A 120,688-nucleotide genomic window follows, 5' to 3' on the forward strand; every position below is an offset into this window, starting at 1 on the left:
CAAAAATGAAAATTTTGCCATCATTTACTCAGCCTCAAGATGATGAACACAAAAGAAGATATTTTGAAGAATGTGGGTAACCAAACAGTTGATGGTATAGACTTCCATAGTAGGAATAAAAATACTACTAAGTCAACACCGTCAACTGTTTGTTACCAACATTCTTCAAAATATCTTCTTTTGCGTTCAACAGAAGAAAGAAACTCATACAGCTTTGGAACAACATGAGGGTGAGTTAATGACAGAATTTTCATTTTTGGGTGAACTATCCCTTTAAGTGTTTAGATTTGAAAGATAAATTGCTCAATTAAGTTGCATTAACAGCTGGTTGGTCTTCAAGTTCCACATTGATGGTATTGATCAGATCCAATGGAAGAAAATCAAAGTGAATAGAAATCCAATGCAATGTTGAGTGCTTTCATCTTCCTCATCAAGTACGGATGAACCGTGTTGTTTCTCATAAATGTCATCTTACCCATTAAAGACATTAATCTCTATAAGGCCTCACTCAGTGACTTGATCTCGTAGAGTCTTCTGGCTTACGCCCCACCGGACCAGGGTTGGCAGGGTTTGAGGTAGTGTGTGTGCGGCCGTTTTTATTTGACCCGACTGCAGCAGCAGCAGGGGTACGAGTGGGAAAACAGGAAAGGGTTTTATGGTCGGATCTATAGCTGCCACTGGAATCAAAGACACACAGACAGAGGAAACATGGACACATGGATACAAAGGGCAGACGCGCATTGCTAGCTGAGAAAGCCCGATCAAGCAAATCTAGTCTCAGAGAGAGAGCGTTCGCGCATGGTAGCACACCAGTGTGATATAAATGGCAACCTACTGAGCCATTTGTGCTCCTACATTTGATATCTAATAAACAAGAACAAATGAGACTGTCCTTCACACTCGAGGAACGAAATCTGACATCAGCGCACAAACAGCCCATTGACAACTGGGCTCGACTGCAGCACAGAAGCACGCTAGGAACTGTGTGAAAAGGTTGATCTGATATCGAGGTCGAGATGATATCGGTTACGTACTAATGGGTTCTTGTTGTATTTTCCATGTCTTGAAGTTGGCCAACTATGCGAGAATTATTATTGCATAGTTCCATCCTTGAGTTCGAGGTTTGAGTGACAAGGTTGGCGACCAGTGACTTTGCTTGTGTCAATCTGATTGGCTGAAAGCACCAAGGGGACGAGTGTGACCCTTGGCCGAGAAACCATCAGATGCCAAGGTAATTTCCATTGCTGCTAAGTTTAAGTTTTAACTGGTTTACAGGTCTTTATTTTGAGCACACAGCTGAAGTAACAAAAGGCAACAGTGATGGCGAACAGAACCGGGTTTGTGATGCCATGAAAAAGAAATAGAGTTATGCAAAGCCTAAAATGTATGCCTAGACACAGTATGAGCCTAAAAAGGGCTCTCTACACATGAAACCCACCTCTGTATTCATGTTATATACACAGGTCTATTCATAATGATAATTCAATTGGCAGCTAGATGAATCTGTACCTCTAGCACATCAATAAAGCTCTTAAAATTGCCATCACTTTTAAAGAAGGCAAATACAATGGGCAAATCATTCAGAAGCACCGTGTCCATAGCAACGGCAGAACCATCTAGCCTTCTAAACGAAACACTGACCCCGTACTTTCATTTTCTGTCACCAGAGGCAGTGAATGCTGGAGAATACAGTAAAAAAGCGAATCTCACAAAAACCTGTCAAGAACATTTCCATGTCATATTTAACCCATGAAGAGAATTAATATGTTCAAGGTCATTAAGGTTTAATTTATATATATAGTGTGTGTGTGTGTGTGTGTGTGTGTGTGTGTGTGTGTTTCATTATTTTCATGACAGCTATAAGCACTCCAATATATACAAAATACATTTTTATTTTGACAGTGACTGGAAATTATTACACTGTTTCATTGAGTTGGTTGATTATAACCACTCCCACTTGTTAACCATTTTCTACTGGTTGCAAATAGTTAAAATAATGCTTTTGTGGACAATGGATGTGAATCCTGAGGAAGGCTGTGTTAAGTCGAAACGCATTTGATCAACAACTTTCTCATTTTGTAATGATTCAGTCCAATTTATTAAAGGCCTTTTAAGCTTAACCATGAGAGTGCCTTGGAATATTTTATTGTTTTCAAATAAAATAGAGTGAAATATCAATAGAATTTAAAATACCAGTTTTGTTTTTTTAAAAGAACAGCATTTATTTAAAATAGAAATTATTTGTAACATAATATTGCATCCTTGCTGAACAAAAGTACAATTATTTTTTTTAATTGTACTGATGCCAAAGTTTTGAATGGTATATACTGCATATATATTTTTTTATTTTTAATATTTTCATTTATACTGATTACTGAAGACAATTGAAAAATACCAAAAAAAAAAAAAAAAAAAAATCCACAAACTATGCAGGATGTGCACAACTGGCCTCACTGTCATGAAACTAATGTCACAATGCCACAAAAAAAAATGCTTCATACTGATAGATTTTCATACAAATAGAAATTCTCGTTTCATCATTTGCAGCTGAAGAAATGCAGCCAGGACTGTTTTTGAGACTGCTGGCGAGATTTGGATGGGAGGAATGGTGGGGTTTGAAACAGGAGAGGATATCAGTGGATGTAATCTCTATGCTGACTTATCAGAAACACATTTGCTGAAATAAATCGGTAAGCGCCTGCAACACAGAATGGGGCAAAGTGCCAAAAAGCCCCTCTCAGACTGGAAGAAGCATGTGATGTCAGCCTCTCTGGGTCTCCTTTCAACCTGGGACCCCCATCTCATTTTTATTCGCTTTTTCTTCACCTGTCCTTCTCAGCGTCTCTCTGTAGCCTCACAGAAAATAATAAGGCTTCCTCCCGCGTGCGTCCCTGAGGGCTGTGCTTGCGAGAGGGGTCAGAGCGGACCCCGCGCGCACAAAATGCAGCCTCTCTCTCCTTAGCGGGCTGTCAAGAATTTAAAAAATGGAGACAGGCTGAGAGAGGCTGAGGCAATTACTCATTTACAGTCTGTATAGACGTTACTGAAAGCTGCCTTCCCTCGGCTGCGGAGCAGCAAATGTGTTTCCAATTAAAACTTATGTTTACATATTCTGCATTTTCTATTGTGTAATTGCAAGATTTATTGCAGGCCTCTTGTATTTCCTCTGGGGCGGAAAATATGGTCGTGAGGCGTTAATGTCACATGATTGGTGCCAAGCACAGAACTCTCTTAAAATTCGATCAGCGAGGCCGTGGAAGCAGGACGGAGCCGTCCGCATTGGGCCATATGGGATTTCTAGTCATAAGATATAAATGAGAGGTTTTGGACCGTGCGAGAAGCAGTCGGGTAACGCTGAACGTGATCCAGTTATGGACGTCCGTTGAGGTCCGCTGCACTGGCACCCCTAACACGCTGTACATATGGCCATACGTAACTTAGTGCACAACAAAACGACACATGGAAGGCATGCGATCTGGCCTTTGAAACGAACACCAACTCTAAATCTATTTAATGACACAAGAGATATGAATAATTGCAATAATGTCCTAGCGGTTTCCGTCCGCCTCCGTCCCCCAGATCCCTCATGATGCATGCTGTTGTCCAAAACGAAGGCACGCTCATGGCTTAGATGTTTCGGAGCGGAACTTGGCAAGCGTCATTTGGATCCACGCACTTTAAGGCTTGTCGTCATGGTGATTTGTCTTAATGCCCATGCGACCTAGACCCCTGCATCTGTTTTCCTTTCTCTTCCCTCTCTCATAATCTGCTTAATTATTTAACGGTAATAATTTATCATTCAGAACCGGCTTTGGGAATTTAACACGCTTTTGCTCGGATTTTTTTCTCTCTCAAAACAATCAGGACCATCTCACTTTAAATGCATAAAATAAAAAGTAACAATCCATAGGTACAAGAATGAACTCGTTAAGATTAAATAAACATAAATAGATAGTATTATACATCCCTCAATTTAGAAAAAGAGAAACTCGCACAATATTGGTTCTTGAATCCACTCCTGATGATTTTGGACTAACAGTGCCCTCTGCTGGACAGTGGGAGCATTACGATTGGCCCACCACTTGAGATCAGCCATTTTGTAGTTTTAACACGTGGCCACAACCACTAAAACTCACACTGACGTTAAGCAGACTTTCCAAGAAGCGGATTATTCCGACCCCTGTACGACCACCGCTGTATCCCATACAGACACATGCAGCGAACGGTGAAGACGCCAGCCGTAATGTGAGGCATGTGTGTGTGAGACGGGTCTGAGGGTCTTGCAATGCTCGGCAAGACTGCGGTGCAGTGGGAAAAGGATCTGTGTGTGTTACGGTATGCAGATCTGTGAGTCAGCCAGAGTTCCACAGACACACACTCGCAAACAACTAACACGCACATACACACTTCTACTGTTCCCCAGAGAGAAAGAGAGTGATATGCCAACAAAACTTCACCACAGTTCTCAGTAAGGGGTGGAAAGACATATGACAGATCAAGTATGAGGATATGAAGCGGTTCACCTCTGTCTGCAGGCCTTTCTGTTGCAACTGCTCGCACAACTGATAGGACAAGACTGCTTAAAGGTGAAGTGTTACAGAATTGGGCAAAAATTATGATGGCTCCTTTGCACTGTAAAAAAAAAGTTGCTGTCTTACATTTTTAAGTACAATCAACTAGGATGTTTAAGTCATTTCAACTTAAAATACATTAGACTTAGTTGAAACTTGTATAACTTATTAAAAAAAAGTAAAAAATTGCTTAACTTGTTTTGATGAGTTAAAGCAATGTAAAAAAAATGCGGTCAACTTATTGATCATATAATTTTTACAGTGTGTCATAGATCTACTGTAACAAAAGGAATTCAACTTAAAGTAATGTTCTTTATTACAAAAAAATAATGGTCTTGACTCATTCCTTGCTTTTTTTAACTAAACAAAAAAAAGCTACAATTGAGGTTACGGTAAGGTACTTACAACTGAAGTAATTGACAAATGTGAATATTATAAGTTTATAAAAGCGCTTATATTAATTATCTTGGTAACATTTGATTAAAGCTAACTGTATTATTTGCATGAACAACTGATGCAAAGCACTCACACAGAATTCCTGATAGTGTGGATCACTATTATTCAAAGTCAAGTGGATTCCTTTCATTTGAAATTCAACGCAAAATTAATTTTGGTAGTAATCAACATCAAGCCAGCTGTCAATTAAATTTAACTAGAGAACCTTGAATATTGTAAACATTCACTCCACAACAATACTTGAAATGTTCAAGGGTTAACACCTGCATATAACAGCAAAAACATTTAAAAAAGACACTGTGCAATAAAAAATCTCAACACATCAGACTTCACATGATACTCAGTCTCCAACACCTAATTGGATATACCTATTTTGATATAGCACAACAAAATTGGATATAACTTTACACATAAAAACAAGTGCTTCACTGTAGAGAAATTTCGGGCCAGATTTCGACAAAAGTCAAACAAAGGTCATGGCCTCACATCAGACTGCACATGATATACTCGGTTTAAACCTCAACGGCCTCCAGTGAAAATACAACCATCCCACCTTTTCTGTATTTACATACTTTGGGTTGAATTGAGTAAATTTCTCCTAAACAGACAGAGAATTGTTATGTAACGCTCTATGGTGCTGTAAATAACATTTACACTTCACAGATGCCAAAGCGACTTACAAATAACCTAGATATAGTATAATATGATGTCATATATCCTCAGGTGCATGACATCCTAAACTTATTTTAATATATTTATGTTAATAAAAGCAATAGTTGTTCCGGCACCAGAAGTGTTACTCTCACAAACAGGCTCAAGTTTCCTTTGAACAGCAAACTGTTTAGCTCACAGAAAATGTGTTCCAGGTGTTCATGTCAATATAGATTTTCTGCAGGCTTGTTGTGTGCTATTTGACACGAGAGATCGCACAGCTTTGAGATGTTTGAATCTGAATAAGCTGAATTTCGTCATGTACTCTTTGACATATTACCGATGAATCTGTCCTGTTTCTTTGTTTGTATGTCAAGCCAAACGATATCTTGCATTTCCAATGCATTTTAAACGTATTTTTCAGTCAGGATACAAACCAGGACACAAACAACTGTCAAAATCGATCAAGTGATTCGAATGGAAAAACGGGATTCGAATCACTATATTCGAATCACTATATTTATATCATCTGCAATTTGTAGCAGGTGATAACAGAGAGGGTTAGGAAGGGGTTATGGCTGTTTCAATCAAAATGAATCTACTTTTGAAGTTGAAATGATTAATTTGGAACAATTTCTCCCCTGCATATTGAAAAAAAGTCCTTGGCTTTGCTTTTATAATCTTAGAATAAGAGAAGTGCACTTTCTGATTATTTTCTGGTGCAATCCAAATTTGGAGAGTGTGTTAAGGACATCTACCTGACTGAACCGTGACATTTGAACAAATATTGACACAATATCTTCTAGCAGATGCAACATAAAGCATGAGCAACACCCATCGGTTTAAATGAAAAGTGGGGCCACACACAACAAAGCAAATAATATACAAAAAATATAGCAAGCATGTAGAACATTGCCAATCTTTTTGCTTTCTCACATACATAATTCAACAGCAACTTACCAAATCTGATGTGCTTTTATCCAGATGAATCAGCTGCTTAACCTGAAACAATATAAACAGCTGAATGTATCAGTGTAGCCTAGTATCTCTAGTCATTGTACACCTATTGCTTTTGTGCATACTAGACAAAGTATCAGATAAGCTTTTCACACTTTAAATTCTCTCTGGGTTAATGTAATCCTTGGTTAACTACTGTAGTTCCACTTCTCACTTCTTAATCATACTTTACCATGAGTTAGTAGTCTAATTAATCCTCCAGATTTTACGATTTCATACTGTACGTTTGTGAACACTGAGCCGTTTACCGTTCTAATCTGCATATTTAGGCAACTGTTTTACTGTAATAACACCAAAAATGTCGTAATGTAAATTCACTCTGGGTGTCTTTTAACACATAACGCAAACATTAACTTGTCTTTATCACTCCAGTTAACGGTTTCTCCGTCGTTGTTCGATGTTTTTTTTTTTTTTTTTTAAATAAACAACACAGCGAGAGAAAGTTCCTCAGACTGTAGAACGCTCATGAATATTTAATGAGGTAAGCGTTGAGGCTGATTATGATTGGCTGGTAGTTGATTGGTTGCCATGTTAAATTTATACATTTATACAAGATATGAAACCAAGTGAATTGTGCACTACTAAAAAAAACTATGTTTACAGTTTTGGGCATTTTACAATATGAACATTATGAGGTGTGTGATTGTTTTGTAAATACATTATATTATGTTTAGTTAGCTGTCTATTCTGTTTTGATCTTTCTGCATAATATATATTGTTGCCTGTTTCTGCTCAGAGTTTGTTCTGAAAGTTATAACAACTCATGTAAACAATTGGAGAAGAGATTACCCGTAATAAATTATGGTAAGTCATCACATCAAACATCAGAATCTTTCTCTCTCATTTCATTCCAATGCTGGAAAGGCCAAAATATTGAAACAAACAAAGCATTTGCTGATGGGTCTGTGTATAAGTATGCATCAATAATACGTTTAAGACTATGGCACGCACAAATTGCATTATGTATAGGCCAAGGGTCATGTTGAACAATTTGAGACTGTATTCACCTTATTTTCGAACGCGGAAGTAAACATGGGTCCAGTATCCGGTTTTTGTGCGGCACTTCCGTTTCCTCGCTTCCCTGGGCTAACTAACGATATCAATCGCAAAGGATTAAATGCAGAATTGACAGAAAAATGTTACACATAACGTAACAGATGAATACAACAAAGATCTAAAGCCCCGCCTCACCCAGTTCGGGTACCGGACCTGGTTGAAAACACTCATGCATCTAGCTGGCAGAGTGCCAACTTCGCCGGCGCCTTCAGCACCGCCCTAAACACGGCCGAGCCAGCGCTGGACTAATATATCTATGGAGGTATTTTTGTCATGTCGAATGTATTAATAATGCCATCAGAATGCAACCAAAGCACAGGACAGCAATAAGTAGATGTCTATAAATAATTGTAAATCATACAAAATAAACGCCATGATGACTAGATTTTATACAGAGGTTACTATGATTTTGTTTCTCCTTAAGAGTTTTTTATTGAGACTTCATAGCCCAGCCACTTTTCTGGTATCGGGTGGTCTTCTGTAGGTCTTGTGTTCACGAAATGAAAAGAACAAACATACGGTCGTTTCGGTGGTTTCTTCAAATGTAAAGCTTTTAACCACAGGCGAAGGGTAAAGTAGGTTTTATGTTGGACATTCGTTAGACATTCGCCAAGCAAATTAAGGGACTGTCTTAAAACTGCACACACACACAAATAAGCATTCCAAGGTGCGAAACCACGCAAAGCATACTAATAAAATGTAAATATGTGAATTAAGTGGACAACCTATTTTGCGTCAATACTGCCGACGTTGTCTTTACTGCTATATATTTATGTTTAACATAGGCCTTCCACAACTCTCTCCCCATATGTCGAATATATCACCAATGAGGCTTATCATATGTCACCAAGCAGCAGCAGCGCCGCGTCAGACACGTTTGGTGTGCAGAGATATAGAAAACGCCACGCAACAGAAACGCCAAGTAAATCTTTATTTTGTACCAGTTATTATGACAACCTCTAACTGCACAAACAATCCCGGTCTTCCTTGAAGCCATAACGATGAGTTAGTTGTTATGAATACTTGTTTGATTAACCGCTACGGTGAGCTCGCCAGTAACCGGAAGTGCCTGACCGGAAGTCTCGCACAAAATACCGTCAACTGGCTGCGTCCGTATTTCCGTTAAAAATAAGGTGAATAAGCAAATAATTTTACCATGCAAGTACAATAATCCACTCTAGCACCAAGCAGCATTAATGCTTGCCAATCACAATGACAAACTTATTTTCATTAATTCATTTAGAACACTGAAGAACTGACAGATGTAAAACATTCAGTCATCTGACTTAACTTTGATTGAAAGCTCTTCTCCCTGGACGTCTGGAGGCCATCTTTCCAGGCTCCGATCCAAGAAGCAACATCTGGCACTATTCATCTCTTGCTGCGATTGCTTTGGTTCTGACACATGTCCGCATGCTGACAGGAACACAATCTACGGTTTCAGTTTGTGTGACGGGCCTCTGGTCCTTGTCCCGCTGACACTCACAGCTTTTGTTGTTTAAACGGCCATTTTATCCAAGCTTTGATCATGGCAATGAAACATTTCACCATGTTTACTGCAGAGAACAATGCCGTTTAAATATTCATGTCAGGTCAGTTTCAGTTCTGCTGTAAGCCATTGTTTGAGATGGATGCATGTAAATAGAGAGAGAGAGAGATGTACATAAATATTTTTTTAATTGGAAACAGTTAATCTGACTCTCTAGACTCTTCCCATGCTTACTGACCTTGACTACAGAAAGAAGCATTATTCACAAGTTGTTTTCAGCAGCAGATTAAAACTTGAAACATGAGAGAGATAAACCCAAAAAAGAGATAAAAGGGGCAATATATCTGAGACTTCTACCAAGAGTGATGGAAGTAGGTGACCTGTGCTCGGTAGTTATCTGAGGCCGTGCATTTGAGTGCCTCGGATAACTTACAACATCCCATATTCAACAGTCATACTCTAACCCTTATACAGGTATGTATGCCATAACCTCCATGGGTGCAAGAACCTGCTTGAAACCTCCAGTTCGTCCTAAATCTACATTCTTAAACAGTTCACATTCTCTAGAAGGAATTTATATAGGACTTTGTTCTCCTTCTCTAATCCCTCTGTCAAAAGCATCATGTATTGAGTAACAATAAATGTAGAGTCTCTGTTTTCACTATACAAAAAATATTGATTTACATACGTATGTATGTCAGAAACAAAATGTATCTTTCATGATTAAAAGTAACTCATGTAAGATTAACAAAATTAATCATATAAGCAGTGGTATGTGTGTGTGTGTGTGTGTGTGTGTGTGTGTGTGTGTGTGTGTGTGTGTGTGTGTGTGTGTGTGTGAGGAGCGTTGTGTATCACCAGCTGTCTTCCATTCACTCTCACTTGTTGGTAATGTTAAACAGGGGTGGGGTGGGGTGGGGGGTGCTAAGCTCACTCAAATGCTTTACTTGGTTATGGATGGCTTCCTGAGGAAACAACAGGAGCAGAGGGGGATTTTGGCCACAATAATCCAATTTATGGATCTTGGAATGATCAGTTAGATGCTTGACAGTGTAACTGCATCTATGCATTGCAATTGCATTGCTCAAAGCACACTCACCGAGAAGTGGTTTGAAACACATTGTGCATGTGAGTGAGCTGAAAACATCTGTTTATTCAAGTATAAGTCATCATTACTCCACCCTAACTGAATTTGTCAGTTACTTACTCATAATGGATGACAGAACAGTTAAAAATGTGTGCGGCTGCAATGCCAACACAAGATTAAAACTCTTAAATAGGCAGAAAAAAACAAGACAGCACCAATAACTCAAAGTCTTGCTTTAATACACGCAAATCCATTTAACAAGGACATTCTGTGGCAACATCACAAAAAGGCACCAGGAAATTAGCTTCCTCAGATTTGTTTGCAACAAGGGAAAAGCATTAAGATCAGATTTTTATCTGACAGAAACAGAAAACAAGAGACAAACATATGTGGTAAAATGTAAGGACAATCTGGATCTGGATATTATCCGGATATTAAAGTTACTATCCGGATACGAGTGTCTGCATGTCAATGGGTCTTTGCTAATAGAAAAGCACATGAGAACAGGGTGGATTTTCAATTTAAAGTTGAAGTCGAGTTCTTGTCCTTGAAGAAAGGTTATCCACTTGTGTTTGTCTCCATCTACTGGCTAAAGTGTGTCAGCACAAGCAGTCAATAAGAATATGTCAACAAAATACGTTTATTAGAAGTACATTTTAAAAAACATTCAGTAAACATACAGCTGTTTCAGATTAAGCTCTACTGCCCACAAAAGGATGCAATAGTCTTAAGGCAAAGAATTTATGAAGTGAACCCATTGTTATCAAAGCAAATGGTGATGTAACATTATGATTATTAATCAAATATATTATCTCAACTAATGGGCTGTTTAAATGCATATTTTAAATCACAGTCTACAGACTTTCTTGCAGCTCTGATGAGAGATTGCACTAATTTGCACAATGTTTTTACCAACATTTTAAAATATGCATAATCTGTCATTAGCATAAAGCTATTTGATTACATATGGTAATCAGTACAACAGAAAACAAGAATGTTACATTAAATCTTTTTCTTTTTCCAAACCATTTTTTTCCCCAAATGACATTAAAATTCGAAAAGGCCGACGTTGCTGTGGCAACTACATTAAGATTTTGCAGCTGTGATTTGTATTGTAATGGAATAGAGCTCATTCTGGGAAAGTAAAATCCAGTAAGCATAATCTTCAGCCAAGGGATATCATTAAGGTTCAAAAAGCTCCTTCATTTTTTTTTTAACTGATAGCCTATCTAACATGAGGTGTAAAACAATTGGCAGGATTTGCATTAAATGGTTTAGTATTTGCAAACTGATATACAATTCAGGAACAACTAATGAACAGATCCACGGATTTAAAATAAGACACTTGATTCCTGTTTGGCATGATATAAACATGATGTTCCGCTCTGTTTTAGGACATTACATCATTTTTTCCCCCCAGAATATGAATACCAACACTACCTGAAACTTGCTAAACAGTGCTCTATCCACAAGCTACATATATTTTTTAGGAAAATATAATAATAAATGTTCTTCAACCCATTTTTGATGTTGGTCCAGTGTATTTCTGTGCCCATAACCAGGTTCCCACACCTGTTGGAGTTCTAGCAGCACATTACACACATTTAATCAAAACAAATATGTGGTTCATAAAAAAATATTTTGATATATGATAATATAATTTATTAAAGTGAAAATAAATGTCATTTCTAACTGCCTCCTTGACATCTAAATGACCACAGTGCAATCTTTTAAAACTGTTAGGATCATAAGGAGGCAACAACAATGTGGCAAATGAAAGGTAATAAAGCCCTCACGTTGATGTAAATGCATTTGGTCATGCAGTTTTAAATGGGCACAGTAGTAAGGCCGTGTATGTGTGTGTGTTGGAGCGTCAGGAAAGGCATATATACGTTTCCAAGCATCAATACGGGTCCAGTTTAATTCGCCTATGCAGGCAACAGGTGAACACCATTCCACATATCTGAAACACACACAGACATAAATATGTGATCAAAGAAACATTAAAATGGTGACGTTTGGTCCTAGTTAAGATGTCCCTGAGTCTGGTGGACATCTGTCTGGTCAAATTCTCAAAATAATTGGAACAGAATGCGATACTGGCAGGCATCAAGCAGCAGTACATTTCATAAAAAGAGCCCCAACAATAATAGATGTTCAGTATTTCTTTTTTCAGTTGATTCAAGCACAGATATGGTCCGATGTGGCCTTGTGGCAATTGTTGAAACTCTCTTTATAAAAGGCTTGAAGGAAGAGGGAAGAGGTGTACAGTTACTATGGAAACAGAGGTGTACGGCAGCCGGTAGCAGTGTTGTTGTAATTGGGTCAATTAGCATGTGTGGGAGTGTGTGTATGTGCACGTGTTTACGGAGGCTACAGTGTGTAGGCAGAATCAGAACAGTGGTAACTCTCATAATGAAGAGAGCAAACACATTCATTTTCACATTTGAGATTCACACAGGTGAGTTCTGGGAGACTGCGCATTCCTTGTTGTAAAGTTTGCTCTTCTAGCTGTTGTAATCCTGGGAAAAACAATATCTTTAGGAGATAAAAATATAAGGCTGCAATTCTGTAAACTCAGTCTGCAAGTTACAAAACATAATCTAAAAATATATAGCGTTTCAACATCTAGCCAGGCTTCTTTTTTTTTTTTTTCTATCTCTATGGAAAAAGCAAATCCGAAGACACATCGGAAGCCAGGTCCTGGGAGGGCTTGTGGTGGGCGATTATTTCTACAAAAATGATGGAGCCTCATCCTACCCACAAACACAGAAATAAACCAGAGCTGGAAGTGAAGCTCAACTCAAGTATTTCCTTCTCTTAATAATGTTCTACTTTTATAGGAAAAACCATAAACTTTAAATTGGTTAATGTGGCGTTAATTGTAGGGTAAATGAACATTCATGGCACATGAATCTCGGATCTCGGAGTCTGGTTTATGAGTGTTTTTTGAGGTTTCAAATCAACCTCTGGGAACTGTAATGTTGGTGTCAATGTGTGGTAGTTTATGGACTAATAATGGGGTACATTTATATGTTCGTTTATAACCAAAAATGACTCAAATATACCAAAGTTAAGATTTAGTAATATCAGTTTTCAACTCTTCTATTTAAACCCTACAAAATACTACCTTACAGTCGCTTAAAAATGATGTAATTTATCCTAAACCCATATACAAATTTTGAGTCTTTTGAAGATATTTCACAGAATGTCAAAGCTGCTCTTTTTCATTCAAAACGAATAGGGACTTTTATTTGTGCTTGGGGTCAATAAAAAAAAATTAAATCATTGACGAAAGAACCAATGATGTTTGATGTCAACGGGGCATATTAAAAATACAACAAAAGAGACATTTTCAGCAAATAATGACTAGTGTTCAAAAGTTTGGGGTTGTTTTTTGCTTTTAAAGAAGTCTCTTATGCTCACCAAGGCTGCATTTATTTGGTCAAAAATACAGTAAAAACAGTTATATTATTACAATTAAAAATATTTGTTTTCTATTTTAATATATTTTCATTTGTAATTTATTCTTATAATGAAAAAGCTGAATTTTCAGCATCATTACTCCAGGCTTCAGTGTCACATGATCCTTCAGAAATCATTTTAATATGCTGATTTGGTTTGAAAATTTTAAAGAACAGCATTTATTTGAATTAGAAATCTTTTGTAACGTTGTAAATGGTTTTACTGTCACTTTTTATCTATTTAAGGATCCTTGCTGAATTTAAAAAAAAATATGTTTCAGAAATAAATGTTTCTGGCCCCAAACTTTTGAACAGTAGTGTAAATATATCTTTAAAATCTTTAAGCAAATGCTGTCATATGACATTAGCAAATGTAAAATATAGTGAACAAAATGTATAGACTATTTTATGGTGCTTTTATGCCTCTTGACATTTTTAGCTCTTAACAGCATTAATGTGTGGAAAAGAGCAGCTTAAATCTACAAAATACCTTCCTTTGTGTCCATTTTTCATTTTCAGCTTTAACAAGTTTGGTCTTTCATGCATCTCTCCTCCATGTGATAAAGCACTGAGTGAGAAGCAGTATTACTGCTCTCTGCCAGCACTTCTAATGCTACTCTAGGGGAAAATAAAGCCGGATGAAAAGTGGGATTAACTGCACCGGAGAAAGGCAACAGACAGACAACAAACTGTGAGATGAGACTTCTATGCAATCAGCAGAACTATACAAAAAACCAAGGGAAAAACAGTCTCTTTTTCTGAGCAGATATGTTGACACCTTTGAAACTTCTCCTTTCCAACAGTCTGTGTCCGCGGGGAGGGATACAATAGACAGGAAGAGAAAAGTCTGAAATAGATCGGACACACTGGGAGTCTCACAGCAGGTTTCAGGTAGAAGGTTATATCAGGTCTGCACAGTCCAAGGTGAAAGTTGCTGATTCACAAAAACGCATTTGTAACTGAATGTCTTCAAAAAAAATCATCTCAAAATACAAATGATTAACATAAAATGTTATTCAGTGCCATTAGTTTTCGCTCCTTTTTGCCATGCAGCATTCAGCATGTGTGGTTTAAGAGTGTTGGTGTCATGCCAAACACATACACATAACAGAAAGCATGAGGTGGACATGAGGTGACAGGAACAAGGCACATCGACATGAACACACACACACAGCATAAACTCAAACAGCCGACCTTCTCATCGCATAGCGGTTCAGGAGTCAAATACTGGCACTAGCCAATCAAACGTCAGAAAAGTCATCTTCCTCTTCTTTATAAAGCAGATATATAAAGCAGGCAGTCAACACTGCTCCTATTAACTACAGGACACACAAACACACACACACACACACAGATAAATAGAGACAAAAAGAAAGAAACAGAGAGAAAGACAAACAAAACCAAGACAAAACAGAGACACATGCTGTAATTTAAGACAAACATTACAAATCCCTGAAATACAGTGCTCGCTTCAGATGAAACAATGCACTGATTCTTTTTAACCCTGGCATGTTCTTTCTTAAGCAAAATTATGGGCCCTATTTTAACAATCTGAAACGCAAGTATCAAGCGCGAAACGCAAGTAACTTTGTGGGCGGGTCTTGTGCGTTGATGCTAACCCTAACGCTAATCTAAAATGGGTTGGTCTGAAGTAGCTTCATTATTCATAGGTGTGGTTTGGGCGTAACATGAAATAAACCAATCAGAGCGTCATCTCACATTCCCTTTAAGAGCAGGCACGCTTGTTCCATGGCAGATTGCTATTATAACGGCGGATTTGCCAGGCGCGCGCCAGGAGCGGTTCAAAGCCGAGGAGACCGACGTTCTCGTCAGGGCCGTAAAACACAGAGAAGTGACATTGTATGGGGATGGAGAAACACACCCAAATTAGCTTCGGTTAAACAGGCGTATAAAAATTTGGGTAAATGTGTAAGCTAGATTTATGCCTATTTTTTCACATCTTCATGGACACAACAATGATTTCCCTTGTGTGTTAATATTTTTCCTTGTAATAATGTATGGTTTTCTAAAAATGAGAACTGCTGCGTCTGTGTGTAGATGAGATAAGCAAAGTGTGTGCGCGTTGTGCACACGCTACATTGATTATGGCCAAGCATGCGCCCTTAAAATAGCATAAAATGCGCGGGTGCAAAATAGGAATGATACATGCGTCGGTGTACAAAGTCAATTGCGCTGGGTGGAAGAGAGGGCCCAATAAGTTAAATGCTGCTTTATTCTTTTTTAAAAAAAAACTCAGTTACATAATTCAATGTGTTTTATTGGTTGTATTATTGCAAAATTAAGCTCAATTGAAGACTTTCACTCTAAATAAGATGTTTTTATATTAAATAAATACTCTAATTGATATAAATAGTATCATCTCATAGTTATACATTGATAGATATTGATTTATAAGATACTGACCCCTTGATTTCAGTGCATTTTGCTTGTTAGTAACTTCTGTTAGCAGCTTGACTAGTTTACTACTATATAGTACTACAAATGTAGCTTGGCAAGCAAAAGTTTTAAAGTATTTCTTCAACACAAACAATTTGTTATGTTATGAAAGTGAACTCTAATGCTCCAGACCCCTGCGGAGCAGCACTGTTTACTGCCATAATGACAGTAATAATGAAAGATCATTGAAGAGGATCAATTTAATTAGCGCTCCCTATATAGAGCTGCTTCAAGCCACTTTGAGGCTTTTTGCAGTAAAATCATTACATTAAATTTAACACAGGACTTATTTTTAGTCCCCTAATTACTCCAGAGCTTCACATTTATTGGATGAAATGATCACATGACCAGCAGCTGAGACCTTGATGCTGAAAGCGCTGCTCATAATGAAGTCCATACGGTTACAGTTTTAGGCATCCACTTAAAACTAGGGAATTTATTAAACAATTTTGACTTAATAAGTGAGACTGACATCCAGTACACTACGTAGCATGCGATACACAGTACAGACTGCATCCTATTAACTACATCCCATACACTACGTACAGTACACAATGCACAAGAATAGCTTTTTAGAAGAACACAGTGTTCTAACGGCTTGTCAGAACCAAAACTTAATGATATTACATTAAATACATTGATTTTATCACTGATTTTATCACGTCTGGTTAGGGAACTTTAACACATATTATGCCGGGTGTTGAATTTCAGATCAATACATGTCTGACAGCAAACATTTAGATTTGTGTACATAAAAAAAAACAAAAAAAAACATGTAAGCCATATACTACCCACTAAAAAGATAGGGAGAGGGATAAACTTCTTAAAAACATAATCTATGGTCATTATACATCACTCCCAGCTCCGAGAATCAATATGAGGTCTTAGCTGGAGTCACATTTCAGTGGTGTTTATATACAGAGTTTATTCAAAGGAAACAGATCAATGGCCCTCTGCACCCCTGCAGTGAATGCAGCACGCTCACTGTGAGATCTGCTCTTAAAGCTGAGAGCTCTTATCTCTCTTTCTTTCATTTTCTCAAGCCTGCATGCGGTCTCCGGCTATTTTTACCCAGCGGGCAGTGCTCCGTGTTACTACCGTGCACATTACCGGTCGAGGGCAAAATCAGAGTCCATTAAACGATTGCCCTCTGGTCAGTGCATCAGCTATTTTAGTAAAGGCTTTCATGTTATTGAACCACATCAGAAGACCTCAATGATCCATTGTTCCTACTGTTTCTCTGAGGTTATGCTTCACATTAATTGGACATAAACATCACTGTAAAGTACGCAAGTTCTAAATGTTCTGTGGTCAAAGATTTGTGGTCAGTAAATTCTCTTCTTTTTTTTTTTTGAAAGAAATAAATGACTTTTTATATGTAAGATCAAAATAAACATTTCTAATATTAAAAAAAGATTTCTATATAAAATAAATACTGCTCTTTTGAACTTTCTATTCATCAAAAAATGAACGGTGTCAAAAAGAATCACGATTTCAACAAAAATATTTGATAATAATAAGAAATGTTTCTTGAGCCCCAAATCAACCTACTGTATTGGTAAGATTAGAATGACACTGAAAACTGGAGAAATGGCTGCTGACAATTTAGCTACTGTATGTCATCTCAAGAAATTATTATATTTCACAATATAACTGTTTGTACTGTATTTTTTATCAAATAAATACAGCCTTGGTTAGCTTAAGAGACTTCATTAAAAACCATACCACACTTTTGAATGGTATTACAGACACACACACACACACATACATATACATACATATATATATATATGATGGTAAGTTGAATTTGACTTTTTGTGTGAACTATCCCTTTAATTGCGCACCCCACCTGAGGGAGTGGGAGGGGCTTACCTGTAGACAGGCCACGCCTATCCCCACAGCTCCAATGATGAGCAAGTGATCCGCCAGGAACTGCTCCAGTTTCGTGATACAGCCGCCCTGTGAAAGACCACAGCATTATAAACTACTTCATAACTGTACATATCATGTGCTTGTCTTTTCAGTGTCAACATGCATGTGGATTTGTAAATCGATTTATTTTGCAGACTAATAAAGACTTACAGATGTATGGGTGATACTAGGGAGATATTGTTAATTTTGTGATTTACAAGACATTATTGTGAATACTGCCACAACATAGCGCATATAGAATAAAACTAATGGCTCTCGATAGGCCTGTAAAACCAATGTTGTAATGTATTATGTATCACACCGTAGGTCTGTTCCCAAAGAACACATGCAGAGAGCTTGGCAGCAGTTCACTGTAGTGTTACCTCACACTTCACAAGCTCATATATGTTACCAGTCGCACCTGTCTCGCTCACAGCTGTGCTTTCATAGTCTAAATTACTCCCAAGGGGTGTGATGAAAAGGTTCACAGGCGCATTGTAGTTCCCACAGACAATGAGGAAGCATCTAAGCATGTGGTAGCTTTGCCTCAAACCTCAAAACCACAACAGAACATTAATAGAGTTCTGTGTTTTGTAAAGGAAATTAAATACAGACGAATGATGTTGATCATGTTGAATAAATGTTATATGGAGGATGATTTGATGTTAACAGTTTCAGACCCACCTCCACCTTGTAGATGTTGGAGGGGTGGTCTCTCTTTCCACACAGAGGCGTGATGGTCTTACAGCAGCTGTCAGGGACCAACCTTTTCTCCGTCTCCGGAGACGTGATGATGTATGCGCTGTGCATCCAATCAAAAGAGTTGTTGCTCCCGCAGCACTTGAACTGCAAGGTGAAGGTGAGGGAGTTATGATTATTTTACAATTAGGATCAGTGCACAAAGTTGTCCAGTATTTAATGTATTTCTGCACTATTTTGTTCATAGTAGTGATTTTACATGACGTTTAGGGACAGTATATTGTGTAGCTCATTCAGTAAAAAAAAAAAAAAAAAGAATATAATAATAATTAAAACTAATACATAATTTAAAATAATAATTTAAAACAACATTAACTTTGTTTTATTTTTAACAAAAAATAAAATAAACATTAAATGTACATACGTTTAATTCTTTAATTTTATGTATGTTATAACATACATAACATAAAAAACAAAATAAACAAATGTAATAGAAAGAAATAAAGTAAAAACCTATTACATTAAAATAAAATAATGTTAAATAAAAACAAAATAAAAAATATTAATATTATTGTTTTGACATGAAATAAAAATATGAAATTAAAACTAAAGAATGTTAGATAAAAACATAAACATTAAATAAAAAATAAATAAAATAAATATTAAATTAAAACAAAATAAAAATATATGAAATATTAAATAAAAGCAAAATAAAATAAAATACTTAAAAAAAAAAAAAAGCTACTGGAACTGAATTTTCTACTTCTAGAACTGATTAGTGATCATTCACATTCTGTTACCATCTCACAAAAATTGCAAAAATGTAATAGAATATAAAATGTATTTGCCCAAGCCACATACTCTTGTCTTTAGTCTCTATTCTAAACAAATAAAAGGCTGGGATTTGGAGTTTCTCACATCTTGCTGTAGTCTGTCCACAGACTGAGTGATGCTCTCTTTTCCAGGTTGGGCATAGTTCTCTGTCATCGTCTTGCTCAAGTGCTCCTTCAGCTCTTCACTCAGCTGTGAGAGACAGAGAGAAGAGAACAAATGGAGAGAAATGAACAAAAATAAACAGAGAATGAGCAGAAGGCAGTGTCATCACTCAAATGTCTCATCTGTGCCAGTCGGGTACAGCCCTACAACTACATCCATCATAAAAGCAATTGGGAGTTAGTTCTTTAGAGCTTTGTTTATAGCAATACGGACTAAAATTTCACTCACCGCCTGGTAATAAACATAAGCCAGAACACCAGCCACCAGCTCAATGATGAAGATCAGAAGCAGACAGGAGAAGTACTGTAAGAAGACAGGAACCAGTGAGCAATACAAATACAATTAATGTAAACAAAATGATCTTTATCAGAAAACAGGAACTCCAGTCATTGCCACTCTAGATATACTATACAAATGATAAAATGCTGATGTCATAATAATCCATGGGAAGCACATATAAAATATCATAATTCCTATTATTCTCATAAAGTCATGAATGTCAAGGGGACGTTTGTGGTTCCACAACTAAAAAACATATTAATTCATAGAAAAATGAACTGTAAAAATGTAAAAACAAATTAAATTAATTTCATACTTAACAAAAAAGCATAATATCATCAAAATGCAAGAGATTTTCAAATAAATAAATGTAAGCCATCTTGAATTTGTCTAATAAATGCTACAATATCACCTAGAAGCAACAAACTTACAGTAACTACAGATCTTTGGTTCAGAAAATCTTAATTTGCCTTTGTCTTATTTCAGTTTAAACGGCTTCTCTAAAAGAAACAGCACATCAACACTCAAAATGCTTCAAAATATAACAATTTTGGACTGTCATGAGGATAAAGTACATAAAATAGTTTTTTCAGAAATGTCTTTTTTAGAGCTGGCAGAGGTGGAGACGTCTGCCAGACAAACGAAAATAAAAGACAGAGGAAAATAAAATAAATGACTAAACCGAAGAAGCTGTCACAGTTTACAGTGGGGGGAGAGCGAGTGGGTGATATAACAACCCCAAATCTGTCACAAAACATGTTTTCAGTGAAATATTTTTCGTGGCATAATTAAAAACAAACCGACCAACAAACAAAACAATGTTTTCAAGATTATACATAACTCATACTCACCAAGCCTTTGTGCATACACTGATTTCTATTATAATTGCCAAGTGAGTACTGAAGTTGAACTGAACAGTCTGTTCAACTTTAGTTTCCATAACTAATCAGCAGAGTTAAATGTAAGCAAAGAAAGAACAGAAATGTTCGCATCAAATTATGCGCAGAGGACTCTGTAGACCGAACCACAGACTGATTGATAAATTGCCTGTCAAGGTGGACGTGTGTGAGAGATGAATAAACTCACATACTGTATATACACACTTCTCTTCTAGAGGTCGAAAGAAAGGACAGGAAGTCCAATGTAATTTATATAAACACCAACACGAGCACTGAAGCAAATGAAATGAACCTATTCAAGGTTATTCAAACAAATGAACAGCTGTTAACCTTACGCCAGCTGTCGCATGTTGACATTTATGCATATATGTTTTTTTTTGTTGTTTTTTTCACAAAATGTAATGCATTCAGATCAGACCAGAAAGGCAGTATCCTCATTACTAATTCCTACTGAGGTTAGCGCTCCTCCGTAGATTCATACGTTGAAGCGAGAGTGGGCTATAAATAGCACTGCTGCAGTGGCAGTCACAACCTTGCTTGTCTCTTTCACTCCCTCGAACAAACACAAGGTACTATCTTTTTTAAAAAAATGGCGAGAAAGCACATGCCTGTCAGCTCATTAGTCACGGCTGCCATGGAGCCTGTTCTACTTTGTCCGTGGACACTTGGTGCCGCCCACTTCAACTTACAGGCAACAATAACTGAGTGGGCCAAAAAAAGACTGGGATCTAAAGCAATTACATCTAATGAGTGAAGTACAATGGATAAATTGGCGCAACTGGGAAAGTAGTTACGACCTCTCAGTGTGGTCTTTCACATTCATTTCTTCTTCTCACCGTGGACAGACAGCTCCTCTGCTCACGTATGACGGCACAGCAACCCAAGAACCCGGTGACCATCACCAGCCCCCCGGCCAGGATCAGGATGTAGGCGGACACGGCGAATGTGCTGGAGGCCAGCAGGCTCAGGTACTCTCCTTTATCCACCAGCGTCCAGATCCCAACACCCATCACCACCCCGCCGCCCATCTGAAAGAGAGGATAACACATCACGGGATATCATAGTGATCCTGCTTATACACTGAGTTCAAAGGGGACAAATAAAATGAAATCAACCTTTTAGAACTCCCATTAACATTAATGTATATAATCTAAAGTGCCTCTATAATGTTTGTGAATCTAAAAGGTCTGGAAAGTTTCAAAGTTCATGATAAATGGAGTTATTGCCTCCCAAAAGAAAGATCCAATTATAAATTGTAATCTTACTTTCTGCAAATACCTACGTAGGTTTGTAACAGATTTGCATAATGCCAGCCTATGGTCTTCATTGGCTGCCGACAAACAACGTCTACTTTGACCAGCCCTCAAACACTGTAGTTGTAGCTGAGGACTGGAAGAGTTTGGTTTGTGTTGTCGGCAGCACTGGTAACCTATCTATTCGTATTATAGGCACCTGGCACACAGGAAGTTCTGAGTTTCTGGGGTCATTAACTATGACTTTAATTATTATTTTGAACTAATTTATTAAGGTTTTAGTACATTCTGATGGGCATATTGAGCCTGTCAGGATGTGCTACCACTGATTTGATACTACGCTGAAAGAAGGACAACCCTTCGGATGAGATATTAAACCGAGGTTCTGACTTTCTGGGGTCATTAACCTCTTTAATTATTAATTTGAACTCATTTATTAAGGTTATAGTACATTCTGATGGGCATTCTAAACGAAGCTCTCTGAAGAACTTAAGGTGTGCGAAAGCAAATCCACCTTGCTTTCACTTCCAAAGGAATGAGGCTCGAATTTCTACAGTAAAATACAGTACTATTCGTATCAATGTATATACATTGATGAAGCCTCTCAGCTGAAATTCAGATATGGTAGGCCTAATGGCCGTTTGATTTCCTACACACACTGTAAGTGGTCGACCAATCACAAAAGACTGGGCCATCTGACCAATCAGAGCAGAGTAGGCTCTCGGAAAGGAGGATCGAGAGGCACCAAATCCTTTATCGAACGTTTCATACACAGTGAGAAAAGAAGTGATGCTGCAATGTATGTTATGAGAAAGCTAATGTGTTTTTGGACCTTGGATGCATGTAAACCTCTTGTAAGAGACCTCCAAAACAAAATTAGGCTTTTCAAATATCTGTAATAAACTTTTTGGCTGTTTTTTAACAATGTAGAAATTGGAACTGAGGGGGAAAATTACATTAAAAAATATGATGTGATCCCTTGGATAAGCAATAATGACAGCAAAAACATTTTTTAAAGTCTTCAAATTAAATACAAACAATTATGAAAACTCTAGGATTAGACAGATGGCTGAGGACAAACAATGGTGTCATAGTAGCTGGAGTGAGAAAATAATGGAGTTAATTACAGATATCAAGCTGAAACTCCTGTTTCAATTGATAAACAACTATTTCATGTTGTTTGACAGGCTTGCCACTATTTAACCAACTCAAATAATCATTCATTTACCCTGAGATTTCAGCACAGGTTAATTATCCATCTGTGTGGTGCTGTGCAAAGTAAACACTCCATTAATCTTTGCTCATACAAACTAATCCACACTATCCGCTTTTTCAGATTGATCCAAGTCGGAAGCTGAGGAAATTCCAACAAGGCTCTTCCCTTCAACACTCCCAGCTCTTTTCTTGAGATTCTCCAACTCAAACAACAGATGTTCTAGACTCCCATTGTCTTTCACGCCCCCTGAGCTGCTTGCATACCACACACAGTGAGGACTTTGTGTTTGAGAGAGAAACTGTGTCTTTACAAAAGTTCTGAATTGAAGGAATCACTAGAGTATATACTGAATATATTACAGAGGTTATGCTTTAAAGTAATAGTTCACCCGAAAATGAAAATGAGTCATTGCTTACTCAACCATGTCGTTTCAAACCCACGTGACTCTTTTTTCCCATGGTGCATAAAAAGTGATATAATGAAAGTGTGTAAGATACAGACGGAAGTACGTATGGAGCCCTTTTATGGTGTTTTTTTTCCCCCTTTTGAAACTCTGAAGCATTGTAATTGCATCATTTCTCTTTTTGTGTTTTACAGAAGAAAGAAAGCAATACAGGTTTGGAACAACACGAGGGATATAGTAAATGAGGAAAGAATTTCTGAGGACAGTGAGGAAAAAAGTGGATAAATGCACTGGATTGTGCATTCTGGTTGAAGGTGTGGTTTCTGACTCATTTCCTGAACTTCTCTTCTCGTCCAGGATTTATGAAAACCTATCTATTTAATGCAGAGAAGTACCTACAAAGATACATTCAATGAAAGAATACTTTTTACCTAGGGATGCTTTTTTCAGACAGGTTTATCTTTCTCCATTCAGATTTACTCATGTTTTAAAGAAACAAATTCAACCCTAGAGGGCGCTGTACTTGTTGAGCTCAGGCACAGGTGGCTGGGAAGAGGAAATAAGAGGGGGAAGAGAACGAGAGAAGGGATGATGGGACAAAACTCAGATTTAAGCTATTATGAAATCATCTTCCCTGCACTTTTTCATTCACGTACACACTTCCATCGCCTTGTTATTCGTCTCTCGTCACATCTGATATTTAATAAGAATGCTGCTTGAAACAGAATCTGGAAACTTTCTCCTAACACCACTGTTTAATGCATGACAAAGTTGAAACAACAGCTTGAACTTTTTTCCCCTCTGAACAACATGCATTATTCATTATAAGACCAGAAATGTGTATTGAGAAAGTATGTTTTGATTTCATGTTAATGTTTCATGTTAAACACAGCACATTGTACATGTTGCATGATAGTTATCCAAAGGGGTTTAAAGTGGATCTCAGACTCACCCAGAACAGGAAGTTGAAAACAAAGAGGAGGTATTTGAGACACACTGTGACCCAATCGTCCTGCTCATCCTTATACATGCTGCCCATCTTTTCTGTTGGAGAGAAGAGAGAAGAAAAGAAATGGAACACAAAATGAATTCTCATGAAGTGGTGGATGTTCACTTTGTCAAAAGGACAAAGAGGAGGAGGTGGGCAGGAGCGTAAACAGGCTTTTGGAAAGACGGCAGTCAAACACTGTTCTTTTCCATGACATGTTAATTAACAGCTGTGGCCCATGGGTTTCTGCCACAGACAGACGACACGCTCCATCTCAGGGCCCAGTGTGGAGGCGTCGCATGTCAAAACAGCAGCCATGTATGGCCGATGAAATGAGGGTGTTTGGTTTGAAACGGTGGCAAGCACAACAAAACTACACACAATCCAACCCATTCGGCTGGTTTTAGAAATCCTGAGGACACCGAATGCAGCACCTGATTGGAAAGGTGACTGACATGTTCTGTTCCAAAACACAACATTTGACTGCAGACTTTGGTTTATAAAACAATCCCTGCTATAATGGGCTTTTTTGCCTTGATTTTCACTGTAGGACCCATCGATTTCTTTTGGATACAGAGGCATAAAGAAGTTGTTCAGAATGACTGTGGGGACTTATTGATTTGTTGATCACGTGATGTAAATGTATGGAGAAAGCCCTCGCGGTGTGTCAGTAAAGTAATCACTTAAAGTGCTTTTTCTTAAAGGGTTATTTACCTGTATTGAGCGGTAAATACAGATTATTTATTATCCTGAAGGACTCCAAATGCAGACATAAGTATACCACTAAATTGGAATTATGATAGTAGAAAATAATGTTTTATTCATTGCATTTGCATGTATTATTCACCTCATTGTGAAGGTCTGCGTGATAAAGACAAACTATCCTCTTATCCACTCTGTTGACAGGCCAGTGGCTTTGGCTGGGATTTGAGACACATGCAGGCTTTGTGTTGTTATGGGTTACTACAAGTAGTCAAAGAAGTGTTTCAAGAATTTTGAAGTCTGGTCTTCTTATACTCCATATACTGATTTTGTTTTTAATTTTCATTTCTCCATTATGAAACCATACAATTTCACTTAAAAAGTTTCATTATTGAAAGATTTATTAGAGAAAACATAAAATAAAACATATTATCAAAAGTAATGTTTCATGCAGGGACTTCCTTTTATTATTTTGCAGCAAACTGTGAAGTGATATTTTTTATATATTTTTGGTTTGCTGGTCTCTGGCTGGTTGTAGAAGGGGTTTCGGCAAGCAGGGTGCTGTCTTCTTGAATATAATGTAGACATTCACTGTTATTTATGTGGTAATAATACGTTTTACTTTAAAAAAAAAAATGTAAACAGTTAATTACCAAAAACTAGGCCTACATTGTCCAATTAAACACAACATTTATATTAGAGTAAATATATTAGAGTAAGGCAATATTTTTCAACACTAACATTTTTAAACATATAATCAGGTATGTTTACGGTGAAAGGAAGTTGAAAATTTTTCTATTTCTACCGCGTTTCACTTTCGCTCGGTTTTCTTATGGTGTTCATGGGAGTTTGTTGTGGTTTCCTTTCCAACAACTGACACGCCAATCAAGCCACGGATGCGATGTGACTAAATACCGCATGAAATTACTCCTCTGAGCCTTTAAATAATTAAAATTCACGTTTTTATGCTCCTCCTTCAACACCCCACATACAATGAAAGCAATGGTGGTTGTCCCGAAAAAAAGAGGACAGTGTTGATTCAATCCAGACGATTCTCTTTCTTTCCTCCCCCGGACATTGACCATAAAGCTACTTTCCGCAAAGAGCATCGCGCAGTTGCATTGCGCGCTCGTGAACATAAACAAATCAAAACTGCGTTGTGTCATGTACGCTTTTTTTTCTTCTTCTTCTTTTTTTTCTCAATAAAACCTCCTGCTCTTATGCCGTGTTTGGGACAAACACCAAAGTCACTTTCCATTGCTTAAAAAGAAAACATCGTGTTTAAACTTACCGTAGATTGCGGTTGTTTTCCCCAGCGAGGCTTGTTGCTCCGGACTCCGGAGGCGTGTGTCCAGTCGGAGCCGGAGGGTCAGCGCAGGATGTGAGGAGGAAATGCAACTACAGCCCGCCCCTTCATTTCATGAGATTAAATACAGCGAGCTGTTCATCTTCAAAGGCTGCCCGTGGACTGAATAGCTGTTATTAGTGCTTTTAAGTAAGTTGTCTCATTCTCTGGGAAAAAATCAATAATTTTTCTCTGGGGTTGAATTTGAACTGGACTCTGTTGACTGCAAATGCTGTTGAATAGACTACTGTAAATAATCGTAGTCGTTATAAAAGAATTCTACTGTAAAAACCTGTTGACTCCAAAAATGTTTAGGCCTAAATTTAAGAATTAGCCTATAATTTGAATTGCATGAATTTCCATTCATTTGGATTACTTAGTTCTAACATAAACAAACTAAACAATAATCTTTTTCTTTCTTGTTTCATTTATGTATGATACATATGCATCAGATTAAGTTTATTAGTTTATGTTAAAACAGCTTCATTGAAATTGATGGAAGTTTTATACTTTAAAAACATAAATAGTACATTTAGGTCTAAATATTTTTTAGTGTTATCTTTTAAATAAACAGGAGTAACACATAAGTTATTTGAGTTACATAATCAGATTACTTTTTTCTAGTAACGAGTAAAGTAACGCATTACTTTTATATTTACAACAAAATACTTGAGTTCGTTTTTCAAATAAGTAACATAAGTTTCTTTGTTTTTCAATTCCTGTCCCCATGTTGAGAGAAATCGGAAGAAAGTAACGAGGTGTTGTGCGCTATGTGAACATGATAGTTATTTACTCATCTCATGTGCACAAAAACAGATTCTGTATTCCTAAAAATACAAATAGTAATACAAATAATTAATGCAAAACCTGCAATAATTAAAATATGTTGAATAAACTTTATGTAGCCTATTTAATCTCACTTTATTAACCAATGTCTTTGCTGCTGACATTCTTCTGCAACCCAGAGTGGCATCACAACTGAAAGGTTTGTTTGAGCTGTGTCCTCTATTGTACCAGCGTGAATTTACATTTCCTTAAGCCGGAAGCTTATTCATTACACTTTAAGTGTAAAGGGGCCTTTACATTTGCCAGAAATATAACTTATAAACAGAGGCGGACAGTAACAAAGTACATTTACTTGAGTACTGTACTTAAGTAGGCCTACACTTTTTGAGTATCTGTACTTTACTTGAGTATTATTTTTTCTGGAAACTTTTTACTTTAACTTCACTACATTTGAAAGACAAATATCGTACTTTTTACTCCACTATACATTTCTGTCAAGGTCCTTGAGTAGAAAGTAGTAACGTCAGTCAGGGGATGGTTTTAGTTGCAGGGGTTGCATTTTGGTTGGAAAGGAAAGTCGCATTGACGTCAGAACCCGATGTCGGATTGAAAAGAAAAGAAAGTAGAAAAGAAAGTAGAAAAAAGAAAGTAGAAAGTATAAATGGGCTTATAATTTACATGGAGAAGTTGTAAAAGTAAAAAGCATCTTAAAACAATGGGCATTCCCAGAATTCCCTGCATGAACAATCACATTTGTTGCACGTTTATATTTTTGTAAACATTGAGAATCTTAACAAATTAAGATTTTTCTACGTTGCATGTTTATAACATTATTTTAGAGCCATGTGCAAAGTATAGATTTGTCATAAATCTTCTTTTAATTATTTTAAGTACATCTGTCAATTTCCCCCAGTTGTGATGAAAGCCAAGACAAAGCAGGGACAAAGTAGATTACGCTTCCCAATGCATCTCAATAATTCACTTTCACATAATCTTTCACAATATGGAAATGATACTGACAGTTTCTTGATGCATGCTGCTTGACTTTCAGTTGACTCTCCGTTCGAACTCTCTGCCCTTTTGCACACAGAAGTTCCTCTGTGCGCCTTTCTCTTTCAAACCTCAATCCCAGTAACCTAATAAAGTCAAAACCCCATTAGGAGAACACACGCCGCCATAGGCAGCGGATATGAGCCGCAGTCACCTGCCAGTGACACAGTTTTCCAGCTGTAACAGCGTTAGAGAGGAAAATGTTATCCATCATGTCTGAATTAATGGAAAGAGTCTACTGAGAGAGCGACAAAGAAATGTCATCGCTAATCTGTATTCTGGCTCTGTTAGGTCTCCTAATGGAAATGAACACAAACTCATTGAAAATGAGATTTGAGTTCTGCATCTTCTATCTTCCTGATAAAACGTCTGTTGATTGACAATTGACTGCAAAGGTTTCATTCAGGGAGTCAAATCTGAGCCAGATCAGATGGAAATCCAGGTACAAGCGGAGACATCAGGGACAACAAACACGCAAGCATCAGGAAGATGGCAAGAAAAGATGACATTAACAATGCAGCAGATGACAGAGAACTTTGAAAAGAAACTCAGCCTATTGAACTGTGTATCCTTTTGAATTTGACTCATTGTGATTCCCGCCTGGTTCTGTCTGGTTTTCTCTGCCGCTCCCCTGTTATTTTATTGTTGTGTCCTCTTATCGTCCTCAGTTCTGAGCTATAAATGGCACCTTCATGGTGGACGGCAAGAGTTTGTGTGTATATATGCGAACAGGCACATGAAAATGACTTACTGGATAGTGAAAAGGACCAAAGAAGGACAAAAGAAACCTACTGACTCACAGATCATAAATGCACACGCACACACACACTTCCTCCATGAAGTCTCAGAAAAGTCTCTTTCATTTAGCAGACCGACAACAAGGCCAAGGACGATCCTGCTGTTTTAGGACCGTTTCAACACACAGATAAAGACTTTCGACCAAAAAACAAACCATTTCTGTTTGTTTTTTTCTTTAAAAAATAATTCTCCGAAAAAAATATGTGCGATTGAAAGGATATTCACTTGACGCAAACTGTCTCAATGTCGCAGAAACAGTGCTGGGCTTATGGAAATTCAGAAAAGAATTCGTGTTTTGCTGTCCGCTGCCCACATTTTCTCCTGGATATGTTTTAAGCCTGTGTGTGTGTGCGCGCGTGTGTGATTGACAGTGTATGGTGTTGTGGTGCCGAGTGTGTGGTATTACTCAGCATGCGTGGGCATCCGTCCTTCAGTGTTATACATGAGCAGCCCGTGTTGGAAGTCCTCTCAGCGGGATACAATGGAGCGTACCTTTATTTCGGTCTGGTAGATCACACCACGAGCTCCATTACTGTGAGTGCTCTGATTGAGTTTGTTTATCTTGTTGACATTTCAGTGCTGGGAAAATATGATTTTCATTGATGACCCTTGCTAATTCCACATGTTTTCAAATATTTAGATGGATAGAGAGGATTTTGGCCTTTAAACTCATACATGAGTGTGTGTGTGTGTTCTGGCCAGGACTGCCTCCCACATTAGCTCCAGGGATTACACAAGCAGATGAGTGGGTGGCATGTAAAAACAACGAGGGGGCTGTCGTTCGACTCCAAAACTAGAATCCCACACATTATAGACACATGTGAACTCAAACCACATGTGAGCTTAGATTGGCACAGACAACAGCTGTTGGTAAAGTTTCGTCTGTGGTAACCGTATGAATAAAGATTTCCTGCTAAATTTATTACGGCAGGGTATTGTGCTGCAAACACGACAAATGGCCATATATCAATGGATGTGTAATTATACATATATGTATGTTACCAAAAAAACACAATGTAGCAATATAATAAAGCAAATCCAATTAGGATAAAATGTTAAAATAATGTTTATCAGTTCTCATAAGATTAGCTTAAATCATGAAGTATCATAAACACTGTTATGACTACTTGGTGTCTTCATGAGAAATGGCTGAAATAATTGTGACAAATGAAAAGTTCATTGCATTTAGTTATGTTTTATATCTTGGGTCTTTGATACCCCCAAATATTTTTCATAAGGAACATTTAACAATAATCACGTTATTAAGTTTGTGTATTTCATTTGTGTTGAAAACGAGGAATATTCATCAACCAGAATACTTGCGTTAACGCCAAGGTCATTGGTTAAGATGTATACTTATGTAATGTAATAGCTTTGAATAAAAGCACCTGTACAGTGCAAAAGTACAAGTTTGTCTGAAAAATTACAGCCTTGAAATGAATTGAAAGCCTTGTGAAAGCCTTTATTTGGAGAAAGTGGAGGTGCGATACTTATGTGGGAGGCACTAATTCAGCTATACTGATATCGCTCCAGTTCTGCACTCGCAGCGCTCGAGTTCAGTTAGCACAGTCTTTCAACTCCAACTTTCAGCGCGAACCAGACGCACTTGACTGACCTCAACGCGACCAAGTGGCATTCGATGCCTTATTGCGAACTGAGAAACAATGGATCATCGTGTTAAACTGAAATAAAAGATGCGTTCTGATCTGTCAGGCTATAGGTAACGCGGCGATGCGCAGCGGCAGGTGATGTGGATGCTGACGCGTCGTGGCTCAACTGGTCTCCAAGTGGCGCTTAGCACCTCTGGAAGAACTTTTGCGCGATGGGCTTTCAGTAGGAGTCGGAACCATGGAGTTAAGGGACTATCTAAGAAGTCTTTATGACATATTCCCTATTAGTTTTTATTTTAGCTATTTATTGTTTATTTAACACAACTGTGCACATTAACAAATGTGTCGTTTTAAAGCGCAAACCGAGTATTGCTTATTGCAGTACGTTTTAAAACTTTTATAGGACATTTAGTGCCAACACTTGCCCTTATCTAGTTAATCCGGATCCCGTTGGCTCGCATGGGACTGAGGCACTCATCGCGGTGCCTGCTCCTGCGGAGAAAGATGGCGGATGCGGAGAGCTCGGAGGTAAGTCAAAGATTCCTTAAGTTCTGCATAATACATCAATGCTCGTCCAAACATTCATATGCACACTTGTAAATCGCACGTGATTAATTCTAGTCGCTCATATGTGTGCTTAAGTGCATGATCGCGTAAAATGACGCGCTGGTTTGGAGGTCATACAAATCAGTGCCCGGTGATGTGTGACTGTGCAGGGCAAAGAACAGCGAAATTCAGAGCAGAACACGTCCAGTTCCCTCGTCCTGAAAGAATAGCGATCACACACCACACCAAATGCTACATATATAGGTTTATAGGCTATCAAAATGTACGCTGCGCGTAGGTTGCATAAAGATTAAGCGGATCGGATGCAAGATGCCTTTTAGAAACTCGAACACAATAAATTAGCCTAAATTTGTACCAATACGATAAGGTAGTAGACAAGTAAGACAGTAAAGTTAGTCGTGTGCGTGCTGAATAGCACTCAATTCCTCTTGTATGTAGTCTATTGGGTCATCGCGAGACGGCTGAGCGCTGTCCTTGGTGCTGCAGTATTTCGCCCCCCCTCCCCGGCTAATTAGCATTATTCACCTTTGCATACCTGATTTAAACGTCGACGTTGATAATTAGTGCACTAAATATTAGAAGCCCTGAAAAGCAAGGTAAAAAAAATCTCAAGGTGAAACACATTTATGTTCCTGAGTCCATCTACACGTAGCCTATTTTTACAAAACTGTTTTGACATTATTTATCACGTGAAAAAAAAAAAAATGAAAAAAAGGGATCATCAAATCAAACATAAAAAAAGTATTTACAGAAAATATCGTAAGTCTTTACGATATTTAGTTTTATTCAATGTAATTTTTTTCTGCAACTGTGTTTTTTCAAGGTATTTTTTTATTGCTTTCAATAAATAAATTGTTCTTATAGCTCAAACCGTAGGACATAGCAATACCAAGGTCATGGGTTTGATTCCTAAAGAGTGCATAAACTGATTAAATGTATACTTTGAACACATTATGAGTTGTTTTAGATAAAAACTGTCTACCAAACGCAAAATTACACACTGAATCCAATAGTGTTATGTAGGACAGAGAGCCATTGCAGATTATTTTACTGTTGACTTTACCAGCAGCGCCAGCAGTGCCAGCAGCATCAGCAGCATATTTCCAGCGTTCCCTCGTCCCAGGCCTTGCAACCTTCTCTGCTACCAAAGCCAGTGACCTCCGTTCATCATGTTCCACACCCCCCACACACGCCACATGTCTCTGCACTGTCTGCCTGTCCGGGACGAGGCAAAATGGCCAAGCTACTCAACCCAGAGGAGATGACATCACGCGACTACTACTTTGACTCCTATGCCCACTTTGGAATTCATGAGGTGATCGAAGGTCCAGTTCGGATGGTTTTACCATCTAGTATGGGAGTTGGTGAAGTATGCTAGTCTAAGATGAAAATGTTATCTTGTTCACTATCAAGTACAGGAAATTGTTTCTGCTAAAGAACTTTTATCACTTGCAGCTGATAAGAACATACTTAAATTTGTCACTGAAACCCTTTTCTAACCTCATTGAAGAAGAAGTGAGAGAACACCTTTGATACCGGCACATTTAGAGCATGAGGGTCAAATTGGATCTGTCTGCAGATAAAAGAACAGTTCTTGATAACACACAGAAGAAGAAGGACAAGAGTAAGATGGAGAAAGAGAGAAAGAAAAGGAAAGAGAATTGGAGCGGGGGGAGGGGGTGCTTGGGAAGATATCTATCAGTTAATCCCAGCAGGCTAAATGGAGACCTGTCTCTATAAAAAGAATCCTGGAGACACTGCGCTTTGTGTCCTATATATTGTCCTCCATAGCACAGTCCAAGAGAAATGGTCCAGAAGTGAGGGATAAAAGTCATGGACTCAAACTCTAAGGACTTCTCACATGCATCAGTCAAATATGTGCAGCAATATACCGATCAAATGTTTGGGGTCAGTAAGATTTAAAAAAAAAATACAGCAAGGATTGTCAAAGTAAAGACAATTATAATGTTATAAAATTCTATTTCTAATAAATGCAGTTCTTTTTAAATTTCTATTTGGTAACACTTTATTTTGATGGTCCCTTTTAGACATTCTGTTGACTATAAGTAACGTTGCACCTACATGTCAACTAACTCTCATTAGAGTATTAGACTGTCTGCTTAACATTTGCTACCACATTATTTTAATGGTCCCCCAAAAGACATTCTACTGACTATAAGTAACTTTGCAAGTACATCAACTTATTCTACTAACGCAGACCCCTTATCTACTAACCCTACCCCTAACAGTTTACTAACAATCTAATGAGAGTTAGTTGACATGTATGTGCAATGTTACTTAGAGTCAACAGAATGTCTAAAGGGGACCATCAAAATAATATATATATGCTACCGTTTATAACTTATTTTTTTCTCTCAATAGGAAATGCTAAAGGATGAGGTGAGGACCCTGACTTATAGGAACTCCATGTACCACAACAAACACATCTTTAAGGATAAGATTGTTCTAGATGTGGGCAGCGGAACCGGAATCCTCTCCATGTTTGCTGCCAAGGCAGGAGCCAAGCATGTGTATGGGGTGAGGACTCAAATTACAAGTGTGTTTACTGTCATATACAATAGGTTTGAGTAAGAGGGCAACATGCAGGCTTTACTTTACTGCAAATCTGACTCTTTTTTACACTCCCAAACTATATCTATGTATATCTGGAGAGAAAGAGAGGGAGAGTGTGCTGATAATATCAGTAGTGTTACTGTGCTTCTGGTCTGTATTAGATAACACTCCACTGATCCACCCACTAGGTCCAGTTCTAGTCGCTTATCTTTCATATGCCACAATATGCAAAAGAGGTTTCTGTTTCTGTCCAGAGCATGGATACATATAAGTAAGGGTGCACAGGTTTATAGACCATTATAAAATGCGCATTTATGCATTTGGCAGATAACAGTAGTTTTATTCCTTTATGGATATATTTTTGAACGAATTGGTTGAATGAATGAATCATTGATTCACTCATTAAGGGAGTCACTTTTCACCACCTACTGGCAAAGCAATGTAACTGGTGACATTGGAACGGCCAAATAAAGACAGGCGGAGTCATACAAACAGGATATTTCACCAAAAATATATAACAATTACTTTATAATTATATTCTTTAAAAAAAAAAATGAAATACAAACCCCATTCCCATCAATAAAACTTGAAGTTATGCATAAAAAAGGGTTCCGTCTGGCTTGATTCAGCTTGATTCTTAAACAGTTCTTGCTAAATATGCTAATATAATTAAGCTAATTTTCATTTTGTTTTGTAGATTGAATGCTCCAGTATATCAGAGTATTCCGAAAAAATCATCAAATCAAATCACTTGGACAATGGTAAGACATTCTGCTGCTCATTCCTGTTTGGACACTACACAGTGTTTAGGTCTGATCTTCATTCTTGTGTGGAATAGAAGAGTCATACATTTTCCTCTAGGCAAGTGGAGTTCCATGACACAGGAAGTAGCATAGTCACTTCCTGTAGCTGACACTCTCCGCTTGTGGTGTGATGGCAGAAGTTGTTGTTTAGTTGTCCACAGCAGCTCTCATTAACACTGGAGAGCAGCGGGCGGGTGAGAAGCCTGAGTCAGTGTGATAGAGGAGTCACACACACACACACACACACACACACACACACACACACACACACACACACACACACACACACACACACACACACACACACACACACACACAGGCATGGAAATTGGAGACTGGCAACCAGCTTTTTGCTAAATGGTAATAATGGAGAGGATGAGATAAAAGAAGAAGGAGAGAGAGAAAACCATGAAGAAACCCATCAATCACATGTAACTTTATATTGTCATTCTTGTGACATTCTTATCATTCTTGTGTGTAAATGTTGGGTTCTTAACTCATTTGATTTCTGTAATGTGACATTTATGAATGAATAAAAAAAAAGTCAGGTGAGACTTTTCCATCCATCAGGAATTGTAATATTTTTAATTTTATTAAAAATTAAATAAAAAAAATATATATATTTTTATTTTTAATTTTATTGTTAATTTTATTGTTATAAATATATTTATTTAGAACAAAATATACATATTCATATACACTCACCTAAAGGATTATTAGGAACACCATACTAATACTGTGTTTGACCCCCTTTCGCCTTCAGAACTGCCTTAATTCTACGTGGCATTGATTCAACAAGGTGCTGAAAGCATAGAAATGTTGGCCCATATTGATAGGATAGCATCTTGCAGTTGATGGAGATTTGTGGGATGCACATCCAGGGCACGAAGCTCCCATTCCACCACATCACAAAGATGCTTTATTGGGTTGAGATCTGGTGACTGTGGGGGCCATTTTAGTACAGTGAACTCATTGTCATGTTCAAGAAACCAATTTGAAATGATTCGAGCTTTGTGACATGATGCATTATCCTGCTGGAAGTAGCCATCAGAGGATGGGTACATGGTGGTCATAAAGGGATGGACATGGTCAGAAACAATGCTCAGGTAGGCTGTGGCATTTAAACGATGCCCAATTGGCACTAAGGGGCCTAAAGTGTGCCAAGAAAACACACTCCCCCACACCATTACACCACCACCACCAGCCTGCACAGTGGTAACAAGGCATGATGGATCCATGTTCTCATTCTGTTTACGCCAAATTATGACTCTACCATCTGAATGTCTCAACAGAAATCGAGACTCATCAGACCAGGCAACATTTTTCCAGTCTTCAACTGTCCAATTTTGGTGAGCTCGTGCAAATTGTAGCCTCTTTTTCCTATTTGTAGTGGAGATGAGTGGTACCCGGTGGGGTCTTCTGCTGTTGTAGCCCATCCGCCTCAAGGTTGTGCGTGTTGTGGCTTCACAAATGCTTTGCTGCATACCTCGGTTGTAACGAGTGGTTATTTCAGTCAAAGTTGCTCTTCTATCAGCTTGAATCAGTCGGCCCATTCTCCTCTGACCTCTAGCATCAACAAGGCATTTTCGCCCACAGGACTGCCGCATACTGGATGTTTTTCCCTTTTCACACCATTCTTTGTAAACCCTAGAAATGGTTGTGCGTGAAAATCCCAGTAACTGAGCAGATTGTGAAATACTCAGACCGGCCCGTCTGGCACCAACAACCATGCCACGCTCAAAATTGCTTAAATCACCTTTCTTTCCCATTCTGACATTCAGTTTGGAGTTCAGGAGATTGTCTTGACCAGGACCACACCCCTAAATGCATTGAAGCAACTGCCATGTGATTGGTTGATTAGATAATTGCATTAATGAGAAATTGAACAGGTGTTCCTAATAATCCTTTAGGTGAGTATATATATATATATATATATATATATATATATATTTAATTGTACATTACATAGTATAAAATAAGCTAAATTGAAGCTTCACTGTCTCTTCTCTATTTGTTGTGCATCTTGCAGTTATTACCATCATTAAAGGGAAGGTGGAGGAGACTGAACTGCCCGTGGATCAGGTGGACATCATCATTTCAGAGTGGATGGGCTACTGTCTTTTCTATGAGTCTATGCTCAATACTGTCATCTACGCCAGGGACAAATGGCTGGTCAGTGTGTGTTTGTCTGTGTGTGTTGGCTATCTCAAGGCCAAGGTTATTTGACTAATTAGAATGTGAAGCGTGTGTCCATGCTGAAAATTATCATTTATAATGGGAATGAGTGGCATGTCATAGGGCTGCTGATGAATGTCTACCACGGAATGACAATTTGGTCCAGAGGACAAGTGGCTTGTTAGGGATTTTTATAGAACCATTGTGTTGGTGCCAGTACATTGTTTCAGCCTGGAGTTATTTGTATGGTGCACTGAACAGGAAGGTAAAGAAAGAATGATGTGAAGTCACTGGAATAATAGGAATATAATCACGCATATGCCAGGAATGCGTTTTTGTCAATTAAAATGTTATATGAGTGTAGTTGAGTTTAAATTTCAAGCAGTTTCAGCAGTGTCTACTTTAGATAATAATTACATAAAAAAAAGATATAAATAATTATTAAAACTATTATATTTAATATTGTCTTTTGACCTGATATGATTTATACTAATAAAAAATATTACAAAAGTATTTAAAATATTTTAGATAATTATATATTATTATATAATTTAGATAATTATATTATATTATTGTGGTGAATATTATTATGGTGTTTTATGACCTATTATGTATACTTCTACTATTAATAATAATATTTGAACTTTTACAAAAAAAATAAGTTGGACATCCGTCAACAACCCATTCATTTTTTTCATAGGTGATTTCTGAAGATTTTCTTTCATGTCATTTTTCAGAAACCTGGCGGTTTCATGTTTCCAGACAGAGCGACATTGTATGTGGTCGCCATTGAGGATCGACAATACAAAGACTTCAAAATCCACTGTGAGCACACACACACACGCACACACATACACACACACACACACACTGACATGAGGCAACTACATGTCCTGTATTAAATGACCATTTAAACTGTATCTCTTTGGTTCCCTCACATTCATTTAGCTTAAAAAAAAAAAAAATCCTGTTGAGCTCCATTACTCCCCCGCAGCAAACTGTTGGCTTTTTCTCCATCCCTTTCACTCCCTCCTTCATGTTTTGGATGAAAGTATGAGATTCTCCTCGGCCTAACACTCATGTGTTGGGATGTAATCAAATGCTGCCAGACACAGAGGAGGCAGGAGTCTATTTTAGGGCCAAACGAAGACTCCCAGACACAGCCACACAGATTTTCGACTTTTCAGACACACGTGATATTTAAAAATGTCTTAAAAATATATTTTCTCTGTGGTTGCAGGGTGGGAGAACGTCTATGGTTTTGACATGACGTGCATTCGGAACGTTGCTATGATGGAGCCCCTGGTGGACATAGTAGATCCTAAACAAGTCGTGACCAACTCCTGCCTTGTTAAGGTATATGTATATATAATATGTAAGGTATATGTGAGCAAGATCAGATTTGAATCATACTGATAGGCCACGATGGAACACATGTAGTGTGGGTGTTACATAACAGCATAATTCGCAGTAACGTGCCGCCTGATGACAGAGTGATAACGTGTGTTCAACTCAACACACAAACACCAATCATGCATTTAAATTGGCAGGGCAGAAATAAGTCCTCACGAAATATAATGCTAATAATATCACCATGTAGGTCATATGAAGCCTTCTTTATAAATATTTTGTTACCCCTTAATAAAAGTGCATTATCCCATACAGTAGGAAAGATTTCTTTAATACTGTAAGGTTGTTTCACCTAAACAGGAATGCGATTAAATTGATAATATAATACATATAATAATTATCAAAATTAGATATTAATTCTAAATATCTTAACTCTCAAAGTATCTGAGCTATGCTATGCTTATCTGTATTTCCATAGCCATAACTCTATAGTCTTACTGTATTAAGATGACTGTATAAAGATGATACTTTAGTACAGAGAGAACTGAGATCTCATTTAAATCTCCCGAACTCTAAAACAGCAACCTATGAGCATTGGGCTTCATTTTTCATGAGCAAAAAGAAAAAAAGAGTTTATGATCCGTTTGTCAGTGAAGACATATTGAATGTCAAGAATGTCAAAAGAAAAGAGACAAGGTAAGTGACAGAGAGAGCTAGAAAGAAAGAAAGAAAGAAAGAAAGAAAGAAAGAAAGAAAGAAAGAAAGAAAGAAAGAAAGAAAGAAAGAAAGAAAGAAAGAAAGAAAGAAAGAAAGAAAGAAAGAAAGGCTGTGCTTTCAGTGTGTCTCTGAATCACCTGCTGGATCAAACTCTTTGAAGGGGAGAATGATTTCAGCCTCTTTGTGAGGTTTATTAAATGAAAGGCTGAATTGAACAAATGAAAGGCTCAATGCTGCCACTGATCTGTTGTTCACACAAAGAGTAAGAAGATCTTTGTTCACCAAGGCTGTTACTTGTCAACTTCTCTACTTATACAGGCAGCAATAAAGCCACAACTAAACAATCTAGTCTGAAACTGGATCTGTTGTGATGATGTATGGGTTAAGGCTATATGACATAAAGCACATTACACTTCAAGCTTAGATCACAGACGGCAGATCATCAAACGACTTAGTTAGTGCAAGTATGCTCTATTTAAACATGATCTCTAAGTGTGAGACGGGATATGGCTTTCAGGAGGTGGACATCTACACGGTGAAGCCGGAGGACCTGGCGTTCACCTCAGCCTTCTGCCTGCAGATTCAGAGGAACGACTATGTTCATGCTCTCATCACGTACTTCAACATTGAGTTCACCAAGTGTCACAAGAAGACGGGCTTTTCTACAGGTTCAGCCTTCACTTATTCCGTACCTAATTATCGCTTACAAATACATCCAGTACTGACCGCACATTCCCTTCCAGCCCCTGACGCTCCCAGCACGCACTGGAAGCAAACAGTGTTTTATCTGGAGGATTATTTAACGGTGCGGAGAGGAGAGGAAATCCTGGGCAGCATCACCGTCAAGCCCAACGAGAATAACCAGGTGAGGCTGGAAGTGTGTGTGGGGGTGGGAAATGGAGAGAAATCGAACGTTCAGAACAGTGGTTCTCAACATTTTTGACTGCAAGACAATATTTAAAAGCCCACCCAATATATTTCTGGTAGGACTACTACTGCTGTTATAACAAAGCTTCTCATTTCCAAACTTATTTACATAAACTAGTAGCAGCAATTAGTGCCGTCAAATCTGTTAATCGCGATTAATCGCATCTCACTTAAAAGTTTGCTTTTATGTAATATATATGTGTGTATACAGTATATTTATATAATATATGTCTGTATGTGTGTGTACTTGTCTGTGTATATATATATATATATATATATATATATATATATATATACACACATCATATACACATATATATGTAAAAAATATATATGTGTATATACAGTATACACAGACATATATAAATATAATATATATACACACACACATATAATATGTAAACAAACTTTTATGTTAGATGCACTTTGACAGCACTAGTAGCAATGTATTACAGCAAATAAAATAATTAAATTCCAGAATTCCTTCATTTTCAATAACTGAATGTTCTCCAGGGTTTACACTTTTTCTTACCAGTAAATTTACATGACTTTTCTATTTTTGTTTTATTACATTTTTTTTATATCAAAGTTTTCAAAATTATATTTTACTCACAAATAGCAATTTCTACCCAATAAAATATTTTAGCACTTGACATAACTAGAAAAATATATATATTTATTACAAAATTTTCCACAAGTTTTTATTAACTTCCATGACTTTCTCAGGTCTAGAAATCACACTTTTAATTTCCCTCATATAACAAATAAAAATACATTTGAGCTGTTTTAGCTTATTTTTAGATACTTACTTTAAATAATTTTAAGCCAGTGTACCCTCTAGTGGTTCTTGCCCTCCTCGTTGAAAACCACTGGATTATAAACAAGTAGGAGGCAGATTTTAAAGAAATAAAATGACAAAATAAGAACTTGATTTCTTTCAGCGTGACTTGGACTTCACCTTCGAGCTGGATTTCAAAGGGCAGCTCTGTGACGCAGCCATCTCCCATGACTACAAGATGCGGTAAAACTGGAGCGGCATCTTGAGTCGGGGCGCCGTTTCCCAGGGAGATTCGGCAGAGAGATGGGCTCCGTCTCTCCTCTGCCTCTGTCTGGATAAGAGAGGCTGGCGAACCACAGGACCCTTCTGTGATGTCATCAGTGCGAGTCCAGCACTCAAGCAATAGTCACCGCGTGTCACGTTCTTAAATGCACGTAAAGAATAGACTGTGAAAACATCACTCTGAATGTAACCGTTAACGAGTCTGAGAATGTCAAAGTTTGTGTTTATTCAACCACATAAGATAGAAAAGTGTTAATGAACAGTATATGCCAATGTGAAATCGTACAATGCCTCATAGAACAAAGGCTTCAGTTTGGATGCATAAATGAAGAGTTTTGCTTATGTTTAAGTGCATTTTATTGTGTTATATTTATTGGGTTAGTGTTGAGTTGTTTAATATAGTGACCACTGGCATGTTTTCTGCCTTTGCTTTTATTTCAATTAATTCAGGTTTCACTAAGATTTTTCTAAAGAACCTCTAAGAGCAGCTAAAGTATATTAAATCATTCTTATCAAATACAAGATTTGTTATTTTAGAGTAACTTTAATGTGAAAATTTTAACTTAAGAATATTTTTGGATTTGAGTTCTTGTTTAAATGTCAGATCCCTCTCACATACAACCCGTTTGAACCACCAGTTTACTCTTTTGTGTAAATCAAGATGGTCACAGAGCAGTTCAGATGAAGGCAAAGAAGAAAGCACGACATGTTCGACTCCAGCAAATGTTCTTCTCTCAATAACATCGAAGATTTTAGTGCTTATTGATGTTGTCATCAACTGAACTGCAAACGGTTGCTGAAAACACTTCTTGTTCTAGTAGAGAGGTTTTACTGGCCATTTTGAAATCTAGGTTTCATGATGCTAGTACTTTAGGTGGGCTGAATGAGGCTATTGTAATGCTAAATAAATGGGAAGTAACAAACAATCACATTTTTTCCTAAATGACTTTGTTCTTTCCTTTTTAAATGTATTTAGTTGGATGTAGTGCCACTACACTTGTTTTACTACACTCCATTAAAAAAGAATGGGTTGGTATTGTTAACAAAATAGAATATGTACAAAGATCATTTTAAATGAGGTGTGACACAGTGTCCAGTGACTATAATATACGTAATCTACAGTTGGACACATATCAGATGAGCACAGAGCTGCAATGCTCTTTGACAATTGGACATAAACCTTTTTACACATTACGCTATTAGTGCTTGATTCAGGTATAAGTGAATTTGCAGCCAACATTAAAATATTTACATTGAGTATAAGGTTCGATGATGATACATAAAGCGCAGAGTGATTTCCCCCATAAGTGTGTATGTGTGTGTGGTCACTTGCAGCAGGATTTCTTCTTCAGTGGTTGATCCACAAGTCTGACCGTGTTCACCCATATTCTGTCCTCCTGTTCCCTCAGGACTCTGCAAAAATATCAGTGTTCTTTAACATAAAAGTCTTCTTATTTTATTTTTTATAGATATATATAGATATAGATATATATATAGTTATAGCTGTCAAATAAATAAAAAAATGGGAGCACAACCAAAAACATTAAGAAAATAATTTATAATTTATATTTTACTAGATTCTGCAACTTTGATATTTATTATCATTAATGAACACTTACATACATTTAACTTACATTTATTTAAATGTAACCATTTTTAATTTGTTCGACAGCTGAAAGTGTGATTATAGTGGGGTTACTGTGTAGTATTTAGTAGTATTGGGCTGGTCATGTGATCTCAACATTCGACATCTGATAATGTTTGCAGACAGTTAGCGGTCTCACAGTTTTATAAATGTCTCTTTTTTGTGGGTTGCACCCCTGGGTGAGGTGTTACAAAGATCACAGCTAAACGTAGTACGTTTGGTACGTTGCATTCATGTGTTTTTCAGTTCTTACCTGGCCAGATGTATCATGGCCTCCAACACATTAGCTCCAGTATAAGCACTGCACTCGTAGAACATCAGGTTTGTTTCCTACCAAATATAACAGAAATCTGTGCATAATGTGTTGAATATAGTGATGTAGACTCGTGAAAGCAAAGCATATGATGTAAATATTGTAGGATATACTGTGTGAGAGAGAGCACACCTCTGCAAGCATATCAGCCTCCTTTGTCTGCACTTCTCGCTCATTCTCCTGGTCAGATTTGTTGCCCAGGAGCATGACAGGGATAGGGTCGCCTACGGCCTCCTGTATGCTGGTCAGCCAGGGGCGGACTGATCTGAAACTGTCCTCCATTGTGATGTCGTAGATGACCACCACGCCATCTGCCTTGCGGAAAAACTGCTTGGTAATGCTGCGATACCTGCAGGGCACAGTGACATTGTGTTTTTTCACGCTGGATGTTTATCATCAGTGACAAGTGAGTTCATGTTTCGTTTGCGCAATAGATTACTCTTGACAACAAGCTTTTTAGAGATGCTTAAAAGGATTACAGCACAGTCTGGGGAACAAAAATGAAGCATACAAACTGAAACTGAATGTAAATGTCCTAAATAAGAAGATATAAATGCAAAACTCTATCCTGCATGTCGTATCAGGACCTCACCTTTCTTGGCCTGCAGTGTCCCATAGCTGAAGAGCAACGTGACTGTCCCCCAAATTCAGTGTCCGCACACTATAGTCAATGCCTGTACAGCACAACACAACTGAAGTTATATATAAATGTGCAGTACACACATGAAGTTAACTAAAAATATACACAACTAAATAAAGGCATAACAAATACTTTATGAAATCAAAACAGACAGCAAACCATTCCTGCAGTGAGGGATAATGGCCACTAGAGGTCACTGTTGAGTAATATTTCTGTGTGGAATATACAGGCGTTTTGAACACTTTTGCCACATGCTTATTAATGTCATTGAATTATAAAGCAAAATATCGAACCAAGTAAAAATAACATTCACTAAAAAATTTACTTGGGACCAGCTGGTTGAAAGGAACTAATCTGGTTAAGAAAAGTCCAGCGTTAATTGCCATTTTGGTTTACTTGTAACTAATACAATGAATTTAAGCGTCCAGGTTGTTATGGGCCACTAGAGTCCAGGGGTGAAAGGCTAGAGACTTTGAATAAAGTGAACTGATGGTGTTTGACATAATCTGCTGTGCAATGTGCGGCAGGGTTTAAATGCAGGGAGTGTGACTTCCCAAGCCCTTTCATGTGATGTTGCCTGCTTTAAGAAATCCATCAGATAGCATAGTAGGTTTTCATTAACACTCACACACATATTCAAACCCAATGCACTGAAACGCCTTTAAGGAGTAATGCTATGTATGCACAATAATAATGCACAGACTTGGAAAATCAGTTTCGAGAGCCATTAATATCATAACACAAAATAAATGTAGTAATTCATCCTTCTGATTGAATAAGGTAAACTCCAGTAAAAGGGCAACCAATTTGCATTTACTGAAAATCCCTCATTGAAAAGTCTTCTGTTAAACCCACTTGAACTGACCTGTCCACTCACCAACTTGTGCGAAGTTAAATTGTAAATTGCACATGGAGCGGGAGAGCATCTTACCCACAGTGGCTGAGGTGGCAGAATGAAACTGTCCATCACAGAAGCGTCTCAGCAGTGCGGTTTTACCAACGCTGGAGTTTCCCACCAGAATGACCTTAAAGAGGCGTTGAGGAGATGCGGCAGCACCTTCTGCAGGACCCTGTAGCCAAACATATACACAGTGACAACTTTAAAGTAAAGCTAACAGCTAGTTGTGTTGAGTGCACACAGTAAAAAACACTAAATAACATAATATGTGGACTTCAAGACTTTGGCCCATGTAAAGTGAATTAAAGTCTCTTGCACTTTCACTCTGTCTCTGATTTTTGAATAAATCAAGAATTATTTTGTAACTGTTCTTTAATCTGCAAATACATATGAAATGAGGTACTCTATGATATGTCCCCGTCACTGACCTGCTGGTGGGTCTCCTTCCCGACAGGCTGACCCCGTGCAGATGAGGGCATGTTTCCTCTGATCCATTTCTTCTTAGACGGCTTCTTCACCCTAACTGGTGGTGGAGAGTCAGCAGAGGCCAGAGACGCATTGGACAGGTAGAGGGAGCTCGTCTCTAGATCCCCCTGACCTTCTTCCTCTCCGGCGCGCTCCTCTTCTTCCTCACTGAGCTGATGCAGAAGAAGGTGAGGGTCTCCTTGTAACAGGTGGGGGAGGTGGTCCTCCTCGATGGATATGACTCTGCGTAGAGGCCAACCATCCGGTGGCGCATCCTCCACATCCCCCCTGTCATTTACACCGTCTGAGTCCCCAAACACCTTCTGAGATTGCACATCCACCTCCGGCTTCCCATCATCCCCTGCGCTGAAGGGTGAACGTTGACTGTTTGCTAAAGAGGTGGTCTTCCTGTTAGAGCGCTGAGTCACTTCCTCCTCGTCAACTTCTCTGAAGTGACAGTGAGAGGTGAGAGTAAATGTTTCCATGTTATTAAATCATGTACGTAGGAATTCGCATGAGAATATGTGAAGATGTCTCACTTTTTGACAGATGGTTTCCTCTCCGTGTATTTTATTGAAGCTGCGCTCAGTCTGTGCTTGCGTGAGGATTTCTTCATTGAATTGCTGCGTTTCTGTTGTAAATTTCAAGGAGATATTCTGTTTTGTCGATTGCTCTTATTAGTCAAAAGTTGTGACACACCCACTCATTTTCTATTATTAACATTTTCCACATTTTAGAAAAACAGTAAATTCATCAAAACTATGAAAAAACACACAAAAAGAGAAATATGGGAATTATTATGTGACCAAAAAATGCCCAAGCTGTGTTATTCATTGAATTGCTGCGTTTCTGTTGTAAATTTCAAGGAGATATTCTGTTTTGTCGATTGCTCTTATTAGTCAAAAGTTGTGACACACCCACTCATTTTCTATTATTAACATTTTCCACATTTTAGAAAAACAGTAAATTCATCAAAACTATGAAAAAACACACAAAAAGAGAAATATGGGAATTATTATGTGACCAAAAAATGCCCAAGCTGTGTTATTTGAGCTTTTTCAAACTAAACCAAAGTAAAACATTAAATAAGATATAAACAATTAAATAAAATATTATACACACACACACACACACACCAATTATAATACAATTTATTTCTAGTGTCTAAGTTTTAGGGGGAAAAAAAATTATGAGAAGCATAAATCATCAAGGAAAGTTGTTGTCATCAACTAAAAATATATATTTTTAAAACATTTACGTTAATTGAAATAAAATACATTTCTAGTGTCTAAGCTTTAGGGAAAAAATTTTTGAGAAGCATAAATCATAAAGGAAAGTTTTTGTCATCAACTAAAAATGTAAATATTTTAAAAACATTTTCGTTGAAATAAAATAAATGTTAACTGACACAAACTTACACACAAAAATTATAATAAAATAATATTTTAGTTTCATAGAGAATTCATATGTAGGCATAATTATATGTCTGCTAAATTAATTTAGAATGTCTAAGCTTTAGAACAAAATGTTTCTAAGATCATGAGAAGCATGAATAAGTGTTATCAATAACTAAACTAAACATATTTTGAAAAACATTTACGTTAATTGAAATAAAATAAAAGTTAAATTTAAAATGATTTTTGACTTGCTGCTATGGCAACATTCCTGTTAATTTTGTTTAGTTTAAGTTACTAAAGTATTAAACTAAAACTAAACTAAAATTAATAAAAACTAAATATATATATATAAAAAAAATAATTTTAAATTGTTAAACTTACCAGAAAGCTAATGTCTCGCTCATCTCGTAGATGTTTATTCATTTCTCTAAAAGAACAACATTTAATTTTAGATTTTTGTTGTTTGTCTTTCTCTTCATGATATGTGAGGATGTGCCAAGCTCACCTGAGTAGATCTAACTGTTTCATCAAGCTGTGTTTTTCTCTCTGCAAGCCTTCTGTGATTCTGTACATCTCCCTGTGAGGGTAAAAAGCATGTGTGTGTATGAGAGACTCAAAGATACTGGTGGGATTTGTGTGTGTACGTAATAAACGCACAGACTGACATCTCTCTCTCCTGCTGTAGTCGAGAGGCCTGCTCCTGCAGAATGCCCAGCTGCTCCTGAGCCAACTCCAGCTCTTGACAGGTGTGCTCAAGTTCACGACACAACTCCTCATTGCTCATTTTCAGTTTAACATTCTCCAGTCGACTCTCCTGTTGTTCGCTGTGAAGGTCACGGCATTGTCGCTCTAACTGAAAAAAAATTATATCAAAAAGCTGTGAGTTGAAAAAGGCGTGAGTGCCACAAAAGTATAAGATTTTGTATGATTCTGCCTGTTCATTTGTGGCACTCACCCTCCTTTGTTTTTGGAAAAGCTGCTCCAAATCCTGTTCTTTACTACGGAGCCGCTGCTGGAGGTCCTGACTGCGCAACTGCAGATTTTCTGAGTCCTGGAAGAGAGTCAATTTCAATATTATTACAATTCGAAATAACTGAAATTTAAGAAGCTGAATTGTCTTCAGTGTCACATGATCCTTTAGAAATCATTCTAATATGCTGATTTGCTGCTCAAGAAACATTTCTTATTATTATCAATGTTGAAAACAGTTGTGTTGCTTAATATCTTTGTGGAAACTGTGGTAAAAAAAATTCATAATTCTAGAAAATTCAAATATCTTTACTAACACGTTTGATTAATTTAATGCATCCTTGCTGAATTAAAGTATTCATTTCTCTTTTTAAAAAAATCTTCTCAACTGTATAGTGTAAAAGCACATGCAACCGTTCAAAAGTATGTTTTACCTTCAGAATTGCTTGATCTTTTTCATTAATGATCTGTTGCTCCATTTCCTCATACAATCTGCGAATTTCGTTGTCATGTGTGGCTGCTTTCCTGTGCAATGACAATGGCGTTCAATGTTAAAACATGCATTTAGCCTAATACAATCAAAAGATAAACCACAAACAAGTCTTTCATTTTATATAATTTTTCCAAATTCTCACAGTATTTACATTCCAAAACACTGGCTCAGACCTGCACATCCCGTTAATAATTAAAGGATCATCATTCTGACCTAGATTTGATCAAAATGCATTTTATTCCCACCAGAAGTACTGTAAAAACCTGGGTAACTCCTCAGCTTGGTGGTCACTGGACTGGGAAAAAACAGCATTCTATAGGGAATTACATTAAGCTTCTAAACGGGGATTATTCACAAGTAACATGGGAGGAAATTAAGAAAACAAAGCAGATTATTGGCTCTTAAACACGGACGACTTTAGATGGCACTGCTCTAAATTCATTCTCATTTCATGTTGCATAAAGAATCATCATGTCACCTTCTGAGGGTGCTCTCCATCTCCTTCCTCTCTTGTTGTGCCTCTTTGATTTGATATGTGACACGGGCCAGGAACTCTTCAAAGTTGGACAAGAGGTGAGGCTCATCCTTCCTGAGCCGAGTCCACAGGCTGCGAACCTCACTCGGGCTGAATTGAAGAGAGAACCGTTACTGCTTGTAGCAATATAAAGCTAATGTTTTATTGCAATGTCATGTAATGTCAAGTGTAAAACATCAGTACTGACTCCTCAAAAACATTGCTAGCACCCAAGCTCTCCATCAACACGCTAAAATGTCTCTCTTCATCATCTTCATCGCCTGAGCTCTGAGAGGGTGTATTCATTAGTTCCTCAGTCTTGGAAACTCTTCGTTCATAAAGAAAGTTACCTGAGGAACAGTTACAGATACACCTTGTAAAAGTGTGTAATTTGCTGTGCTATAAATATGTACCAAATAACAAATGATTTTTGAATAGATCCTCTTGACTGGAAGGAGATGATCATAAACTCACTGAATCCAGAGGAAAACTCTCCCATGGTCAGGTATCCATTTTTGTCAAGATCTAGTGAGTCAAAAACGTTCTCGAGTTCCTCAGCAGTGAGTGGCAATTCTTTGTGTAGCCTCTAAGATAGAGAGAATGATGGTATATGATTAAATACTCAAGAAACAGATGGAAAAATGACATCATAAACACTATTTTCAGCCATCTAGATATTCTGATAGCCTAACACCCTAATGTTACTAATAGAACATTATAAATAACAAATCTTTTTAAACAGGAGGAAAAATAATGCAACTGTTATGGTTATGTTCTGTTTGTGGACTCTTATGTTGTGTTTCCTTTGGTTTCTGTGTTTCCTTCCTGTGTTTAGCTCCTGTTTGCTTGTCCTTTGTTACTATGGTTACTCATTGGTTAATTGATTATGTTCACCTGTGTCTTGTTTGGTTCCTAATTTAGCCTGTGTATTTAAGCTCTCAGATTGTTTCAGTTCATTCGTCCTGTGTTGTCTTTAGAAGCAGAAACTGTTATGTTTATCTATTCCTATGATTCCAGTGTTTTGGATTATCTTTGTTTTCATTTTTGTAAATAAAAGACTACTACAATTTAGGTCCTCCGCTCCTCTTTCCTTGCCTGAACTGTAACAGACACATATGCACCCTTAATATTTGAATAAAAATAAATAAATTATGGCCATAGAAAGCTAAAAAATACAAAAACATCATTTGAATACAGAGCTGTAGAGTTATACCAAAACCATGGCAGATGTAAAAATTATTTTTTTTAAATAATAATAATGAAAGAATGAAAATATCAAGTAGGACCTATCAAGTTAAGGACCCCTACTTTACCCTCATATCAGTGCGTGTGATGAAGCCTTTTCCCTCGCTGTCACAGATCTGAAAGAAGTCCTCTATTTTGTCCAACATAGCAATGTGTCCCCATCCTGCGTTCTTCTTCACACTTTTCCTTGGCTGCGGTTTCGGCTGCTTCTCATCCTGGTCTGAGCCACTGCTGGTGACCCGTGTGTCTCTAACGTGTCCGATCTCTGACATGATTCCAGCGCTGTTACCTTGACCGTCTTTCAACAGCTCAGGATCATGTACAATCCAAAGCTAGATCCAATACAGGGAATTATGCTGATTAATTCAGGAAACATCATTTATTGTCTTGTACTGAATGCCTGCTGTGGGTCCCAGCTGAAAGAAACAGAGAGAGTGCAACACATCAGCAATCCTTTTCGTCTTTAGGAATGTTAAGACTTTGAGAAGTGAAATGCAGATTAGTCTTAGTCATCATCGCTGCTGACGTTATTGGTGAGCAGAACTGTCACTTTACGTTGATGTCCCACCACCACAATGTCAAGGGGGAACAGGAAGAGTGGTGAAATTTCCTGTTTGATCTCAACTCAAGTTGAACTTGCAAAGGTTTGAATGAGGGGGTATCAAGTATTTTTATTTAAGCAAGAACCAATTAAAATGAACTTTTACACCATTGATAGACAGATAATAGTTGACACGTCCTGCTATTATTTACCTTCTCTGTGTTTACAGCTCTTACAAGTGTTACTCTTCCAGGTCTATCCAAAAAAAAAAAAAAAAGTTGAATCCAGTAAATGAGTGAAGTGTGGAGAGCGGATGATAAATGTTTCCATTTCTTCTGGAATGAACCATCATCATGTACATGCTAAACTCACATAAAAAGGCCAAATAATCAAGATTACAGGGCAAATTTAAAAGATTGTCAGTGAAAAACCTTATATTAAAATCCCACTAAAGAGAGTGAATAAGCCTACATTCTGTCACTCTTGGGTCTAGGCTATAGGCTATTGAACTTCCACATTTCTGTCCCCATGACATGCATGAAAATTAACTCTAAAATACATTTTATTATTAAGCAAAGTGTCCCGCACATTAAGCTAACTGCAAATTAAAATGTATAATTAAAAACATTCATAAAAACTACCTAGAACACAAAAAAATAGCATTTGTTGCATGTCCCCTCTAAACTTTACCATGAAATATAATGATTAAAATCCTTCAGAAATCTTTTTTTTGTTGCATTTTTGTGACTTTATATCCAATCTATGCTTTAAAATGTTTTTTTTTTATGAGAAAAAAATATTTTATGTAATATTTTAGATAAAATACACATTTTAGTCGTGTCCTCGGGTTTTCACTCCTGTTACCCCTAACACATTCCCCCCTCTGAAAAACTTGGAACATTCCACAAGACACATTTTCAACAGGAAGTTGCATCATCTGGATCTTCTGAAGGCAATGGGAAGACCATAAGTAAGTCCTCTTATTTTAATTTCTGTATATTTTATAAAATTGTAAATATGACCGTGAAGGTCAATCTCAACGTACTTTTCTGTTACCTAAATAATACTATTCACCTGAATTATATAATACTATTCACCTGAATTATGAGTTTTAAGGTTGCAATTTTTTAAATGGTAGACATTAGTATTAGTTTTACAATGTGAATATCATGCTTCCAGAAAGCCAGTCCGCCATGAAGTGACTTAAACTTTTTGTCTTTTTCTTTCTTGTATTTTGTAGAAAATAGAGAGAACCCAAACTATTCAGGTGTCAGAAACACACACCCATGGCATCCTGCGAGGGAAAGAGCAAAACACAACGCAACCCTCTCTTTTCCCCCTTTTATCTTAACTTCCCTCTCTCTCTCTCTCTCCCTCCCTTTCTCTTCTCCTCTCTCATCTTCTTTCTCTTTCCACCTCCTTCACTGTGAAGTACTACTAGCACATAGTACATCACTTCAACACAGAAATCTCATGCACACACAGTCATGTACACTCTCTCATACACACACATGCACACACAGTCATGTACACTCTCTCTCATGCACACACACATATGGACACTCATTCCTGTTACTATTTTATTTTTATTTATTTTTTAAATAAAGGTAAACCACTGTTTTTATCAGTTTTGTTTGGTCCATCATTTATACAATTGTTTAATAAATTAAATTATTAAAAAAAATGATAACTTGAGGCTTCAGTCTTCTTTAAAATGAAAAAAATGGCTTTGTGTTTTTTATTAAAATACACCTTGCCTTAATATAGTGGGGTTTTTTTGTTGTTGTCACAAATATCAATTATTTGAACATATAACAAACAATTTCTTTAAAATAAACACTTAACTGTGGGGAAAACAAAGGAATTAACTGACATGCTTTTAAACATGCTTTTTAAACGGCACATGAGTTTCGGCAACAGGACTGAGAAAACATGCGTTCATCTTCTGCTTAGAAACCTTGTAAAACATAAAGTTGCCTGAGATTTATGAAAAATAAAGTTGCCTGAGTTAAATAGATTCAGTGTTGAAAAAAGATTAAAAAATAAAGTTTACCCATTCGGTGGAATGGCCCAACAGCAGATAAAGTGTAAAATCAGTGTGCAGTGAAATGAGCTCTACTACATGAAACAAGTTACTTATAAATGTTGATATAAGTGAAGAAAAACCATTGATTCACTCTCCCTCATGTGCAACACTATAGTCTTTACAATAAGAGGTGTTTTGCTGCCATCTACTGGACAAATACAGCATTAAACACACATTCATTGCTGTTTTTTCTTCTTCTTTTTAAATAGGTTTACCTATTTAAGTAGATAATATTTAATTTATTTAATAAAAACACATCTGAATTGCTTAGCAACAATATAGTTGTAGTATGGTGTAATACAATTGTATTTTTAGAATAAAAGAACAAAGCAGTATATTCCACATTTAGTAATATTATGCATAATTTATTCAGAAACAATGAGATTAAAATTGTACATTTATTCAAATAATTCATGAAAAAAATATTTTCTACTAAGTTACAAGTGTTTGAAGTGATCAGACTTACAATAATCAGTCACCAGTCTTGTATCTCCTGTGTGCAGTGACAGGCTTTGATGCTGAATATAACCTGCAGTGTTTCTCTATCAATCTCCTTAGTGTGACTTTATCTCCATCCTGACTTATGAAAGATATGATTATATCCTCTGTGAAGTGTCTCTTCACACTGGAGGAGGAGTCCCGTTCATCAGCGCTCACACTTTATTGATATATATGGAGCAAATAAAAATGCTGCTGTGTGATTTGTCAGTGATTGTGTTTGATGATTTCCTCTGTTGTGTCTAATAAGGTAACAGTGAGTGTCATTGGCAGCTGTGAGAGTCTCTCTCTCTTTAGGGGACTGACAGGAGCCAGTTTCTTCAGTGTGTTTGAGGGAGCAGAGGAGAAACTTGTGCTGCATTCTGAGCTGACGAGTGTGTGTCGAGCAGAAGATGAAGAGCTGTCTGATGCTGATGTTTCTGTGCTATATGGTAAAACTCAGCACCTCTGGTAGGTACATAAAGAGGTACTTTATTCTTTCATATGAGCTGAAATCATTTACATGTAATGTTACACTTACATTGGTATATTTACTAGTTGTCTCCCTGTCGCTCATGTGTAGACAGTGTGAGTGTGAGGTTGGTGAATGGCAATAATCCCTGTGCTGGAAGAGTGGAGGTTCTTCATGATGGTCAGTGGGGAACAGTGTGTCAAAGGGAGTGGGATATTGCTGATGCTGCAGTGGTGTGTAGAGAGCTGGACTGTGGGACGGCTGTAAAAGCAACATATGACGCTCACTTTGGACGTGGATCAGGACCAATTTCAATGGTATATGTACAGTGTAGTGGATCAGAGACTGCACTGAAAGACTGCACATCATATAACCAATATGTACATCGCTGTAATCATGGTGAAGATGCTGGTGTCGTCTGTTCAGGTAAGCTTCCCCTCAACTTATCACATCACTCTTTCATAATTCTCACTCAAGCATAATGTTTCTGTATGCTGGTGAGGACAAACTTCATCAGCGTCAATTTTATGAAACATGCAATCTGTTTAATAATTTTGTTCATGATATTATATTTATCCCCATTCCTTATTTTCTTATAATAAAATATGATGCAGAGAATCCCCACTAAATAGGCCTATGTAATGTCTTTTTTATTATTCACAGTCTGATTTGACAATCTTATTTACATTCTTTATTTAATGAAGTGCAGATTAAGTGAATGAATGAAATACAAATACAGAAAATTCAGATTTTTCTATTGTTCCAGGTGAATAAATATGTTTAATTAATGATCTGTCTTTATAATTCAAAGACTCAGAGCGAAGACTTCGACTTGTGGACGGGTTTCACCTGTGCTCTGGGAGAGTGGAGATGTTTCGTACAGAAGGATGGGGTTCAGTGTGTGACGCTGCCTTTGACCAGCAGGATGCAGAGGTTGTGTGTAGAGAGCTGGACTGTGGGGCTCCTGTACAGGTGCTGGGAGAAGATGCTTTTGGCAAAGGAAAGGGTCGAGTTTGGTCAGAGGAGATTCAGTGCAGAGGAAACGAGTCTCAAATAGACGACTGTTCACGATCATCTTCACAGATACACAGCTGTTCCCATGATAATGATGTGGGAGTGATTTGTTCTGGTTAAGTATAAACATTTGGCATTTATTTAGATAAATTACATACCTAATATACTGATGTTGTATTGCTCAATTATCTGGTATTATAGATTATCTCAATCTATTCTAGTTTCATGTTTAAATAAGCTGTCAGTTCTCTGCACAGGTTACACTGATCTCAGACTGGTCAATGGAATAAACGGCTCAGACTCTTGTTCTGGAAGAGTGGAGCTTCGGTTCCTCAATGAATGGGGCTCAGTGTGTGATGCATGCTGGGATATGAGAGCTGCCAGTGTCCTCTGTAGACAGCTGAATTGTGGGATTGCTGTGTCTGTTGTGGGATCAGACTGGTTTGGAGAGGGAAGTGGTGAAATCTGGGCTGATGTGTTTGATTGTGTCGGGAATGAAACAAAACTCTCAGAATGTTCCGTCTCTTCATGGAGTCGAGCTGAATGTTCTCATGGACGAGATGTTGGAGTCGTCTGCTCTGGTGAGCAAATTCACACCGTGATAAAGTCATTGGTTTCAGATTAAAATGTAGTATACATTTTAGATAAATACTGAATTACAAATAAATATTCTCTCCAGAGAGTGAAGCTCATCTGAGGAACTGCAGCTCTCCACAAACTCTCAACTGCAGCTCCACACAACAGCTGTCAATCAAAAACTTTGGTGAGAAAATCATCATCTGGGCAGATTCTTCAGTTGTTAGTGATCAATAATGTGTTTTTCTCTCTCTGAATATCAGGTCGCGGGTCCATCAGGCTGGTGGGTTCTGGGGGAGACTGTGCAGGGAGGCTGGAGGTTTTTCACAGCGGCTCATGGGGGACAGTGTGTGATGACTCCTGGGATATTAAAGATGCCCATGTGGTGTGCAGACAGCTGCAGTGTGGAGTGGCCCTCAGTAACCAGCAGGTACCAGCCTGGTTTGGTAATGGTTCTGGACCCATATGGCTGGATGAGGTGGAGTGTGAGGGGAATGAGACGTCCCTGTGGAACTGCTCTTCTCCAGGCTGGGGGAAAAATGACTGTCAACACAAGGAGGATGTAGGAGTCGTGTGCTCAGGTGAACAGCAAACAATAAGTTAAATAGTAACTTGACGATATTTTAAAACATTTCAATAACCTATGTATGTGATCAAGTGTATTTATACATGTTAAATATACAAAAATACTCTGACAGAGTTTTCTAAACTACTTGCACCGCAACACGACACTATGAATCTACAGCACTAACTGATGTTGTATTAACAAAGTTCGTGGGGAGCACGTTCAAATGATCTATCCAATCAGCATGAAACGGGGTCTATAAATACGTAGCCGACTCGCCTATGTTCCTCGACAGTGTTTTCTGTCTCCTCACACTTGGTTACTATCCTAACCAGAGATACGGGGGGAGTATTCTGGGTTCGGGACACATTCTGAGCTCAGAGCTCTCCCTCGGACAGCACGCCAAATACACATACGCTTTTACTCTATCTAATCATTTGTAAGTGTGAACTCGTAAAACACAGAGTGCCACAAATGTAGTCTGATTTCAGAACAAATAACTCTAATGGTTTGGTTCTTTTTAGTGAATGAAAGCCATCTTACAACTACTGACTGGATCAGAAGACAAAGTGTAAATAAAGAAACACATTACTGGTTAGTATTACAGTTTTGCTTTAAATTGCTTACACACTAAAAGTGGTATTTGAGCCCACTTAGAGAAACCATTCACTCATATACCTAATCTTCAGACCAAGTGTGCAAAACTGCAATCACATTATCTGCTTTACACTCAGTTTGCATTTGTAAAACAAACTTTTTGCAAAATGCTTAACACAGTTCTCATTATTCAAAACTTGTGTTTTTCTTGTGTTATTTCAGAAAACACTGCCATTTAAATGGTACAATAATGTTCCGATTACCTACACCCAATGTGTGAAAACATGAATTGATCACTTTGGATTCAAAACGCAATGTTTTTCAGAAAGAAAGAAATTATTTTTACCCTCTTGCATTTCTTTTTATAGTGTAAATATACCTAATTTGATCACTTAGAAATCAAAACTCAATTTTTGAGAAAGAAATACACTTTTGACCCTTGGATTTCTGCTTATTTTGTAAATATATACTGAATATGTCAATTCACATTTATTTCTGTAGCGCTTTATATAATACAGATTGTTTCACTGAAGGTTCACAATTGTAACAAATTTTAATTCTGCTTTAAAGCAGCTCTAACAAGCCAATAGTGTCATTATTCAGCTCAAGTCAGTTCAATAACTGTAAAGTTTATCGATTGAGCATACTAGGGCTGTCACGATGTTAGATTTTTCACACCACGGTTATTGTGGCCAAAAGATTTCACAATATCGATATATCGCGATATCTATAGAATCTATGGGGCGGGGGGAGGGGGGGGAGGGGTAGTAGTTATCAGTCAAATAAATTTTTACTTTGTTTATATAGTTTTTCTTTTTTACCCAACAAACATAAGGATACTGATAAACACAAGGCACATGCATTTTTACTTCTTGCGTACTCAATCTATGGCAAATTTTTGTGAAGGAAGACAAGCATGTGAAGTTTAACTGGTTTTAAACTGAAGCCAAACACTGTCTGAAGGTTTCCTGAAGAACTGAAAAGCTCTTAAACCTCTTAAAAGTCATGCAGATAGCAGATTTGAACAAAAAAATCAAGTGCAAATACAAATACAAAAATAAGATGAGTAGCCTAAAGAAAACAGGGTTCTTAATTTTAATAATCACCCTTTATTAAATATATGAACACAGAAACCCCCTGTTAACAGTTAATGTCACGTTTCCCATTCCATGACTAGTAAAATAATAGCCGCGTCGCGTCTATGACAACTCGAGGTAGGCTATCACACACTGGACGCGCACTTTCTCAGTTTATGGCCAGCAATATCATTATGTTTAAGGACATTATGGAATTGAGATAATGTCTGTACTATGTTATGATTATACTGTACAATTAAATACAATAGTTGCTGAGTCTGTCATCTGAACACTTTACCTCAGAGCGTCCGTTAACTGAATGCATTGAGAATATCACCTGAAAATCCGATAACATCAGCAATTTTCATTCAAGCAGCTGATTTCTGTAAATAAATGTAAAATTAAATGTATATTGCAGCACAGGGTGAAATCATTTAGGATGATTTGAGACAAATATAATGTAAATTTAATATAAAACGATGTAAATGGCGCTCTGTGTCGCGGCAGGATTTTGAACAAGGTCCTGAGCCATTGCTGGGCGCCGCCGGTGTGTGTACACCATAGACTGTAAAAGGTGTACACTCATACAGAATGTGTTCTAATTTTAAATACGTGGCGCTTCTCGTCCGGTGTGCGACCATCTTTAATGTGCTGTTTTCTTTGATGAAGTCGAAGAACTCTTTTCTTATTACTGGCGAGCTTACTTTTTTTGGTTGTGGACAGAGTGTTTCACTCTAGCTACGCGAGCGCGGACGAGCGCTGCGTCGTCTTCTTATTTGACAGGTGTTCGCGGGTGCAATACTGCCACTTGAGAGGTCAACCAGGTACTGGCGCTGTAGTATTTACGTGTCATGTTATCATAAGAGTCCTATTCATTTTAAACATTGTGGTTATTATCGCCAATACCGGTATATTGTCACACTCTAAATTAACACGATGTCGATATTTCATGCTTTGAATATCACGATTATCGTCAACACCGGTATATTGCGACACCCCTAGAGCATACATACTGTATATACAGTATTTGTGCACATACATGTAAGTGTGATAAACTCCTGTACACTCCACTGCACTGAACAAGTTAAAGATACAATAGTTTTTTGTGTTTTACATTTTTCACATTGACTGCTTGCAGTTTTGCAGACTTGGTCTGAAGATTAGGTTTATGAGTGAATGGTTACGCTTAGTGGGCCTCAAGTACAAGTGTGTAAACAATATAAAAAAACTGTAATATAGATTTAAATGAAGTGTTTGCTTTTGCAAGAGATGTGTGATGTTTTGCTTCTTGTGTTCATGTTTTGTGGTTTTGTAAGTTTAAAAAAAATAAGTTTCAGAAATGTTGTGCAAGCGATTTTAAAAAAACTTAGTGTTTTATATATTTATACACTAATGCATGAATGTTTCCACATTTTTGGTTTTAGTGTCCTCCATTTTATATGTAAAGTTGAGACCAATTATTTCACTGTATGCCTCCTTATAAAAAGACAGTGAGAAGACATTAAAGAGTTAATTGTTTTAAATGCATTGATTCTCAATCTCATCCTTTTCCATCTAGAGTTTAAAGAGATCAGGTTAACTGAGGGCTGTGAAGGGAATGTGGAGGTTTTCTACAATGGATCCTGGGGAAATGTGTGTTACAACAAGATGGACAGAGACACAGCGAGTCTGATCTGTCAAGAGCTGAACTGTGGAAGATCTGGCAGTGAACCCAGTTCTTCAGAGGGACTGAAGTCTCATAATTGGCTTGATTATTTTAAATGTCGACCTCATGATTCCACTCTATGGCAGTGTCCATCTTCACCCTGGGGACAGAATGACTGTGAAGCGGCCGAGATCACCTGCTCAGGTCAGATAATATTTAACTGATTTAAGATAGTTGGAAAACGTCATGTTTGTTTCATTTTAATATTTATAATTTTTCTATTCAGTATTGAGTTAAATTTTAACGTTTTAATTTTAGAGGAGCAGACTCTTGAATCTCCTCAGAGTCGTCTGACATGTTCTACCTCAGAATCTCCTCACCAGAGACGGTGTTCAAGTAAGATAATTATAAGGATGTATTTTCTTTATTCACAGTATCTTGAATTAATAATATCTGAGCACTTGTACACTGAATCCACATTCCACATTCATAATTTGTCACAACTTTAAATAGTCATAAAATGCATTGTAAATGTATTGATGGTCAGTGATGATTTCTGTGTGTGATTTAGATCATGTTCCTCTCAGACTGAGTGGAGGTTTGGGCCGGTGCTCTGGGAGGCTGGAGGTGTATCATAACGCTGTGTGGGGTTCAGTCTGTGCTGATCTGTGGGACATCAGCGATGCTCAGGTGGTCTGCAGGCAGCTGGGTTGTGGAGCAGCACTGAGGGCTGATGGGAATTCAGTCTTTGGTGCTGGTGAAGGTGTTGTGTGGCTGAACAGAGTCGAGTGCAGAGGGAATGAGATTCACCTGTGGGACTGTCCTCTCTCCCTGAAGAACCACACTGACTGCTCCCACAAAGAGCACGCTGGACTCACCTGTGCAAGTCAGAGCAAAACACTGAGCAATAATAGTGATTTTCACATCATTTTAGTGCTACTAACTGTGTATTTGCATGATTTTGAATCTGTCTGTGTCTGTTTTGACAGATTTGACAGATTTGTCAGTGTCCACTACTCCTGCCACAACAACATCAGCTTCTCCTCCAGTTTCTCAGACAGTGCGCTCAACATCAGTCACTCCTCCACAAACTCCTCTAGTGTCTCTCTCTGTGCTTGTGGTTGTACTGGGAGTTTTGCTCTTACTGCTCTTAGTGCCACTGCTTATACTGATTCAGCAGAACAGAGTGATGAGGAGAGGTAGGAGAGATCCAGAGACTGTCATATTGTGTGTTATTCAGTGTGTGATCAGTCATGTGTTGTGAACTGACAGCAGGTTTGTCTGTCTACACTCACAGCTCTCTCTAAGAGGAGACACAGGACGACGACTGAGGCCGTTTATGAGGAGATTCATCACAGACACAATCACTTCACTCAGAGAGGTGAGACATGAGCTGTAAAACTTATTTAATATGATTATTAAGTGAGTCTGTCAGACACTTGATGTTCATCTATTATTAGTCCTGTTAAACCTCCGGCTCCTGTTAAACCTTCTCACAGAAAACCACAGAGCTGCAGGTGCATGTTTATGTGTGTGTGTGTTGTGTGTGTGTGTGTGTGTGTGTGTGTGTTGTGTGTGTGTGTGTGTGTGAGTGAGTGAGTGTGTGTTTCTTCCTGTATGTATTTTTAGTGGGTAATAAGGAGCGGTTCATATGTTTGTACGTGTGTGTGTGTGTGTATTTGTCTCTTCCTGTGTGTATTTCTGGAAGGCAGTGAGGAATAGGTTCATGTGAGGATACATGTGTGTTTGCTAATAGGCCTAACAGAAAACAAACAGAAAAAAACATGGGATTTCTGCCTCTAATGTTAAAAAATAAAATAAAGAGTTGTATGATCCAATGGAAATGAGGATTCAGTCTGTTTGTGATGATGGACATGTTCCTGACTGTTTTTCTCTCCTTTAACAGGGAGTCTCGTCTCTGAAGAACTGCATTCTGGGTATGAAGATGCTGATGAGCTTCTCTCAGGTTAGACAGCAGAAGCGCATATTCATTCCACTCAAAATAATTTTCATTGAATTCAACCTAAATAAATAAATGTAATTAACAAATTCTATTAAATATTTGACTAATGACTCAATACCCTTTAAATTCTGCTGTTTGTCTATATATTAACATTCTGTTCTCCATTTTAGCAAAAGATTTCAAGACTGTATATTATGATGATGTCACCAACAACAGTGGCCTGAAAGGTCAGTGACCTTTTTAATTGATCACATGATTTATTACCAAATGATTAATAACTTAATGGTCTCATGACCTGCAAAAAGGACATATTTTGTCTTTTGTATCCAAACATATTCTGTGTTGATGCAGAAGAGATGATGAAGGAAATCACACCGGGATACTATGATGATGTCATCACTGATGGACTGAAACCAGATCATGAGACAGGTGTCGTTCTGTTATTCTATAATTGCATATTGAAATACTTCAGTATATTAAAGTTATTTCTGTATATTAACGGACAAAAAAAAAGTTTTGAATGTCATTAATAATGTTTGTGATGAATGTGTGATTTTGTAGAAGACACTCCTGAGAGCTATGATGACGTCATCACCAGTGGACAGAACTCTTTCATCAAAAAAGGTGTTTTTTTATTGATTTTTTTTTAAATATATTCCTTTAAAATAAACCTCATAACTGATAATATTTTAAAATGACTGCCTTAATGTTTTTTGGCTTATATTTAACTTTTTGGGCTTATATTTGCACGTGTAGTTAACATGCTAGAGAATTATGACGATGTCATCATTAATGGACAGAGCTCGCAAATAGGTGGGTTGAACAGAACTACATTTTATTATCAGCCTTACATTTTTACATGAGTATTAGACATGAGCTTTGTGTAATCAATACACTTAAAGGGAAAAGGGATTCAGGGATTCAAATAAGATAAAGATGTGTCCCAATTCAGAGGCTGCATCCTTTGAAGGCCCGAAGGTCAAAACGAGTGTTGTTAAATGGGACGGTCTACGGGGGATTGTTCTTGTCGCCTAGCAACTGTGACAGCGATGATGAGCGGCAGTAACGTTTGTACTGGACTTTTTTGAAAGTTATATTAAACTGTCCGAAACCAAAACAGGGTTCACAAACTGTCTAAATATGTTCACCATGGTCCATTTCTATATAAAATAAAGAGTATAAACTATATATAATCACATCTTAGTAAGATATGTCAACATTTGAACCGCTTTAAAGTTTTTTAGAAAGATTTACTTTTCTATCATTAGATATTTGAGTAAGCTGAAACCCAATACTTGCATTTAAAAGTGTAATTTGGCAGTTTTCGAAAAACAAAATCCTGTCGTCACCGGAACGCAATGAATTCTGGGGTAGGCAAGGCCACGGAGGATCCGTCTGTTGTATTCTTCATTTCACGGGAAACAAAGGCACATCTGGAGGCCCAATTTGAAGGAGGCTTTGAATTGGACAGTCTTCGTCGCGCTACGGTGACGCAGTCGGCCTTCATATGATGCAGCCTCTGATCGGGACGCAGTTTAAGTGTTTTATATTCTGATGTTTTTTATGTCATTCTTGATCAGAGGGAGTTCAGGAGGACTATGATGATGTGATGAGCGTGAGTGAAGATGTGAGAAACCTGTTAGGTAAGTTATTAAGTTCATAGTTCTTCATTTAAAATATGAATCTGATTACAACATGAATTAAGATTTTGTTTTTAATAACAGATTATGATGATGTGGAGGAGGAGTCAAAAAAAGGAGGAGGGCCATTCGGCTCAATGACCGCGCCGGTTCAAGAAATTTGAAAACTTAAAAGTTTGAGTGAAATTGCTATTGATATATCAAGTCTAAGGTTTTTATGTTTTTTTTTTGTTTGTTTTTTTGTATTTAAATTGATATGCCTCTGTGAGATTTTGTATTGTTTATTATGGCCTTGTTATTAGTAATAATACAAACAACAGTGCCTTTTCTGCTAAATTACCAACAAAAAATGTGATGTAACAGCCTCACCATGGTGACAGCATGTAGGCCTACTGTACTTTTTATGAGTGAAAAATGCACACACACAAAAAAAACCATTTGCATTTATTTTGGATGCATTAAATAACTTCTATAATAAACCTGTTAAAGAATTGATCTGTATCAAATATTATTATTTTATGTGGTCAGGTGTGTTTTAACCATAATAAATATGCATATCACTTGTCATTTTACTTTTAAATCCATTCTCAGGCTGTAGATGAATGTGAAATGTGAAGGTAACCCATAGGGCCCTATCTTGCACCCAGCGCAATTGACTTTGTACACCGACGCATGTATCATTCCTATTTTGCACACGCGCAAAGCGCGCTTTTCCCTCCACAAAAGCACGTCGCTAAACTAGGGAATGAACTTGCGCTCCCTGGGCGGTTCAGCGCAAAAAAGGAGGCGTGTTCCGGCGCAAACGTTCCTTCGTGCTATTTTGCAGGTTTAGAAAACAATTGCGCCACTAACCAGGAAAAAATAGTTTAAAGTCAGTGGCGCGTTGCGCATGTTATTCATATGCTATTTTAAGGGCGCATGCTTGGCCATAATCAATGTAGCGTGTGCACAACGCGCATACACTTTGATTCTCTCATCTACACAGAAGCAGCAGTTTTCATTTTTGCAAATCATATATTATTACGATAGATAGATAGATAGATAGATAGATAGACAATTTATTATAAAAGCATACATCTAGCTTACACATTTACCCAAATTATCATACGCCTGTTTAACCGAAGTTAATTTGGGTGGGTTTCTCCATCCCCAACGTCCCTGACGAGAGCGTCGCTCTCCTTGGCTGTGAACCGCTCCTGGCGCGCGCCTGGCAAATCCGCCGTTATAATAGGAATCGTACTCGGTTACCTAATGTAACCTCGGTTCTCTCTAGAAGAGGGAACGAGTATTGCGTAAGTAGCTTACGCTTCGGGAAAGTTCTCTTTCTTCGAGATCTGAAGCCAAAAAATTATCCTTAATTTTGCATTTATTGTCAACGCAGTGCAGCAGCAGGCAGACCAAAGCAAGCTGTATAAGCGTGCTCATTGGCTGCCAGGCGGCAACTGCTTAAGCCTATCAGTGAGCCCGGTGTGACGTCACACCCAATGAGGGCGCTTCGCGCCCTCCACACCCTTCTAACCGCCAAGAAGGGTGTGGCCAGTGTGTATATATTGCGGGCTCACAGGCTGAGTTCTGGTTTTCATAGTCTGAAGCGCAAAAGCTCGTGGCGCGTCACGGCAGGTTACGCAATACTCGTTCCCTCTTCTAGAGAGAACCGAGGTTACATTAGGTAACCGAGTACGTTCTCTTACGAGAGGTTCTCTCGTATTGCGTAAGTAGCTTACGCTTCGGGAACCCATTGTCAACGCCGTGCGCGCCGAGCATCCAACACATGAATCCCAGGGAGACCGGGGAAAAACATAACGTTGAAACAGGTGGCCGGTCGGGCCCACACCTGTACTAAGCACTTCACTTCACATAAATGATAGAGCGGCATAGCCGGTCTGTATACATCAGTGGAAATGGTGTGGCCGGCAGCGCGGGCCCACACAGTGCATAAACACGTATAGGGAAAGGGAATAGAGCAGAAACACTGGTCTATTTGTGGAAAAGAATCCTTCCCCTGGTGCCAACCAGAAAATTAACCAGTATGTGGACATAGTCTGCGCATAAGCGACTGGGCAGCATACATGCCACTTATACTGATAACAGTTTAGCCTGCAGGGCGGGAACTTCCAGGTTATAAAACCTCACGAATGTAGATGGGGAGGCCCAGCCCGCCGCCATACAAATATCGTGAATAGAAATTCCGCTGGACCAGGCCCACGAAGAGGCCATGCCTCTAATGGAGTGGGCTCTGACACCCAAAGGACACTGCAGGTGTTTGGAGGCGTAAGCTGCTGCAATCGCGTCCACTATCCACCTGGGCAGGCTGTTTCGAGGCGGCGAGACCCTTGGTGCGTCCGCCAAAAGAAACAAAGAGCTGCTCGGACCGCCTGAATGCGGCGGAACACGTGATGTAAACTCTCAGCGCCCTTACAGGGCATAGGAGGTTATCACTGTCCCCGTTATCGGATATTGGCAGAGCCGAGAGGGAGATGATTTGTGCCCTAAAGGGGGTACCAATCGCTTTGGGAATATACCCGTGTCTCGGTCTGAGAATGACTTTAGAGTCATTCGGTCCGAACTCAAGACATGCAGGGCTAATAGATAGCGCGTGCAGATCCCCCACGCGTTTTACTGAAGACAGAGCTATCAGAAAAATGGTTTTGAGCGAAAGGTACTTAGGATCCACAGATTCAAGCGGTTCAAAAGGAAAAGCCTTCAGGGCCTCCAGGACCAAGGACAGATCCCAGATAGGAACCGAGGGGGGCCGTGGGGGATTCATCCGCCTGGCTCCTCTGAGGAAACGGATAATAAGCTCATACCTTCCGAATGCCCGGCTGCGCGTCGCCTCAGCGAACGCTGCAATAGCCGCCACATACACTTTGAGCGTGGAAGGGGACCTGCCCTTTTCCAACAGCTCCTGTAGGAAGGAGAGCACTTGCGGAACCCCACATGTGCGTGGATCAAAGCTCTTAGTAGCGCACCATTCAGAGAACACAGACCACTTAGACGCATAGAGCCGTCTCGTGGAGGGAGCTCTAGACTGCGTGATCGTGTTCACGACCCCTTCTGGCAGGTCAACGGGTATCCGTTGATTACCCATGCATGCAGAGACCATCGCTCCGGATGGGGATGCCAGATTGACCCACCGGCTTGAGAGAGGAGATCCTTTCTCACCGGGATCGGCCATGGAGGTGAGTGCGACAGCCTCACCAGCTCTGGGTACCAAATCTGGTTCTTCCAACGCGGGGCTATAAGGAGCACTGGGTGCTGTGTTTCCCTGATCCTTGTTAAAACCTGTGGTAACAGGGAGATCGGGGGAAAAGCGTACAGCGGGAGGCTGGGCCAGGTCTGGGACAGCGCGTCCTCGCTTTTCGAGAAAAATTTCGGGCAATGAGCGTTGTCTCTCGACGCAAAGAGGTCGACCTCCGCTCTGCCGAATAGGCGCCAGAGAAACTGGACTGTCTGGGGTTGCAGGGACCATTCTCCCGGGGGAATGATGTCTCTGGACAGTCTGTCTGGACCGACATTCAGGTGGCCCGGCACGTGCGCGGCTCTCAGCGAGAGGCGTTCTGTCAGCTTGCACAGGTTCCTGGATCTGACACCGCCCTGTCGGATCACATAGGATACCACGGACATGTTGTCCGAGCGGACTAGCACATGGTGATCCTGTATGAATGGGAGGAAGCGCTTGAGCGCGTTCTCGACCGCTATCATCTCCAAACAGTTTATGTGGGGGCATTTCTCCTGGTCTGACCACAGGCCAAAGACCGGTTTGCCCTCGAAAGAGCGCCCCAACCTGAGGTGGAAGCGTCCGTCGAGATAACTTTGCGGTGTGAGATGGCTCCCATTGTCACTCCCCGCTGGTACCAGTCGGCTGCTAACCAGGGCTTCAGTGCTGAAAACGCAGCTCTGAGTCACTCTGATTCGAATGCCGCCGGAAGCCCAGGCTCTGTGAGGCACTCGGGCATTCAGCCAGCGTTGTAGCGGGCGCATACGTAACAGACCCAGCTGAAGCACTGCTGCAGCTGAAGCCATACAACCCAGCATCCTCTGAAATGTCTTGAGAGGTGCGGTGCTGCCCGGCTGGAAGGACGCGGCCAGGTGTCGAATGCAGCGCGCGCGCTGTGTCGACAGGCGGGCCGTCATTGCCACAGTGTCCAGATCCAAACCCAGAAAAGAGGTTGATTGACTGGGCACTAATGAGCTCTTGGTCCAGTTGACCGTGAGCCCCAGGCTGTCCAGGTGGCTTAGAAGCACTGTTCTGTGGGCGAGGAGTTCGGCCTCTGACTGTGCTAGAATTAGCCAATCGTCCAAGTAGTTCAGAATTCGCATTCCCCGACCCCTCAGGGGAGCGAGAGCCGTGTCCATGCACTTCGTAAATGTACGGGGTGCCAACGACAGGCCGAAAGGCAGGACGGTGTACTGATATACCTGACCGTCGAAGGCGAATCTCAAGAATGGCCTGTGACGGGGTATTATCTGGATCTGAAAGTACACGTCTTTTAGATCGAGAGATATAAACCAGTCCCTCGGGCGAATTTGCGCGAGAATTTGCCCGGTTGTGAGCATTTTGAACGGTCTTCTCATAAGAGCCTTGTTCAAACATCTTAGATCCAAAATTGGTCTGAGAGCTCCGTCCTTCTTGGGAACGAGGAAATAACGGCTGTAAAAGCCCGACTCGCTCATAGAAGGGGAAACCGGTTCTATAGCCCCTTTGCACAGAAGTGTAGCTATTTCTGCTCGAAGTAGATGTGCTACTTCTCCATTCACTCTCGTCTCGGTACGCGCCGAAAGCGCAGGGGGCGGCAAGCGAACTGCAGAGTATAGCCCTTTTTTACTGTGCTTAGCACCCATTCTGATGCGCCTGGAATAGCTTCCCACGCTTTAGAGTGTGAAGCCAGGGACAGAATGGCCTCCGGGCTCTGATCGCCGCGCGTCGCGGGCTCGAGAGCTCGAAACGGAGGGGTGGGCGCAGCGCGCGCGCTCTTGGTGCTTAGATACGGCGGATCGCACGCAGCGATAGCTGGCCGTTTTACACACGGTGTCCCGGCGGCTTGGACGGGGAACATATAGTGTGAGGCGCGACGCGCGAGGGCGGCGTCGGGGCGAAATGTTCGTTAGTATGTGTGAGCGCTCGAAGGCGGGCACAGGACTTACATTTAAAACATGACCGGTCGTGAGAGGCCGTGTGACAGAGCGGGCAGTGAGTAGGTGTGGGCACGGTGAGGTGGACACGTGACCTACTTTTAACACTCGAGCGGCTTCTGCCTGCTTTGTGAGAGTGGGCTCTGTGAGAAACACGGGATTTATAGTGCTTGTGTGCAGGGGTGAACACGGAAACGTGGGCACATTCACTGCATTTGAAACACATACGGCGTGAGCCGTGCAACCAGACATTATGCTCATTTGAGATTTCTCTGGGTCGCCGTGAGAACGGTGGTTGCGCGCAGGCGAGCGGGTAGCTATACCGGCTCGATGACTGCGAAGTAAACATCTGCAGTAGCCGTGGCAACGGGGACTGACAGAGCGTGAAGCTTTGACAGTGGTCCAGCCGCAGCGGGACTTAACCGTCTTTTCTTCCCTCGTGTTTAGACGCTCATAAATACTCGAGCACCATGAGTAGGAGTGGTACGAGAGGCGGGTTCATTTTCTGTAAGTAAGAAAAACTGTCCGCGAGCTCGGAGAAGCGAACAGCATAAATTTTTATCTGCCGCGAGAGCCGGGATTGAACTCGGGTCTCTAGCGTGAAAGCCTATGATTCTGCCACTGAACCACAGGGGAGAACACATTACCTTTCAGTTAGCGCGAATATAAGAGAGCGACCTCATGTTCGTTTGCAGGCGTGCGTGTATAAAACAGGCTCGTTTACTGCAATAGTAATATTTCCAGCCGCCTGAACTTAAGAGGGGACTGAGAAATGTGTGAGAATTGGCGGTTTGTCCGGCCACAGCGGGACTAAAACACTCTCTCTCCTCTTTTCGCCGGTGAGTGAGGCGCGCGCGCGCTGAACGTTGCTCGTGACCGTCCGCTCTGTTATCCCTTGTGAACGGCGCAATCTGCGCGGCCCAACAAGGGGGAGAGCGGGTTCGCTTTCTGTATGTAAGAAAAGCTGGCCGCGAGCTCGGAGAAGCGAACAGCATAAATTATTAACTGCCGCGAGAGCCGGGATCGAAAACGGGTCTCTGGCGCGAAAGTCTAAGATTCCGCCACTGAGCCACAGGGGAGAATACAATAGCATTCGGTTAGAGCGAGCATATAACAGAGCGTCATGTCTTGTGACGGCGTTTGCTTGCAGGCGTGCGTGTATTTATAACAGGCTCGTACACTGCGATATGAACAATTCCAGTCGCCTGAACTTAAGAGGGGACTGAGAAATGGAGGTAGGTCCGGCCACAGCGGGACGAAAACACTCTGTTCTCCTTTTCGCCGGTGAGTGACGCGCGAGGACGGAGTAGCTTTCTTGTAACGTAAAGAGAGCTCCAAGACCGTCCGCTTCTGCCATCCCTTGTGAGCGGCGCAGTTTGCGCGGCTCGATAAGAGGGAGAGGAAGCTCGCTCCGAGACCATCCGCTTCTGCCATCCCTTGTGAGCGGCGCAGTAGCGCGGCTCGAACAGAGGGAGAGTGTTTATCTCATTCGCCTCATCCCCTGACGCGGCGGCGGCGCGGGCGAGAGCCGGCGGTTGAGCGGCCGGGAGGGGGGGCGGAGAGGGCGAGAGAGAAGCTCGAGGGAGAGGTTCCGGCGAGCTCCTCAGTCACAACAGTCTCCGGTGGTCTCTGCGAGCGGCGCTTCTTCTTGCGCGGCCCGGCAGGGACAGGCGGAGCGACAGCTTGGTCGAAAACTTCAAGTCGAGCCCGCAGGGTCGACATTGAAAGTTCCTCGCACTCGGGGCAGCCGCCCGTAGAGAGTGCGGTGGCGGCGTGCTCGCGGCCCAGGCAGAGAGCGCAGAAGAGGTGGCGGTCTCCGTTGCTGAGCGGGGCGCGGCACGAGCCGCAGGAAAAACGAGGTATTTTGACAAAAACGCCTCGTGCTCTTTTAGAACAGTGAGAGAAAGTGTGTGTCGCAGGGCGAACACACACAGCAGTAATAAAAGGATATGTCGCCGGATAGCGTAGCAGGCACGGATGGCTGAAGGCGGCGAAGGGCGGCCGGCTTCCTCAGGCGCTGTCCTAAGCTTGCTGGTCGCTGGTTTCGACGGCGGCGGCTTCTCAAGATCCAGCGATGCGAAGAGCTTCGCTGAAGACAAGAAAATCAGAACTCAGCCTGTGAGCCCGCAATATATACACACTGGCCACACCCTTCTTGGCGGTTCATTGGGTGTGACGTCACACCGGGCTCACTGATAGGCTTAAGCAGTTGCCGCCTGGCAGCCAATGAGCACGCTTATACAGCTTGCTTTGGTCTGCCTGCTGCTGCACTGCGTTGACAATAAATGCAAAATTAAGGATAATTTTTTGGCTTCAGATCTCGAAGAAAGAGAACTTTCCCGAAGCGTAAGCTACTTACGCAATACGAGAGAACCTCTCGTAAGAGAACCGCTTTAGAACAAAGCGCGCCTGCTCTTAAAGGGAATGTGAGATGTCGCTCTGATTGGTTTATTTCACGATACGCCCAAACCACACCTATGAATAATGAAAGCTACTTCAGACCAACCCATTTTAGATTTGCGCCTGGCGCAAGAGTCATTTATCCCGCTGGGAAAATAGCAACAGCGCCAAGACCCGCCCACAAAGTTACTTGTGCTTTGCGCTTTGACACTTGCGTTTCAGATCGTTAAAATAGGGCCCATAATCTCAATTTTTCCTCCAAGTTAGTGCACACACATTAGCAGTAATGAACACACGCTGCAAACCGTGGACACACACTCGGAGCAGTGGGAATCTTTTTGCTGTGACACCTGGGGAGTGATTGAGGTTTAGGTGTTTTGCTCAAGGACACATCACTCATTTCCTGTCGGTATTGAGAATCGAACCCACAACCTTTTGGGTTATCTGTCTGACTCGCTAACCATTAGGCAACGACTGCTCAACAAAGTGAAAGTGACATGTTAAGGCAACGTATGTAACCCATACTCGGAATCAGCATGAACTTATCCAAGTAGTTAGTGCACACAGACACACACATTTGTTTGCTTTAGGCTATATAGGGCTATGTGTAAGTCAACAATCCGTAACACGTTTAAAATGTGTATTTATTCTCTATAAACCATATGAATCACTTTATAATAAGTTTACCACAATATTATGAGTTATTAATGCTCAACAACAGAACATTAGGACCCCGTGCAGCCCATGCATCGTCAAAAACTACAAACCGAAAAAAATGCAGTACCTTTGTGAGCCATCACGGCAATTTCATCTATACTCCAGTGTTGCAGCCAATAATGAAAGCATGGTAATGTCATTCTACTTTTTGGTACTTTTAGTATTATTTTGGTTAAAAATTGTCCTTACCTGCAGAACCGAGTCATTCAAAGCTGCACATGCAGATTTTGAACTTATGAGCTTCTTGATTTCTGACAAACGATGTGGTTGTAGGTTTCGTTTCAGTTGATTGTTGTAGCTATAAAGAAGACACACTTCACGGAGCGCTGAATTTGTTCTCCGTGTTACAAAATATCTCCAATGATTCAGTGCTCCAAAAATTCAGTGCGCAAGTTTTAACAATTCAGTGAGAAGAACCGACTCAAACTATTCATTTGGGGAATCACTAGTTGTGATTCTAAACAGTAGACTGGAAATATGACATAATTCTTGAAATTGTTAGGGTAAATAATAATCTGTTAATATACTGCAGTCAAAGGTTTGTAAACTTGAGTAAAATTGTACTGACACAGAACAACTGGGGCTCCTGTAACCAGATAACGAGTCCTGCGATGTTCACCACCAGAAACATCTCATAGTCATTTTACTGCCACCCATAGGAATAGATCGGTATTGCAGTATTAAAAACACAAGTGAAGCTGCAAACTTGGTCGAGTATACCTAAATGATGAATTGGGGAAAGGCATATGTATTTTTTTTTTTTTTTTTTTTTTTTTAAATCATTATAATATTTTTAAACAAAATTCTCTTTTCCTTACACTCTTTTGTGAAATAACATTTACTGTGCACTTGGAGAGTATGACAAGCATTGCTAATATAGGCTACTTCTGGATATATTATAGTAGTTAAAAAGAATCTTTAAAACAGCACATTTGATTTCTGTTTGTATCCAACTAATATTTCTATTTAATATTTTCATGGACCCAAAGTGAGAAACATGAAGCAGTTAGTTATCAGTGTTTGTATTTGTATATCTGCAAATGCTGTGCTTTGATGCTGTAAATAAACTGGAATGTTTCCTGAAATCAGTTTCCTGTATGTGTGACTGTCTCCCCTCTATCTTGCATGTTTCTCCCCAGTTAAGTGTCTCTATAAGGTGGAGGAGGAGTCCTGTTCATCAGTGTTGACGTGCTTTTAATAAATATGGTGAGAATCATAAATACGTCTTCTGATTTGTCAGTGAAACTTTTTGATGATTTCCTCTCTTCTGTCTAATAAGGTAAAAGTGACTTTGATTGGCTTGTTGTTTGGTAATTGTAGAGCCTTCTGTCTCTGTCTCTCTTGAACCTTTCACTTCTGAGCTGATCAAGAAGAGTGTATGATCAGTGAAGATGGAGAGCTATCTAACACTCATTGTTTTGTCATCTTTGATCAGACTCGCCACAGCTGGTACGTACACACACACACAGGATCATTATGTGTGAGTTAATGTAGTGATTGACTCTGTGTTAGTTAGGAAATGGTCATAACAGAAGTTCCACTTTTGTATGTGTAATATTTGAATTAATATAAATGTTAATTTATTTCATGGTTATTTTCTCTGTTAATCTGTTTTGCTGACTTAAAGTCTGTTGTTGTTTGTCTTCTCACTGTGCATTATATATACAGTAAATCATTCTGTATCTCGTCTGCAGGAAATGTGAGGCTGGTGGGTGGCAATAATTCCTGTGCCGGTAGAGTGGAGGTTTATTATAGAGGAGAGTGGGGAACAGTGTGTGATGATTATTGGGATTTGACAAACACTGCAGTGGTGTGTAAAGAGTTGGGATGTGGCAATACTTCAACAATGCGTGTTGCTCACTTTGGACCAGGATCAGGACAAATCTGGATGGATAATGTGAGATGTAGTGGATCAGAGTCCTCAATATTCAGTTGCTCAAAATTAGAAATGGGTGAACATGACTGTAGACACAGTGAAGATGTTGGGGTGATCTGTTCAGGTAGGTTGCTTTTCTGTCTAGATTTCAACATCAAATGTATTTATTCTATTAAAAATATGTACTAGATTTTAAAATTAATGTTCAAAGTTAATAAATAGTGGAAACCAACAAGTGTTATAACACAGTTTAACTGATTAGAACTGATCTATCTTTGTTATATCAATCATATTGTACATGACCACTATCTTGATGTGACAGTAGAAGCTGCAAAACTGTGTATAAATATAAAAAATCTACATGACAGTGACAAATTTCGAAGTCAAAATTTTGTTTTATGTTGTGATCAGGTTAATGCATGTTTAATGAGAGTGCATGACCTGAGTCAGCAAACTCTCTTGTTTAATTTCATGTACAAAATTTACTTTCACCTTTATGTTAAAAATAAACCAGAAATTGAAAAATAAATTCATGTACAATATTAAAACTGATGTTCTATTAGTATTACAGCTCACCAAATGCAGGGCTGGACAAGTCAATAGCGGTGTAACAATACACTGATGTGACGATTCAGCTTGATACACAATACTGAATACTGAATCTAATACTTTAAACAAAGCCAAAATGGACTAGATAATTAACAAAAAGTACTGCAAGATGATAAATTCGGTATAACATAATTAATTAACTTGAATCGGCTTACTTGGCCCTTCTCCCCTATTCACAGAGCAACGGTGACACCATTAAAATCTTAGAAATATTTATATTCTTCATAGCATATCTCTGTTCCTGACTGCAATTTAAATATTGTAAATATTAAATATTGTATTTTATTAAATAATGTATTTATTTTTTAATTGATTAATAATAATGAATAAACATGCACGATCAAATGTGTGAACTACTGGGTTATATTTGATGCTACATTAAATAAATCTAAACTTTGATTTTGGGTGAACTATAGCCTACTGTTGCTGTATATAGGCCTACAATATATTGTCGCTATGGATGATAAATGTTGTTTTTGTATTGCAATATATTGTTACACCCCTAATAGTCAACCACCTAGGGTGCCAAATGAAGGACCAGTACTGACACAAATGTTACTCTAGACTGAAACAACAGCACTCTTTGTTCTTGACATTACTCTAAATAGTTTACAATAAGTTGAAGATTTCAAAACAGCTTTTAATTTTGAGCAAGTTTAATTCTGCCGCAAAAAAATCTCTCACTGACGAAACATTATAAGCAAAACACTCCATGGTCTCCCTTGCGAAAAAGTAATATATTCAAGTGTGCTATTAGTACAGTTCTTTATTACTAAAAATAAGAAAGTATACTTCCTGTCTACTTTTTATGTACTTCTCAGAAAAATACTTAAAATTGCAATTTAGTCCCAAGCAGTATTGAAATACACTTACAATTTTGTACTAGTACATTGATATTAGTATTCTAGATAAAGTATACTTAAAAATATACTTGAACTTTTCTTTACTTTTTTATTTTGGGGATTTTTTTAATGTCTTGATATTTTAAATGGCTTGTTATCATAATCATTTCAGGCATCAGGCTGGGTGGAGGTTCTCGCTGTTCTGGAAGACTAGAGTTGCCTCATGGAAACACCTGGTACACAGTGTGTGACGCTGCCTTTGACCAGCAGGATGCAGAGGTTGTGTGTAGAGAGCTGGACTGTGGCGCTCCTGTACAGGTGCTGGGAGAAGATGCTTTTGGCAAAGGAGACGCTCAGATGTGGACACAAGAGATTCAGTGCAGAGGAGACGAGTATCAGTTTGCTCTCTGTCCAATGTTACCTTCACACAATTGTTCCCATGACAACGATGTGAACGTTGTATGTGCTGGTAGGTGAATGATATGAACTATACAAGTATGGACATAAAATCATTGACTAATATTGTACAATTGTTTTTCTTTTTTCTCTATCTTTCTCTGCCCTTTTTACCTTCAGAAACAGTGCGATTAGCAGGAGGTAAGAGTTCCTGTGCTGGTAGAGTGGAGGTTCTTCATGATGGTCAGTGGGGAACAGTGTGTGATTTAGGCTGGGATATGTCTGAAGCTGCAGTGGTGTGTAGAGAGCTGGGATGTGGAGAGGCTTTAAGTGCACCAAAGGGTGCTCACTTCGGAGAAGGATCCGGCCAGATCTGGATTTCTGATTTAGTGTGTACTGGATCAGAGTCTACATTGATGAACTGTAGATTCACTGGATGGGGAATAGACACTAATCATATCTGAAGATGCTGGAGTCATTTGCTCTGGTAAGCTTAGCTCATCCACGCTTATTTCATAATTACTAACCTTTTTTCCCAAAGAATTCCAGGATAAATAAAAATTTTCTCACCACATTCAATGTTACATCAGGTGGTTGTTTGGTTGTCTGTGTGGGGTGAAGTAATCTATTATGTGACGTGCTGAATTACTAGATGGAAAGTACATGAAGCAAATTGTGCGAACGAAACACAGGGTGTTATTAAAATGCGTGTAGTCTATGAAATGCTCAACCTTTGAACAATATAATATATTGTTGAGCATATAATATAATATATTGATAAAACAATATAATCAACGTAATATAAAACGTTGACGTTTTATATTAAAACAATATAATATATTGTTGTCAAAGGTTGAGCATTTCATAGACTACACGCATTTTAATAACACCCTGGGTGCATTTATCTTACTAAAGTTTTTCTCCCCTGTTATTCATTAAATGTGACCCTGGATCACAAAACCAGTCTTAATTCGCACGGGTATATTTGTGGCAATAGCCAACAAAACATTGCATGGGTCAAAATTATAGATTTTTCTTTTATGACAAAAAAATCATTAGGATATTAAGTAAAGATCATGTTTCATGAAGATATTTTGTAAATTTCCCACCTTAAATATATAAAACATTTATTTTTGTGAGTGGATGCAGCATAATCGCCAACAGAAATGTACAACTTTAAAGGCGATTTTCTCAATATTTTGATTTTTCTGCACCCTCAGATTTCAGATTTTCAAATAGTTGTATCTCGTGAAATATTGTCCTATCCTAACAAACCATACATCAATGGAAATATTATGTATTCAGCTTTCAGATTATGTATAAATCTCAATTTAAAAAAAATTGCCCATAAGACTGGTCACAAATGAAGAAAGCGGGTGTACTCTGGGTTCGGGCCACATTCAGAGCTCTCCCCCGGACACCAGTCGTCAAATATGCATACTCTTTTACTCTAGATAATTATTTGTAAGTGCAAACTCGTGAAATGCAAGAAGCTTGTGTGAATTTTATGCACATAAACTGCTGACAATTAAAAAATAAATAAATAACTGGTCAGAATAAATTGTTTAGTTTTATAAAGTAATAGGTCAAGAAGCAAAGCAAATATTATTAAAATTGTCCCTTTTTTCATTAAAGGAGTCAGGCTGGTTGGGGGATCTCTCTGTTCTGGCAGAGTAGAAGTGCCTCATGATCGGTCATGGATGTCAGTGTGTGATGCTGCCTTTGACCAGCAGGATGCAGAGGTTGTGTGTAGAGAGCTGGACTGTGGGGCTCCTGTACAGGTGCTGGGAGAAGATGCTTTTGGCAAAGGAGACGCTTAGATGTGGACACAAGAGATTCAGTGCAGAGGAAATGAGTCTTACATTTCTTTTTGTCCAACATCATCTTCTCTCGAATACAACTGTACCCGTGAGAATGACATTGGACTGTTATGTTCTGGTAATGGAGCTTTTCAAACAACTTTTTTAAACCATTTATTTTGCATGTTTTATACTGTTTAACTAAACTCTCTGTTCTTTGTCCAGGTTACACTGACCTCAGACTGGTCAATGGTCCTGACGTCTGTTCTGGTCGAGTTGAGCGTCAGTACTTCAGTAAATGGGGCACAGTGTGTGATGCATGCTGGGATATGAGAGCTGCCAGTGTGCTCTGTAGACAGCTGAATTGTGGGATTGCTGTGTCTGTTGTGGGATCAGACTGGTTTGGAGAGGGAAGTGGTGAAATCTGGGCTGATGTGTTTGATTGTGACGGGAATGAAACAAAACTCTCAGAATGTTCCGTCTCTTCATGGAGTCGAGCTGAATGTTCTCATGGACGAGATGTTGGAGTCGTCTGCTCTAGTGAGTTTATATTACTGGAGGATTCACTGATAGTTTGCTGCTGAAAGATAAAAAAAAAGAATAAATTTAGTATTTCATCTCACCATATGTGTAATTTCACAACATGTGTAGTGTCATTTCAAACTGAAAGAAAATATACTTGTCATTTATTTCAGATTTTTTTGGTATTATTGATGTAAAGTATATTCACAAACTTGCAATATTTTAGTAAAACATGAGACCTTCTTTCTAGATTCCTCTCTGGCTGTTCATGACGGTCTGGTGCGGTTGTCTGGAGAGAGACAGTGTGAGGGGGAGCTGGAAGTTTCCATCCATCAGGTCTGGAGGAGAGTTCTGCTGGACTCCTGGAGTCTCACTGAATCCTCTGTGGTCTGCAGACAGCTGGGCTGTGGCTCTGTGCTGAACTTCTCCGGCTCCTCTTCATCCAGTCCTGAACACAGTCATGAGTGTGTGACGGGCTTCCAGTGCTCTGGGAGTGAAGCTCATCTGGGGAACTGCAGCTCTCCACAAACTCTCCACTGCAGCTCCACACAACAGCTGTCAATCACCTGCCTTGGTGAGAACAACAACATCTGGGCAGATTCTTCAGTTGTTAGTGATCAATAATGTGTTTTTCTCTCTCTGAATATCAGGTCGCGGGTCCATCAGGCTGGTGGGTTCTGGGGGAGACTGTGCAGGGAGGCTGGAGGTTTTTCACAGCGGCTCATGGGGGACAGTGTGTGATGACTCCTGGGATATTAAAGATGCCCATGTGGTGTGCAGACAGCTGCAGTGTGGAGTGGCCCTCAGTAACCAGCAGGTACCAGCCTGGTTTGGTCCTGGTTCTGGACCCATATGGCTGGATGAGGTGGAGTGTGAGGGGAATGAGACGTCCCTGTGGAACTGCTCTTCTCCAGGCTGGGGGAAACATGACTGTCGACACAAGGAGGATGTAGGAGTCGTGTGCTCAGGTAATGTCACCATTATGTTTAGTTCGTGGACTTTTAATTTGTATTTCTTCAGTTCCTGTTTTCCTTGTGTTTATCGCATTTCCGTTACTCTGGTCAGCGTCATTATGAGTTCCTCTAGATCAGCTGTGTATCCTTCATTATCTCGTTTGTGCTTGCTTTATAAGTTGAACCCCTTGTCCGATCACCGTTATTTTGGTGATATTTTAGGTTTAGCACAACTTGAATTCCAATATTTTTAATGCACATCCTTTAGAGTTTAAAGAGATCAGGTTAACTGAGGGCTGTGAAGGGAATGTGGAGGTTTTCTACAATGGTTCCTGGGGTAATGTGTGCTGGAACCAGATGGACAGAGACACAGTGAGTCTGATCTGTCAAGAGCTGAACTGTGGAAGATCTGGTGTTGTGTCTGATTCTACACCAAGACTGGAATCAGCTCGTAACTGGCTGGATAAAGTGGAATGTCGACCACATGATTCAAATCTGTGGCAGTGTCCATCTTCACCCTGGGGACAGAACGACTGTAATAGAGATGAAGTGGCCAAAATCACCTGCTCAAGTGAGATTATGTTTAAATGATGTAAGATGGTCTCAATAGTTATGTTTCTTTAAACACATATATTATGTTGTGAGTGATCTGTTTCTGAAAAACTAAACTGAGCTGATGGGACGACCCTAAAATAATTTAGGCTTAAATTATGTTTCACTGACAGATGTTATGACTCGTGTGTCCTAATGTTCAGCTCTTTTTAAAAAATAATCTTAGTGGAGGAAAATCCGTCTCCTCAGAGTCGTCTGACATGTTCTACCTCACCATCTCCTCACCAGAGACAGTGTTCAAGTTTTTTTGATAATAAATTAGTTCATCTTTTGTTAATATTTTCCTGTTTTCTTAATAAATTATAAAATATGAGCAATTTATTTGCATTTAATTTTTTTTTATATTTGTTCAGTTTCATTGGGTGTTTTGTTGTAAATGTTGTGCCAAAGCTGGTCAGTGATGTTGCTGTGTGTGATTTAGATCATGTTCCTCTCAGACTGAGTGGAGGTTCGGGCCGGTGCTCTGGGAGGCTGGAGGTGTATCATAACGCTGTGTGGGGTTCAGTCTGTGCTGATCTGTGGGACATCAGCGATGCTCAGGTGGTCTGCAGGCAGCTGGGTTGTGGAGCAGCACTGAGGGCTGATGGGAATTCTGATGGGAAGTCTTTGGTGCTGGTGAAGGTGTTGTGTGGCTGAACAGAGTCGAGTGCAGAGGGAATGAGATTCACCTGTGGGACTGTCCTCTCTCCCTGAAGAACCACACTGACTGCTCCCACAAAGAGCACGCTGGACTCACCTGTGCAAGTCAGAGCAAAACACTGAGCAATAGTAGTCGTTTTCACATCATTTTAGTGCTAGTAACTGTGTATTTGCATGATTTTTAATCTGTCTGTGTCTGTTTTGTCAGATTTGACAGATTTGTCAGTGTCCACTACTCCTGCCACAACAACATCAGCTTCTCCTCCAGTTTCTCAGACAGTGCGCTCAACATCAGTCACTCCTCCACAAACTCCTCCAGTGTCTCTCTCTGTGCTTGTGGTTGTACTGGGAGTTTTGCTCTTACTGCTCTTAGTGCCACTGCTTATACTGATTCAGCAGAACAGAGTGATGAGGAGAGGTAGGAGAGATCCAGAGACTGTCATATTGTGTGTTATTCAGTGTGTGATCAGTCATGTGTTGTGAACTGACAGCAGGTTTGTCTGTCTACACTCACAGCTCTCTCTAAGAGGAGACACAGGACGACGACTGAGGCCGTTTATGAGGAGATTCATCACAGACACAATCACTTCACTCAGAGAGGTGAGACATGAGCCGTGAAACTTATTTAATATGATTAATAAGAGAGTCTGTCAGACACTTGATGTTCATCTATTATTAGTCTTGTTAAACCTCCGGCTTTAAACCAAAGAATTCCTCACAGAAAACCACAGAGCTGCAGGTTTATGTGTGTGTGTGTGTTTCTTCCTGTATGTATTTTTAGAGGGTAATAAGGAGCGGTTCATATGTTTGTACGTGAGTGTGTGTGTGTGTGTGTGTGTGTGTGTATTTGTCTCTTCCTGTGTGTATTTCTGGAAGGCACTGAGGAATGGGTTCATGTGAGGATACATGTGTGTTTGCTAATAGGCCTAACTAAAAACAAACAGAAAAAAACAACATGGGATTTCTTGGGAATGTTTTTTTTTTTTTTGTTTTTTTTAATGATTTTTTATGATCCAATGGAAACGAGGATTCAGTCTGTTTGTGATGATGAACATGTTCCTGACTGTTTTTCTCTCCTTTAACAGGAAGTCTCGTCTCTGAAGAACTGCATTCTGGGTATTCTCTCAGGTTAGACAGCAGAAGTGCATATTCATTCCACTCAAAATACTTTTTCATTGAATTCAACGTAATAAACAAATTCTATTAAATATTTTTAAATATATTAAATATAGACCAATAACTCTTTAAGTACTATTTATGCTGTTTGTCTATATATTAACATTCTTTTCTCCTTTTTAGCAAAAGAGTTCAAGACTGTATATTATGATGATGTCATCAACAACAGTGGCCTGAAAGGTCAGTGACCTTTTAAATTGATCACATGATTTATTACCAGATGATTAATAACTTAATGGTCTCATGACCTGCAACAAGAACATATTTTGGCTTTTGTATCCAAATATATGCAACGTGTTGATGCAGAAGAGATGATGAAGGAAATCACACCGGGATACTATGATGATGTCATCACTGTTGGACTGAAACCAGATCGTGAGTCAGGTGTCGTTCTGTTATACTATAGTTTTAAATAACAATATTAAAGTAATTTGAAGAAAAGTGTGTTTTAAATGTAATATTGTTAACTTTGTAGAAGACACACCTGGGAGCTATGATGATGTCATCACCAATGGACAGAACTCTATTAAAAAAGGTGTTTTTACTATTTTAACAATATTTTACACAATATTCATCTAATCAAGCTTGTTACTGAAAGTCTTAAAGTTATATATTCTGGCTTCTATTTTCATGTGTAGTGGATGCACCAGAGAATTATGATGATGTCATCATTATTAGACAGAGCGCTCAAGGTGAGTTGCACTACATATCAACCTTTACATAAGTTTACATGAATATTATACAATTTCTGTGTAATCAAAGTAAGGGAAAATTATCCATTAAATGAGAAAGTGTTTTATGAACTAGTGTGACATTTTTATGTTATTAATGTTGATCAGAGGGAGTTCAGGAGGAGTATGATGATGTGATGAGTGTCACTGAAGATATGAGAAACTGTTAGGTAAGTTATTGTAACATTTCTGTTCTCTGTATATTCTAACACTTTATTTTTATTCTATTTTTCCATGTTTATAGACTGACATTTAACTTTTTCATTTACGAATAATGTTAAATAATTTAAGATTTTGTTTTTAATAACAGATTATGATGATGTGGGGGAGGAGTCAATCAAAGGGGGAGGGGCCATATGACTGAATGGCCACACCCACTGCCTCAATCAAAGGGGGAGGGGCCGTATGACTGAATGGCCACACCCACTGCCTCAATTAAAGGGGGAGGGGCTGTATGACTGAATGGCCACACCCACTGCCTCAGTTCAAGACATCTGAACATTCAAGAGTCACGAGTGATATTTCTGTGTGAAATCTCAGGTTTGATGTTATTTGAAAATTTTCTGTAATGAAACTTTGCTTACTGCTTTTATGACATTTTAGTGGATTTTGGCCTATTTGTTTTATATCAATAAAAATAAAACAAATATATATAAATATATGTATTAGTTTTTCTGAATTGCTAAAACACTAAACCCCATTCTCTGAACCAAATTCTCAATAGTCTAAACCAATTTGTGGAATAAATCACTCTTACTGTAAAACATTAAACAAGTTCAGGTAGTTAAAACACAGTTTGCAAATCTCATGCACTCTTTTTTCAAAACTCTAAACACATTCTCACTCCCTAAAACACATTTTGCACTGTATTGCACTTATGTTTCAAAATGCTAAACACAGGTAGGCGAAAGTTAAACACAACTGCAACACAGTTGTCATCGTTTACACACAACGACTCATTGTTCACACTTATTTCTGACCAAACCAATTGTACATAATACAAGTCAGTTCAGAGTCCCAAAATTTACTCAAAATGTTGCACTGAATGTTGATACCAACAATGGATGGAAACAATATAAGAGGGAGAGAAGGATGAGGATGAGTAAGAGGAGGTGAACAAGCAGGAAGAGGATGAGGACGAGGAAGAGCAAGGTGTGGAGAATGTTGTCAAGGCTGGATCTGCTTTAGGGTTTTTCCCTTCTCCTGCAGAGATGACATTGTCTGAGATGTGGAGAAACTCCTCCGGCCGGACCAACATGAAGACATGATGCTGAAGCAGAATAAAATCTCTCTCACTGACCTTGATTCTGCAGTTGCACAACTCTTCTGAGTGTACTTTACTGTGACATGCTTTTCATTTAGAGTTTCTTACTGTAACCTTTTTGGCTTTTGCAGTTGTGTCACTGTATTTTCACAGTATGCAAGTGGTGAATATACAGACATTCGATAGGCCTACAGTGAGGCCTTTCCTGTCTCCTTTTTTATGTAATTGCAAAATTGATTTACTTTGTTTTACTTTTTTTCTGTAACTGCATGCTTTGGATTCTGTGTTCTCCATTTTTTGATGTATGTCTAATGAATGATCTGTAGTGTTTATAATTTTGACTCGCTGTGTGTGTGATCTGAGAGCATTGTTTGATTTTGAGAACAGATAAAATGGTTTTGAGGCAATTGTTTGATTTTGCCAGAAGAGTCAGAAGTTCTGTGAATGTGGTTTGAAAACATGGTTTTGTGTTTAAGGTTTTGAGAAAGTGAGTGATGGTTTCAAGAAATGTGTTTTAGCAATTCAGAAAAACTGTAAATACTCAAGAAACAGATGGAAACATGACATCATTAACACTATTTTCTGCCATCTAGATATTCTGATTTGCCTATTTTGTACTAATAGAACATTATAAATAACAAATCCTTTTAAATAGTCCTAAAAATGTTGTTTGTGGACTCTTATGTTGTGTTTCCTTCCTGTGTTTAGCTCCTGTTTGCTTGTCCTTTGTTACTATGGTTACTCATTGGTTAATTGATTATGTTCACCTGTGTCTTGTTTGGTTCCTCATTTAGCCTGTGTATTTAAGCTCTCAGATTGGTGTGGTTCATTTTTCATGTGTTGTCTTTGAATAAAACCAGAAACTGTTATGTTTATCTATTCCTATGATTCCAGTGTTTTGGATTATCTTTGTTTTCATTTTTGTAAATAAAAGTAAGACTGCTACAATTTAGGTTCTCTAATACTCTTTATTTGCCTGAACTGTAACAGCAATATGTTATATGCACCCTAAGCATTTTAATAAATATAAAAAAACTTTGATGGCCATACAAAGCTAAAAAATTAAATAAATAAATACACATAATTTGAATAAAGAGCTGTATTATTCCAAAACCATGGCAAGTGTAAAAATAAATAATGTAATAATCATGAAAGAATAAAAATATTGTGAAGGACCTGTAAAGTTAAGGACCCCTACTTTACCCTCATATCAGTGCGTGTGATGAAGTGTGCGTTCTTCTTCACACTTTTCCTTGGCTGCGGTTTCGGCTGCTTCTCATCCTGGTCTGAGCCACTGCTGGTGACCCGTGTGTCTCTAACGTGTCCGATCTCTGACATGATTCCAGCGCTGCTTACCTTGACCGTCCTTCAACAGGTCAGGATCATGTACAATCCAAAGCTAGATCCAATACAGGGAATTATGCTGATTAATTCAGGAAACATCATTTATTGTCTTGTACTGAATGCCTGCTGTGGGTCCCAGCTGAAAGAAACAGAGAGAGTGCAACACATCAACAATCCTTTTCGTCTTTAGGAATGTTAAGACTTTGAGAAGTGAAATGCAGATTAGTCTTAGTCATCATCGCTGCCACTGCTGACGTTATTGGTGAGCAGAACTGTAACTTTACGTTGATGTCCCACCACCACAATGTCAAGGGGGAACAGGAAGAGGTTTCTGTGGTGAAATTTCCTGTTTGATCTCAACTCCAGTTGAACTGGCTAAGGTTTGAATGAGGGGGTATCAAGTAGTTTTATTTAAGCAAGAACCAATTAAAATCCCGCTAAAGCGAGTGAATACGGCCTACATTCGGTCACTCTAGGGTCTAGGCTAGGCTGCATTCCACCGAATAATAACTTCCACATTTCTGTCCCCACGACATTATATGTATAAAAATGTATGAAAATTAACTCTAAAATATATTTTATTATTAAGCAAAGTGTCCCGCACATTAAGCTAACTGCAAATTTAAAATGAATAATTAAAAACATTCATAAAACTACCTAGAACACTAAAAAAATAGCATTAGTTGTCCACACTCTCTATCTCTAAACTTTACCGTGAAATAATGATTAAAATCCTTCAGAAATCGTTTTTTTTGCATTGTTGTGTGACTCTACAATCATATACAATCTACGCTTTAAAACGTTTTTTTTTTTTTATGAGAAAAAAATATTTTATCTAATATTTTAGATAAAATGCACATTTTAGTCATGTTTTCACTCAGTCCTGTTACCCCCCTGTTTTATTTTAATTTATGTATATTTGATGAAATTGTAAATATGACTGAGAAGGTCAATCTCAACGTACTGTCCTGTTACCTAAATTATTTCTTAGATGTTATTTATTTATTTTAAAAATATTAACTTTTGGTAAGTCACTAGAATTTGCTCAGTGTCCTCATGCTATTAGCATGTATGCTGTGTTGCCATATGTCATGTATTTGATAACTTTTTTGCTTAAAAACTTAATCCTGTTAATTTCAGTCCTGTTACTCATGTGAAAAATAACAGGAGTAAGTTAAAGTAACAGGAGTGAGCAGAGTCCTCTGTTTTGTTGATTTAATATTGTAAATATTAGTTGATATATAATACTATTCACCTGAAGTATGAGTTTTAAGGTTGTATTTTTTTAAATGGTAGACATTAGTATTAGTTTTACAATGTGAATATCATGCTTCCAGGAAGCCAGTCCGCCATGAAGTGACTTAAACTTTTTGTCTTTGTCTTTCTTGTATTTTGTAGAAGATTGAGAGAACCCAAACTATTCAGGTGTCAGAAACACACACCCATGGCATCCTGCGAGGGAAAGAGCGAAACACACCGCAACCATCTTTCCCTCCTTTCTGTCTTAACTTCACACTCTCTCTCTCTCTCCCTCTCTCTTCTCCTCTCTCTCCTTCTTTCTCTTTCCACCTCCTTCACTGTGAAGTACTAGCACATAGTACATCACAACACAGAAATCTCATGCACACACAGTCATGTACACTCTCTCATACACACACATGCACACACAGTCATGTACACTCTCTCTCATGCACACACATATGGACACTCATTCCTGTTAGTGTTCATTTCTGTTTTTTTCTTTTTCTAAAAAAATAAAGGTAAATCACTGTTTTTATCAGTTTTGTTTGGTCCATCATTTATAGAATTGTTTAATAAATTAAATTATTAAAAAAATATATAACTTGAGGCTTCGGTCTTCTTTAAAATGAAAAAATGGCTTTGTGTTTTGTATTAAAATACACCTTGCCTTAATATAGTGGATTTTTTTGTTGTTGTCACAAATATCATGAACATATAACAAACAATTTCTTTAAAATAAACACTTAACTGTGGGGAAAACAAAGGAATTAACTGACATGCTTTTAAACGGCACATGAGTTTCGGCAACAGGACTGAGAAAACATGCGTCCATCTTCTGCTTAGAAACTTTGTAAAAAATGTTGCCTGAGATTTATGAAAAATAAAGTTGCTGGAGTTAAATATGTGTAGTATTAGATTCAGTGTTGAAAAAAGATAAAAAAATAAAGTTTAATTTTGAAGTTACAACAAGCAAACAAGCAAATGTCACCCATTCGGTGGAATGGCACAACAGCAGATAAAGTGTAAAAATCAATGTGCAGTGAAATGAGCTCTACTACATGAAACAAGTTACTAAATGTTGATATAAGTGAAGAAAAACCATTGATTCACTCTCCCTCATGTGCAACACTATAGTCTTTACAGTAAGAGGTGTTTTGCTGCCATCTACTGGACAAATACAGCATTAAACACATTCATTGCTGTTATTTTTATTTTTTTAAATAGGTTTACCTATTTATGTAGATAATATTTAATTTATTTAATAAAAACACATCTGAATAGCTTAGCAACAATATAGTTGTTGTATGGTGTAATACAATTGTATTTTTAGAATAAAAGAACAAAGCAGTAAAATCCACATTTAGTAATATTATGCATAATTTATCCAGAAACAATGAGATTAAAATTTTACATTCATTCAAATAATTCATAAAAAAAATATTTTCTACTAAGTCACAAGTGTTTGAAGTGATCAGACTTACAAAAATCAGTCACCAGTCTTGTATCTCCTGTGTGCAGTGACAGGCTTTGATGCTGAATATAACCTGCAGTGTTTCTCTATCAATCTCCTGTAAGTTTAGTGTGACTTTATCTCCATCCTGACTTATGAAAGATATGATTATATCCTCTGTGAAGTGTCTCTTCACACTGGAGGAGGAGTCCCGCTCATCAGCGCTCACACTTTATTGATATATATGGAGAAAATAAAAATGCTGCTGTGTGATTTGTCAGTGATTGTGTTTGATGATTTCCTCTGTTGTGTCTAATAAGGTAACAGTGAGTGTCATTGGCAGCTGTGAGAGTCTCTCTCTCTTTAGGGGACTGACAGGAGCCAGTTTCTTCAGTGTGTTTGAGGGAGCAGAGGAGAAACTTGTGCTGCATTCTGAGCTGACGAGTGTGTGTCGAGCAGAAGATGAAGAGCTGTCTGATGCTGATGTTTCTGTGCTATATGGTAAAACTCAGCACCTCTGGTAGGTACATAAAAGGTACTTTATTCTTTCATATGAGCTGAAATCATTTACATATAATGTTACACTTACATTGGTATATTTACTAGTTGTCTCCCTGTCGCTCATGTGTAGACAGTGTGAGTGTGAGGTTGGTGAATGGCAATAATCCCTGTGCTGGAAGAGTGGAGGTTCTTCATGATGGTCAGTGGGGAACAGTGTGTGCAGTTGGCTGGGATATTGCTGATGCTGCAGTGGTGTGTAGAGAGCTGGACTGTGGGACGGCTGTAAAAGCAACACATGAAGCTCATTTTGGACAAGGATCAGGACCAATTTCAATGTCTCATGTATACTGTAGTGGATCAGAGACTGCACTGAAAGACTGTAGATCAGATAGCCAATATGCACAGTACTGTAATCATGGTCAAGATGCTGGTGTCGTCTGTTCAGGTAAGCTTCCCCTCAACTTATCATATAACTCTTTCATAATTCTCACTCAAGCAATATAATGTTTCTGTATGCTGGTGAGGACAAACTTCATCAGTGTCAATCTTATGAAACATGCAATCTGTTTAATTATTTTGTTCATGATATTATATTTATCCCCATTCCTTATTTTCTTATAATAAAATATGATGCTGAGAATCCCCACTAAATATGTAATGTCTTTTTTATTATTCACAGTCTGATTTGACAATCTTATTTACATTCTTTATTGAATGAAGATTATAAAATTACAGATGAAAGATAAAATTACAGAAAAAATAAGTGCAGATTAAGTGAATTAATGAAATACAAAATGTCAAAATTTAATTAAGATTTTTCTAGTGTTCCAGGTGAATAAATTTGTTTAATTAATGATCTGTCTTTATAATTCAAAGACTCAGAGCAACGACTTCGACTTGTGGACGGGTTTCACCTGTGCTCTGGGAGAGTGGAGATGTTTCGTACAGAAGGATGGGGTTCAGTGTGTGACGCTGCCTTTGACCAGCAGGATGCAGAGGTTGTGTGTAGAGAGCTGGACTGTGGGGCTCCTGTACAGGTGCTGGGAGAAGATGCTTTTGGAAAAGGAAAGGGTCGAGTTTGGTCAGAGGAGATTCAGTGCAAAGGAAATGAGTCTCAAATAGACGACTGTTCACGATCATCTTCACAGATACACAGCTGTTCTCATGACAATGATGTGGGAGTGATTTGTTCTGGTTAAGTATAAACATTTGGCATCTGATTAGATAAATTACATACATTATATACTGCTGTTTGTTTTGCTCAATTATCTTGACTCTAGTTTCATGTTTAAATAAGCTGCCAGCTCTCTTCACAGGTTACACTGATCTCAGACTGGTCAATGGAATAAACGGCTCAGACTCTTGTTCTGGAAGAGTGGAGCTTCGGTTCCTCAGTAAATGGGGCACAGTGTGTGATGCATGCTGGGATATGAGAGCTGCCAGTGTCCTCTGTAGACAGCTGAATTGTGGGATTGCTGTGTCTGTTGTGGGATCAGACTGGTTTGGAGAGGGAAGTGGTGAAATCTGGGCTGATGTGTTTGATTGTGACGGGAATGAAACAAAACTCTCAGAATGTTCCGTCTCTTCATGGAGTCGAGCTGAATGTTCTCATGGACGAGATGTTGGAGTCGTCTGCTCTGGTGAGCAAATTCACACCGTGATAAAGTCATTGGTTTCAGATTCAAATGTAGTGTACATTTTAGATAAATACTGAATGACTAATAAATATTCTCTCCAGGGAGTGAAGCTCATCAGAGGAACTGCAGCTCTCCACAAACTCTCAACTGCAGCTCCACACAACAGCTGTCAATCAAACACTTTGGTGAGAAAATCATCATCTAGGCAGATTCTTTAGTTGTTAATGATAAATAATGTTCATGTACAAGCACTGTTTTTCTCTCTCTGAATATCAGGTCGCGGGTCCATCAGGCTGGTGGGTTCTGGGGGAGACTGTGCAGGGAGGCTGGAGGTTTTTCACAGCGGCTCATGGGGGACAGTGTGTGATGACTCCTGGGATATTAAAGATGCTCATGTGGTGTGCAGACAGCTGCAGTGTGGAGTGGCCCTCAGTAACCAGCAGGTACCAGCCTGGTTTGGTCCTGGTTCTGGACCCATATGGCTGGATGAGGTGGAGTGTGAGGGGAATGAGACGTCCCTGTGGAACTGCTCTTCTCCAGGCTGGGGGAAACATGACTGTCGACACAAGGAGGATGTAGGAGTCGTGTGCTCAGGTAAACAGCAAACAATAAGTTAAATAGTAACTTGACGATATTTTAAAAAATTTCAATAACCTATGTATGTGATCAAGTGTATTTATACATGTTAAATATACAAAAATACTCTGACAGAGTTTTCTAAACTACTTGCACCGCAACACGACACTATGAATCTACAGCACTAACTGATGTTGTATTAACAAAGTTCGTGGGGAGCACGTTCAAATGATCTATCCAATCAGCATGAAACGGGGTCTATAAATACGTAGCCGACTCGCCTATGTTCCTCGACAGTGTTTTCGGTCTCCTCACACTTGGTTACTATCCTAATCAGAGATACGGGGAGAGTATTCTGGGTTCGGGACACATTCTGAGCTCAGAGCTCTCCCTCGGACAGCACGCCAAATACACATACGCTTTTACTCTATCTAATCATTTGTAAGTGTGAACTCGTAAAACACAGAGCGCCACAAATGTAGTCTGATTTCAGAACAAATAACTCTAATAGTTTGGTTCTTTTTAGTGAATGAAAGCCATAAATCTTACAACTACTGACTGGATCAGAAGACAAAGTGTAAATAAAGAAACACATTACTGGTTAGTATTACAGTTTTGCTTTAAATTGCTTACACACTAAAAGTGGTATTTGAGCCCACTTAGAGAAACCATTCACTCATATACCTAATCTTCAGACCAAGTGTGCAAAACTGCAAGCACATTATCTGCTTTACACTCATTTGTAAAACAAACTTTTTGCAAAATGCTTAACACAGTTCTCATTATTCAAAACTTGTGTTTTTCTTGTGTTATTTTAGAAAACACTGCCATTTAAATGGTACAATAATTTTCCGATTACCTACACCCAATGATCAGGTGTGAAAACATGAATTGATCACTTTGGATTCAAAATGCAATGTTTTTCAGAAAGAAAGAAATTATTTTTACCCTCTTTCATTTCTTTTTATAGTGTAAATATACCTAATTTGATCACTTAGAAATCAAAACTCAATTTTTGAGAAAGAAATACACTTTTGACCCTTGGATTTCTGTTTATTTTGTAAATATATACTGAATATGTCAATTCACATTTATTTCTGTAGCGCTTTATATAATACAGATTGTTTCACTGAAGGTTCACAATTGTAACAAATTAAAATTCTGCTGTAAAGCAGCTCTAACAAGCCAATAGTGTCATTATTCAGCTCAAGTCAGTTCAATAACTGTAAAGTTTATCGATTGAGCATACATACTGTATATACAGTATTTGTGCACATACATGTAAGTGTGATAAACTCCTGTACACTCCACTGCACTGAACAAGTTAAAGATACAATAGTTTTTTGTGTTTTACATTTTTCACATTGACTGCTTGCAGTTTTGCAGACTTGGTCTGAAGATTAGGTTTATGAGTGAATGGTTACGCTTAGTGGGCCTCAAGTACAAAGTGTGTAAAACAATTAAAAAAAACTGTAATATAGATTTAAATGAAGTGTTTGCTTTTGCAAGAGATGTGTGATGTTTTGCTTCTTGTGTTCATGTTTTGTGGTTTTGTAAGTTTAAAAAAAATAAGTTTCAGAAATGTTGTGCAAGCGATTTTAAAAAAAATTAGTGTTTTATATATGTATACACTAATGCATGAATGTTTCCACATTTTTGGTTTTAGTGTCCTCCATTTTATATATGTAAAGTTGAGACCAATTATTTCACTGTATGCCTCCTTATAAAAAGACAGTGAGAAGACATTAAAGAGTTAATTGTTTTAAATGCATTGATTCTCAATCTCATCCTTTTCCATCTAGAGTTTAAAGAGATCAGGTTAACTGAGGGCTGTGAAGGGAATGTGGAGGTTTTCTACAATGGATCCTGGGGTAATGTGTGCTGGAACCAGATGGACAGAGACACAGCGAGTCTGATCTGTCAAGAGCTGAACTGTGGAAGATCTGGCAGTGAACCCAGTTATTCAGAGGGACTGGAGTCTCATAATTGGCTTGATTATTTTAAATGTCGACCTCATGATTCCACTCTATGGCAGTGTCGATCTTCACCCTGGGGACAGAATGACTGTGAAGCGGCCGAGATCACCTGCTCAGGTAAGAAGATATTTAACTGATTTAAAAACGTCATGTTTGTTTCATTATAATTATTATTAATATTTATAATTTTTCTATTCAGTATTGAGTTAAATTTTAACGTTTTAATTTTAGAGGAGCAGACTCGTGAATCTCCTCGGAGTCGTCTGACATGTTCTACCTCAGAATCTCCTCACCAGAGACAGTGTTCAAGTAAGATAATTATAAGGATGTATTTTCTTTATTCACAGCATCTTGAATTATTAATATCTGAGCACTTGTACACTGAATCCACATTCCACATTCATAATTTGTCACAACTTTAAATAGTCATAAAATGCATTGTAAATGTATTGCTGGTCAGTGATGTTTCTGTGTGTGATTTAGATCATGTTCCTCTCAGACTGAGTGGAGGTTCGGGCCGGTGCTCTGGGAGGCTGGAGGTGTATCATAACGCTGTGTGGGGTTCAGTCTGTGCTGATCTGTGGGACATCAGCGATGCTCAGGTGGTCTGCAGGCAGCTGGGTTGTGGAGCAGCACTGAGGGCTGATGGGAATTCAGTCTTTGGTGCTGGTGAAGGTGTTGTGTGGCTGAACAGAGTCGAGTGCAGAGGGAATGAGATTCACCTGTGGGACTGTCCTCTCTCCCTGAAGAACCACACTGACTGCTCCCACAAAGAGCACGCTGGACTCACCTGTGCAAGTCAGAGCAAAACACTGAGCAATAGTAGTCATTTTCACATCATTTTAGTGCTACTAACTGTGTATTTGCATGATTTTTAATCTGTCTGTGTCTGTTTTGACAGATTTGACAGATTTGTCAGTGTCCACTACTCCTGCCACAACAACATCAGCTTCTCCTCCAGTTTCTCAGACAGTGCGCTCAACATCAGTCACTCCTCCACAAACTCCTCCAGTGTCTCTCTCTGTGCCTGTGGTTGTACTGGGAGTTTTGCTCTTACTGCTCTTAGTGCCACTGCTTATACTGATTCAGCAGAACAGAGTGATGAGGAGAGGTAGGAGAGATCCAGAGACTGTCATATTGTGTGTTATTCAGTGTGTGATCAGTCATGTGTTGTGAACTGACAGCAGGTTTGTCTGTCTACACTCACAGCTCTCTCTAAGAGGAGACACAGGACGACGACTGAGGCCGTTTATGAGGAGATTCATCACAGACACAATCACTTCACTCAGAGAGGTGAGACATGAGCCGTGAATCTTATTTAATATTATTAATAAGAGAGTCTGTCAGACACTTGATGTTCATTTATTATTAGTCCTGTTAAACCTCCGGCTCCTGTTAAACCTTCTCACAGAAAACCACAGAGCTGCAGGTGCATGTTTATGTGTGTGTGTGTTGTGTGTGTGTGTGTGTGTGTGTGTGTTGTGTGTGTGTGTGTGTGAGTGAGTGAGTGAGTGAGTGTGTTTCTTCCTGTATGTATTTTTAGTGGGTAATAAGGAGCGGTTCATATGTTTGTACGTGTGTGTGTGTGTGTATTTGTCTCTTCCTGTGTGTATTTCTGGAAGGCAGTGAGGAATGGGTTCATGTGAGGATACATGTGTGTTTGCTAATAGGCCTAACAGAAAACAAACAGAAAAAAACATGGGATTTCTGCCTCTAATGTTAAAAAATAAAATAAAGAGTTGTATGATCCAATGGAAATTCAGATTCAGTCTGTTTGTGATGATGGACATGTTCCTGACTGTTTTTCTCTCCTTTAACAGGAAGTCTCATCTCTGAAGAACTGCATTCTGGGTATGAAGATGCTGATGAGCTTCTCTCAGGTTAGACAGCAGAAGCGCATATTCATTCCACTCAAAATAATTTTCATTGAATTCAACCTAAATAAATAAATGTAATTAACAAATTCTATTAAATATTTGACTAATGACTCAATACCCTTTAAATTCTGCTGTTTGTCTATATATTAACATTCTGTTCTCCATTTTAGCAAAAGATTTCAAGACTGTATATTATGATGATGTCACCAACAACAGTGGCCTGAAAGGTCAGTGACCTTTTTAATTGATCACATGATTTATTACCAGATGATTAATAACTTAATGGTCTCATGACCTGCAAAAAGGACATATTTTGGCTTTTGTATCCAAACATATTCTGTGTTGATGCAGAAGAGATGAAGGAAATCACACCGGGATACTATGATGATGTCATCACTGATGGACTGAAACCAGATCGTGAGACAGGTGTCGTTCTGTTATTCTATAATAGCATATTGAAATACTTCAGTATATTAAAGTTATTTCTGTATAGTAACGGATAATAAAAAAAAAGTTTTGAATGTCATTAATAATGCTTGTGATGAATGTGTGATTTTGTAGAAGACACTCCTGAGAGCTATGATGACGTCATCACCAGTGGACAGAACTCTTTCATCAAAAAAGGTGTTTTTTTATTGATTTTTTAAAAAATATATTCCTTTAAAATAAACCTCATAACTGATAATATTTTAAAATGACTGCCTTAATGTTTTTTAGCTTATATTTAACTTTTTGGGCTTATATTTGCACGTGTAGTTAACATGCTAGAGAATTATGACGATGTCATCATTAATGGACAGAGCTCGCAAATAGGTGGGTTGAACAGAACTACATTTTATTATCACCCTTACATGTTTACATGAGTATTAGACATGAGTTTTGTGTAATCAATACACTTAAAGGGAAAAGGGATTCAGGGACTCAAATAAGATAAAGATGTGTCCCAATTCAGAGGCTGCATCCTTTGAAGGCCCGAAGGTCAAAACGAGTGTTGTTAAATGGGACGGTCTACGTGGGATTGTTCTTGTCGCCTAGCAACTGTGACAGCGATGATGAGCGGCAGTAACGTTTGTACTGGACTTTTTTGAAAGTTATATTAAACTGTCCGAAACCAAAACAGGGTTCACAAACTGTCTAAATATGTTCACCATGGTCCATTTCTATATATAATAAAGAGTATAAACTATATATAATCACATCTTAGTAAGATATGTCAACATTTGAACCGCTTTAAAGTTTTTTAGAAAGATTTACTTTTCTATCATTAGATATTTGAGTAAGCTGAAACCCAATACTTGCATTTAAAAGTGTAATTTGGCAGTTTTCGAAAAACAAACTCCTGTCGTCACCGGAACGCAATGAATTCTGGGTAGGCAAGGCCACGGAGGATCCGTCTGTTGTATTCTTCATTTCACGGGAAACAAAGGCACATCTGGAGGCCCAATTTGAAGGAGGCTTTGAATTGGACAGTCTTCGTCGCGCTACGGTGACGCAGTCGGCCTTCATATGATGCAGCGTCTGAATTGGGACGCAGTTTAAGTGTTTTATATTCTGATGTTTTTTATGTCATTCTTGATCAGAGGGAGTTCAGGAGGACTATGATGATGTGATGAGTGTGAGTGAAGATGTGAGAAACCTGTTAGGTAAGTTATTAAGTTCATAGTTCTTCATTTAAAATATGAATCTGATTACAACATGAATTAAGATTTTGTTTTTAATAACAGATTATGATGATGTGGAGGAGGAGTCAAAAAAAGAAGGAGGGCCATTCGGCTCAATGACCGCGCCGGTTCAAGAAATTTGAAAACTTAAAAGTTTGAGTGAAATTGCTATTGATATATCAAATCTAAGGTTTTTATGTTTGTTTTTTTGTTTTGTTTTTTGTATTTAAATTGATATGCCTCTGTGAGATTTTGTATTGTTTATTATGGCCTTGTTATTAGTAATAATACAAACAACAGTGCCTTTTCTGCTAAATTACCAACAAAAAATGTGATGTAACAGCCTCACCATGGTGACAGCATGTAGGCCTACTGTACTTTTTATGAGTGAAAAATGCAGAACACAAAAAAAACATTTGCATTTATTTTGGATGCATTAAATAACTTTTATAATAAACCTGTTAAAGAATTGATCTGTATCAAATATTATTATTTTATGTGGTCAGGTGTGTTTTAACCATAATAAATATGCATATCACTTGTCATTTTACTTTTAAATCCATTCTCAGGCTGTAGATGAATGTGAAATGTGAAGGTAACCCATAATCTCAATTTTGCCTCCAAGTTAGTGCACACACATTAGCAGTAATGAACACACGCTGCAAACCGTGGACACACACTCGGAGCAGTGGGAATCTTTTTGCTGTGACACCTGGGGAGTGATTGAGGTTTAGGTGTTTTGCTCAAGGACACATCACTCGTTTCCTGTCGGTATTGAGAATCGAACCCACAACCTTTTGGGTTACCTGTCTGACTCTCTAACTATTAGGCAACGACTGCTCAACAAAGTGAAAGTGACATGTTAAGGCAACGTATGTAACCCATACTCGGAATCAGCATGAACTTATCCAAGTAGTCAGTGCACACAGACACACACATTTGTTTGCTTTAGGCTATATAGGGCTATGTGTAAGTCAACAATCCGTAACACGTTTAAAATGTGTATTTATTCTCTATAAACCATATGAATCACTTTATAATAACTTTACCACTATATTATGAGTTATTAATGCTCAACAACAGAACATTAGGACCCCGTGCAGCCCATGCATCGTCAAAAACTACAAACCGAAAAAAATGCAGTACCTTTGTGAGCCATCACAGCAATTTCATCTATACTCCAGTGTTGCAGCCAATAATGAAAGCATGGTAATGTCATTCTACTTTTTGGTACTTTTAGTATTATTTTGGTTAAAAATTGTCCTTACCTGCAGAACCGAGTCATTCAAAGCTGCACATGCAGATTTTGAACTTATGAGCTTCTTGATTTCTGACAAACGATGTGGTTGTAGGTTTCGTTTCAGTTGATTGTTGTAGCTATAAAGAAGACACACTTCACGGAGCGCTGAATTTGTTCTCCGTGTTACAAAATATCTCCAATGATTCAGTGCTCCAAAAATTCAGTGCGCAAGTTTTAACAATTCAGTGAGAAGAACCGACTCAAACTATTCATTTGGGGAATCACTAGTTGTGATTCTAAACAGTAGACTGGAAATATGACATAATTCTTGAAATTGTTAGGGTAAATAATAATCTGTTAATATACTGCAGTCAAAGGTTTGTAAACTTGAGTAAAATTGTACTGACACACAACAACTGGGGCTCCTGTCCCAGATAACGAGTCCTGCGATGTTCACCACCAGAAACATCTCATAGTCATTTTACTGCCACCCATAGGAATAGATCGGTATTGCAGTATTAAACACACAAGTGAAGCTGCAAACTTGGTCGAGTATACCTAAATGATGAACTGGGGAAAGGCATATGTATTTTTTTTTTTTTTTTTTTTTTTTTGTCTTTTTAAAATCATTATAATATTTTTAAACAAAATTCTCTTTTCCTTACACTCTTTTGTGAAATAACATTTACTGTGCACTTGAAGAGTATGACAAGCATTGCTAATATAGGCTACTTCTGGATATATTATAGTAGTTAAAAATAATCTTTAAAACAGCACATTTGATTTCTGTTTGTATCCAACTAATATTTCTATTTAATATTTTCATGGACCCAAAGTGAGAAACATGAAGCAGTTAGTTATCAGTGTTTGTATTTGTATATCTGCAAATGCTGTGCTTTGATGCTGTAAATAAACTGGAATGTTTCCTGAAATCAGTTTCCTGTATGAGTGACTGTCACCCCTCTATCAGAGAGAGGTTATAGGGCGGCATCCATCAAACTGACAGTTTTATTGCCCCCCTATAAAAAGTTTCCCACGCCTAGCCCCGACCCCTTTTTGACCGTGGGAATATTCCCACGCTTGCCCCGCCCCCTTCTACCTCCCACCCACCCACCTCCGGACAGACCACGTGACCGTGAGAATTTTCCCGCGGTACCCTTCCCCACAAACACCCCCACCCACCCCACTTCTGGACATGTCATGTGACAGTGGGAAATTTTTCCCACGATCCACATTAAAACGTTAAAACAACATGTATTAAAATTATATCATGCAAATAGTTCTATTTTCTAATACATTTGAAGAAAAGTTGTTCTTTCACAATTACAGTGTTTAAAGGTGTATAAAACATATAACGTTAAAATACATTTGTAAAATGTTAAAACATTAATAAAAAAGTTAAAATTGCATTTTTTCTCTAAAAGAGTTATTAAAAATGAGTTAGTGTTATTTTAAGATGTTAAAAAATCGATAATTTACAGAAAAGTAAATGTATCCATCCACACAGTATTTGTAAAACTGCTACATAAAACACAAACTAGTTTAAAAACATTGTTAAAAAGTCTTACGCTTTTACAATTTCAGTTGCTGAAAGAGAACCAAAACTCTTATTATCTCCAAAGATTTATCCGGTTACAATAATGTTTAAACATCATATTGTTTAACAAATAACATTATGACGATGTATATTAAAACTTTTTAAGAAATGTACAATAAAGACATAATCAGAGATGAGATCACTGTTTTTTATTTATCAAAGAAGACAGATGTAATTTCATTATTAGTGTCCATAGTGTCCATCACTTTTAAAACATTAATGAAATAAGTTAAAATTAATTTTTTCTCTAAAAAGAGTTATTAAAAAATGAGTTAGTGTTATTTCAAGATGTTAAAACATTAAAACAACTTTTTTTCATTTACAAAATATAATTTTTCTCTAAAAACAGTTATTTAAAAATGAGTTAGTGCTATTTCAAGATGTTAAAACATTAAAACAACTTTTTTCATTTACAAAAATATCATTTTTCTCTAAAAACAGTTATTTAAAAATGAGTTAGTGCTATTTCAAGATGTTAAAACATTAAAACAACTTTTTTCATTTACAAAAAGATCATTTTTCTCTAAAAAGACTTATTAAAAAATGAGTTAGTGCTATTTCAAGATGTTAAAACATTAAAACAACTTTTTTCATTTACAAAAAGATCATTTTTCTCTAAAAACAGTTATTTAAAAATGAGTTAGTGTTATTTCAAGATGTTAAAACATTAAAACAACTTTTTTCATTTACAAAAAGATCATTTTTCTCTAAAAACAGTTATTTAAAAATGAGTTAGTGTTATTTTAAGATGTTAAAAATCAATAATTTACAGAAAAGTAAGTGCATCCATCCACACAGTATTTGTAAAACTGTTACATAAAACACAAACTAGTTTAAAACATTGTTAAAAAGTCTTATGCTTTTTACATGCCATTTGTTGAAAGAAGAACAAGTGTATATTCCACATGAAATGTATATCCAAGACCAAAGGTTTATCCAACAACAAGGATATATCCATGACCAGAGGTATATCCAAATATATATCCAAAAGGTATATCCAAGACCAAAGGTTTATCCAACATTAAGGGTATATCCGGATCCATAGGTTTAGAGATTTTATTTCCAAAAGTCACAAAGTCTTGTGAGGAGCTCAATGAAACACGTCCACACGGTTACATCCCAAAAGTTAGACTGACCTCTGTGATATCTGCCCAGTAGCCACAGGTAGACCACTCCCACCCTAGACCCCTCCCACCCCTAGACACCTCCCACACCAAGACCCCTCCCACATCAAGATCCCTCCCAAGCCAACTATGTATTGGGTAGCAGATCAGTGAGTTGTTTTTAATTAAAGAAGAGTTTTGTTTTCCACAATCATTTAAAAACTTTTTTACAAAAATGTATGTATAAAGTTAAAATGCAATGGTTTAGTATCCGTACGTTTTACAACGTTATCTGAACAATGTTTCAAACGTGAGCATTTAACATATCGAACAACATCAGTTAAAAAATACGTAAAACGAATAGTTTTTAAGCAAAACTTTTTAACATTACAATTCACTATAAACTTTTGTTTAGTTCTTAGCTAAAATATATCCTTCACTGTCCACAAAACATCCATGCGCAGGAAAGCATAACATGAATGTGAAATCCGATCTGTGAAGCCAAGTCTGCGTTGGTAAAAAATCCAATAATCAAAACAATGTTTAAATTTTGTGCGTTTTATTTAATTTAGTTATTAATCCAGTATTAGATCTTTCTAGCCTAATATTGTTTGATGTGTTAAGCCTAGATAACAAGACATAGTCCATACATATCGTGTTCGAGAAAAAGTAGCCTAATATTTATGTAATCTTTGTGAGATCATACCCACGAACGCAGAACTTGGTGCTTGGTGATACACTTTACTAAAAGAAAATATTATGGAAGTATACCCTTTTAACTAACATTTCAACATCCTGCACAAATTAAAGAAACATATGAACTAAGGATAGTCTCAGGCCCCTGGATAAACAGATAATGGAATGTTCACAATCTACAGTATATTAGTTATACTTCTACTTAGCGTGTGTGTAAATAGTTGTGCTTAAATCTTTGGGTGTATTTTTTACACATCAACATATTTGTCACACCGTAAGTACCATGGCCTTGTAAAGCCGTACTAACTTTAAAACATAATCTTTATACGGGAATCACACACGTCCAAAACATTTGTGTAAGATTCAAAAGACCAAATCATTAGGGGAGACAACAAACAGACTCCATTGTGAAAAGTGACCGTTCAGCACTGTGTCTGAGACGAAATGATATATACATTAGAGGTCCAAGATGGGGTTCAGACTCCTCCCACTAACACACCTCTCAAAGCTGAGAGGTCAACCGCGATTTAAGGACGTCCGTAAAATGACATCACTCACCTGGATTACCTCTCCCTCAGTGTGACAGAGTTTAAAAAGGAACACAAACACAACAAGAGTCAAGAGATACTTGTGGTTTTTACAAATCAGATCATCTACGATGGCAACGGCTGCACCCCCAAAAACTCCAGAGAGAAGGATTACCGATGCTCTGGAGGATTTGACTTTAGCTCCACGAAAAAAACGAGAAACGCATGGACCTTGCTTAACGCGATTTCTTTACGAGCCGGCTGATTCTGTGAAATATAGCTTTCACTTGTCCGAAGGACGTGCGTGTACATATGATTATGACAAAATCAACAGAGAAGTCAGATTTTTTAACGTGGATAACATTGAGCGATTCACCACAAATTCCACGGATGATCCGGCATTAAAATTCACTGAAAGAAATTGGATTTTATTCTATTCAAAAGTATGGCCGGATTTACAGGAAGGTAAGGACACACCTCTTTTTATTGGTGAGTGGGCTGGATTAACCATGGGTACAAGATACCGAATTTTGGCGGACCAGATAAATAAACACCCGGACGACTACATCTACATTCTGTGCAGCGATTTTGGAGCGTACCCAGAATACACATGGCCGATATCTGAAAAAGATCATTTAAAATTATATGATCTGAAATTCATGTTCCAATGGAAAGATCTACCGGTGATGGCTGAGATTTTTTCCAAGATCAATCAGTTTTTCCAGTGGACAAGCGCGTACGAGCGTTATACCAACATTAAAGTGAAGCTCTTCCACCCCGAGTGGGAAGTCCCGTGTAGGCGTGGCTCCCATATAACCCCACCCACAATCTACAAACATTAAGAAACTACTCTTTGGACTAGCCGATTCATTCAAACGCATCGTGACTCAAGGAACTGACTCTTCTTCATCATCATTCCAACCCCTGGGAGCTACTGACGGATACATACCAAAAGGATTACCGGATGCTGCAAATGGATTTCCTCAGAAAAGCATCGATTGGTTAAATACATTCTGTACTGATCTCGGATATCACAATTTGGCTTTCCTCAGAAAGTACGGAGTTACAACATCTGGCCCAGTGAGCGAGGCCCACGACACAACTGTCGATGAGGTGGACGGATGCCTCGGGATTCACAGGCCATAGGATTATCAAGACTATTTTGGCTGTCATTCTGGAATTTTTAATTTTTTTGTGTGGATAATAGACTATATAATTTGTCAATGTAACCTACTTTTTTAAAAATGCATGTTTAAATTTACCTTTGTTTGGACAATATATAATTTGTCCTTGAGTGTTTGTAAAAATGATTTTATATTTTAGGGATTATCAAGGCTATTTTGGGTATCATTCTGGAAATTTAATTTTTGCGTGGATAATAGACTATATAATTTGTCAATGTAACCTACTTTTTAAAAATGCATGTATAAATATGTCCTTGAGTGTTTTGTAAAATGATTAAAAATGTTTGTAAAATGATTTTATATTTTAGGTGAATACATCATAGAGAAGAATTTTGAAATGTCTGTGAAATTTAATTTTTTTGTTTGTGTGATATAATTCACATTATACATGTTTTTAATTTTCTACTTACATTCTAATAAAAGAAAAAACATTTTTGTTGTTTGGAAATGTTTTGTAACTTTTATGTAGTGAAAAAAATGTTTGTGACTTTTATATTGTGAAATAAAAAATGTTTGTGACTTTTATATTCTGAAATAAAAATAATGTACAACTTTGTAACATGATTCTTATTGATTGAAATCTCATAGCATCTACATGGTAGAACTAATGAAAAAAATATATATATTACGACCCAGCGAATTCTGGTGCTTATAAAGATAGATTAAAACAGACTGTGTTACAGGAATATGGTGTAAGATTATCTGATAAAGACGTAAGTGATTGGCTGCTCAGCACCGGTAAAATATAAAAAATGAATTGTGTTGTGGGTTATGGAAAGGATCGGTAATTCCAATCAGATCTGACCTCGTACATGCATTCTCTAAAGAGAACATAAGTATTAAATATATTCTAACTATTATTGATATTTTCTTGAAATGTGGTTGGACAAGGTGTTATGAAATAAATCCACGTCTGAAGTAACTAACGCCTTTTTTAATATAACCTACCTGTAAAGTTACAAAACAGATGAGGGTATAGAATTTTTAATAAACACATATCTTCCTAGTGTTGCACATACATAGCTGGCAATATGTCTATCTTTTTCAAAACATAGTCTCAAAATCATAATCAATGTATTTTCATTGTATGAATCAGATTTAAGAACCAAGCAATCCACACTACGACTCGGAGTACGCTTGAACGATTTTTATTTTACCTTAGCAAATTGTCACCCTATAAGCCCTATGACATTTTGAACAAAATTTTACATTTTACTTTCACCAGGTACTTGTGATGTTTTATGTGAATTGTAGCAGAAGATATCTATCTAAGACAATCAGAGCATTTTTGTTTTGTTCAATGTAAAATAATAATAATAATAAAAAATAATAATAAATAAAAACGTATTCAGGGTGATGATCATTGTTATTTATTAAAGAAGACTGTAATTTCATTGTGTTAAAATACATCAGTCTTATAGTGTTTCATTCGTTTTGTAAAATGTTAAAACAGCAATGAAATAAATCCAATAATCAAAACAAAATCTAGAACAATGTTATGACAAGTAATAATAAAACAGGACACACAGTTTTATTACAAATGAATGTGAAGATGTATTTCCATCCTAATTGATAAATATCTTTCATTTTCTTTGTGCAACAAATCGTATGATACAATAACTTATAACATATAATCAAAAAATGATAGTCTACAATTGAATACGCTGTAAAACCTTTCACGGACATGCATCATTATACAGTAACCACACACACACACACACACACACACACACACACACACACACACACGTCCACTTGGTGACAGAATGTCTACAAAGATGTTATCGCATCACTACCACACACACACACACACACACACGTCCACTTGGTGACAGAATGTCTACAAAGGTGTTATCGCATCACTACCACACACACACACACGCACACACACACACACACACACACTCACTCACACACGCACACGCACACATACACTAACAAAAGATAAGAGGTTGATGATAGATTAAAGGTAGATAGCTAATCGAAAAGTGTGTAAAATAAGATGTACGCTAACAACATTTCTTATTTATTTGTACTACTTCAGTTCATTTTACACTATTTCAAATTATATCTGTATCATTTAGATCAGGCCTTTTTAATATAGGGGTGCACGGTGGACATCCTAACGCTGATGTTAGTTGTAACACGTTTGTTTTAAATACTTAAGCACATGCTTGGATGACGAAACTTTGTGTACTAGTTGCCATATCAACATCATATAGAAAAATTCCGCCATTTTTTTTTCTTTTTTTTTTCTTTTCTGGAAGATATCCATAGACATTTTATTAAACCATAGCAAAGGTAAATTTCTTACTTAAGCTAATTTTCATCTCTATTTTTGTGTTTATTTAAAATAAGACAAATCTGAACATGTTTTAATCTCCTAGATGTTATTTAACAGTTGAGAGTCAATGTTCAGAAATTAATAAATATTTATTTGTTTTGAACTATGTTATATAGCCGTGTTTTCATGTGTTTGTAGTCAAAACTCAAAATGAGTTTAATTGTATTTTATTTAGAAAATATTTAGTTTGTTTTGTATATTTTTTATTAGATCAGATAAGATTTTAGAAAAGAAAAAGAAAAAGTATATACTGTATTAATAAAACAAAACCATATAATTGTACTGGTAAATTAACGTGGGAAAAATGAATACTCTGACCCATAAGTAGATTTACACAAACTGAGAAAGTCAAAAGAGTTTTTTTTTTTTTTTTTTTTTTTTTTTTACCCTCCAGCTCTTCCCCCACATTTATAAATGTTTTAATACCACTTGTTTTTATTTCTGATTATTTGTGCACTTTTTTTTTTTTCTATGTAAAGTACCGACTACCCTGTATGAAATCTACTAAATAAACTTATGTTATGTGTTGGTACCGACAAAGTTATATTTAAAAGTTTAGAGCAATGAGTTTTTATGGATTTTAAACACACACACACACACACACACACACACACACACACACACACACATACCTGGCGACAATGTGTCTACATTGGTGTTATTTTCCCTTGTGTTAGCATTCACATATCTTATTTTTCTCTTTTGACGGATTCGTGTGAATTAGATTATTACAGATCTTATTTAACAAGATGAGATCAGCTCCGTCATATGTTTTTTCTAGTCATACAATCAGATTTCATGATCTACCACCTATGGAGATGAAGGGATCCTTTGAAAATGTGGCGGGAAAAAAAAAGTGTTTTAAAATGGGTGTAATAATCTGTGTAATCAGATTAAGGAAAAATTATCCATTAAATGAGATAAAGTGTTTTATGAACTAGTGTGACATTTATATGTTATTAATGTTGATCAGAGGGAGTTCAGGAGGAGTATGATGATGTGATGAGTGTCACTGAAGATATGAGAAACTGTTAGGTAAGTTATTGTAACATTTCTGTTCTCTGTATATTCTAATATTATTGTTATTATATTTTTCCATGTGTATAGACTGACATTTAACTTTTTCATTTAAGAATAATGTTAAATAATTTAAGATTTTGTTTTTAATAACAGATTATGATGATGTGGGGGAGGGGCCGTATGACTGAATGGCCACACCCACTAACTCGGTTCAAGACATCTGAACATTCAAGAGTCAAGAGTGATATTTCTGTGTGAAATCTCAGATTTGATGTTATTTGAAAATGTTCTGTAATGAAACTTTGCTTACTGCTTTTATGACATTTTAGTATTGGATTGTGGCCTATTGTTTTATATCAATAAAAATAAAACAAATATATATAAATATATGTATTACAGTTTTTCTGAATTGCTAAAACACTAAACCCCATTCTCTGAACTAAATTCTCAATAGTCTAAACCAATTTGTGGAATAAATCACTCTTTCTGTAAAACATTAAACAAGTTCAGGTAGTTAAAACACTGTTTGCAAATCTCATGCACTCTTTTTTCAGAACTCTAAACACATTCTCACTCCCTAAAACACATTTTGCACTGTGATGCACTTACGTTTAAAAATGCTAAACACAGGTAGGCGAAAGTTAAACACAACTGCAACACAGTTGTCATCATTTACACACAACGACTCAAAATTGTTCACACTTATTTCTAATGATGTGACCAAACCAACTGTACATAATACAAGTCAGTTCAGAGTCCCAAAATTTACTCAAAATGTTGCACTGAATGTTGATACCAACAATGGATGGAAACAATATAAGAGGGAGAGAAGGATGAGGACGAGGAAGAGGAGGTGAACAAGCAGGAAGAGGATGAGGACGAGGAAGAGCAAGGTGTGGAGAATGTTGTCAAGGCTGGATCTTCTTTAGGGTTTTTCCCTTCGCCTGCAGAGATGACATTGTCTGAGATGTGGAGAAACTCCTCCGGCCGGACCAACATGAAGACATGATGCTGAAGCAGAATAAAATCTCTCTCACTGACCTTGATTCTGCAGTTGCACGACTCTTCTGAGTGTACTTTACTGTAACATGCTTTTCATTTAGAGTTTTTTACTGTAACCTTTTTTGCAGTTGGGTCACTGTATTTTCACAGTATGCAAGTGGTGAATATACAGACATTCGATAGGCCTACATAAAGACTCCAATAAGTTGTCATTATATACTTTTTTACGTAATTGCAAAATTTGTTTACTTTGTTTTTTCTGTAACTGCATGCTTTGGATTCTGTGTTCTCCATTTTTTGATGTAGTGTGTAATAAATTATCTGTAGTGTTTATAATTTTGACTCGCTGTGTGTGTGATCTGAGAGCATTGTTTGAGTTTGAGAACAGATCAAATGGTTTTGAGGCAATTGTTTGATTTTGCCAGAAGAGTCAGAAGTTCTGTGAATGTGGTTTGAAAATTTGGTTTTGTGTTTAAGGTTTTGAGAAAGTGAGTGATTGTTTCAAGAAATGTGTTTTAGCAATTCGGAAAAACTGTAACATACTAGTCAATTTCAATATTATTACAATTCGAAATAACTGAAATTTATGAAGCTGAATTGTCTTCAGTGTCACGTGATCCTTCAGAAATCATTCTAATATGCTGATTTGCTGCTCAAGAAACATCTCTTATTATTATCAATGTTGAAAACAGTTGTGTTGCTTAATATTTTTGTGGAAACTGGTAAAAAAAAATCATAATTCTAGAAAATTCAAATATCTTTACTGACACGTTTGATTAATTTAATGCATCCTTGCTGAATAAAATGATTAATTTCTTGTTTAAAAAAATATTCTCAACTGTATAGTGTAAAAGCACATGCAACAGTTCAAAAGAATGTTTTACCTTCAGAATTGCTTGATCTTTTTCATTAATGATCTGTTGCTCCATTTCCTCATATAATCTGCGAATTTCGTTGTCATGTGTGGCTGCTTTCCTGTGCAATGACAATGGCGTTCAATGTTAAAACATGCATTTAGCCTAATACAATAAAAAGATAAACCACAAACAAGTCTTTCATATTATATAATTTTTTCCAAATTCTCACAGTATTTACATTCCAAAACACTGGCTCAGACCTGCACATCCAGTTAGGTAATAATTATAGGATCATAAGATTTAATGTGTATCTTTAAACAATGCATGTTGTAAATCACATCATTCTGGCCTAGATTTGATCAAAATACATTTTATTCCCACCAGAAGTACTGTAAAAACCTGGGTAACTCCTCAGCTTGGTGGTCACTGGACTGGGATAAAACAGCATTCTATTGGGAATTACATTAAGCCTCTAAACGGGGATTATTCACAAGTAACATGGGAGGAAATTAAGAAAACAAAGCAGATTATTGGCTCTTAAACATGGACGACTTTAGATGGCACTGCTCTAAATTCATTCTCATTTCATGTTGCATAAAGAATCATCATGTCACCTTCTGAGGGTGCTCTCCATCTCCTTCCTCTCTTGTTGTGCCTCTTTGATTTGATATGTGACACGGGCCAGGAACTCTTCAAAGTTGGACAAGAGGTGAGGCTCATCCTTCCTGAGCCGAGTCCACAGGCTGCGAACCTCACTCGGGCTGAATTGAAGAGAGAACCGTTACTGCTTGTAGCAATATAAAGCTAATGTTTTATTTTAATGGCAAAGTAATGTCAAGTGTAAAACATCAGTACTGACTCCTCAAACACATTGCTAGCACCCAAGCTCTCCATCAACACGCTAAAATGTCTCTCTTCATCATCTTCATCGCCTGAGCTCTGAGAGGGTGTATTCATTAGTTTCTCTGTTTTGGAAACTCTTCGTCCATAAAGAAAGTTACCTGAGGTTACAGATACACCTTGTAAAAGTGTGTAATTTGCTGTGCTATAAATATGTACCAGATAACAAATGATTTTTAAATAGATCCTCTTGACTGGAAGGAGATGATCATAAACTCACTGAATCCGGAGGAAAACTCTCCCATGGTCAGGTATCCATTTTTGTCAAGATCTAGTGAGTCAAAAACGTTCTCGAGTTCCTCAGCAGTGAGTGGCAATTCTTTGTGTAGCCTCGAGGATAGAGAGAATGATGGTATGATTAAATACTCAAGAAACAGATGGAAAAATGACATCATTATCACTATTTTCAGCCATCTAGATATTCTGATAGCCTAACATCCAAACCCTTTGTACTAGAACATTGTAAATAACAAATCCTTTTAAACAGGAGGGAAAATAATGCAACTGTTATGGTTATGTTCTGTGTATGGACTCTTATGTTGTGTTTCCTTTGGTTTCTGTGTTTCCTTCCTGTGTTTAGCTCCTGTTTGCTTGTCCTTTGTTACTATGGTTACTCATTGGTTAATTGATTATGTTCACCTGTGTCTTGTTGGTTCCTAATTTAGCCTGTGTATTTAAGCTCTCAGAATGTTTCAGTTAATTTTTCCTGTGTTGTCTTTGAGTAAAAGCTGAAACTGTTACATTTATCTATTCCTACAATTCCAGTGTTTTGGATTATCTTTGTTTTCATTTTTTTAAATAAAAGACTGCTGACATTTAGGTCCTCTGCTCCTCTTTTCTTGCCTGAACTGTAACAGAAAAATAAGCACCCTTAATATTTTAATAAAAAATAAAAATTGTGGCCATAGAAAGCTAAAAAATACAAAAACATCATTTGAATACAGAGCTGTAGAGTTATACCAAAACCATGGCAGATGTAAAAAAATTGTTGTAAATAATGATAATGAAAGAATGAAAATATCAAGTGGTGAAGGACCTATCAAGTTAAGGACCCCTACTTTACCCTCATATCAGTGCGTGTGATGAAGCCTTTTCCCTCGCTGTCACAGATCTGAAAGAAGTCCTCTATTTTGTCCAACATAGCAATGTGTCCCCATCCTGCGTTCTTCTTCACACTTTTCCTTGGCTGCGGTTTCGGCTGCTTCTCATCCTGGTCTGAGCCACTGCTGGTGACCCGTGTGTCTCTAACGTGTCCGATCTCTGACATGATTCCAGCGCTGTTACCTTGACCGTCTTTCAACAGTTCAGGATCATGTACAATCCAAAGCTAGATCCAATACAGGGAATTATGCTGATTAATTCAGGAAACATCATTTATTGTCTTGTACTGAATGCCTGCTGTGGGTCCCAGCTGAAAGAAACAGAGAGAGTGCAACACATCAACAATCCTTTTCGTCTTTAGGAATGTTAAGACTTTGAGAAGTGAAATGCAGATTAGTCTTAGTCATCATCACTGCTGACGTTATTGGTGAGCACAGACCTGTCACTTTACGTTGATGTCCCACCACCACAATGTCAAGGGGGAACAGGAAGAGTGGTGAAATTTCCTGTTTGATCTCAACTCAAGTTGATCTTGCAAAGGTTTGAATGAGGGGGTATCAAGTAGCCTATTTATATTGTATTTTTATTTAAGCAAGAACCAATTAAAATGAAATTTTACACGATTGACAGACAGATAATAGTTGACACGTCCTGCTATTATTTACCTCCTCTGTTTACAGCTCTTACAAGTGTTACTCTTCCAGGTCTATACAAAAAAAAAAGAAAGAAAAAAAAGCTTGTATTAACTTAATTAAATCCAGTAAATGAGTGAAGTGTGGAGAGCGGATGTAGTGATAAATGTTTCCATTTCCATTTCTTCCGGAATGAACCATCATCATGTACATGCTAAACTCATATGTAAAGGCCACATAATCAAGATTACAGGGGAAATTTAAAAGATTGTCAGTGAAAAAACTTATATTAAAATCCCGCTAAAGAGAGTGAATAGACCCACATTCGGTCACTCTAGGGTCTAGGCTATAGGCTATTGAGCCATTCCACCGAATAATTACTTCCACATTTGTCCCCACGACATGCATGAAAATTAACTCTAAAATACATTTTATTATTAAGCAAAGTGTCCCGCACATTAAGCTAACTGCAAATTAAAATGTATAATTAAAAACATTCATAAAAACTACCTAGAACACAAAAAAATTGCATTTGTTGCATGTCCCCACTCTCTATCTCTAAACTTTACCATGAAATATGATTAAAATCCTTCAGAAATTTTTTTTTTGCATTTTTTTTATGAGAAAAAAATATTTTATCTAATTATGACCGCCGCTAGCATAGCTAGCGAAAGCGGTCATATAGGGATTGTCAAAGTTTTTTTTTTTTTTTTTTTCGTCACCTTACTGAATTTTCCGTCAACGATACCAGGGACACCGAAACACCGGGGAACATGAAATTTGGTGGGCATGTAGCCCCACTAGACTTTTACGGAAAAATTTTGTTTGGTCCCCGGGGGCCACTCCCCCCCCGCGCTGGGCCCCCCCAAACCCAAAAAATGCAGTTTTTCCTAAATAACTACTTGAACCGTGGAACCGAGGATGAAGAATTTTTTATGGTATGTTGGTCTACTAGACTTTTACGGAAAAATTTCGTTTGGTCCCCGGGGGCCACTTCCCCCCCCGCGCTGGGGCCCCCGTGAATTTTTCGTCAACGATACCAGGGACACCGAAACACCGGGGAACATGAAATTTGGTGGGCATGTAGCCCCACTAGACTTGTACGGAAAAATTTCGTTTGGTCCCCGGGGGCCACTCCCCCCCTGCGCTGGGCCCCCCCAAACCCAAAAAATGCAGTTTTTCCTAAATAACTACCTGAACCGTGGCACCGAGGATGAAGAATTTTTTATGGTATGTTGGTCTACTAGACTTTTACGGAAAAATTTCGTTTGGTCCCCGGGGGCCACTTCCCCCCCCGCGCTGGGGCCCCCGTGAATTTTTCGTCAACGATACCAGGGACACCGAAACACCAGGGACACCGAAACACCGGGGAACATGAAATTTGGTGGGCATGTAGCCCCACTAGACTTGTATGGAAAAATTTCGTTTGGTCCCCGGGGGCCACTCCCCCCCCACGCTGGGCCCCCTCAAACCCCAAAAAATGCAGTTTTTCCAAAATAACTACCTGAACCGTGGCACCGAGGATGAAGAATTTTTTATGGTATGTTGGTCTACTAGACTTTTACGGAAAAATTTCGTTTGGTCCCCGGGGGCCACTTCCCCCCCCGCGCTGGGGCCCCCGTGAATTTTTCGTCAACGATACCAGGGACACTGAAACACCGGGGAACATGAAATTTGGTGGGCATGTAGCCCCACTAGACTTGTACGGAAAAAATTCGTTTGGTCCCCGGGGGCCACTCCCCCCCCGCGCTGGGCCCCCCCAAACCCAAAAAAATGCAGTTTTTCCTAAATAACTACCTGAACCGTGGCACCGAGGATGAAGAATTTTTTATGGTATGTTGGTCTACTAGACTTTTACGGAAAAATTTCGTTTGGTCCCCGGGGGCCACTTCCCCCCCCGCGCTGGGGCCCCCGTGAATTTTTCGTCAACGATACCAGGGACACCGAAACACCGGGGAACATGAAATTTGGTGGGCATGTAGCCCCACTAGACTTTTACGGAAAAATTTCGTTTGGTCCCCGGGGACCCCTCCCCCCCCGCGCTGGGCCCCCCCAAACCCAAAAAATGCAGTTTTTCCTAAATAACTACCTGAACCGTGGCACCGAGGATGAAGACATTTTTATGGTATGTTGGTCTTAAGGGCCCACATCAACCTAGCCCATAATCGATTGTCAAAGTTTTTTTTTTTTTCGTCATCTGAATTTTTCGTCAACGATACCAGGGACACCGAAACACCGGGGAACATGAAATTTGGTGGGCATGTAGCCCCACTAGACTTTTACGGAAAAATTTCGTTTGGTCCCCGGGGGCCCCTCCCCCCCGCGCTGGGCCCCCTCAAACCCCAAAAATGCAGTTTTTCCTAAATAACTACCTGAACCGTGGCACCGAGGATGAAGAAATTTTGATGGTATGTTGCTCTTAAGGGCCCACATCAACCTAGCCCATAATCAGTCATTTGTGATTTGCGTTCCTCCCATAAAAAATTAAAATGCAATATTATTATGACCGCCACTAGCGTAGCTAGCGAAAGCGGTCATATAGGGATTGTCAAAGTTTTTTTTTTTTTTTTTTTCGTCACCTTACTGAATTTTCCGTCAACGATACCAGGGACACCGAAACACCGGGGAACATGAAATTTGGTGGGCATGTAGCCCCACTAGACTTTTACGGAAAAATTTCGTTTGGTCCCCGGGGGCCACTCCCCCCCCGCGCTGGGCCCCCCCAAACCCAAAAAATGCAGTTTTTCCTAAATAACTACTTGAACCGTGGAACCGAGGATGAAGAATTTTTTATGGTATGTTGGTCTACTAGACTTTTACGGAAAAATTTCGTTTGGTCCCCGGGGGCCACTTCCCCCCCCGCGCTGGGGCCCCCGTGAATTTTTCGTCAACGATACCAGGGACACCGAAACACCGGGGAACATGAAATTTGGTGGGCATGTAGCCCCACTAGACTTGTACGGAAAAATTTCGTTTGGTCCCCGGGGGCCACTCCCCCCCTGCGCTGGGCCCCCCCAAACCCAAAAAATGCAGTTTTTCCTAAATAACTACCTGAACCGTGGCACCGAGGATGAAGAATTTTTTATGGTATGTTGGTCTACTAGACTTTTACGGAAAAATTTCGTTTGGTCCCCGGGGGCCACTTCCCCCCCCGCGCTGGGGCCCCCGTGAATTTTTCGTCAACGATACCAGGGACACCGAAACACCAGGGACACCGAAACACCGGGGAACATGAAATTTGGTGGGCATGTAGCCCCACTAGACTTGTATGGAAAAATTTCGTTTGGTCCCCGGGGGCCACTCCCCCCCCACGCTGGGCCCCCTCAAACCCCAAAAAATGCAGTTTTTCCAAAATAACTACCTGAACCGTGGCACCGAGGATGAAGAATTTTTTATGGTATGTTGGTCTACTAGACTTTTACGGAAAAATTTCGTTTGGTCCCCGGGGGCCACTTCCCCCCCCGCGCTGGGGCCCCCGTGAATTTTTCGTCAACGATACCAGGGACACCGAAACACCAGGGACACCGAAACACCGGGGAACATGAAATTTGGTGGGCATGTAGCCCCACTAGACTTGTATGGAAAAAATTCGTTTGGTCCCCGGGGGCCACTCCCCCCCCGCGCTGGGCCCCCCCAAACCCCAAAAAATGCAGTTTTTCCTAAATAACTACTTGAACCGTGGCACCGAGGATGAAGAATTTTTTATGGTATGTTGGTCTACTAGACTTTTACGGAAAAATTTCGTTTGGTCCCCGGGGGCCACTTCCCCCCCCGCGCTGGGGCCCCCGTGAATTTTTCGTCAACGATACCAGGGACACCGAAACACCGGGGAACATGAAATTTGGTGGGCATGTAGCCCCACTAGACTTTTACGGAAAAATTTCGTTTGGTCCCCGGGGGCCCCTCCCCCCCCGCGCTGGGCCCCCCCAAACCCAAAAAATGCAGTTTTTCCTAAATAACTACCTGAACCGTGGCACCGAGGATGAAGACATTTTTATGGTATGTTGGTCTTAAGGGCCCACATCAACCTAGCCCATAATCGATTGTCAAAGTTTTTTTTTTTTTCGTCATCTGAATTTTTCGTCAACGATACCAGGGACACCGAAACACCGGGGAACATGAAATTTGGTGGGCATGTAGCCCCACTAGACTTTTACGGAAAAATTTCGTTTGGTCCCCGGGGGCCCCTCCCCCCCGCGCTGGGCCCCCTCAAACCCCAAAAATGCAGTTTTTCCTAAATAACTACCTGAACCGTGGCACCGAGGATGAAGAAATTTTGATGGTATGTTGCTCTTAAGGGCCCACATCAACCTAGCCCATAATCAGTCATTTGTGATTTGCGTTCCTCCCATAAAAAATTAAAATGCAATATTATTATGACCGCCACTAGCGTAGCTAGCGAAAGCGGTCATATAGGGATTGTCAAAGTTTTTTTTTTTTTTTTCGTCAATCTACTGAATTTTCCGTCAACGATACCAGGGACACCGAAACACCGGGGAACATGAAATTTGGTGAGCATGTAGCCCCACTAGACTTTTACGGAAAAATTTCGTTTGGTCCCCGGGGGCCACTCCCCCCCCGCGCTGGGCCCCCCCAAACCCAAAAAATGCAGTTTTTCCTAAATAACTACTTGAACCGTGGAACCGAGGATGAAGAAATTTTTATGGTATGTTGGTCTTAAGGGCCCACATCAACCTAGCCCATAATCACTCATTTGTGATTTGCGCCCCTCCCATAAAAAATGAAAATGCAATATTTTTCTGCTTTAATCGCCCCTATCTTCAGTGGAGATGTTCAGAACTGCACCATATTTCATGTGTATGATTAACTTGACATCCTCTGGGAGTATGCTAAGTTTCGTAGAATTTCATCCATGGGGGGGTATAAAATAAATTCATTTATGTGCACATTTAATGACTGTACACTCATCGGCCTGTAGATGGTGCTGTTGAGCGAAGGGTTGCTGGTTTAGGATGATACTGTCACACACACATGCAGGAATACAAACAAACGCAAGCATGCACACACACTGACATCCACAGGCACAGACACACACCCATACACACACATACAAATCCACATGCACAGACACACACACACACAAACACACACGCGCACACACATGTACGCACGCACACATACACGCACAGACACACACAGACACACACATACACAAACACACACACATACACACACACACACAGACAGACATGCACATACTACTACTTTTTTTAGGTATCAGCCATATACCCAATTTACCAATACCCAATGTGTTATGCTTGGGCAGTATACTAATGAGGTGGGTGGGACATGTTTCATGCCATGTTAGATCACATCCTGAGAGTCTACGCTTTCAGAAAATATATAGTTTATATAGTTGAATCAGTTTTCTCTTCATGGTACAGACCAAAATGTATTATGTGTACACTTTCTTCACCTAAATCCATAAAATCCCATTAATTTCAATGGGACATTTACTTAAGTGTTCTACTAGGTACAGTGGGAATGAGTTTAATTTTGTTAACATTGTTTTTTTAAAACTCTGGGACCAGGGCTACAAGATAAAACCACTTTTTTGGGGAAAAAATGTTTTTTATTTCAGTAAAACACAACAAACCCATGCCAAAGTCAGATAACTGACTTTTACCATCAACAGGCACCTCAACCGTTTGGTAGAGGTTTGTATAAATTGAATGGGAGGGTCCTTTGAAAAAAAAAAACACAGATTTTTCATACTTAGTATGTATAAGTATAAGTATATATACTATTTTGATCCCGTGAGGGAAATTTGGTCTCTGCATTTATCCCAATCCGTGAATTAGTGAAACACACTCAGCACACAGTGAACACACAGTGAGGTGAAGCACACACACACGCAACAACAGCGGCGCTCGGGGAGCAGTGAGGGGTTAGGTGCCTTGCTCAAGGGCACTTCAGTCGCTTTTTACTGTTAACCACTGTTATGGATGTGACGTTTTCACATTATGGATGTTAAGTGTCTAAACTAATGACTTTTGATATAAAACTTAAATAGTAATGGCAAATAATTACAAAACTCTAAATTATCCATGATCCACAGGAATACTCCAGACAGTCTTTTAAAATATACAACTTATATACATAAACACGCAATACAGCCAAATTGTTCCACGTCATTTATTTTTGTGGAAAGCCAGTGCAGGCCTGAGCGGCGGTCATATTTTGTACCGCCATGCGGTACATCTAGTATTTTAGATAAAATACACATTTTAGTTGTGTCCCAGGCTTTTCACCCCCCCAAGGTTACTCATGTGAAAAATAACAGGAGTGAGTTAAAGTAACAGGAGTGAGTAGAGTCCTCTGTTTTGTTGATTTAATATTGTAAATACCGTATATACCCGACTATAAGACGAGGTTTTTGTCCTAAAAATAGGCTGAAAAATGGGGGGGTCGTCTTATATTCGCGATATAGACAAAATCACGGGGGGAAAGGGAGAAAGAACAACGGAATTAATATGAAATAGTGACTGAAACGCGACCCATTAAGACAAAACCAGCTCTCCCTTCCAAGATGTTAATCTGAACAAAATTCCTGATAATCGAGCCGTTAACTGAATTAAAACGCTGCTCCTCTCTGCCGCGCGAGACGCAGAGAGAGAGAGAGAGAGAGAGAGAGAGAGAGAGAGAGAGAGAGATTTTTTTTTTGAATTTTCAAAAACTGTTTATTACAAAAGTTCAAAAATAAAAAAACATTGTGTCATAAGTGTGAATAAATCACACTAGATTAAAAAACACACTACAAGTGTGAAAAATTAAGTTCATCATTTACAACTGAGCATAAAGCTCCATTTACACACCAAATACTTTCAAACATTATTACATTTTCAGTTGCTTTGTAAAAGTGAAAGTCTATTTGCAGTCTAGATTTAATCAGAGCTGCAAAAACCATTACAACATCCTGGTTTTGCCCATTTTCAACTTTGTTCTTTCTGCTCAAATAAATGGCCATTTTAGCTTGACCTAGAATGAAGTTCAGCAAATGGCAAACAGTTCTGCGTTTTTTGACATAACGAAAGCCAAAAATAAAAATCTTATCTGAAAATGTCTCATTGAAACAAAGAAAAAGTCTTTCCAATGCATTAAACAATTCCACCAATCTTGGACAATACATAAAAGCATGAAACACAGTTTCTCTTTCAAAACAAAATGGACAATTTTGACTCGTCTCTCGATTTAAAACAAAAATAAACGCATTCACAGCTATAATTCCATGTATAATTCGCCATTGCAGGTCCCCAATTCTTTTAGCTAACGGTGGCTTGTACAGTGCTCTCCACTCTGGTTTTACCTCATTACCCAACCCAAGTACAGTGCGCCAAGGAGTGTCAACCTTCTGTTTTAAACCTTTCTGATGAAAAATTTTAACACAAACATTGTAAAACACTCTACCACAATTCCCATACAAAGACAGAGGTTCAATGTCATCTAAGAAATTACCAGTATTATCACCAAACTCTGGAGTTAACATAAGATTAGGAAAAGGGTCACTTTCATTTGCCCTAATTATCCTCTCAAAGTATCCCTTTAACAACATCATCTCCTCTGCTGTAAGTGAATTACAACATCTCTGCAACAACTGAGAGACAACACGTTTTGACCTAATATTTAAAACACTTGCTACATTTTCAGTTTTGAAAATCAACGCCAGCTACATCTAGTAATTGCCCAAAAGTGAACAGGCGTGACTTTAAAAGAACTTCAGACATTGCATTACTGTTACATGTTAGGTCAACCGTGTCCCATAAACCAGAGGCTCTTTTAAAAGCCAAAACACAGAGGTTGTTCTCACAACTTTCTGCACCTTAAAGGAGAAGTTCACTTTCAAAAAAACTTTTGCTGATAATTTACTCACCCCCATGTCATCCAAGATGTCCATGTCTTTCTTTCTTCAGTCGCAAAGAAATTAAGGTTTTTGATGAAAACATTCCAGGATTTCCCCCCATGTAATGGATTCTATTGGGACCCAAACGGTAGAAGGTCCAAATGACAGTTTAAGTGCAGCTTCAAAGGGCTTTAAACGATACCAGACGATGAATAAGGGTCTTATCTAGCGAAACGATCGGTCATTTCCAAAATAAATAAAAAAGTTTAAGTTTTATAAGCACAAACGCTCGCCTTGCTCTGTTCTGTGATGCGCGTTCGTGACGTCACGTAATACGCAATTACGTTGAAAAGGTCACGCTTGACGTGTTTACAAATGTGCAGAAGGAGGACCATATACACATTTTCAAATGTATTTGTGTCAGTTTATCGTTTAAAATGCCCATTTCGTGTGCGTATCCTGGGTGTTTTAATATTAAAAAGCCAAAAAGAACATTTTCTTCAGGACAGAAATTTTTCAAGCGTGACCTTTTCAACGTAATTGCGTATTACGTGACGTCACGAACGCGCGTCACAGAACAGAGCAAGGCGAACATTTGTGCTTATAAAACTTAAACTTTTTTATTTATTTTGGAAATGACCGATCGTTTCGCTAGATAAGACCCTTATTCATCATCTGGTATCGTTTAAAGCCCTTTGAAGCTGCACTTAAACTGTCATTTGGACCTTCTACCGTTTGGGTCCCAATAGAATCCATTACATGGGGGGAAATCCTGGAATGTTTTCATCAAAAACCTTAATTTCTTTGCGACTGAAGAAAGAAAGACATGGACATCTTGGATGACATGGGGGTGAGTAAATTATCAGCAAAAGTTTTTTTGAAAGTGAACTTCTCCTTTAAATAAACCCCACACTTTGAACAGATTTGTATAGAAAATTGGCAGCTGTGAGGTATTCAGTCTCTTGGGATCCATGAAAAACAGAGGTTTGTCCATATCCAATTCTCCGACAGTTCTTAAAATCGCAATAGCCACAGGTTTCCATCTCAAGTCTTTGTGGTCAGTCAGTAATTTTTGAAGAAATTGCATGCGAAAAGCTGCCGTTCTACTTTGTACATGAACTAGGCCTTGTCCTCCTTCTTCTCTTGGCAGATAAAGAACACCTTGTGGAACCCAATGCATTTTATCCCAAAAAAAATCCAATAACAAAGATTGAACTTTTGCAAGCAAATGTAAAGGAGGGTCAACACATGCTAATCTATGCCATAAAAAAGAGGCCACCAAATTATTGATCACTAGTGTGCGCCCTCTGTATGACATTTGGGGTTTAAGCCACCTCCATTTATCCAAACGCCCTTTTACTTTGTCAACAATCCCCTCCCAGTTCTTTTGCACATAACAGTCATCTCCAAGAAAAATACCTAGATATTTAAGACCATCTTTTTTCCATGTTAAACCACCTGGCAAAATTGGTAAACCCTCCTCCCATTTCCCAACATGAAAGGCATCACTTTTTGACCAGTTAATTCTGGCTGAAGAAACAGTTTCAAAAACCTTAGACACTTCAACCAAAGTATCCACATCACACTGGCCACTAATCATCAAAATCACATCATCAGCATAAGCTGAAAGACAAAAGGTATCATTACAATTTGGAATGGATATCCCTTTTAAAGTACTCCTAAATTTTTGTAATAAAGGCTCAATCGCAAAACTATAAAGAATACCTGACAAAGAACATCCTTGTCTCACCCCTCTTAGCACCTTAAAGGGAGAGCATAAGCCACCGTTAATTTTGAGCATACTTTCAATGTCCTTATACAGTACTTTTATTTTATCTATAAAAATTGAGCTAAAACCAAAAGCATTCAGAGTTTTCCAAAGATAGGAATGCTCCACCCTATCAAAAGCTTTCTCTTGGTCAATAGAGATAAAAGCTGTATTTAGACCAAAGACCTTGGATGCATCTAAAATGTCTCTAATCAACGATATATTATCAAAAATTGACCTGCCAGGAACACAATAGGATTGGTCAGGATGGATAACTTCTTCCATGACCTTACCCAACCGGGTGGCCAGTACTTTAGAGAGCAGCTTGTACTCTGAGGCAAGTAACGACACTGGACGCCATGACCTTATGTCACTTAGATCTCCCTTTTTGGGCAGAAGGGTAAGGACAGCTCTACGGCAGCTCACTGGCATCAGCCCTCCGGCTAAACTGTCATTAAGCACCTCAAGCAAATCCTCCTTCAAATCGGTCCAAAATGACTTATAAAAGTCCATTGGGAGTCCGTCCAATCCAGGCGCTTTCCCAGTCTCCATGCTTTGGAGCGCCTTTTGCACTTCTTCCAGGGTTATCACCCCACAGAGCATCTCATTAGAAAGATCTGATACTTGAGGAAGCCCCTCAAAAAAACTCTGTTCAGCAACCATGTCCTCTCTATACTCACTAGTATAAAGTGTAGCATAAAAACTGAAAGCCCTCTTGCGAATGTCATCGGGATCTGACAGTAAAGCACCAGTTTCAGATTTTAAATTATGAATCATACGTTTTTGTCCATTCTTTTTCTCAAGATTAAAAAAATACTTAGAGGGCGCATCCATCTCATTCACACTTTGGTAACGTGATCGGACCAATGCCCCTTGTGTTTTTAACCCTAGCAGGTCAGACAATTTAGTTTTCTGTTTAAAAAGCTAATCACAAAGGGTATTGGTTATTAGAAAACTGTGCCAAATTCTGAAAATGTAAAATGTCATTTTCCAAAATTTTCATATCCTGGACTGTATCTTTAGTGACATTGTAAGTGTATTGCTGACATAGTTGTTTTATCTGTATCTTGCCATACTCCCACCAACTTTGTAATGATTCAAAAGTATTCTTCTCAGCTCTGAAAGAACCCCAAAAAAAACTGAACACATTTTTAAAATGATTATCACTCAGCAAAGAAGTGTTAAAGTGCCAGTAAGCACTTTTAGACCTAATAGAATTAATAAAGATGGAACATGATACTAAACTATGGTCTGAAAAACTAACTGGAACAATACAACAATTCCTAAAAATGCTTAAGTGGTGTTTAAAAGCATACAGTCGGTCCAGCCTCGCAAGAGATACAGAGTTAGCATATATGTGAGTCCATGTATACTGTGACACATTTCTATGCAAATTTCTCCACACATCACATAAATCCTGCATTTCAATAAGTTGTACCAATTTTCTGCGTGAAGGCATGTGAGGTTCAAGATGATTCCGGTCTATGTCTTTCTCTGTACAATTAAAATCACCACCCAAAAACAAATATTCTTCACTGCAGCACTTCTCCAAAGTTGTACCAAGTGCGTCCAAAAAACACATTCTATCTAATGTTGATGTTGGAGCATATACACAGATGAAAATAAAAACAGAATTCTCAAAAAGTGCTCTCACTTTTAAAATTCTACCTTTCAAAACCTCTTCCACTGTATAAGAATGTGGGATAAAACTATGGGAGAACAAAATGGCCACACCACCACTAAGGGTGGTATTATGACTTAATATAGCAAGCCCATTCCACTCTTTTTCCCACTCAATTGCATTAAATGCATCACTATGTGTTTCTTGTGCAAGCAAGACATCTATCTTTCTCTGTTTTACCAATTCAAAAATTCCTGCCCTCTTTTGACTCCCCCTTGCTCCATTTAAATTAAGAGTAGCTATATTAAATGTATTCATGAGAAAAGAAAAGAAAAGGCATATTACAAAAAAGGAAAAGCGCTCAATAAAACGCATTCGTCTAGGCCATATCATCATTATTCGTGAGTGTAAGATTGACCTTTGTCAGGAACTTTTTGAGTCGGTACACTTCTTTTTGAGTAAATTTACGTTCACTCATAAAGCACCTCGTGACTTTAGTAAAATTCTCAAGATCGGGAAAATAATCGACAACTTGAACATTCTTCATGTTTTTGGTGATCTTGAGAAATAATTTAATTTCACTCACACCATAACCTATAGACCACTGAATCGGCACAAAAAGCGGCGCACTTCCTTGTGAGCAAATGGAAGCACCCGAATCTGAGCAGTCACTCTCATATGCAGGCTCATCCATACCAGTCGCTACAGGCTCATT

General features: G+C 38.5%; 5 protein-coding genes and 2 pseudogenes across 12 annotated transcripts; 4 read left to right on the forward strand and 3 right to left on the reverse strand.

The window, feature by feature from the left end:
• Positions 1–10,545: 10,545 nt before the first annotated feature.
• Positions 10,546–26,981, reverse strand: tspan11 (tetraspanin 11). Of its 2 annotated transcripts, XM_084111470.1 has the most exons (9): positions 26,886–26,981; positions 24,857–24,948; positions 21,869–22,060; positions 20,083–20,157; positions 19,777–19,881; positions 18,844–19,005; positions 18,121–18,207; positions 14,986–15,110; positions 10,546–12,290 (listed from the first exon to the last, which is right to left on the reverse strand). In XM_084111470.1, exons 2-8 carry the CDS (start codon positions 24,941–24,943, stop codon positions 15,033–15,035), a joined length of 786 nt encoding a protein of 261 aa, XP_083967596.1. In that variant the 5' UTR covers positions 24,944–24,948; positions 26,886–26,981; the 3' UTR covers positions 10,546–12,290; positions 14,986–15,032. The 2 variants fall into 2 exon arrangements, with proteins under 2 accessions (XP_083967596.1, XP_083967597.1); XM_084111471.1 differs by lacking the exon at positions 14,986–15,110.
• A 4,523-nt stretch (positions 26,982–31,504) lies between these two features.
• Positions 31,505–42,282, forward strand: prmt8b (protein arginine methyltransferase 8b). Of its 2 annotated transcripts, none has more exons than XM_084111316.1 (10): positions 31,505–31,711; positions 32,817–33,065; positions 34,133–34,288; positions 35,022–35,085; positions 37,157–37,299; positions 38,040–38,127; positions 38,543–38,658; positions 39,887–40,037; positions 40,113–40,234; positions 41,238–42,282. In XM_084111316.1, the coding sequence occupies exons 1-10, from the start codon at positions 31,643–31,645 to the stop codon at positions 41,319–41,321; spliced, it is 1,242 nt and encodes a 413-aa protein (XP_083967442.1). In that variant the 5' UTR covers positions 31,505–31,642; the 3' UTR covers positions 41,322–42,282. The 2 variants fall into 2 exon arrangements, with proteins under 2 accessions (XP_083967442.1, XP_083967443.1); XM_084111317.1 differs by having other exon boundaries at positions 32,820–33,065.
• On the reverse strand, positions 41,555–50,400 carry cracr2ab (calcium release activated channel regulator 2Ab). The gene is made up of 16 exons (XM_084111315.1): positions 50,004–50,400; positions 49,165–49,276; positions 48,899–49,040; positions 48,655–48,801; positions 48,118–48,208; positions 47,670–47,765; positions 47,380–47,567; positions 47,220–47,291; positions 47,096–47,141; positions 45,857–45,948; positions 45,281–45,764; positions 44,886–45,024; positions 43,907–43,988; positions 43,447–43,663; positions 43,255–43,331; positions 41,555–42,769 (listed from the first exon to the last, which is right to left on the reverse strand). The coding sequence occupies exons 1-16, from the start codon at positions 50,205–50,207 to the stop codon at positions 42,682–42,684; spliced, it is 2,277 nt and encodes a 758-aa protein (XP_083967441.1). The 5' UTR covers positions 50,208–50,400; the 3' UTR covers positions 41,555–42,681.
• A 2,955-nt stretch (positions 50,401–53,355) lies between these two features.
• On the forward strand, positions 53,356–78,673 carry LOC311082199 (scavenger receptor cysteine-rich domain-containing protein DMBT1-like; annotated as a pseudogene). The gene is made up of 22 exons: positions 53,356–53,510; positions 53,623–53,937; positions 54,323–54,640; positions 54,783–55,106; positions 55,205–55,288; positions 55,365–55,682; positions 58,898–59,188; positions 59,303–59,380; positions 59,556–59,870; positions 59,974–60,183; positions 60,282–60,365; positions 60,891–60,950; positions 61,118–61,174; positions 61,299–61,376; positions 61,509–61,571; positions 61,704–61,760; positions 74,741–75,047; positions 76,196–76,498; positions 76,585–76,899; positions 77,132–77,455; positions 77,532–77,849; positions 78,103–78,673. The product of its transcript is annotated as a scavenger receptor cysteine-rich domain-containing protein DMBT1-like (transcript).
• Positions 78,647–81,352, forward strand: LOC311082200 (annotated as a pseudogene). Its single transcript has 10 exons — positions 78,647–78,687; positions 78,800–79,190; positions 79,303–79,503; positions 79,602–79,685; positions 80,385–80,441; positions 80,568–80,636; positions 80,737–80,796; positions 80,900–80,953; positions 81,101–81,157; positions 81,303–81,352. The product of its transcript is annotated as an uncharacterized misc_RNA (transcript).
• Positions 81,353–86,539: 5,187 nt separating this feature from the next.
• Positions 86,540–95,064, forward strand: LOC311080694 (scavenger receptor cysteine-rich type 1 protein M130-like). Of its 4 annotated transcripts, none has more exons than XM_084110784.1 (18): positions 86,540–86,812; positions 86,924–87,238; positions 87,670–87,987; positions 88,110–88,433; positions 88,532–88,615; positions 88,707–89,024; positions 90,809–91,099; positions 91,214–91,291; positions 91,466–91,780; positions 91,884–92,093; positions 92,192–92,275; positions 92,803–92,862; positions 93,030–93,086; positions 93,211–93,285; positions 93,421–93,483; positions 93,616–93,672; positions 94,440–94,502; positions 94,584–95,064. In XM_084110784.1, exons 1-18 carry the CDS (start codon positions 86,755–86,757, stop codon positions 94,661–94,663), a joined length of 2,850 nt encoding a protein of 949 aa, XP_083966910.1. In that variant the 5' UTR covers positions 86,540–86,754; the 3' UTR covers positions 94,664–95,064. The 4 variants fall into 4 exon arrangements, with proteins under 4 accessions (XP_083966910.1, XP_083966912.1, XP_083966911.1 ...); XM_084110783.1 differs by having other exon boundaries at positions 86,685–86,827; XM_084110786.1 differs by lacking the exon at positions 93,616–93,672.
• Positions 95,065–105,139: 10,075 nt separating this feature from the next.
• Positions 105,140–108,335, reverse strand: LOC311082201 (EF-hand calcium-binding domain-containing protein 4A-like; the record flags this gene model as incomplete). Its single annotated transcript, XM_084112938.1, has 6 exons — positions 108,054–108,335; positions 107,211–107,320; positions 106,950–107,091; positions 106,705–106,851; positions 106,118–106,208; positions 105,140–105,175 (listed from the first exon to the last, which is right to left on the reverse strand). Exons 2-6 carry the CDS (start codon positions 107,233–107,235, stop codon positions 105,140–105,142), a joined length of 441 nt encoding a protein of 146 aa, XP_083969064.1. The 5' UTR covers positions 107,236–107,320; positions 108,054–108,335.
• Positions 108,336–120,688: the final 12,353 nt, after the last annotated feature.

The sequence above is a fragment of the Abramis brama genome, assembly GCF_963993115.1.
Source record: "Abramis brama genome assembly, chromosome: 4".
NCBI lineage: Eukaryota > Metazoa > Chordata > Actinopteri > Cypriniformes > Leuciscidae > Abramis > Abramis brama.

Coding starts and splice junctions, on each gene's coding strand:
- tspan11 (XM_084111470.1), bottom strand. CDS start 24,943: ATGGGCAGCATGTATAAGGATGAGCAGGACGATTGGGTCACAGTGTGT. Junction 22,061..24,856: donor TTTTCAACTTCCTGTTCTGG/GTGAGTCTGAGA, acceptor CCTCTCTTTCAG/ATGGGCGGCGGGGTGGTGAT. Junction 15,111..18,120: donor TAGGCGTGGCCTGTCTACAG/GTAAGCCCCTCC, acceptor TGTGTCCTGTAG/TTAATAGGAGCAGTGTTGAC.
- prmt8b (XM_084111316.1), top strand. CDS start 31,643: ATGGGACTGAGGCACTCATCGCGGTGCCTGCTCCTGCGGAGAAAGATG. Junction 35,086..37,156: donor ATCAAATCACTTGGACAATG/GTAAGACATTCT, acceptor TGCATCTTGCAG/TTATTACCATCATTAAAGGG. Junction 37,300..38,039: donor ACGCCAGGGACAAATGGCTG/GTCAGTGTGTGT, acceptor GTCATTTTTCAG/AAACCTGGCGGTTTCATGTT.
- cracr2ab (XM_084111315.1), bottom strand. CDS start 50,207: ATGTCAGAGATCGGACACGTTAGAGACACACGGGTCACCAGCAGTGGC. Junction 47,568..47,669: donor TTTTCCAAAAACAAAGGAGG/GTGAGTGCCACA, acceptor ATTTTTTTTCAG/TTAGAGCGACAATGCCGTGA. Junction 47,292..47,379: donor CTACAGCAGGAGAGAGAGAT/GTCAGTCTGTGC, acceptor TTACCCTCACAG/GGAGATGTACAGAATCACAG.
- LOC311080694 (XM_084110783.1), top strand. CDS start 86,755: ATGAAGAGCTGTCTGATGCTGATGTTTCTGTGCTATATGGTAAAACTC. Junction 91,781..91,883: donor CGCTGGACTCACCTGTGCAA/GTCAGAGCAAAA, acceptor CTGTTTTGACAG/ATTTGACAGATTTGTCAGTG. Junction 93,673..94,439: donor TGGACAGAGCTCGCAAATAG/GTGGGTTGAACA, acceptor ATTCTTGATCAG/AGGGAGTTCAGGAGGACTAT.